Raw genomic sequence first — 143055 nt, forward strand, 5'->3', positions numbered from 1 at the left:
GTCTTCAAAAACCAATTTCCAAAAGTTCTCCAATTAACCTTACCATTTCCAAACCATCAACATGTTTTGACAACTTCTTCAGAAATGTGTATATATGGATATACAAGTACATCAATAGATACATGTTTTTATATACTATATATATAGCAGAACATACCGTCTGAGTTGTGCCATTAGAGTACAGATCTTTGAAGGAGGTGAAGTTCGGAAATAGAATTCCCTGTGAGTGGTCCTTCTCTTGAGCTACTTCTCTGTGAATGGAAAGATTGGTCATTGGAGAAGACAAGGCAGAGACATGATGGCAATGATTGATTTCGAGAGAATTAATGAAGCAGAAAATGAGAAAGAGAAAGAAAATGGGATCAGCACAGGTGCAACCCATCATGGTCAAGCTAGATATGGTTATGGCTAGGGGGGTGTTTGATCGATGTGTTATTATATGAGAGAAACTTATTCACAGCGGAAGTTATTCAAGGCTCCGCGCAATCTCAGCCATCCGTTTCGGCAATCAATAATTTTTTTTTATCAGTAAAGAAAATTTTATTAATTAATGAACCTAAGTTACAAAGAGGAAACGGGGAAAGAATGACATGGAGTTAAACTCTTCGAGCGAATAGCTTTTTTAAAATTTGGACCGTCCAAAATAATTTTGGACGCGCGTGAATAAGCGTCGTACAGTGTATTCACGGCTCCGTCATAAAAAAGTTTTTCTCGTTATATATTCTCTTTTTTATTTGGAGAAAAATAGAGTAAGATTGTTGAAGATGTAGTTGTAGAGTTCTATTGTATATATAACTGAGACAAACCCCCTTTGTGCCAAGCCAATTTGGCAGATCAAATCTCTTTATCCATTTTATAGATAGGTTCGATCAGTTAGAAGAACTAACGAAAAAATATAACAACAATGTATATCGATTATATGAGGCAAATGCACGGCTAAGTAATTACATGCGCTTATATTTTTATAAATGCATCTAACTGTGAATTCACGCTATCGACTAAACAGTTTTTTTTCGGTATTTAGTCAAAAAATACTCACTGTTCGACACAACTCATTTTCCTTAACTACATTGTAGTGGCTTCGGTTAAGGGGTTCGGTTATCTTACCGAGCCATGGTGAACCGAGGTCCCACAAGTGCACTAGCCCATGACTTGGCGAAGGCTTGGGAAGGGTCTGGTACTTTACTCGGTTAAACGGTTAGGATGGAGATCTCGATAGAGGCTTCGGCGAGTTCTGGGAACAGGGAGCATACTCAGTCCAGAGCTCCCAAAGCCACCTGAAGGAAAGCACTTACGCCAGGAGGGACCCATTAGATTGTGCAGCAAGCGTAATCATTGGGGATCTAATCTGGTCATGTGCTCCGTAACCACCTTATCCCTTACGTCGTATATGACGTTTTCTGAGGGGGTTATCCGAGCGTCCCCTCCACACGCTAGCTTAGAGGTCAAGTAAACCAAGGTCTATATTAATACAAAGGGATACTAACCTAGAGAAGTATGTCATTCTACCTTAACCTTAGACCTAAACATTTTTCCCTACATCTAACTTGATCATCGAAGGTTCACTGGGCAATCATTGCCCTAGTGACTTGTTGCAGGTCCAGCGGAAGAAGCACGAAGCTGCAGAGGAAGGATCCTAACCCGAACCACGGTCAAGGTCCCGTCAAATCAAACCCCTACATACATAAATTAAATGGTATTCTTTTTTAGTGGAAACAAGGGGTAATTTTTGCACAAGTCTGAAAATAAAACATATAGTGTGAAAAATAAACTCACCCTAAAATCGTGCATGCATATTTGGATAATCTAATTTGAATTTGGATTTTATGATGATATAGATAGAAGGATTAGTATGAACTCACCCTAAAATCATGCATGCATATTTGGATAATCTAATTTGAATTTGGATTTTGTGCTGATATAGATAGAAGTATAGTAGTATGAACTCACCCTAAAATCGTGCATGCATATTTGGATAATATGATTTGAATTTGGATTTTTTTTTAAATGGATTTGAATTCGGATTTTATGTTGATATAGATAGGTCATTTTTTAGAAGCCTTTTTTTAATGAAATTTTATGCGAAATAGGAATTGGTTATGTAAAATAATACAAAATTGTATCGGAAAATGATAATGCCAACACTATTTTTTGTTTATGCCAAAAACGAAAATAGACAATAAAAATAGGATGGAAGGAGTAGTACATTAAGGCCTTGTGACCTGTACATTACCCATGGTACAAGATTTTTATGCACTATTATTTTGGCACAAACAAAAAGAATTTTGAGATTAGAAACGGCAAATGATATTTTTCTGCAAAATAAGTTTTAATTACCTTTTTTTCACGTAATGGGTGACAAAGTCATTGATGCATTTATTTAATGCTCCCTCCGTCCCTAATTAACTGTCCACGTTACTATTCCGGACATTTTAAAAAATCATTTATATCTTCCAAATTATAATATTTTTTATATGCAATAATCAATATGGATCTTATTTGATAGATCTCAATTGATTCTATTAGACAAAATTTTGAAAATTATGAAAAATAGTATAAATTAAAAGATATAACTCATTTAGAAAAATTTGGAAAAAGTAAAAGTGGACAGTTAATTAGGGACGGAGGGAGTATATCACATCTAGCTCACCACTTCCCGATTGAACCAAACATGGGATTGGCCTCCAAATGGGATATTCCGGAATTAATCCCGTGTGAATCAAACATGAACTTGTGTAGGTGTAGGAAAATAATTAGTACCAGGACAAAGAGTCCAGAGACAACCAATCTCAAGACTCTTAATTTCATTTAATCTGCGAATCAAACGAGGCCTTCTAGTGCATATCCCTTTTTATTTGCTTTTGAAAAGTTCCATTATCAGGTACCATTTTAGATTTCAAAACTACTGTTAATTACCACATCCGCAATCTTAGATTTATTGAGGTCTACCACGAACAAAAAATTGGAAGTTGGATTTAAATTAAATGAATGACTTGAACAAGTTCAACTTATTCAACTACCTACCTCGTCTAGAAAAAATAATCAAAAATACTTATGAATTTTCTTCTCCCTTTTGCTACATATATAATTTGTTTTTAACTATATCTACAGATTACTAGGTATAATAAGCACAAACTTAAATAAATAAATAAAAATAAACACTTACTAATATCTAAAGATTCCATTAAATGTCCAACAAAATCATGCATAATTTCTTTTGATTTAAAAAGCAAATCTAATTCAGAAAGTATAGAACGTTTGGGCATGCAGAACGAAAAAAACACCCGGCGCACAAAACTCGTGCTTACGACCGGATCTTGAAAAGGTAATAGGCAACCTCCTTTCTATGTTCTAGTGAGAGGGATTGATTTCCAAGACTCAAACCCGTATTACAGTATCGAATTTGAGCAAACAAAACTTGCGACTCCAGGTCAAGAATGATAAGTTGCATTTAACTTCCCGACAACAAAACATGAAGCAAGAGTATAAAAAAAAAATGGCAGACTACCACGGATCCACCTCAAAGGGCTACGCATGGCTTCCGGAGGCACCCTAAGATGTTCATCAAGATGGTTCAATGTTCATCGAGATGGTTCAGCTTTGGCAAAGCGGGGCAAATGGAGATGACCATCAGGTGGAAATCCAAAGGGGTCATCCTAAGTATGATGGTATGAATCCATTCGTTGTTATCCTTCAAATACAGTATATAGTCTTGTACTTTGCATGGGCAAATTATTAGCCAATTAAACAGAGTAATTCAATAAACAAATCAATGATTCCAAATTGAACCTCCTCCTATGCAAAAACATGACATCCGCACTGGAAAGCTCTTGACTTCTGCGTAACCATGGAAATGCTAGTCCTGCCTAATCTGCATTAACAAAAAAAAGTTACCGAGGCAGTGAGGCATTGAGAAAGACCACCAGGTCCCTGAAAATCATACTCCAACGGTGGACAAGATAAGATATTCGAAGGTGAAAGAGACATATGAACTTACATTGTCATTCTCATAAAGAGCAAAAAGAGAAAAAAGGCAGGGTTTAGATAGAAAACTTCACCAAAAACAGTTCCTTCAATTTACCATGAAATAGAATGAGAGTTGAGGATCAAATGCCAAAACACAATTGAATTCCTATGCAATTTAGGCTCTCAGGAAAGCACAAACCTGTGGTTTTTATCCATTGAGAACGCCTAGCTTTTCTAATGCTGCTTTGATGTTGCTGCTGGTGCATCCTTCGGACTTGACAAGATTGGGGCTGTCAAATGGCACAACATGCTCGAGAGGATAGTTTCTGTTTGTATGTAGTTTACTTGCACCACTGCAAACCCCCTTCACTATCACAGTTTTGTGGACTCCACCTATCAATTCTTCATAGTCTGTGTCCCCAGATTCTCCTACAAAGACCACTAATCTTGACAAATCTACACCCCATCGAACATACAGGTACCTGGAAGAAACCTATGGTTATTTGAAGGAAGATATACTCCATACATGAATCATCATTAAAAGGAAAAAAGGGGATGTCAAACTCCGTATTAACTTCAAGGGAGAAGTGTTTAAAAATAAGAGTTAATTAGAAGCATAGGAATGCAAAACTATAATTAGCTGAGTGCACAAAATCCCTACAAAATTTTCAGTGATTTTACTTCTACTGTGGTTTCAAATTTTGAACTCTAGTTGCACTAAATGAGCACAAGTCAGGTCCGAATCCACTCCAAGTGGACCTTAAACAAGCTTATTCATTATTCTCGGTACAAATAAAGCAAATAAATGAGACCTGTCAGCATTTAACTGCTAAGTTCTGTCATAATCAAATGCAAGATTGAGGTTTCCAAAAGAAAACCAAATGAAAGAAGATTTAGGAGAATAGGTATGCAAAATCATACCCATCTCTAAAGCAGAGCACACCAATTACATTTGGTTTTTAGACTACAGAAAACCAAAATGAAAGAAGATTTAGGAGAATAGGTATGCAAAATCATACCCATCTCTAAAGCAGAGCACACCAATTACATTTGGTATTTAGACTACTTCAGTGAAGATTTACTTCAGTTGCAGTACTAGATTTTAATGTCTAATTGTATTGTTTTGAAACAACACATAGTTGCAGTAGATCAGCAAAACTCGGGTCTGAGTGTACTAGATATAACTTTAAACTGGCTAATGCATAAGAGCCATCACCGGTAAAGCATACAAATGGGACATCTCCTGCAGGCTACTAGCAAGATCCCTCACGGTCAATGCAAAAACCAACTGTAAAAACCTCAACATATTCTTTTGTAGCTCAAGTCGTTAATCACTTCACTCATCAAAAAACTTAACTAACACATGTTTCAGTAAAGGATTCATGCGCTACCATTAAGCATTTTCAAGGTAACCTTTTCCTTCAATATAGCCAAATGCAAACATGGCTTAAAAAACTTTAAACCGAGAAACGCGACTTCAAAAACTTCAAATGACCTAGCAACTGGGGCATGATATATCAACAAAATCAATTAAGACAAAACAAAACACCATCGATTACCACTGAATTTGGCTTGACCTCACCCATGATGATGGGTTCCAGCTCCAAATAAATTATGTGATTATGTCAAATGCTGAGAACATGAAAATGCGTAAAAAAAATAAATTCCCCAGTGTGTTTGACAAGTGACAACTTAAAGTTCAATTAAGTCTCTCCACTAAAACTTATTTGTGGTCAGGGTTATACCTAAGCACATCATCATCCTTGGTTATGCCATCAATATACCATCAAGACATGAATAGATATAATAGTGGGTCCTATATATTGTATATCTCAACTTCAATTAAAAGTTGATTTCTTTATAGGTATGACTATGTATGCCAATGCCTCTGTTCTTCCTCCCTCCCCCCTCGCCCCTTCTATCCATTTCACTGAGAGCAAGGGGGGATAGTTCATTGTATTCGCTCAGTTTACCTGAAGTTCTGAATTTTACCCTTACATCAATGTTGCCATGGTTAAAAAGACAGACCAAATAGGAAAAAAATAGAGCAAAAAACTACAAAATACCTGAGGGCTTGAGCTCGCGAAGCCAGCACGGGGATCACGTTTATCTTTGTACCATTCTGACAATAAATGGCATGGCATCGCAGACCCTGAATTCGCAACAGTTTCCGAAGTTCCTTAGCAGGGGGAACCTACAAAAACATAGTAACTATTAAAGTAATAAAAGAGCACTGCAGCCAATAAACCGAACTGTCAAATTGGGAGGAGCAGAGTACCCCTCTCAAACAGATGTAGAGAGAATTTCCATACCATTTCTGGATTTGCCAATTTGAATGCACAGCAATGTGTAGCCGATCCAGATTCAGCTTCAACAATTTGCTCTCCATTTGCTCCTTTTTTCTCATTGATATTAGCAGCCCAGCGAACCAATGTTTTCCGCAAACCTTCTCCACCCCAACGATAACCAATATGCGAATGATAGTCAAAGTCCGGTATGACAGGAAGCCCTGAAGGCCCACCTTCAGAGTTTGAGGAGGGATAATAGAGTTCACTACCACTGTTGCATATAAAAGCATCAAAGTCCATAGGACTAAGGCCTCCTGACTCCAAAAGAGAGATTATTTCAGATATGCTTGAGGCTGTGGACAATATGAAGCCTATGGAACCAGCATTATAGTATGCTGCAGCCTCAACAATGACTTTTATGGCATCAAGAAAATCAGAATTCATCTCAAAATCCAGGGAAATAACAAAGATGAACTTCCTCCTCCTTAATGTTAGAGATTTGCTCATGTTAGAGTCTGCTTTCTCTATGGAACTAGCCCTTTCTGGGTTTTTTTCCGCATCCTTCGATAGTTCCAAAACTGCATTCACTAGTCTGCTATTTCCATCAGTAGCGTTCTCTTCAGAGCCTAAAGCATTATCAAATGTGCCACTTCCTTCAATTTTTTCTCCATCCAATGAAAGCTTCAAATTTAGAGATAGATCCTTAATATCCCTCAAGGAATCGCCTGGTGAATCCGATTCTGACGTCTCAAATCCATCATCACTTTTCTGCCACTGTGGCTTCCTTGGTTTACAGCTGGTGATTCGAGATAAGTATGTCTTACAATGCTCTGGCCATGAGAAAAGGTGAATATTGTTCAATCCATTCTGTCTACACCTCGCCCAAAGTTGCTTATTTGAAACAAGCTTCAGAAGAGCATCAGCAATTGACTGCTGATCATGCGGGTCAACTAGCAGACCATTATCAAGGACCTGAAATAAGCTAATGTTCAGTATTTTGGAAAATAGAATGGCAGTTCCTCTTGCTACAACTCCAATGTGCAAATCAGAAATTTTATTTAAGCAATAAGAAGGTTACAAAGAATACACCTTATTAATATCAACGGGACCTCCATTTTTTGTGGCAACAATAGGCAAACCATGAGCTGCTGCCTGTTCAGCGAAAGAGCTGACCTTGGATTAGCAAGTGAGTGAAAATAGGAATCACAAAAAGATGCACAAACAGTAAATGAGGGAGTACCTCAATAAGAGTGAGCCCAAACGGCTCAATGAAAGCTGGATTGATGAAAACGCCCTACAAAAGAAGTTGGTTTGAAATGAGGGTTACACCAAGAAAGATAATAGAGGGATACGACCACAATTTTATCTTAAAGTTTTGTTGTTAGGTATAGGAAAAGTGTATAGGGTATTAATTAACCCTAACACACAATCTTTATTTATATGAAATGATAACTCCTTACAAGGCTTAGCTAACCAAAGTGGGACAATGACTTAGACAAACAATATTCTAACACTCCCCCTCAAGCTGGGGAGTAGATATCAAAAAGTCCCAGCTTGCTACATAACAACTCTAACCGTGGTTTGAACAGTGACTTAGCAAACATGTAAGCCAACTGAACACTGGTGGATACAAAGGGAGTAGCTATCACACCACTAGTTAACTTTTCCCGCACAAGATGACAATCCACTTAATATGTTTAGTTCTTTCATGAAAGACTGGATTGGATGCAATGTGAATTGCCGCTTGATTATCACAATATAGATTCATAGGAAGTTTCACCCCATATCCAATTGCCTCAAAGAACGAGCACACCCATACAATCTCACATGTTGGGTGGGCTATTGCTCGATACTCTGCTTATGCGCTTGACCACGCAGCCTCTGTCTGCTTCTTACTCTTCCAATTGACAAGATTTCCACCCAAAAAGACACAATACCCTGCAGTAGATCTCCTGTTGGATGGTCCTCCTACCCAATCAGAAATCGATAAACGCCTCAATACGCAAGTATCCATTAGCTTGGTAGAAGAAACCAAGTCCTGGATGGGCCTTAAGATACTTCACAATTCTAACAACAGTCTCCCAATGTGGAAGGCAAGGAGCAGACATAAACTAGATCACAATACTAACGGCAAACGAGATGTTTAGGCGTGTAACAGTAAGATAATTTAGCTTACCAACCAAGCGGCGATACTGCTCCGGTTTTGAAAATAACTCCCCCTGATCAATACAGAGTTTGACGTTGGGATCCATAGGGGTCTCAATAGGCTTAGTCCCCAACAAACCCGTTTCCTCCAGAATATCCAACACATATTTTTGCTAAGATAAACTAATACCATCTTTAGATCGCGCCACCTCAACACCCAATAAGTATCGCAATTTTTCTAAGTCTTTGATATGAAACTCACACTGTAAGAAACCTTTCAGCTCATCAGTGTCTTTCTGATCATCACCAGTAATGATAATATCATCCACATAGACGATCAATAATACCTTGCAGCAATAGGTTGTGGGGAGAGAAAAGATAGAATGATCGCATTGACATTGATGCATCCCAAATCGCAAAACAGCATCACTAAACTTGTCAAAACAGGCTCTAGGAGACTGCTTAAGGCCATACAATGCTTTGCGAAGACGACACACTACTTAGGCTCCCCCTGAGTAACAAACTCTAGTGGTTGCTCCATATAAACTTCCTCCTGAAGTTCCCCGTGAAGAAAAGTTTTTTAACATCTAACTAAAACAAAGGCCAACCAAGATCGGTGGCAAGAGAGATAAGAAGTCGAACAAAGCCAAGTTTGGCAATCGGAGAAAAGGTCCCCCATAATCAACATCATATGTTTAAGTATAACCTTTAGCAATGAGACAGGCTTTGTAGCACTCAACAGAACCATTAGGATGGTACTTGACTGTGAACACTCAGCGACACCCCACAGTGGTCTTTCCAGGTGGAAGAGGTACCAACTCCCAAGTGCCATTATGATGAAGGACTGACATTTTATCCCCCATCGCTATCTGCCACTTAGAAATAGACAAGCCTTCCTGAACAGTGTTAGGAACAAATACAGATGAGAAACAAAAGCGGCAAATGCACGAAGAGATGGAGATAAGTGAGCATAAGAGACATATCGATCAATGGGATGAAAAGTACAAGTACGAGTACCTTTGCGAACTGCAATGGGAAGAGAATCTGGAAGACGACAGGATCTCTTGACGGAGTGGAAGATGTGGCAGAAGGCTGAGGGGAGTCGGGCAGACCTTTAGGCTGACGAGCATATACCTGCAACAATGGCGGAATCGCCCTGAGTATGTAGTGAGACGGGTCTGCCGAAGAAGAGACCAGGAAAAAGGCAATGACTCATTGAAGGTTACATCAACACACACAAATTAACGATGAAGAGAATGAGAGTAACACTTATACCCCTTCTGAGTGCGAGAATACCCAAGAAACACACATTTGACAGAGCGAGGATCTAGTTTATCACGGCTTGGATCCAGAGTGTGAACATAACATGTGCACCCAAACACGCTGGGGCTTTGGGGGTAGAGGATGTAGTGGACAATCAAGGAACAAAACAATGTGTGGAATCTAACCCCCTAAGACTGTAGACGACATATGATTAATAAGATATGCTAAAGTAAGAACAACATCAGAATGAACTAAATGAAAAGGTCTGACCACCTGACTCTTTATCCTATGGGGAAAGGAAACACGATGGTGTTTACTAAACTAACCACCCGACTCTCTATCCTATGGGGAAAGGAAACACGATGGTGTTTACTAAACTCACTAACTTCACATGGTATAAGACATTGACATGACCACAAGATGGGACCATCCGCTTGAGATTCTGAAGATACGAATGCCCAAGACGACAATGATGTTGATATGGTGAAATAGAAGACTAAAGTGCAACTGAAGAAGATAGCTCGCCAGCACTAAAATAATAGACCACCATGTTTAGCACCCCCACCAATCTTCTTCCCCGTCGTGAGATCTTGAAAAACACAAGAGCTAAGAAAGAATGTTACAGAACAATTTAAGGATTTGGTAAGTTTACTGACAGAGGGAAGACTGTATGGAAAACGAGGAACATATGAAGCAAAATCTAACAAAAGTGATGAACTGAAAGTAATAGAACCCAAACTAGCAACATCAACAGTAGAACCATCAGCTAATGTGACACGAGGAGATTTTCAAGAAAACGAGAATTAGATAAGATGGTGGAACTACCAGTCATATGATCAGAAGCCCCAAAATCAATAACCCAAGGAGTATTGGAAGCAAGACCAGCAAAAGACCAGCCTTTCTAAGCGAACGTAGCAATGGAGGAAGATGGCGTAGAAGTAAGGTGATGGTACTCATCCTCTGGAATAGTAACAACACGAGGAGTGGAGCTAGGGCCCTCTCAAGAAAGTTTCATCATCCTCAAAGATAGCAGCCTTATACACAGATGGACGGCCATGTAGAACCCAACAATAGTCAACAGTGTGATTAGTCCCATGGTATTGAGTACAATACCAAGACACCCGACCTCATCCACGACCACCAAATGGTTGCCCACAGCCTCCGCAGCCAAAATTACGCCCAAAACCACGGCCGCTGCGGCCAAAGTCACGGCCACCTCCCCCTGACTCCTGCCCACCATGAGAATAGTGACCACCAAAAGCAGATGTGGCCAAAGCAAAACGATCAGGAGGCAGTGGAGGAGCTGAAGTAGGACTAGTATCAGATATAGAAGACTGACGAAGACGACTAAACACTTCACACATATGAGGTAACTCCCACCCCCAGCAGTTGACAACAAATAGGATCGAAAGACTTAGGCAATCCATATAGAACCGAGTCACATCCAAGTTATTATGATGCATAACTTGAATATCGGTAGAAAGAGGCTAACAGATGTTAAGCTCCTCACAAACACCACTGAACTTTGCATAATATTCTTCCAAAGTAGAATCACCAAGCTCAAGAGAGAAATATGTTTGATATAGATCAAAAGTCTGACTAAGATTATTAACCCCGGAATATAACACCTTCGCCCGTTGCCAAACCTGTTTAGCAATACCGCAAAAAACAAAAGTGCCAGCAATCGTAGGCTCCATACTATTCCACAAACGAAGGAGGATTTGTGCATCCTCAACCACCTAATTCACATGAGTCGACTCAGTTTGCTTAGGAGGATCATCTGCAATATAAGTATACTGTTTGGAGCCCATAAAATATGTTTCAACCGACTTAGCCCAAGTAACATAATTCTAGTCATTTAAGCGAACAGCAGTGATCAACATCATTTCAAGAGACCAATTCGGAGAACAACTAGCAACAACATAATTAGAACTAGATGCAGAGGTGGACCCCATCACACAATATCTCAACCACCAACAATGAGCGACCAATCAACAATCCTTTAAAGAAACCAAAAGAAACAACCGAACAAACCAAAGAGTAATCAACCTGTCACTGCACAAATCACCCAAAAACAACAATACGAAAAGAGAACCACAAAGTGGCGTATCATCAACCAAAGCAACATCCAACGACAACAACGGAACAAGTCAATAGAAGCATACCAGAACCGAGTGAATTGAAGTATATAAAGGGGCTTAGGGGCGTCAATGAGCTTTCATCCAGGGCATTAGTGATAAATTATGCATCATAAATTATGCCTCAAAGTAACTGGTTATAGCTATAAACGATCAATATAATTGAAGAAGGCCGTCGGTAGCCTAGAACAAAGGGCACCGGACCAGACTGAAATAGAGGTCACCAGAGACATATGCAGGGATTTGCGAGTGTGGAGCACTGATTTCGAGGACTGGGTAAAGAGGTTCAAGGGTTTCGAGCACTGGATGATGGGTTTTTAGCACTGGGTAATGAGTCTCGAGAGGTTTTGACGTGGAAACTAGGGTTTTTGAAGGCAATGAAGGTGCGGTATAGAATTTTGAGCATAGAGGGGTGTGTGAGCGTGGACGAAGTCTGGGTTAGGGTTTTTGGGGGGTGCACAAGGGCAGTTACCCTACGAATCCGGCTGTCGTTCGCCCTCCAAGGACCTTCTCTTGCTTTTCATTAGTTAGCACAAGTGGTGGAAGGGGATCGTCGAGACCGCCACCTGGGCTAAGAAATGAAAAGCAAGAGAAAGTCCTTGAAGGGCGAACGGCAGCCGAATTTGGAGGGTGACTGCTGGTTGGAAGGGGACTACCGATACCGCCGCCTGGAAGGGGATTATTGGCTGGAGAGAGATCTGTAGGGGGACGAGGACGAAGATATTGGTAATGAGCATCCCTTCTAAATGCAACACTCAATAACGCAAATGACATCGCGAACAACGAAACTATCCAAAACTCGTTTCCATGGTTTTTGATGAGCACGACGTTGAAAATGGCAATCAAAATCTGAGCTATCATCATTAGAGCAAGGCTCACTATCATGCCAGGCATACCATACAAGGCGCAAAAGCATACAACGCAAATGAGGAGGCTTGTCGAGCAAATGACCAAATAAATCCCGCCTACAAATATACCATGTACTGTGAGAGAGAATAGCGCGGTTAGTACCTCCAGTCTCAAACCATGTTCGTCATGGACCCCCACAACGAAATCGTGAATTCGATAATCGATATCCAAGCCCAAATTCAAGAAAAGACCCACCAAATAGAAGAAAATCAAGACAGGGACGTACACAACAATACCATAGCACTTTAATTGTTTCCAAACATGGCTCCACCCAGTGGTGGTGGGGGCGGGGGAGGCGGTCCCCCTGCGGCCGGCAGTCACCCTCTAAATTGGAGGAGAAGGGCAGGTAGAGGGAGGGAGAGGAGAATGATGGCAAGAGCTGCAAGGCAATTTTATTAATTATATCTTCAACATGTCTCCTCTCCCTCACTCCACCTGTCCTTCTCCTCCAATTTGAAGGGTGACTGTCTGCTGCAGAGGGACCGCTTCCCCCGCCCCCCACCACCACTGGGTGGAGTCATGTTTGGAAACAATTAAAGTGCTATGGTATTGTTGTGTATGTCCCGGTACAGCGACAGCGGTCGAATTCATGATTTCGTTGTGGGGGTCCCCGGCGAACATGGTCTGAGGCTGGAGATACTAACCGCGCTATTCGCTCTCGCGGTACATGAAATATCTGTAGGCGGGATTTATTTAGTCATTTGCTCAACAAGCCTCTTCATCTGCGTCGTATGCTTTTGCGCAGTATGCCGAGAATGACAGTGGGCCTTGCTCTAACAATGATAACTCATACTTTGATGGCCATTTCCAACATCGTGCTCATCATAAACCATGGAAACGAGTTTTGGATAGTTCCGTTGTTCACGATGTCGTATGCGTTATTGATTGTTGCGTTTGGAAGGGATGCCCAGTACCAGTATCTTCAACCTCGTCCACTTGCAAATCTCACTCCAGCCGGCGTTCCCCCTCCAGCTGACGGTCCCCCTACAGCCGGCAGTCACCCTCTGAATCCGGCCGGCAGTCACCCTCTGAATCCGGCCGTTGTTCGCTCTCTAAGGACCTTTTTTTCCTTTTCATTTCTTAGCCCAAACGGCAGTCTTAGTGGTCCACCTGAAGCCGGCAATCACCCTCCAAATCAGAGAAGAAGGACAGGTGGAAAGAGGCAAAGGAGAGTGATGGCGAGAGCTGCAAGGAAATTTTTCTTGCACTCCTTTATGTCTTTTTCACAATCATTTTCCTCGCCGTTGCAGCAAAAGTTACCCACTTATTTCCAGAACAACCAGATGTCGCTAGCACCTCCTTCTTCCCCACCACAACAAACATCACGATCACCACTACAGACATTACGACCACTGCCACGATCAACACCACAACCACAAAGCATCCAACTCAAAACCGATTAGCAATGAGTGAAGAGGCCGCCCAGGCTCATATACTAGTTTTGGATGAGATAATTAACCGAGATGGGACAATTTCCAACACTCCCCCTCACATGCGACCCCCGACTCATACGGGGAGAGATCAACAAAGGATCCCGAACACATGGATCACAACGAAACAAAGTGCAACTATGGCACAAACAAAGGGGAAAGACCTCCGAAAACCTAGCTCTGATACCATGTTGTTAGGTATAGGAAAAGTGTATAGGGTATTAATTAACCCTAACACACAATCTTTTTTATATTAAATGATAACTCCGTACAAGGCTTAGCTAACCAATGTGGGACAATGACTAAGACTAACAATATTCTAACATGTTTAGGGAAAAATAAGAAGAAGAAACACATGATCCGGCATTACAACCACTCCTTTCCCCCAACCATATGCCTTTAATATGCTAGCAAATTGGAATACCCACATAATTAGAGCTACAAAATAAGGGCAGTGTCAAGAAGGCTTGACCTTGAGCCTCTTTAGTTGGGGAATCGGCCTAAGCCCTTGCGGTGTCTCCAAGGGAGAACAAATCATTAAAAACTTACTGCACAAGAATGGATAATAAAGGCAAATAGCATGGGCAGATTCTCTTTAGAAAGGGTAAAAAGATTCAGCAACCCACAAAATATGCAGGTGAATGCAAACTAAAGCATGATAAACAAAATACCTACCAAGCCACCCCTCCCTGCAGAGATCAAGATTCGATTATGATAACTAAAACAATTCTGAGTGTAGCCAACCACCCTGTTCTCTGACCTATAAATGAGCAGAGTGTGAACATAAACTAGACTTTGACTTGGTTTGATATTACACCTTAAGATAAGCACAGCAACATTGAGGATGAGCTCCAAGATGTGTTGAACTTCATTGCAGTCTCAACACAACCAGTATTTACCGAAGTTACCTTACAGCCCAACATAAGCTATATTGCCCATTTTTCATTCCAAAACACATTCAAAACCATGCATGGGACAACATTATACCCTAATCATTCAGAGTAGGTTTGGAAGTGGTCAACAAATTATAGAATTCTATGGCACTTGGAACAGGGGAAAGATAAGGAAAATGCATTGACAAAATACCTGAAACTGATCTACTTAACCATGCTTCATAATTTGCTACATGGTAATGGAACAGGAAGTTCGTCTCATACTTCAATTCGACGACATATTCAATGACATATTTGCAACACATACCTTTGTCTTTGCTGCAAGACGATAAATGTCAGCAACTTCATGCTGCTTGTGGTGTTTAGGATACGCCACTTGACCATACAGATCATATTTGTCGATCAGTTTCAGTATCGAAAGAAGAACTGATGCATTTGTGCTAGACATTTCATCAATAGCATCTCGGTTTCCCATTATTAATGTCTGCAAAGACAGATGCAGAGATATAGTATCAGGGTTGAATCAACGGTACCTGCTTGACCAAGCCTTTTCAACTGCTCAAAACAAACATTTAGATGTATTCTCAAATGCAAATAAAAGCTTGACGTACAAGGTTAGCAAGTTCCCTCAATGGCTTGCACTCTCCAAAAGCTTTGACTAAAGTTGTGACGTTCTTTTTAGGGTCTGGCCTGGCAAGTGCAAGTATCATAGGCTTGCGAGGATTGCTAAAAAAACGCATTATCTGCAAAATAGAAAATTACCAGGTCAAAAATGAAAACGAAACCATACGTAGACTAAACAGAATGATCATTTGCTGATTCTTCAGCAGACAATAAGTTGGACAATCAAGTCCACTACGTAAGTGGTTTCTTTTAATACACTAACATATTTAGGAAATAAAGAACAGCCAAAACCTCAGACCAAACAGGTGGATCTGGACTTGCAGGATTATCCTCATCTCCTTCTATTTCCCGTTCCATATCAGCATCATGAGGAACAATGTGATGGAATTCCATTCCAGGAGGAATCACCTAACACCATGATGTCAATACTGAATACATGTACGGAAGCATTAAATAGTGAAGCAACAATAATCAAATAAAGCCCGATTTAGCACTAAGAAGAGCCCCATTAAATACAAAGGGAATTCAATCTTGGTACTTACAACCATGCGTGGCATAAACCTTCCATAACAGCTAACATTGCGTTTGATTCTTGCTCTTAGTTTGCGCTCTAGTACAGGATCAAACCCATCATACAGCCGCCATTGCTCTTCTATTTCCTGTCTAGTGCTAGTAATAACAACGTCGGAAGCATCAAGAGATAGCTCCTCAGCTTCTATACGCCGCATTATTCTGTACGTAGCATTTACTTCTTCCCTTGATTGCCTCCCTTGTTTCAAAAGTTGTTCAAGCTTGTCTCGTCCAAGTGAGTGGCCAGTTAAAAGCATAGGGACATTTAGGGCTCCAGAAAGAAGAGCGGCAGAGTCACCTGCATCAGCGTAATGCCCATGGATGGCAACAGGCCAGACTGGTTCTCCACCACCGATTTGCTCACCAAGAACTTTAGACATCTGGATAATGTGACCAAGTGCACCATCCACAAATTCAGGGATGTGAGGCCATAGGAGCTCTTTGGAAATATATTTATCTTTTGGGCCAAATGGGATACGAACGATATAAGCACCACCACTTTCCCCGGTCGTTTGGATATCATTTTCGGGTTTCAGCGGACTTAACATTTCTGTTGGTTCACCGTAACTCCAATCGACATCTGGTGTGGCTACCTGCCTCGTCAACAAATCAACCCTATAAACTCCAGGCATTGCGCCCAAGGCCCTGGCAAGTTCTACGACATACTTAACCTGAGAATCAAATAGGAGAGCTCAAGAACTTTCCTTGAGAAGCAATTTATAGATCTTTGTGTAGGTGTGAGATAAGGGTTAAGCTCCCCTCCAACCCGGCATCCACCAAACATCCACTTCTTTGGCCCCATTCTGTGCCAACAACGATGATCCGAATTGTCCATCACATAGGAACCTCTGACAAAAACATCTATTCCAAAAATCATCTTGATAGGAAATCGATAGCCCCATGAACAATTGGTATTTTGTTCTACAAGACTGACTACTATATGAAATTAAGCCGAAGCCGTCTATTTGAATGACTTGTTCATATGCCCATCATAATCCGATGGGGCAGATTTTTCACATAGATGTTCTTTTCCGTGAGGCCTATGGGATGAACAGGTTTAGGATCTTCGTTGTGGGACCAGAGCTGGACTAAAGACACGGAGGTTTGTGGGGTATGGTGGATAAAGGTATGAAGGGGAGCTTAAACAGTCAGGTAAATTACAAGACAGAAGCCACGTCAACAACAATTTAACAAAAGACGCTACCTGACCACCTGTATCAGAATCCCGACCAAGCTCCATATTTTCACCACGTATCAAGCCATGGAGGCTGCAGGAAGACGTGAAGTTAAATAAAGTGAAAGAAAAACCATTTGAACATCCAAGATATACTAAGTTAAATACTAACAAAACATAAAGTAAAAATAGTCCCTCTAAAACACAGAATATTTTGTAGTAAGCATCCTCAATAATCCTAATCGTAAGTACCATTTTAAGAGAAATTTTAGTGGAAAAAAAAAAGTCCTTGCCTTATTAACACAATGTAAAGTTTCTTTTCCTTTTGTTGATTAGCCCAGTTCTCCATCGCATCAACAGAATGTATCCTGTGCATTCTGCCTCTAGGGGTACCACCATGAGTTGGGATGTCACTAACAAGGTCTCCTTTCTCCCCTTCTGATAAGTCTTCAGACATATCAGCAGTTGCCTCTCTACGACCTCTTTCACGTTCAACTCGCCATTTGGCTGTACACTGAGCTTCCTCGCCTTCAAGCTATAACAGCAAGGCAAGTTGACTAAATAAGAAGGTAATGAGATGATAAAATAACACATTAAGACTATGGTCATGAGAACAAAGAAGGAACAATATATGTTACTATGGAGAGAAAAGAATGGGAAAAGGAAAACACAAACTTACAAAATTAATATTCTAACTCAGCTTCATAGTATTTGAAACATCAATCTTTTCAATTAAGAATATTATTGCTTGAATCAGCTAAAAGTTACAACACAGCTGCCTCATAAGAACTGCAAATGAACTTTTTAACAAATCCAAAGGATGAATTATGCTAATTCTATATAATCAAACGAGAAAGGATATGAATTTTACAATCAAATTCACATAATTCCAATAAATGAACCACTTCCCCACAATTAGAATTCTATTGCATCTTTTCAGCCAACCACACAATTATATATTAGAAGCCATATTGTCCACAAAATTCTTGAAAAATATCAAAGCAAGTTTACTAAGATTTTGAAAAGGATAGAAATGGAAGGTCAGAGTTGCAATGACATGAATATTGAATCCTAAAAGATATTCCATGAGAAGATATTGTACAAGATCTGGACTGCAATACAAGTTCCTAGGTTACAAAGAATCATAATTGATTCAGAGAAATCGTACTTAGAAGCAGAAGCAGCCAAAGGCCAAGCAAGTCCATCGATAGCTCGTCTTCGACAGCCAGTTTTGCCAGAAAGTCTATCCATGTAAGCTTACCACTTGCACACTACTTTCTTATGATTTTTTAAGATTTGAAGACAATTAAGAAGGTCTAGTCTTTTCCAGTAATCTTGTAACTGACATATCATTGTGTCCTGCAATAATTCTCTCCCTTTTAGCAACTAAAAACGAATTGCCTTGCTACACAGTTGTAGCTTATGCAACATAACTACTGAAGGACTTCAAAGACATTCATTCGTTAAATGAATATTGTGCGAGTATACATATGTTTGGGTGCAAACAGCGCCAATTTATTTATTGACAAAATAGTCCATGAGATAAGATCAGCTTCCTGACAAATGAACAACCACAGTGTGCAGAGTATACTTGAATTATACAACTGTAACAATATTAAACGAAATTTGCAATGCGTTTGCCACATTTCATTCGCTCTTTTTTTGAAAAATAAAGACTATCACTGGATAGTCAGCATCACCAGCACCACAAAATCATTTCCAGATTTTTGCAAGATTAGAGTTAACAAATGGAACAATCTGAGAATATTATGAAGTCCAATGCCTAGACAACATATCTCCCTACAAGAAAACAGAAGTTCAAGACCTCCACGCTTAGTGAAAAGACAACTCTATAAAATATAGCTGTAGTACCTCAGAAGCTAGTCAAACAAGCTACATGACTTCCTACAAACTCCGGCCTTTTGGCAAAAATCAACATGGAGACTTCAGAAAAGAGTGCAGTGACAATGAGTAGCTTGTGAGGTGCTACAACTCAATCCCTCATCGCCTGCATAATCAAAACGATATGGTATTCAACTAAAAGCCACCAGCTCAAAGTCAATGCCCACTCAAAGCGGATGAATTGTCCTTGGGACCGCGTGGCGTTGCCTATAGCCTAGGGATTTATGCCTATGTGGCAAGTACGCTTCAATTTATGATGGGCTATTACTGGGCATCAGTGCCAAACTATGCCACAAGGGGTGTGGGTCCCACATGGGACAAGCTTGCATCGGCCTCACGGGAACAAGATAGAGGTGCTTGTTTTGCTTGAACAGGTCCCACACGGCAATATCTGGTTCTTAAGAGGGGTGGGTCGTAAAACCCCAAGTTGGGCAATATATAGATATATAACCACCAGAAAGTCCGGCAATCTAGTAACTCTAATTGGAGGCTTTTTGCAATAATCACAATCCTAGAGAGTTCACAAAAGAGTGACTTGTTTCGTCTTTTCTGGGTTATATTATAAGTCGAAGTCAAGATATTAGATGGATCCTACAGTCCTCTTAGGATCTCTAGATGATATTTAGTTGGTTAGTGAGAATCCCCGAATTGACCAAAGAGATTACCTACTAGTGGTAGACCGGGTTGTGACCAGTCGTAGGTTCGAATCCTACGTGGTAAATCACCTTATCCTACACCGAGTGAAGTGAGCAGATTGGTTGAGGTACAAAATGTCAATCCCCCATCACCTGGTTAACTAAAGAGATAAATAGGCAAGTAATAACTTCGATATTATCGTATGTTTGGTATTATACCGGCTCAAAGCATATGCCCAATCAAAGAGGTAAGTCATCCTAGGGACGTACGCATGCATGGCATTGCCTATGTGGTGTAGGGATTTATCCCCATGTGGTGTTGCCAGCAGCACAGTGCAGCGCGTACTCTACAACTTGGGATGGGGTGTTACAGATGCAATCCATCAAGTATTTTCTATCACTACCAACCAAATAGGCTGATCAACCAGCCACACTCACTTCCCATTTTTATGTCTCCAATGTAAAATTGAGCAAACAAATAAATCAAATTTACATATCACAAACACACAACTACTTTCACAATTAATGCAAAAGCTATGAAGCACAAACACTCCTAACTGCTTGTTGTATCCCTATCCAACTGTCCGGGAACACGCGGGGCGGTGTGTCCAATAAATTTATTAATATTTGTCTCAACTTGGACATGAATGGAAACATGACAAAGATCAATGATAGTGTTGAAAGCTTATTTTAGGGATATGATATTCCGAAAATATGAGGTAAAAAGTATGAGTTAATGAATTTTGATCTTTTTACTTGTTCATTTAAATTGTAAGGATACTACTAGTTTTGATTATTTTCTGGATAAAATGTTCATATGATTAATATCTATCTTAATATGAATAGATATTTTTTGTCATTTCCCCCTCTATGTTTGTGTCCCCTGTTATTTAGAATTATATTTTCCTGTGTCCGTATCCGCTTGTGCACTTCTTAGAATGCACATATATACAATGTTTCAGAACAAAACCTGCTTCTTCTTGCGAGCCAAATTCCAAATCCTCCAACACATGTTCTCCAACCTAGTGTTCCTCTCCTGCGAATCCCGAATAGCCGAAGCCTGCAAGTATTTAAAACCAAACATAAATTAGAATTGCATGAAAATGTTCCCATAAATCAACCACTAAAATTGCTTCATTTGGAAGATTGATTACTAAAAAAATGCAAACAACTATAAAAACAAAAACAAACAACACTTGATACCTAACATGTAATTTCCAGAAGATAAACAACTACAATAATTTAATTACGTATCACTCCTCCTAACTCCTGCATCGACTGAGACATGTCCAAACTACCTTAATCTATTCTCTCATCTTATCTTCTATAGGTGCTACCCTACCACAGGTATTCCGTTCCAACTCCATCTTGCAAATCTTATCACACATTCATCTCAACATTCTCGTTCTAGCTACACTTATCCTACTTGTGTATTGTTTCTTATTGGCTTGTTCTTATAGCAGTACGGTAGAATTTTCATTCAACTTTGTGGGTATCCTGCGGTCACACAACACTTCCGAACACTCCCCAAGCACTCCACCACTTGACCCATCTAAAATGTTCATATAGATCAAGCACAAAAATTGATTCAATTGGAAGATCACTCAAAAATCAAAACAATCACACACACAAAAATCCGGAGGTGTCAAACGGGCCGGGCTGGCACTGGCACGGTTTTAGACAGGTCGGGCAGGGATTTAGACCGGCCGAGCACGGCACGGCACAACACGGTTCTAGAAGAGCACGAAAGGACACCGGCAACGGGCATGGCACAACAAATACTAAGCTGTCAGTCGTTACACGGATTTTTTTTTCCGACAAAACTCGGTTGGAGATGGGCCGGCTCGGGCACGGCACAGCACGATTGAGTAAACGGCCCGGTATGAAGCGCGGTTGGCATGAAGCTAAATGGAAACCTCTAAAAAAAACACTTGATACGTACATGCGTAATTTTCTATAATGTAATAAATTTAATTATGGAGAGGGTGGTGCATACTTGAACCCAGGAGCGATGGAGATCGGTCTCGTCGAAGCCGGTGATGACCTCCTCGACGAAGTAACGAGTGGGACTGAAACGGCCTCGCTCTCTCAACAACAAGGAGGATTTGGGATCGTCGAGGGGCGGTCCCACGTCCAGGATCGCTTCTAGGTAACTGTTTATCCAGTCGTTTCCCGCCATTGCTCCGATTCTTCAAGAAGGTTTGATTTTGTTTTCTTCGGTTCAGAAATTGAGATTTGATGGAGGATCAGAGGAGAGAACGAAGCAGTACTAGTGATATAAACTCCTATATCATCATAAACAGAAGATTATGTCATATCATATGTGTTTATATATATATATATATAGAGAGAGAGAGAGAGAGAGAGAGAGAGAGAGAGAGAGATCAAACGTTGATCATGTAGGGATGGAGAGACGGACAGGGATCAAATGTTGATCACAGGAGTAATTATTCAATGGTCGGGAGCACTGTTGTTACATGGTGCGTTGAACGACGCTAAAATCACAAATTTATGTATGTATGAATATACATTTAATTGTGAATCTAACAATAATATATATATGGTTGTGGAATAATTCGGAATACTACATGGCAGAGTTACGTTGCGGCCGGCTGCCTGGGCTTCCCGAGCCTACGACTTTTAAAATTTTTATGTTTTATACTTCATATATTTTTAATTTTTAATATAATTGATAATTATTCATCTATAATTACTTATAATTTTAATAACTTTGGTTTTATTTGATAAAAAATTAATTATTTTATATTTTCAATTTGTTGTTATAAATAAGCACGTGACTGTTGAAGTAGTTTAAACAAAAAACAAAATGTTTGGTATACTTTAACTTCATTAAGGTAGAATCATTTCAATGTACAAATGTAATGTATTACTAGAAAGCATAAACTTTATGATATAACGTTCCGATTAAAAAATACATGTCTATTAAGCTAGCCGCATTCGCGTCAAAATTCTGGCTCCGCCACTGTTTCAGTATTGTCCTTTTGATTTAATTGTTTTCCTTTTCTTTGCATTTGGCAAAAGGTTCTAGTTTTGAAAGATGTTATCATGATATAATTTTTAGTTTTTAGTCATAGAATCAAGAGATTTCTTGATTGTCTCCATTGATATTGTTAGTGAGCATATTAATAACATCTAATTAAGATTCAGTTAAGTACCTTGACAGTCGAACGGTAATTGACAGCATACCAATAAAAGTAATATCAATTTTATTCTAGGAACTACTAATTAATATACATTTGTTTTTCTTTCGTCTCATGTGATATTTAAATTGTGAAAAATACATTTATTTCTTAAATAATGCAGTCATTACTATTAATTACAAGTGCTAACTTAATTTTCCAAAAAAAAATACCTTTTTAAATTTATAGATAATACTTTAACGCCGAAAATGAAAGGACAGAAGAGGAATTGCATATGGTTTAGCTCATTGACTTTTCTTAAATAATAATTGCACTACAACATTCTTTCTATTCAAGGTTTTAGTTTGGATGTTAAAAAAATTGAAAACATGCTACACCTCTAAAGTAATCAAAATCTTGAATTTTCTAGAAAATGAAGATAGGGAAAAAATGATATTCCAAGACTCAAAGCCACCTCACCACATGTAGTCTTGTCCTTGATGAACAGCTGTAACATGGATTGCATTTTTATAAATTCCCAAATTAAACTAATTAAAAGTCAATTAATTGACACTTTGAAAACCACCATTGGGCATTTGCCACATCCAATCAACTACAGTATGAAAATGATTGGGACACAACTGTCAGCCGGACACAGGTTGAGACATGTTTCAGTGCGTGGTGTTAAAGTGCGCGTAAGCTAACTCGAACACTCTATGGAGCAATTTTGTTCACCCTCACCTTAAATGGGGATATTTTTACCCTCGCTTTATGACATACGTTGCGGGTTTTGGTTCAATAATCAAACCCGATACTTATGAATTGATTTGTTTGGAGACCACGCAAAAAATCCACTCAATCGAGTATTAATCAAGTCCTGAAACTAATTCATGGGTTTAGAACTTGATAGAGCAAAATTAAAATCTTCAAATTAAGTACTTCTCAATATTCGATTGAAACGGTTTTGATTATCGACTCGAAAGTTGCAATGTATCTCACCGAACATGAATAAAGTTACCCTCATCCAACGATGATGAACAAAATTATTCTCGAACGCCCTAGGTTATAGAAAGAGAATTATTTTCAAATTCCTTTTTTTCACTAGCACTCATTTTTTTGTCTTTATTTATTTTTGTTGAAATTAGTAAAACGGCCTTACCTTTTGAATCATTTTTCTATAGCAATTTTAATATTTTCAATTGAATCTATCTATCTATCTATACTATATACTAAGCAAATTTAGTTTCCAAAAATAAAATCAAGTTATCTCCTTAATTCTCTATCTTATGTAGTATCATTTTCTTAATAAATTCATTTTTTCTGCACTTTTCAAAATACCACAAGTTAGAGAAAAAAAAGTTTTCAAACTTTCTTCCACGCTCAAACATTTCTTCATTAAAATTTATACATTCAATATTGAATTATAAATAATGAGGGATAAATAATATAACAAAAATAATTGTCTACTTGCACCTGTGCATAGCACAGATAGCACGCTTGTAAAGACTAAAAAGAAAGTGTTAATGAACAAAAAAGAAAGAGTCACGTCAGGTACACGTGGACAAGGTGACCGGTATTACCGTTTTTGGCTTCCCAAAACTTCGTTTACATCACCCCCCCCCCCCCCCCCCACCCCCCCCCCCCCCCCCCCCCCCCCCTCCCCACCCCCCCACCCAATGTACCAAAAAAATAAAAAAAATATCACAAGGACCCTACAAAGAATCAGATGCCATTTTTGAAAAGTGAAGTTTTGGCATCACCAACTCCAAGCCTTCTTCTGTTCTTGAATATTCAAAAATTGTGGCCCCACTTCTTTATCATTCTTTTTGCATCCATGAACCTTTTTTTCCCTTAAATGGGCAAAAAGAAAAGTTTTGCTATGGGTACAATACTTTTGTGTACAACACTTGTACACCATTTTGGACTTGTTTGATAATTTAAATTCAGAAATTAAAACTGAATCAATTAAGTAATAAGTGATTCAGTAGATTTGATAACGACATTATACATTGTTTAACAAATTAAGTGCTACTTAAAATATAGGCTAAAAAGTAAAAAAAATTAAGTAACTTTAAGCTACTTAATTTTGACTGAATTCTTGTCTACTTGCATTTAATCACCATACCACCACTACAACAACTCCCACCACTACCACCACTCCACCACCACGTCGCCACCACCACCACCACTTTGCCACCACCACCGCCACCCCACCACCACTCCTCTACCACCACCACCACCACTCCCCTATCACTCCACCACCATTACCACATTGCCACCACCATTATCACACCGTCGCCGCCGCCACCACCACAATGCCACCATTGCACAACTATCATTCCACCGACATCACTCACTGTCACCATTACACCATCACTCCCCCGCCACCACCACCATTACACCACCACCACCATCACTCACTGCCACCGTTACATCACCATCACTCCAACACCACCATTACACCACTATCGCCAGCACTTTAACACCACCGCCGCCGCCACTCCATCAACACCAACACACCACCACCACAATTACCATTCTACCATTATTATAAGTACATTGTGACCATTAGTAAATTAAGAGAGAATCGGAACTAAAATTAATTTATCATTTTTTTAATTCAGTACTTAATAATTAATATATTTACTAAACAGCTTTTCAGCTTAAAAAATTCAGCATTCAGTACTTAATTTTTCAGCATTTAGTTTCAGTTTTCAATTTTATCAAATAGGCCCTTTGTGTGGAAACATTTTAAGGTCCTACACAAATGATCTGAGCAATTCAATTTGTTCAGAATTTTGTTTGAAGGGTCCTTGTAAAAAAATTAGTTTAGCCAGATATTTGTAAGTATTTGATCCATACGTTCTCTTTTTTGTCTCTAATCGGACGAACAAAAAAAATAACGTATTGATTAAGCACTTACCGATATCTAGTTGAACTGATTATTTAAAAGACCCTTAGAATAATATTCTAAACAAATTGAAAGAGTCAAAATATTTGTGCAGGATCTCAAAATAAGTCCTGCACAAGGTGTTGTACAAGTGTTGTACCCATAGCAATTTTGCAAAAAGATAGTCCATGTAACGCCCCATTTTCGGACACGTTAATTAAATCATTTCTAATTGATTTAATAATTCATAAAACTGATTTAAGAAATAAAATTTTATTAAACAGAGTTTAGCAGCGAAAATCTTAAATACTTAATTCAAAACAACTTAACTGTCTTACAACCCAATGAAATAAAAACAGAGTTTGACAAATGTGATAACACTTTTGGAAATTCAAATAACAATACTTTAAATTAACAGAGCTTCTAAGGGTAGGGTATCCATGGCTCGACAAACTCCCCTTCCTCAGCTGGGAGGTCCTCACCCTGATACTGATCATCTTGAAGATGATTATGCTCTTCAGTCTCTTGATTACCTGGCATAAAACGCCAGCCCAACGGCACCGTAATGAGTTTTGAAACTCAGTAGATAGTCCCAACCCTACTAACCCCTTATTCTACAGTTAGCAGTTCGACGATATAAAAAAAATTGACAACACACAGAAGGTACAGAATAATAGCACATCATCCTTTTTCTTTACTATCCATCAACTTACATGATATCTAAGGATTCTCTCCACGAGATCCTTTTCCTCCCACATCCACTAACTACAACCGTCTCATGGGTCCACCCTTCCTCTTGCTTATCCTGTACCAGGATCCTAGGTGAGTTCACCTAAATTATATATCTAGCATGTTCTCACTTAAGACCATAACAGGAGGATCGAGTCATCCCATGACGCATCGTACATTAGGGTCGGACATCCCTACCACTAACTATAACCGTCTCATGGGACCTATTCCCTCTTGACCAAAAGAAGCGAATTTTCCCATGACGCATTATACATTAGCGTCACAACATCTCTCAACATTGGGCCCCATTGGTTACCCATTTCACACAGGGCCCCATTGGTTACCCTTGCCATAGCCATGGCTCCAATCAGAATTCACAATCTCGCACCTCAATACTTTATCAATTACCATTTTCCCATTACTTAATATCACCTACGTGAATCACTACTCGTAACCACCTAGTGAACCTAAATCCGACTAGCAAGCATAACATGGTAATTCCAATAACAACTCAATTAATAACATTGTACATTTCAGTGTGAACACAGGCAAAACAATTTATAAGTGCGAATAATTAAACACGTAAAAGTTCGGATTGGCCGATGACTTTTGAATCATTTAAATTTTATTGAACAAAAATGTTACTCTTATTAACTCTGAGGATCTCCGTTTGTAATCCTTAGCATTTTTTTTTTAACTCTGAGGATCTCCGTTTGTAATCCTAATGTTACTGTACACATAATATAATAACCTTTAATATAATAATAACCTTCAGTAGGCATATTGATAGCAACTACCAATCTATACATTTTTTTCTCCGTCCATTAAGCTTATCAGTGATGAACTAAAATAGTTTTCTTAATCTTTGACTCTTAGTTACTCAATTAATAAAAAAAAAAAAGTTGAACTTCTTATGTTATAGAAATTATAGTTTCCAATAAATGCCGAGCTTAGTCTTAATCCTTGATGTAGATTAATTACTAATTTACTAGGAAACACATAATATCACATGATCATTTTCCACAGTAATAGTAATTTCTAGTAACTTGTTCCATAAGCCAGTGGTAAATTTTATAAGATGGAAAAAAATCAGTTAATCCATTAATAACAAATTCTAGGGCCGAAATATAAAGAATCATAAGACTAAGGGTTAAAGTGTTATAACCATATCAAGACTTAAGAATCAACCCGTGCATGTACAGTAGCCTTTCGGTTCTTTTTGCAAAACAGAGCATATGAATGCTTCCAAAATTCTGATGCGTGGCTACTATTTCCCCAATCATAACTTGTTAAAATCCACATAAACGGAACAAATATACTTAGGAGGAAGTAGAGGAGCGATTATTCTACCTCGAATCCGGCCGAAAAAGCGATTAATGGGTTCGGTCGATTTTTAGCGATTTGAGAAGATGACGGAATCGAAGGACTTCGGGGCTGCCTCGGAATGAAAGGAAGGTAGGCTGTGGATGCTTGGTGATGTAATGGTTGATTGGAAACTTGAATTTGATGTGTGGAGTAGTGTTATGTAGAAACCCGTTTTTCTCTCTCTCTCCTAAAGCTCCATGGATGAGAACTCAATTTCTCTCTCTTTCTCTCTTTTTCTTTCTCTGGACTAAGTAGCAAAATGGAAAGGACTAATTGTGGACTGATTTTTAGAGGCTAGAGTGTATATAGGGTGAATGTGTGGGGAGGTGGGTGGTGGACGTGGATTAGGATGTAAAGGGGAAGTGGGAGGTTACAAAATTTGCAAAGGAAGTGAGGAATGAATCCTGATTTTCAGCAAGAATGGAAGAGTGGGTGGTTGAGTATAGAAGGGAATTAGAAGGTTTAATTGGACAGAATTTAATTAGGATTTAGTTAGAAAAGATAAAGACAATTATGAATGTATGTATAGTAAAGTGTATATTATTCCGTATTAACATAATCATATTTTAACTAATTAATTTAATTAATCATTGAATTTGAATTTAACATTTCAAATTTTTTTTTTTTATAAACTACTTATTTATTTATTTAAATTAGGATTGTTACAACTTATCCCCCTTAACGAAAATTTCGTCCTCGAAATTAAAGTATACCTTCCGATGAAAACAGATGCGGGTAGTTGGTGCGCATAGTATCGGCTCGTTCCCAAGTTGACTCTTCTATACCCTGATGTCGCCATAAAATCCTGACAAGTTTGATCGTCTTACCACGGATATTCTTTTCACTATAATCTTGGATCTCGACTGGTTGTTCATCAAAAGTCGTGTCTTCGTTAATTGTGATCTCCTCCCAGTTGAGTATGTGGGAGGGGTGTGACATGTATTTGCGAAGCATAGACACATGAAAAACGTTATGAACTCTGTCAATCTGTGGTGGCAGGGCTAGGCGGTAGGCGACTTCTCCAATCTTCTCCAAAATCTCAAATGGTCCGATGTACCGGGGTGATAGTTTCCCCTTCTTTCCAAATCGGATAACTCCTCGTCGTGGCTTGATTTTAACAAATACATGCTCTCCAGCTTGGAAGGACAATGGTCTGGTCCTCTTGTCGGCGTAGCTTTTCTGTCGGCTCTGAGCGGTCAAAAGTCGTTGGCGGATGATTTTGACTTTTTCTGTTGTCTCCCTAACAAGTTCTGGTCCCAAAAGGCTTGACTCTCCTAGCTCGGTCCAACAGATAGGCGATCGGCATGGTCGTCCATATAGGGCTTCGTACGGAGCCATCTCGATACTGGCTTGATAACTATTGTTGTAAGCGAATTCGACCAACGACAAGTGACGTTCCCAATTTCCACCTAAATCTAAGGTACAGGCACGGAGCATATCCTCTAGGGTCTGAATCGTCCTTTCGGTTTGTCCGTCCGTTTGTGGGTGAAAGGCTGTACTCAAACGAAGGTCTGTTCCCAATGCTTTCTGCAGACTCTGCCAGAATTTTGACGTGAAACGCGGGTCGCGGTCGGATACAATTGATACTGGTACCCCATGCAGTCGTACAATCTCCTGAATGTAGAGTCTGCTGAACGATTCCATGGTATCTGTCATGCGTACAGGGAGGAAGTGCGCTGATTTGGTCAATCGGTCAACAATTACCCAGACGGCAGTGTTGGATTTAGGTGATCGAGGTAATCCTGTGACGAAGTCCATAGTGATGTGCTCCCACTTCCAATCAGGTATAGGTAAGGGTTGAAGTGTTCCTCCAGGTTTCTGGTGTTCGGCTTTAACTTGCTGACAAGTGAGACACGTGGATACATAAGCTGCTACATCCTTCTTGATTCCGCTCCACCAATATTGACGACGGAGATCTTGGTACATCTTCGTACTTCCTGGATGTACGGCGAAATTGGAATGGTGAAACTCCTTCAGTACTGCTTCTCGAAGTGTACCAATGTCAGGTACAAAAATTCGTTCCTGAAAATGGAGACTCTTGTCGGAGTGAATTGCCCATCCGGCTGATGCGTTTCCAGTTGAGAGTTGGTATCTGATGAAATCACACTCTTGGTCAAAGGTTTGGGCCAACAAAATTTCTCGATGTAAAGCGGGTGTGGCAAACAAAGCAAAAAGGCAGGCTCCTTCTGCTCTTACGGTTGGTTGAAGTCTGAACTCATTAATGGCTTCCATCATTTTCCATTCTCTGATGGCCATACTTGCCACATGTCCTCGAGTTTTGCGACTGAGAGCGTCAGCAACTACATTGGCCTTCCCAGGGTGATAAGACAACGTGAAACTGTAGTCCTCCATGTATTCCATCCACCTCCTTTGCCTCATATTCAGCTCCTTCTGAGTGAATAGATACTTCAAACTTTTGTGATCAGTGAACACTTCGAACTGTTCTCCGTACAGATAGTAACGCCAGGACTTAAGGGCAAATACTACTGCTGCCAATTCCAAATCGTGAGTCGGATAATTCTTCTCATGCGGCCTTAGTTGTCGGGATCCATAAGCGATGACCTTTCCATTTTGCATGAGCACAGCTCCCAATCCATCTTTGGATGCGTCACAGTACACTGCATATCCCACATTCCGCTCGGGAATGATTAATATGGGGGCGCTGGTTAATCTCTTCTTGAGCTCTTGGAACGATTTCTCACATGCTTCATTCCATTCAAACTTGACCCCTTTCTGGGTCAGTCGCGTCATTGGTTTCCCCAAAATTGAGAAATCTTGAATGAACCTTCTATAGTAGCCAGCTAATCCTAAGAAACTCCTAATCTCAAACACTGTTGATGGCCGTTTCCAGTCCATGACAGCTTCTACTTTGCTGTTATCCACAGAGATTCCTTTCTCTGACACCACGTGTCCTAGGAATTTGACTTCTGTCATCCAAAATTCGCATTTGCTAGCCTTTGCGTATAATTGATTATCCCGAAGTACTTGCAGTACGATTCTCAAATGCTCCTCGTGTTCCTTCTCAGTTGGCGAGTACACCAAAATATCGTCAATGAACACTACCACAAATTTGTCCAAGTATGGCGTGAAAATTTTGTTCATCAGACACATGAAAACGGCAGGAGCGTTGGTTAGCCCAAATGGCATCACCACAAATTCATAGTGGCCATAACGGGTTCGAAAAGCCGTCTTGGGTATGTCACTGTCTCTAACTCGCAGCTGATGGTATCCAGACCGTAGATCGATCTTTGAAAAGCAAGTTGATCCTCTCAGTTGATCAAACAAGTCATCGATTCTAGGTAAAGGATAACGATTCTTGATTGTGACTCTATTGAGTTGGCGATAGTCGATGCAGAGTCTGAGTGTTCCTTCTTTCTTTTTGACAAATAAAGCAGGGGCTCCCCATGGTGATGTACTGGGTCGGATAAAACCTTTGTCCATTAATTCTTGTAGCTGAGTCTTCAACTCTCGTAGTTCCGCTGGTGCCATCCTATATGGTGCCATGGATATTGGTGCCGTACCTGGTTGCAACTCGATTGTGAAATCCAAGTCTCGATGTGGCGGTAGTCCAGGTAATTCCTCGGGAAACACGTCCTCGTACTCACACACAATGTGAGGGAGACCAAGTTCCATACGATTTGTCTCCTCGAGCTTGAGGCTTGCTAGCCAGCCAGAAAGCTTATCATGCCACCTCGATCGGTGCGTGGTTATAGCAGAGGGGTCTTGTTTATCCCCCTTAAATTTGAAACACGTACCGTCTGGTGAACACGCTGTCACCATTTTTCGATGGCAATCTATGACAGCGCAATGCGCGGATAACCAATCCATTCCAAGTATGACATCAAAGTCTGTCATGTCGATTACTCGTAGGTCAACAGTTAATCTCAAGGTAGATACTTCTAATTCGCACCCCTTACAAATTAACCCCACAGAAATTTTACCACCTAATGGTGAGGTCACATGCATCGTCGTCCCTAGAGGTTCTGTTTCTAGTCCAAGAGTAGAGACACATGGAGCAGATATGAAAGAGTGCGAAGCTCCTGAATCGAATAATGCTTGAATACAAGTGCTATATAGTATAAGAGTACCTTGAATCACCGACGGGTTATACTCCTCCTCAGTATCTTGCTCAGTGCCTTGTAGAGCAAAGACTCTGCCTCCTGTTGGCTTGTTCTGTCCGCCTGCATTGTTCTGAAAAGGACGAGATTGTTGCTGATTCCATCCGATCTTCTGTTGGTTCGGATTAACCGGATTCTGGTTCCCAAACCCTGACGGCCGAGCCTGAAATTGCTGCTGTCCCCCTTGCCCAAAATTCCCAGATCCAACAAGTTTTGGGCAGTTGTTCCTGAAATGGCCTTCTTGGTTGCAGTTGAAACACCTGCGATTATAAGATGCCTGAGGTAAATTTTGGTTTTGATTTGGATTAGCGTTGGAGTTCTTCCAGGTTTGAGGGATTTGCTGTAGAGGGCGAGGGTTGTTCTGGTAATAAGGTGTTTGAGCAACAACAGTCTTGTTGTGGTTTGTTCGGATTGGTCCTCCAACTGATGGACCATTCTTCTTTTGCGCCTCCCATGTTGACTTTGAATCAGATTTCTCACGTTCCATCATAAGTGCACATCTCACCACCTGTGCATAGGTGGGGTACTCATGAGAAACCACACTAGTACGAATAGAGTGGGACAGACCCCATTCGAACTTCCTTGCCTTTGCATCATCGGTGGGTACTATGGTAGTAGCATGACGTGCGAGTTCTTCAAAACGGGCAGCATACTGGGTTACTGTCAGAGTACGCTGCTTCAAGTCCATAAATTCCTGGGCCATGGCTTGCTTCACAGGTGCTGGGAAGTATTTTTCGAGAAAAAGGTTTTCAAGCATCCGCCAGGTCATAGTTGTCACATTATGAGTGGTCTTAATCAAATCCCACCAATGATCTGCTTCCCCTTGCATCTGAAATGTTGCTAAGGCAATGCGATCACCCGCATTCGTCACATTAAGTACTTCCAGGTACTTGGAGATTTGTTTGATCCATGCTTCTGCAGCACTAGGGTTTGTTTCCCCATAAAAGATCGGAGGGCGACGTTTGCAGAATGCATCCAAAAGTTGATCTCTACTCCTGATTAGAGGTCCACGTTGTTGTTGTTGTGGCTGTTGAGAGTTAGCAGCAGCAGCAGCAACAAATGCTTGCATCAGTTGAATTAAGTCTGGCTGTCCTCCTTGCCCATTTGGTTGTGGTCCGCCATTTTGTCCATCGTTTGTGTGGGACCCGTGTCGTGTTTCCACCATCTATATATAAATATATATATGAATTTTTTTTTTTTAAGGGGGTTTTCTGTTTTCATACTTAGTGAGCATTATAAAGCGACAAATGTAATAACATCAATGTGACAAAAGTCAAATTTTTTTTTTATTACTGGAATAAAGTACATGAGTCCTACTACCAGCTAGAAATAAATAAATAAATAAATAAAAACTTAGAACATGATGAAAAGGAAACAATACTACTGTCTAGAAAGAACAATAAACAAATAAAGAAAGTCAGACTACTATGTCACCCTACTCAATAGTTCAAGACTACATTCTCCTTACCAATCCTCAAAACTACCCTAATTTCTCCTCATCTAGTCGTCGAAAAAATTCGAATAGTGCCTTCTCATCATACTCTCAGGCTCCAAAGTTTGCTCGGTAACACCGTAGCACTCCCAAGTCACAGTCCACTGCGGGTCGTTTTGATGTTCATTGGGACCAACTACATTTTGCATGTGGATTGGTGTTTCGACGTATTCTCGGTGATCATTATAATCCACCCCTGCAGGTACGATGCGACTGTCATCTCTCGGGCGACGATTGGTAATAAGTGTGTATAGGAAGTACTCCGAGTAATGCTCCGCAAATCTCGGTGGTACTGCTACTCGATAGTAATCCTGTTGGCGAGGAGACAAGACTCGTACTGGTCCTAAGTAAAATGGTTGTGCCTTGCGTTTCCAGGGACAAGGGTACAGCGGAGCTAATTCCACAAACACATAAGTGTTAGTGGCAAAAACTGAGGGCTCAAGATTATCAACTTCACTCTCCAGATCTTCCTCCTCTGGGGCTGGTGGTGGTGGTGGCGGTATCGGTACTATTGGCTCCGGGTGCATTAGCCTCCATTGTAGTTCATCTTCCCAATTGACTGGTGCATCGATTGGGACCAACCAACTGTCATCGTCCTCCTCATTGGGGGACAACCAACCCTCATTGTCCTCTCCCTCTTCCATGTCCTCGTCAACCTCATCTTCCTCAGCAGAGCTAATCTGGTTCTGATCTTCCTCTAGGAATGGTGGTTCCTCAGGGTCTTCTTCTTCTTCACTAACATATTCTGGGGGTGTCCTTTGAATTTCATGGCTAACAGGGGTCGGGGCGGCAGTGCCTTGAAAATGGGCATTGTTAGGATTGGTGTAATATGAATAGTAAGGATCATCTTCCATACGAAATCCTGGTATTGACCTCAAGACCCTCAGAATCTCTCTCTCATTAGCGGCTACCCTTTGCGGACCCCAATCCTGTGAATGATGTACCCTCCTTCGGCAAAACAAATTAGCTGTACACCATTGGTACTGAGCATAAAGGAGAGGGAAATCTGTTGGAACATACGGATCCTCGAATGAAAAGTCAGGCCCTATGCGTCCTAGAAGGTCTCGCAGCCTCGTCCACTCATCAGCTAGTTGTGCACAGTATACTGGGTCCATCTACAAAAAAAAAAAAAAATAGCTATAATTAGATTTAGGGTTAAGTAGCGCATTTTACAAATTAAAAAAAAAAAAATTTTAACACTTCAAGTTATTCTCTTAGTGTGACGTTCTATCCAATCTACCCAAGGTCGGAGGGTTTGAACCTGGCTCTGATACCAAATTGTAACGCCCCATTTTCGGACACGTTAATTAAATCATTTCTAATTGATTTAATAATTCATAAAACTGATTTAAGAAATAAAATTTTATTAAACAGAGTTTAGCAGCGAAAATCTTAAATACTTAATTCAAAACAACTTAACTGTCTTACAACCCAATGAAATAAAAACAGAGTTTGACAAATGTGATAACACTTTTGAAAATTCAAATAACAATACTTTAAATTAACAGAGCTTCTAAGGGTAGGGTATCCATGGCTCGACAAACTCCCCTTCCTCAGCTGGGAGGTCCTCACCCTGATACTGATCATCTTGAAGATGATTCTGCTCTTCAGTCTCTTGATTACCTGGCATAAAACGCCAGCCCAACGGCACCGTAATGAGTTTTGAAACTCAGTAGATAGTCCCAACCCTACTAACCCCTTATTCTACAGTTAGCAGTTCGACGAAATAAAAAAAATTGACAACACACAGAAGGTACAGAATAATAGCACATCATCCTTTTTCTTTACTATCCATCAACTTACATGATATCTAAGGATTCTCTCCACGAGATCCTTTTCCTCCCACATCCACTAACTACAACCGTCTCATGGGTCCACCCTTCCTCTTGCTTATCCTGTACCAGGATCCTAGGTGAGTTCACCTAAATTATATATCTAGCATGTTCTCACTTAAGACCATAACAGGAGGATCGAGTCATCCCATGACGCATCGTACATTAGGGTCGGACATCCCTACCACCAACTATAACCGTCTCATGGGACCTATTCCCTCTTGACCAAAAGAAGCGAATTTTCCCATGACGCATTATACATTAGCGTCACAACATCTCTCAACATTGGGCCCCATTGGTTACCCATTTCACACAGGGCCCCATTGGTTACCCTTGCCATAGCCATGGCTCCAATCAGAATTCACAATCTCGCACCTCAATACTTTATCAATTACCATTTTCCCATTACTTAATATCACCTACGTGAATCACTACTCGTAACCACCTAGTGAACCTAAATCCGACTAGCAAGCATAACATGGTAATTCCAATAACAACTCAATTAATAACATTGTACATTTCAGTGTGAACACAGGCAAAACAATTTATAAGTGCGAATAATTAAACACGTAAAAGTTCGGATTGGTCGATGACTTTTGAATCATTTAAATTTTATTGAACAAAAATGTTACTCTTATTAACTCTGAGGATCTCCGTTTGTAATCCTTAGCATTTTTTTTTTAACTCTGAGGATCTCCGTTTGTAATCCTAATGTTACTGTACACATAATATAATAACCTTTAATATAATAATAACCTTCAGTAGGCATATTGATAGCAACTACCAATCTATACATTTTTTTCTCCGTCCATTAAGCTTATCAGTGATGAACTAAAATAGTTTTCTTAATCTTTGACTATTTGTTACTCAATTAATAAAAAAAAAAAAGTTGAACTTCTTATGTTATAGAAATTATAGTTTCCAATAAATGCCGAGCTTAGTCTTAATCCTTGATGTAGATTAATTACTAATTTACTAGGAAACACATAATATCACATGATCATTTTCCACAGTAATAGTAATTTCTAGTAACTTGTTCCATAAGCCAGTGGTAAATTTTATAAGATGGAAAAAAATCAGTTAATCCATTAATAACAAATTCTAGGGCCGAAATATAAAGAATCATAAGACTAAGGGTTAAAGTGTTATAACCATATCAAGACTTAAGAATCAACCCGTGCATGTACAGTAGCCTTTCGGTTCTTTTTGCAAAACAGAGCATATGAATGCTTCCAAAATTCTGATGCGTGGCTACTATTTCCCCAATCATAACTTGTTAAAATCCACATAAACGGAACAAATATACTTAGGAGGAAGTAGAGGAGTGATTATTCTACCTCGAATCCGGCCGAAAAAGCGATTAATGGGTTCGGTCGATTTTTAGCGATTTGAGAAGATGACGGAATCGAAGGACTTCGGGGCTGCCTCGGAATGAAAGGAAGGTAGGCTGTGGATGCTTGGTGATGTAATGGTTGATTGGAAACTTGAATTTGATGTGTGGAGTAGTGTTATGTAGAAACTCGTTTTTCTCTCTCTCTCCTAAAGCTCCATGGATGAGAACTCAATTTCTCTCTCTTTCTCTCTTTTTCTTTCTCTGGACTAAGTAGCAAAATGGAAAGGACTAATTGTGGACTGATTTTTAGAGGCTAGAGTGTATATAGGGTGAATGTGTGGGGAGGTGGGTGGTGGACGTGGATTAGGATGTAAAGGGGAAGTGGGAGGTTACAAAATTTGCAAAGGAAGTGAGGAATGAATCCTGATTTTCAGCAAGAATGGAAGAGTGGGTGGTTGAGTATAGAAGGGAATTAGAAGGTTTAATTGGACAGAATTTAATTAGGATTTAGTTAGAAAAGATAAAGACAATTATGAATGTATGTATAGTAAAGTGTATATTATTCCGTATTAACATAATCATATTTTAACTAATTAATTTAATTAATCATTGAATTTGAATTTAACATTTCAAATTTTTTTTTTTATAAACTACTTATTTATTTATTTAAATTAGGATTGTTACAGTCCATCTATTTTTTTCGAGCAAACTAGATCATCCCGTTAATATTACCAAACCTAGCCGAAACATACACAGTACAAGAAGGGGACACTACCGGTCCCAAAATAAATAAATAAACTAACAAAATTAAAAGAAAATACAACAGAAAACAAAAAAGGAAAAAGCTGCATGGAACCACGACGCCGGAGCCGGACCGATCGAACACACTCGTGAAGAGGGGTTGGAGAGCCTGAAGTTGAGAGGCCAGGTATGAACACGAAACAAACCCTCCTGGATGACCCGCCGCACCAAATCGAAACTCGTTCCGCCATAGACTGGTGGCAGAAGCCGCTACAAACGTCATCTTCGTCGTCGGTATACTGATTCCAAGAAAAGCCAGATCTAGAACACTAAATCTAACTCCTAAGTCCAAAAATGATGGGAAGAGTGGAAGATCTCATCTTCCAAGAAGGGAGCCTCAACCACCTCACAACTATAGCGGAAGAGGAGGAGAGACAAGAGAGAGACCCAGAGAAGAGAGATCAAAGGAGAGGGGGACTGAAAGCCCATCTATTTCAGCATTCTAAAATGGGCTTTCTTTTTTCCTTAAAGGGCCCATTTAAATTAATCATGAAGTAATTCAACATTCTAATATGAAATAAACATTCTAGAATTTTTTTTCCCTTGATCAGTTCATTCAGTTTTTACATGGACGATCTATTTGTATGGTTCCGATAAAATGAACGAATTGAATTAACAAAATGAAACCTGTTGTAGAAAAGTAGTAGTAGTAATAATAACCACTTGATTTTCTTTTTTAATCTCCAAGAATTAGTTCGGTTGGTTAGTGGTTTTCTTTACACAAATGTGATCAGGGTTTGAAAAAAAAATTGTGAATTCTCTAGTCTTTAGAGCATCCACAGTGGAATAACCAAAAGTGGATAATCAAAAGTTGCTACATCATCATTTTGATTATCCATTTAAGGGGTTGCTAAGGTTAGTAATGTAGAGATCTACAATGGTAATAAAAATTGAATAATCAAAATTTGCCACATCATCTTTTCAACTTATAAAAATCTAGAAATTATGACATAGAAAATATTTTTTTTTAAATAGTTTTCAAACTAATAAAAAAAACAGATTATTAGAAAAAGAGAAAATAGATTTTTTGAAAACTGTGATTTAAAAAAAAACAGTTTTCGGGAAAAAGTTGTAAAAAATCAGTTTTTGAATAAAAACTGTTTTGAAATAAACAGTTTTAATAAAAAAAACTGTTTTTTGCAAAAATAAAAATAAAAACTGTTTTTATAAGTTTTTTTCTTAGAAACATCTTGAAATTGGAAGAGATAATGTTTTTGTGTAATGATGGTGTACTTGATTGAAGAAATATAGGGACAACTAAATTTGATTATTAACAAAAAGTTGTTAGTTTTAATTATCCAATAATCAAAATTTGATGAGTTGCTAAGAGATTGTTAAATTTAATTATTCTAATGTGAGCTCTTTTTTGATTTTGATTATACCCATGTGGATGCTCTTAGCCGCCGGCCAGGACACTCTGACTGTTTTAAAAAAAAAAGTATAGTAGTAATCATGTGAGAATAAATTCTTCTAGGATAAAAATCAAGTGGAAAAGAATAATGAAAGCTCCAGAATGGAAAAGAAAGAAAAAGAGAATCAAAAAAAGGAAAAGAAAAGAACAGATTACTTTCTTCTAGGATCAACCTCCTCTACAAAAAAACAGCTGAGAAAACAATCATTAAACTTATCAACAACTTCCCACCATAACTTCCCAATCAAAATTCTGTTTTCCCAATCCTCTCTCTCTCTCTCTCTCTCTCTCTCTCTCGTCTGTTTGACAGAATGCCTAATCCAAGAACCTCCGTTCAATGCCGCTGCGGATGATTATCCAAGAAGCTGGCATTAAATTTCTGGGTTTTTTGTATAACCAATTGGTCGGATCCACGTTTTATTGGAGTACCGAATATGTCTTTCTACATTGGGTTTTTCTTCGGTTTTGCTCTGGGCATCGCATTGATAGTTGGCTTCGCTCGTTACGAGAACATCCGATCCAGGCGTCGCTCTGATTTGGTATCTTTTTCATCTCTCTTGATTCCCATTTAGCCATAGTGTATAACAGTATATGCACCGTTAATATATACATACGGGACGCCCGGGCACATGCTATGCATGCACAAATCGTGTTATGCAAAAGATGGAAAGTTGAAAATCCACAATGAAATATGGGATGTGAAAGTAGAAAAGAAGGGAGAAGGAAATTTTGGGGTGCAATTTTGTTGTCATCGTTATTGGCAGTTTCTTTAGGTAGTTAAAAATGGTTGTTTGAGTTATAAATATCGATACAGAATCCTTGGCACAGGAAAATGGCATAATGAGATTTCTTTAGCCGACCAAATTGATTAGGAAACACAACTTAATTTGGTTTGTATACGCATGCACTGTCAGGGACGGAGTTAAGACTTTTTGGATTGGTAGATGGAATTTGGGCTAGTGAGCCATGTTTTGGAGGCCGGCTTGGCTACTTTGTGCATGTTGTGTTACCCGACACATGTCACGGGCCAAAGACTAGGCACGCTTCTAAATGAATGACATGTAAAGGGACAGGGCTGGGCACCCTAGCTAAGTGAATGACACGTAACAGGCTAGGCAGGCGGGGCATTGCACACCTTGGCTCGAAGTGGCCTTGCCCAATGACATGTAAAGGGACATTGAAATTGCCTTGCCTTTCCTGTTGGCAGGCACTGTTAGTCAGTGGCATTGTATGTGCTTGAGTTCATAGTATGCACTTGGTTTTTATTGCAGGCCTAATAGTTGGAGGATAATTTTTTTAAAAACTAGTGGCATAAATAAGAGAATTTTCTTTTTTCAAATCCTATGAGTGCGACCACCACCACTTGCCTCCATCCTTGTTTACACACATACACATGCATATGCTCAGACATGTATATGTTAAGTCGATTGCATCTATTTTGTTCATGTCACTTTGTGCTGATTGAATCGGATTTGCAATTATTTTGATTTATTTTCATATTGTGTAGGCAACAACTATTGCGGCTTTTGCGCGTATGACAGTTCATGATTCAAGAAAGATTCTCCCAGCTGAGTTCTACCCTTCTTGGGTTGTATTTTCACAGCGACAGAAGGTGAGATAAATAGAATTCGTGGACTTCCATGGTACAATCATGGAGATGTATCTGAATGTTTCCTTATACATCAGAGTATAATTGGTGCTCATTGCATGTCAGTATTTCATGTGTAGCTCTAATGCTTCTATTGACCATTTGCAGTTAACTTGGCTTAATGTTCAACTTGAAAAGATATGGCCATACGTCAATGAGGTAATTTTTCATTTTAATACCAACTCTAATGCTTTGTTTGAATCTCAGATGTGGGGACAGGAAAGAAAAGAAAAGGGAAATTGGAAAAGAAAATGAAGTGATAACTGCTAAAATTCTTTTCCTTTGTGTTTTTTGGTATAAGAAAATAGATGTTCGTCAAAAAAAAAAACTTCACTTCTTCTTCTTCTTTTTTTTCTAATTTCGAACAGAGACTGATATGCGTAAGTAGTTTCATTTCCTTCCCCCTGACACATCCAAAATCCAAACATCGTGGAATGGTTTTTATTTTCTGGATTCAAAATGGTGAAGGGAAAGCATTTTCATTTATTTTTGATTTTTTGGTTACTTCGATTTGCATTTTCTGACACATGGTGGTGTAGGCAGCATCAGAGCTAATACGAAGTTCTGTTGAGCCAATTCTGGAGCAATATAGACCGATTGTCTTATCATCTCTCAAGTTTTCAAAGTTGACTCTTGGCACTGTGGCTCCACAGTTTACAGGTTCATTCCATTCCATTTTGAGTTGTGTGTTACGTAAATCCAAATTGTCTAACATTTATTAACATTCTAAAGATGGTTGATTCTTGTGTGATGAGCATGAGAAGCTGTGAAAACATGATAGTGATACTGTGAAAGCTTTAGCTAGAGAACGATTCCCCACACTACTTGTTCGAGTTTTTGATGAGAATATAGTCTTAAATCCACATTGGCATAATTGTTTTATCACCTTATCTAAACTTCTGCTGAATAAAGTTTGCTCATGTGAACCATTCTGTTTTCAGGTTCAGCGACAGTTTAATGTAATTCGCCATACTTAAGTTTGAGGTTAACTTGAAACAATGCATCAGATGTAAAAGGAAAGTTCAGCTAATTCGATTACACTTTTTTTGTCCTAATTTTTCGTTGATTTTGAAGAATTCGGCTGTGCATATCCTCCAGAATACTACCAGAACAGCAGACATTGAGCAACATCATTTTCTCCTGCTGCACTGAAATTCATTTCGACCGAGAATAATATGCCATCGCAAATAGAACACTTCCATAGAATCAAGATGTTGGTTAATGCCACCTTGTAGTGCATTCTCTAATGTTTGGGTCCTTTCCACAGCTTGGATTGGTTGCTCATTCTTGTGTTTTGAGTTTATTATTCACTTCATTTTTGTGGAATTTGTTGTGGCTAGAGGTACTTCCATTGGACGTATTCTTTTGCTAGTGCACTTTTAATAGGTAGACAAAATCAGGTTCAAGAATAAACAACCAAATTGGAGTTACTATTTTAGATTTCTTTGAACAAATATTTGAAGAGAGTATACTGATCTTTTCCAGTTAGTACACTGATAGGAATTGTTGATGTTTTTAGGGGTTTCTATAATCGAAGGTGACGCCAAGGGAATCACAATGGAGTTAGAGATGCAATGGGATGGGAACCCCAATATCGAACTTGACGTTAAAACCAAAGTTGGTGTTGGATTACCGATACAGGTGCTCTTTCACTTATTTCTAGTCTCAATAGTAATCTTGGTTTTGCCTATTTTAAACTATTATGGAGCTAGTCAAACTTCTAATTAGTTTCATAGTTTGCTACTTTGCTCTTACACTTTTCTTATCTGCTCTATTTTATTAACAGTGAATAGTTTGTATATAGGAAAAGAAAAACCAGATAGAAGTACATAACAAAGGAAATCAGTTCATGGACATTTACGTAGGTGGCAGATAAAATCAGATATAACTTTGTGACCAATACATAACACTTTCAGTTGTATCTCTCTAGTTCAACAGTGAATGTATCATTAAAACTTGATTATATGGTATGTATACATATGTCCATTGTCACAATTTTCTCCTGCAAAAATTTAGCAGTGGGAAGACAGTCTTGGATAAGTTGGTATTGGGCTTATGTCTTAACTGTTTTCATCGCGGCACCAGTTTCTTTTTAAGTAGATCTACTTGTTCTTCAGGAACTGGTACTTTTTAACTTTGACACAACAGCTTTGTTACGGATTATTTGAAGTTTTATATTTCGGGTTTGAGAGTCTTTTTGATTCCAAAGTCCACCATCTCCTACGATCCAATGCCTATTTTGCTAGGCTTTACGCTCAAGGGAGTCATATGTGTTTCCCTTGCATGTGTATAGCAACTATGGTCACTGGGAGATTTCTATGACTTGCTACAACTAGAAATACTTTGTTTCTATGTCTTTGTTTGCCAAGTAGTCATCCATTTGAGGATAAATAGTCGGCATGTTTTTCTTTTTCTTGCTCTGAAGGCTTTATAGCCGGCTGAGAAATCTGTATCTCTTCAAATAAAGTATGTTGAACCAAGGTATTTTTATGATAGAAATGTGTTGAGACTTTGCTTATATGTTTTCATCTAGGTCAAAAATATTGGTTTCACCGGGGTTTTCAGATTAATCTTCAGACCTTTGGTTGATGAGTTTCCTTGCTTTGGGGCTGTTTGTTATTCTTTAAGAGAAAAGGTGAGCAATTTTCATCTTCCTCCTCCCATTTTTGATTAATCTATTTTCCCTAGGGTAAAACATCCAGATTTTTTGCATACTTTCAAATATCTATCAGATCATCATAAACAGAGTTACAGATATGTGTCTGAAAGTATCATGCTCTTATTTTTTGTTCTAGAAAAACTTGGACTTTAAGCTCAAATTTGTTGGCGGCGAATTATCAGCAATTCCAGGAATCTCTGATGCCATCGAGGTTTGAGACACTTTGTCATTTTGTAGTGATTCTGCTTGGGCTAGCTAATGTTTCTTGAACAATCGAGTTAAAAACAATATATCTAAATTCAGACTATGTATGTGATCCAAAGAAGCCACAACGGTAAAAATGTGCGAAACCTGATGCCATCGCAAAACCAAATTTTGAGTCGAGAGATGAAGTTAGTGTATTTGTAAAAACACCAGTGCATATATGGTGCACAAATCAATCAACCATATGTCTTCAGGTTTGCTAGTAGAGGTAGGAAATGTATTACTAAATGAAAAGCTTTATTTTGATTGGCTACAAAATGCAATATTATGCTAGCTTCGTTTATCTTCTAATCCTATATCTGTTGCCAGTTACGTTTAATCCATTCAGTTTATGCTATGGATAATATAACAGATAGATGAATCTTTGTTTTCCTTTCTGTAGGAAACGATAAGAGATGCTATTGAAGATTCTATTACATGGCCCGTTAGACAAATTATAACCATTTTACCAGGAGATTACAGGTAAGCTACTTTTGCCAAGATCCAATTTTGCATGATTAAATGGCCTGCTTTTCATCCTCTCCATTTGGCCCCAATATTTATGATATAGAGTCTTCTTATAGACTTGGCTTGTACTTGACATTGTTACGCATGGGAGCAATCTTAATTTTTACTAGGGAAAGGAATTTAGAAAGAATAGAAACAGTTCCATCCGATTTATAAACAGGCATTACATAGTTAAACAACAAAGTATTCTCTAAAAGGAAAAGAAAAGAAAAGAAAAATTAATCTACCATAAAAGATTAAGCATTGAGGATACCTGTTTCTTTCGAAAACCAGAATTAGTCGGTTAAATCATCATTTCAACGACATTGGTTGCTTATAAAGTTGGATTAAAGTACTTTCCGGGGAATTGATCACTCTAAGGGGCTTACGTACCGATGAAACCTGGCATAGAAGCACATCATAAAACATGTGCGATACTTGAGAAATTGTTTTGGTACATCTCCTTAAGAGTTGCTGACAAGAAAGTGCATTGAAGAATAACTGTAAATTGGTTGGTTACAACTGAAATTACAACTAATAATAGGATTTCTGGTTTATTATATCCATTTCTCTCTAATGCCATGAGCGGAAAAATGTTTTACTTGTACTACTAACCGCTTTACACTATCAACTTAAAGTAGAAAGGACAACATAGCATTTCTGTATATTGTTCACTGACTTGAAATTCGCCAAACACCACTTAAGGGCGAAGCTTATTTGGTTTCACATGCTCAATGTGTAGTGGGCCAAACTACACGTCTCCGACAATTCATGTGCTTCAAGCCACCCATGGGACCACAGGATGCTTAGCCGCGGTGTGGTTAGGATGCGACAGGCCGAGCAATGAGAAATGCACCCCCTAGTTCCTACCCATTGCGAAATCACAGTGGATTGCCTGTCTACGAAGGTCAGCTACAACCAAGCCTGAGTTAGGTGGCACTTGTCGTCTCACATCGCGTGAAGCACGCAACGCTCGGCTTAGGCTAAGCCGCTCAGCTTAGCCATCCCCTGTAGGACAACCTTCCTGTCAACAGTTTTCTGCCATACCACAGGTGACGTGTGTGGCGTCACTCGAGGCAGTTACATTGCAGATAATAATGAGGGCATATGGGGTGCCAGCTCATTCACAAAATAGTTATCAAACCCTATCCCTAACATTATGGTGATGTCAGCCGACGCGTGCGAGGCACGAGCTCATACTTGGAGGGCAAGCAATGGAATCTCTATAAATACGGAGTGATGGCAACCCTAAGAGGGACATTCTCACTCACACTCAAAACCCTAGTGCTTTGCCTTTCCTCTGCACTTACTTACTCTCTCGCCGGAGGGCCTTGCTGTAGCTCCTCCGGTTAGGTCTTTTAGCCATATGTTACCTGTGCAGGCTAGGCTAGGGTAAAGAGCTAGGATCCCACCTCACGAGACAGATCCACCAAAGTGGAACCTCACTCCGTGATCAGCAACCCCAAAATTGGTGAACCGGACATGAACACTCTCCGATTTACGGTGGCTTTAGATCACCTTCACCTTACTCCCCTTCATCAAACTAGCATTTAACCTTACAAACTGGGCAAAAATGGGCGGAGAACTCATCGACGGAACCATTTCTGGCTCAAAGAACCCTATCACTCCGCCACAACCACAACTGCCACTGTTGGGCCACATCTCCATCTCAATCCCACCAAGCTTCAACTTATCGCCGGCGGAGGACGACGCGGCGGCTTACATACCTCAGTGATTAAACATCTCCCGGTGCACACCCAGTAGATTCCCGAAATGGAATTTGTTTTCGCACTTGGGGTAATCACAGAGGTAAGGATCCTGATGGTGAACTGCATTGTTGTGCAAAGCCATTCCTTCTTTGGTGAAGCCTTGGAGCACGGGAAGCAGTAACGATCATAAACAATTCGTTGTTGGCGCTTCAGAGACCTACGTTTCGCCATTGTTAGATAGAGAGAATGCGCGGGAGTGGGGGAGGAAGGGAGGAAGGCACTGGCAGCGATTTTAATGGGCATCTCGTGCAAAAGATGACATCACGTGCAGGATATGCCTCAGCCCACATGGGCAAAACTCAAGCGAGGTATAACCGTGCCAGCGCAAAGGAGCCGAGCTGAAATTACAAATACGGGCAACCAGTCAAGCAAGGGCAAAATCCAATCGAGGGTTAAAATTTGAAAAATCAAATAGACCAAAATAAAGATTAGAAAAACAAAAAAATTTAAAGCCACTAACAAATAACCAAAAATTCTACAGTAACCAGTAATGTTGGATTAACCAAAACATTAATACACGTGACGAGAGCAATGTTGTTATGTGATGTGCACTACTTTGCGACGTAGGAGCCGGAAAGTTTCTCGGCCATCTCGTTACATGTATTAATGTTTTGGTTAATCTAACATTATCAGTTACTATAGAATTTTTGGTTACTTATTAGTGGCTTTCAATTTTTTTGTTTTTCTAATCTTTATTTTGGTCTGTCCAATTTTTCCAATTTTAACCCTCGATTGGATTTGCTCTTGCTTTGATTGGTTGCCCCTATTGGTAATTTCAGCTCATCTCCTCTGCATTAGCACGGTTAGAGCTCGCAAGAGTTTTGAGGTAATCTTTTGCACCTAATGTCATCTTTTGCTCTCTCTCCCTCAATATGGCAAAACATAGGTCTCTAAAGTGCCAACAACGAATTGTTTACGATCGTTTCTACTTCCCGTGCTCTAAGGGGTTCACCAAAGAAGGAATGGCTCTGCACAACAATGCCGTTCACCATCAGGGATCCATACCTTTGTGATTTCCCCAAGTGCGAAAACAAATTCCATTTTGGGAATCTACTGGGTGTGCACAGGGAGATGCTTAATCAGCTGCCGTGTCGTCTTCCGCTAGCGAGCCGGAGCTTGGTGGGAATTTGATGGAGATGTGGCCCAAAGGTGGCAGTTGTGGTTGAGGCGGAGCGATAGGGTTCTTTGATCCAGAAATGGTTCCGTCAACGAGTTCTTTACCCATTTCTGCCGAGTTTGCGAGGTTAAATGCTAGTTTAATAAAGAGGAGTAAGCCGAAGGTGATCTAAAGGCACCGCAAATTGGAGAGTGTTCATGTTGGGTTCACCAATAGTGGGGTTTCTGATCACGGAGTGAGGTTCCTCTTTGGTCGTGAGTTGGGATCCTAGCTTTTTACCCTAGCCTGCACAAGTAACACACAGTTAAAAGACCTAACCGGAGGAGCTCCGGCAAGGCCCTTTGGTGAGAGTAAGTAAGTGCAAAGGAAAGGCAAAACACTAGGATTTTTAAGTGTGAGTGAGAATGTACCTCTTAGGGTTGCCATCATTGGGTATTTATAGAGATCTCATTGCTTGCCCTCCAAGTACGAGCTCGTGCCTCGCACACGTCAGCTAACGTCACCATAACGTCAGGGATAGGGTTTGATAACCGTTTTGTGAATGAGTTGACACCCCATGTGCCCTCATCATTATCTACAACGTAACCGCTTTGAGTGACGTCACACAAAGTCACCTGTGGTATGGTAGAAAAACTGCTGATTGGAAGGCCGTCTTGCAGGGGACAGCTAAGCTGAATGGCTAGGCCTAAGCCAAGCGTTGTGTGCTTCACACGATGTGAGACGACAAGTGCGATCTAACCCAGGCTCGGTCGTGGCCGACCTTTGTAGATGGGCAATCCTCTATGATTTCGCAATGGGTAGGAACTAGGAGGTGCATTTCTTATTGCTTGGCCGGTCGCATCCTAACTACTCCATGGCCGAGCATCCCGTGGTCCCACGGGTGGCTTGAAGCACATGAAAATGGTCCGAGACATGTAGTTCGGCCCACTACAAAATGTATGAGAACATTTTCATTGTTCTTGTTCTCATACTTCACTAACAATTTCCATTTTTATTATATGCTCAATGTATGAGAACAAGCTCATTCTTTTGAGTGTGCAAGTGTGTTAAAAAATTCCCTCATTCATCATTTTGTTATGCTTTAGTGATCTAGAGTTGAAGCCAGTCGGAACATTAGATGTCAAACTCATACAAGCCAAGGGGTTAACAAATAAAGACATTGTCGGGAAATCAGATCCTTACGCAGTTCTATTCATACGCCCACTTCGTGACAGAATGAAAAACAGCAAAACAATTGTAAGACAACTGTTTTATTTGTCTATCATTCACTTAGTGTTATTTATATTTCTTCCTGAGTTTTAATATTACTCTGCACTCCTATAGAACAACCAACTGAATCCAATCTGGAATGAGCACTTTGAGTTCATCGTTGAGGATGCATCCACGCAATACTTGACAGTCAGAGTTTTTGATGATGAAGGGGTTCAAGCTTCTGAATTCATCGGTGTTGGTCAAGTGGCGTTGAAGGATCTTGAGCCCGGTAAGGTAAAAGACGTGTGGTTGAAACTGGTCAAGGATTTGGTGATTCAGAGGGATAAAAAAGATAGGGGTCAGGTGAGCTTGCTAAATTTCTTCATAATACTATGTTTTTACGAGATTGTAGTATCTTGTAATCTTACGCAGTTTTTACTGCGGATGCATAAGTAAAACTATCACCGAATTATTCATACAAATAAGCCCAGAATCGAATACTTTGGGGACCATCCGTACAAATAAGCCCTTTAGTTCCTCTTCAACAAATCTTTTCTTTTTCCACAGGGGTCCAAATGTTTTGTTATGGGATTGTGGATAACTACAGCGCAGTTTCTTTTGGTCAATTACTCTGAAAATTATATTAACCATCTCTCTTTTTGTAGGTGCATTTGGAGCTTTTATATTGTCCTTTTGGTACAGAGAGTGGGTTTATGAATCCCTATGACCCCAACTTCCGGTTGACTTTACTAGAGAAGGCCCTTCAAACTGGAATTGATGGGACTGAAGCTGCTGATATTTCAAAATCCGGAGGTCCAAAGAAAAAGGATGTGATTGTTAGAGGAGTTCTTTCTGTAACAGTAATAGCCGCGGAAAACTTGCCAGCTGTAGATATAATGGGAAAATCAGATCCCTTTGTCGTAGTCATAATGAAGAAATCCGATCAGAAAAACAAGACCCGGGTACGATTTCCATTATCATGTTGCTGATTGCACACCATTTGTTGTTTTGAAGAATAAGTATTCGTTGGAGAAATGCTCCAGGAAAGCCACTTTGTTAAGCATCTCATTCTGCTCTTTACTTTTCAATGTTTTCGCCTTTTCGGTTGTGTGCTGCATACGTTGTTGGGGGTATCTTCAGCTAAAACAATCATTTCAAAGTTCCAAGTCCCCTTCATTCTGAAAAAACAAAGAGAAAAAGGCTACCTCCCTAATTTGAAGGTTTTATTACACCATTTAACAACTGTTGACGCATATTCTTGTCTAATGGAAGTCATGAAACCTGTTATTTCCTCAGGTTGTGAATAATACCTTGAATCCGGTTTGGAACCAAACATTTGACTTTGTCGTCGAGGACGGCTTACATGAATTGCTGATTTTGGAAGTCTGGGATCATGACACTTTTGGGAAGGTAACTAACTATCCATTGATAAGTCCCTTTAATCTGTTAGTATTTTCTTCCTTCTATGGTTGAAAGCTGGTTTTATAGGAATTGATTGATTACTTAGGATAAGATTGCTATTTTCTGTTTCATATTCTGTTTTCAATTTTCAAAGACAACGATGAGTTCTAAAACACAAATCTTTTTCATGTCTTTTTCATTTTCGCGTAAAACAACAGTTTTGGACATCCTTCTGATATTTTCTGAGAAGTGGGTTGGTTTCAGAAAATGTTCTTCTAGCATATTTGACAATGTGCAGCACAGCACAAGATAGCTCAATGCCTCTTGTACTGTTTGGTGATACTAAGAAGTACACATGGGGAACCCCAAGCGGTTTGGTTGAGTGGGCACGAGAAAGCAGTACGTGCTTGTCCTCTATGAGGTCACATGTTTGAATCTCACGGATGCCAAACATTTCAAACCCTGGGGTCACTGGAGGGTTTGCTCGGTCACTAATTTCAGGGCTCCAGAATTAGTCGAGGTGTGCACTAGTTGGCTTGGACATCCGGTTATAAAAAAAGAAAGAAAGTACATGTCGGAACATTTTATTTGTATTGTTCTGTTTTATGCTGCATAGCTACCTTTTAAAATTTGAATGGCCCCAATAATTTTACATGCTAAATCCACTTTGAAACATACATAAACTAATTCCCCGGAACATAATTTTTCTGCTAATTTTTTATTAAAAAAGACGGTTATTTATTATTTGTTTTTGAACTACACTAACTTGAACTAACTTTGTTCAGGACAAAATGGGAAGATGCATCATGACACTCACTAGGGTTATATTAGAAGGGGAATTCACGGATACTTTTACCATAGATGGGGCTAAATCAGGAAAGCTACATTTGAATCTCAAGTGGAACCCACGGCCAATCTTTCGGGACGAATTACAACGGTCATGACTGGATTTTTTCCATGAATCGCGCTCATATTGGCCTATTATTAGCGAGAATTGTTTTGAGATTTACTTTTTATTCTTCAAGCTGATATGTAAACAAAGAAGCGCGTGTTGTTGTAGATATACTATGAAATTAAAAAACATAAGAAGAAAGAAATACCTATATTACAAAGGAGAACGGTTTTACGAAATGCCTCTCTCCCAACTGTCCTACATTGGAAGGCTGTGATTTGACCGTGGTTGAATCTTTCATTTGATCTTAGGGTCCAGATTCTGCCTGAGAGCATCGGTCTTTCTACATTTTTGGCTAAAAAGTTTGTTAATGTATGCATTAGGGTAAAGTTTGTTAACTTTATTCTTTGTATGAGAATGCTCAAGGGGTAATTTAGTCCATTTTGAAAAGTGAAGAAAGCATTCATGGTTTTTTTTCCTTGACTTGTTTATTATAGCAGAGGAATGCAGCTATTTTCATTTTGCTTTGGCTTTTGACCTGTTACTTTTTTTATTTTTTATTTTTTTGGTACTTCGGAATATTTTTGACCTGTTACTTATGAATGCTTATGAAATGCAGAACTTCATGAAAACCAATAAAGTTAGTGATGGATTATTGAAAATTGATAGGTTAAAATACATTTTTCTTGGGTTTATTTGAGGTGTGAATTTTAATGATATTTGTGTCGTATCTTGATGCTGATACTTTTCAAAATTTCCCGAGCCCTAGGTGGGATTACCATTGGGTGGCATGCCGGTGATGACGATGATCATAAAAGTATGGTTTTCTAAAAGCTAGATACTCTGTTTATATGAGAACAAAATGATAAGAATAATATATAAAAAAAACTTCTACTTTATTATATTTCAACAGTCTGGCTAATTAATGGCTACCTAACTAAGTTCCTAATACCTAAAACAGTTCACCTTTCGGGAACTTATATGTAATGCAATTCTATAACTAAAAACAACTTTACAAGCATTATTCTTCCTTTTATGTATTAACTTGGTATTTACAAAAACGTCATCCGAAAAGTACAAATAATCTCAGCCGTAGGATTTTTGGATCTTCACTTTAAAATTCAATCTCCGACGTCAAAACTGGCAAGGAGTACAGCTGTGAGAGAGACATTTTGCAAAACCGCTCGCCGTTGAGATATAGATTGGCATAATTGTATCGTATCTCTATCTATATCTCACACTGATATCCATCCTTCGAGAATTTAGGCGAATAATTTTTAGGTCATGTATAATTGGAGGTTGTTCAAAGTTGAAAGTCAAATAAGTTGTCGCAAGTTGAAGCTTCTTTTTTGTGTTGTTAAAATAAACCATTTAATTTTCAAATCTTCTCTTTCATGTTGTTAAATAAAATAATCCATTTAATTATCAAATCGACGTAAACCCTGTTTGTTGGAGTATAAGTTAAAAAATTAATTAATGATAGATTATTTGGTAAGAACTTGACATTAGTCATAAACATATTTGGTGCAACTTTTTATAACCTCGAATAGAAAGTTTGAACTATTTAGTTAAATAAGTTGTAGAATAATTTATTATCGAATGAATGATTAGATTGTCTTTATTGATTCTATATATACAAGTACTCGTGTGTATTTTTTTGAGTGATTTTTCAGTGTCGAGCGGGTATACCCTACGTGGTATCTGTTCGGCGCATTCGAGCCATTCGATATACTTTTGAACGGCTTGAATTAAAACTCTCTCTCTCCTCTCATCCCAACACTTTCTCTCTCATTTTTTTCTCTCCAAATTTAAGTCGTTCAAACATGTAATGGATGGCTCGGATGCACAAGTCGTTCAAACATGTAATGGATGGCTCGGATGCACCAACGGACACCACGTGGTACCCGCTCGGTACTGAAACACGAGTAAAAGCCACAAATTAGAGGCTTAAAATAATCTCACTTTCTGAGTCAGATAAGTTGAAAAGGCTAAATTAGTAATCATCTACAAGAGCTAGCAAATACTCTTTTAGATTTTTTAAAGCAAATAAAGTAAGTCAGTCAATATTATAATAAGAGCCTGCTTGGATGGAGCCAAAAGGGGTGGGGAAAAATAAGAAGGGGCATATGGGAGGGCCCCATCCCTTTTTCCCCGTTTGGTATCCAAATTAATTCCCTAATAATTTTTTATCCGCTCCACGTTTTCCCCTCTTCTCCGGTTTATCCAGTATTATATTTGGGCTCCTTCTGGGTCCCTAAAAATAATCAGGCTGTGGAGGGTGTTTTGTGGACAAAAATACCCCACGTTATCCCCTTTCTCCATTTACCATTCACCCAACTTTTACTCTCCATTCTACCCAAAATCATACTTTCCATTCAAACATATCCTAAGATTCTTTATTTGAAGTATTTAATTTTTTAATTATATTTTTTAATATATAGACGGCGTAAAGAGGTTGAAAAATAAGTGTTCCAAATTTCAATCTGTTTAAACCGGTGCGAAGATCTTAGTTTTCTGATCATTTTATCCTAAATGGTCATTATTAAATTTTGACTCTAGGTCTCTCGTTGATTAACCCTAAGAAAGTTGGAGAATCAAATATCTCTTAGGGTTAATCAACGAGAGCCCTAGATTCAAAATTTAACTATGACCACTTAGGATAAAATGATCAGAAAACTAAGATCTTCGCACCGGTTCAAACAGATTGAAATTTAGAGCACTTAATTTTTCAATCTTTTTAAACAGTTTATATAGTAAAAAATATGGTTAAAAAATTAAGTATTCCAAATTTCAATCCGTTTGAACCGGTGGAAAGATTTTAGTTTTCTAATCATTTTATTCTAAACGGTCATAATTAAATTTTGACTCTATAACTCTTATTGATTAGCCCTAAGAGATATTTGATTCTATGACTTTCTTAGGGTTAATCAACGAGAGCCTTAAAGTCAAAATTTAATTGTGATCATTTAGGATAAAATGATCAGAAAACTAAAATCTTTCCACCGGTTCAAACGGATTGAAATTTGGAACACTTAATTTTTTTTTAAAAACCAAATTTTATAAAACAATGTTTAATAATAATATGAAATTCGTTAATTTGTTAGTAGAAATAAATATTACAACTTAAATTGTGAAAGAATAATTAAATTTGCAATTATATATAAAACGTAATACATAATTAATTTAGGGACTGCACAAAGGCAAAAGTGTCATTTGACAGCTTAATTCCTCTTCTCTAGTACCTCATCCAAACAACCTACTATTTAATCTCCCTCCATAAACGTCACATCAATGTGGGTCATCCCTTATAAATTAATACCTCCTACTATCTTATCTCCCTTATTAACTAATACCTCCAATTTTTTTTCCGCATCCAAACGGGCCCTATAAGCGTTAACAAACGGGGTCTATTTTTTTGCCCTTTCCTCCTGTCTATTCCTGTGCTCGGTAGCTAGGCTTCAAATTCAAGATGTTTAAAGTAGGGAAAGGAAATAGGGAAAGGAACACGAAATAAAAAAAAAGAGAAACTTATTTACGGAGAAAACTTGTTTATGGAAAACACGCAATTTCATCCGTTCGTTTCGACAATCAACAATTGAGAGGTGTTTTTACTGTGACCGGTAATAAATCTCTCTTATTGTTAATAATTTATCACTTTATTTTTAATCTACATTGTTCCGAACACTTTTGAACAGTCAAGATTGGTTTCCGTAAATAAAATATTTTCCCATAAAAAAATATATAGAAGAAGGATACACTCACAGGATGCCAAACATATTGGTTTCGTCAACGAAATGGAGAAGAGAAGAAAATGAGTAGGTCGTCTCGTCTTCTTAGGAACAGACGTGATTACTTTTTTTACTTTTTATTTATTTATTTTGTGCAAGAGTAACAAAGATGTGATTCTAGTTTAGGGTGCATAAAATACTGGCATCTATTTGATGTAGGGCGGATTCAGACTATCCATCTCGATAATTAATGATTGCGATTTGCTAAAGCACTCTTATCGTTTAAAGTTAACTCTTATCGGTAAGAGTTAACAAACATATTGGAATTATTGATTTCACTAAAATTTGTATTTGTCCCAAGGCATTTCCACTAAACAATAAGTTGTGGATCACAATTTTTTTAATTTTGTCCTTATTCAAATTTTTTAAATATATCAGAGTTGTTCTGTGGGTTATCTGCTGGATGTTAGGCCATCCACAGTGGTATAACCAAAAGACAATTGTTGTTAAAGTTAACAATATTTGTGCAAAAAATGGCTCACAATGGTATAATCAAACTTAGCAACATTTTTAGAAATAATCAAATTTTGAGCTTTGGATAACCAAAACTAGCAACTTTTTTCAATAATCAAAATTTGTGAACCCCACACTACATAAGTTAACTAGTTCCAAAATTTATATACACGCGTATTTCAACTACTATTTTATTTTTCTCTTCTTCACTTGCTTTATATCTTCTTCATTTCAACCACAAACTGTTTCTCTTTCTTTTCCTCCAAAAGTGAAGCTCATATTTCTCGATCATCTATAATTTAACTCATCGTTGCTGGATTAAGGTATTTTACTCTTCTTTTACGTTTCTGTTTTAGGCTGCATTCTTATGAATTTAACCTAAACTTAACTTAAATCTGAAAATTATTTTTATTTGAATTTTTTCGCATTTTTTAGTTTTGCGCCAAACTTTTATAGGTTATTAATTCGTCTCAACGAGAGGAATCGGGAAAAGTGTTTTTTTTTTTTTTTACTTTTGCCCAAGTATTTTAATAAATAATCACTTTTTAGCAAAAAAAATTGATTTTTTCGACTAAAAAGTGGTTATTCATTTTTTTGTTCCTCCCCCTATGGTTGAGTAAACAAAGAACCTTGCAAAAAAAAAAAAAAAAGAGGAAGAACCTTGCATGTTTTTTCAAATTTAAGAACACATCTGATTTTTTGAGTGGTGGACTTGTGATATAGGCTATAGGAATAGGAAGAAAAAAAAATCGGTGTTGTTTTGATAGTTAACACTAGAAAGAACACTATATATTCGATATATTTTTGCCAAAAAAAAAAACGTAATGGAGGGAAGTGAATGGCGGGAAACAAAAGGGGAGAGAGAGATTGTGTGAAATTGTAGTGGACCCCTTATTTTGGTTATGGACTAGAAGTGACCATTGTGAACCTCAACATTGTTAAGCTTAACAATCTCTTAAGTGAATAATCAAAAGCTGATGTGTCAACTTTTGGTTATCCATTTTTGATTATACCATTGTGGATGGCCTTAGACAGCTTTCCTCCAAAACTTATTGTTTCCCACATTTCTGCTGGGTAGGCGTGAGCGAAAAATCAAATAGCGTGTGCATGAGCGCTGGCATACCAGGACTTGTCGACGTTCAACGTATGAAAGACGAGGGCACCTCGATCTGACTTCATATGTGATACGATTGCGTGTGACCCAAAAGGTGAGGCCACAAAGAGGTTCGTAGTTTGCCAATTGCCACAATGATAGTGGACTTAGAATTTTCCAAACGTGTGAGAAAAAATAGAGAACATGAACGAAAAATAAGAACTTTATTATATCAGAATAATAAGTTGACAGGTACAACGAAAGGATAAAAAATCCAATTTACTTGATGAAGTAAAATGATTGAGACAATTGGAAAAGTAAAGATAAAACAAACTTTAGTGAAAGTTTGAGTGATTGGATAAGCGCTGAGCTTGATTGATATATGAACTCCAAATAATCCATTGGAACTCCTATTTATAGCCTTATAGGGCCAAGGTAGTTTTCCACGGCTCTTAAGCAGTGAACGGGCTTGCTCTTCTTGTTGCCATCTGTCCCATTAAAATCTCTCTAAAAGCAGGCCCTTCTGTATCAATAGTAGATCATGGGTGGCAGTTGAATTGGAAACCCACCGAACGTGGGGTATATCTATGCTTGCCATTTTCTTTTAAATTGAAAATAACTACCCATGCATCCATAGTTGTCTCCACTTTTGGAGAGATATGGCCAACTGTTTGGTATTTCCACATGTATGTTTCCGAACAAATCACCATGAAGGAAAATTTACCGGTGCATCTCGCTCCACTTGAATTTTTTTTAATCGGATCTCACTCCAAATCACAAAATTAATGTGGTCCATTAATTTTTAACTCGAGAAACTCATAAATATCGGCCCAATTTAATTAACAATTAATTAAATGGCCCTTCAGCTCTAGTCTAAGGTTTAGTGTCAAAAACGGGTGTGAACAATGCCCTCAGGCCTTGATTCTTTACTTTTAGGATCAAGACGTGTAGAAAAAAAAAATATTTTTGGCATCCAAACAAGCATCGAATCTTGTTTAGCATATCTTCTCTTGTTTGCCTTGCCTATAGATTTAGTAGGCATTAGACATTTTTTAGGTGTTCTTCAAGCCTTTGACAAAATTTTTTGAATTCAGACATTGGAAGGAGTCTACCTACTCTCATTTTGTTGGATAGGTGTTTCAAAGGCCTCTCTTAGAGATAAAGGCCACAATCTGCATCCTCTAAGGCTTTTTAGAGTGATTGGATGATACTCATGCCTATCTCAAAGCTGAATCTCAATGTTGTTGCCTTTTATCAGGCCTATTTTACACCACTAAAGGCCTGTGTTTAGGGCTAACCGTAGAAAAATGATTGAACCATGAAAAGGCCTGGCAAGGACTGAATCTCATATTGGAAGAACTGAACCTCCGCTTTGAGTGCTCATAATAGTGATTCAGTCATACGGGAAAGGCCTGAACTCTTGCATAGATTGCTCGTAGTATTGGCTTAGGCGTAGATGAAGAGCTCTAAAGGCCTTTGAACCTATAGCAAAAGCTTGTGTACACCAATAGAGTTCTGTGTCCAAGCTTGGTTGTAAAGAAACCATAGAACCTTGAAAAGGCCTAGGAAGGACTGAAAATAAATTTGAAGGTCTAAACCTCTCCTTTGAACTTTCACGCACGCTTAATGAAATAAAAAGGCCTCTACCTCTTCGGAAAAGGCCTTGTAAAACTCTGATAAGGCCTACTCAAGGACTGATAGATCATGGCCGAACATTTTAGAGGTGCTTGTTCGGCCTATGAAGGACTTTTCTTTGTTCTTAGCCCTTCTTGACACCACTTTGGCATTTTTGTGTAAGCAAAGTGAATAACACTCGCTTTTGGCGTGCCCCACAAATCCAACGCGGGCGCAATTCTACACATTTAAGGCCTAAAATTGGCCTACGCTTATAATGCCTTTTGGCAGTTTGGGCAATGCCAAAAAGACCTTCATGTACTGGGGGAGGAGGGGGATCTCCGATTACAAATGAATCATAATCAAGCCCTGGAGTGTCGTCGCTTTCCTCTTCTTCATTCAATTCGTCCTGTTCTGGAATGGGTGCAACATGCAATTTAGCCCTGCCTATTGGGCTGATGGCAGGTCTGGATCGTTCTTGATTTTTATCTGTTATCTACTCACTGCTCATGACTGAATCTGGATGTGGTAACTCTTCAGACACTTGAGAAAGCTTCTGAGAGGAAAGAATGAGTTTATCTTGCCTCATAATAGGACTTTCTATTTTCTGGCTTATCTCAGGTCTGAGATATTGCTCCCTTTGCGTTGAAACAGATCTATCTTTTCGCTCCTCCAGGCATGGGAAATAGCTTACCATCCAAAAGTTTTTGGAATACTCCTAAATGTTGGTTGTTGCGCTCAGACCTGAGACTGTTGCCCCTATCATTTTGATGTTTATCATCCAGACCTTGGCATCGTTCGGGAATCCTCAGAGGACTAAGCTGAGAACTTTACCCCCCGAGTTCAAGTCCTTGGCCTCCTTGGCCCCCGAGTGTAGGGTTTTTGGAAGCTAAGGGTTGATAGAAGCTTGGAGGTTTGATGTGCTTGCTAGAAACTTGTTTAGACACATTTAGGCCTAAAGTTGAGCCTAAACTGCCAAACTGTGACAACAGTGGTGGAGTAGGAGTTGACTTCATGTATTCAATGGTGTTTTTGGAGTTGATTACCCATTCTTCAATCTTACGCAAAGATGCATGCAAGGGATCTATGAAGTCCTGTGAGAGTTCTTTGTTGAATGCAACGGTACAGGACCTTAGTGCTCATATTTTCTTCAACTTGTCCCCCAAAGGTCTAAGTAGGAAGATCACCATGTCCACTATTTTGGAATTCATGCTGTTCGGGCAGGTTTGAATACATGATACGTGAATAGCCATGTGACTTGGCACTAAAGAGACGGTTTACCTCATAACATAATTGACGATCCTCATCTTCAAGTCTTCGAATTGCATCATTGTAGTAGTTTTTTTGCGTTGATATACCCATCCTCCATATGGTTTAGTCGGAGCCTTTCTATGTCGAGACGGTAGATTTTATCTTCAAGCTCGTTGACTTTATCATCGCGCCAACGAATTTCTTCATTCAGACGCCGAATTTCAACATCCAATTCAACGTATTGAATTGTCATGCGAATGAATCGGCGTGATACCCCTTGAAATGATTGGGGTCCCACCGGGCTCACTAAAATATGTTTTCCATTTTTCCGCTGGGTAGGCGTGAATAGAAAATCAAATGGCGTGTGCGGTATGAGCGCAGACGTGCTAGGACTTGTCGACGTCCAACGTTTGAAAGGTGAGGGCACATCGATCTGACTTCATATGTGATGCGATTGCGTATGACTCAAAAGGTGATGCCATAAAGAGGTTCGTGGTTTTCCACAACGATAGTAGACTTAGAATAGAGAAAAAATAGAGAACATGAATGAAAAGTAAGAACTTTATTATATCAGAATAATAAAGTTGACGAGTACAACGAAAAGATAAAAAAATCCAATTTACTTGATGAAGTAAAAGAATTGTGACAACTGAAAAAGTAAAGATAAAACAAATTTTGAATGATTAGATAATAAAGTTGACGGGTACAACGAAAAGATAAAAAAATCCAATTTACTTGATGAAGTAAAAGAATTGAGACAACTGAAAAAGTAAAGATAAAACAAACTTTGAATGATTAGATAAGCGTTGGGCTTGATTGGTATGTGAATCCCAAATAATCCATTGGAACTTCTATTTATAGGCCCAAGGTGGTTTTCCACGGCTCTTAAAGCAGTGGACGGGCTTGCTCTTCTTGTTGCCATCTGTCCCATAAATCTCCCTAAAAGCAGGCCCTTCCCTATCAATGCAAGATGATGGGCAGCAGTTGAATTGGAAACCGACTGAACGTGGGGTATTATATCCATGCTTGCCATTTTCTTTTAAATTGAAAATAAACTACCCATGTATCCATCCATAGTTGTCTCCACTTTTGGAGAGATATGGCCAACTGTTTGGTATTTCCACGTGTATATCTCCGAACAAATCACCATGAAGGAAAATTATCCGGTGCATCTCGCTCCACTTGAAGTTTGTTTAATCGGACCATGCTCTAAATCACAAAATTAATGTGGTCCATTCATTTTTTGGAAAATGACGGCCTAGGACGTGTTTGGATAATTAATATCCGTCAAAGACATTTTCAACATTAACAAATGTTCTTAGCTTGTCTTTGGCGGGTATTGATTATCTAAACACGTCGTTGGCCGTCATTTTCCCTTCATTTTTAGCCCGTGAAACTCATAAATATCGGTCCAATTTAATTAACAATTAATTAAATGGTCTTCCAATGCTAGTCCAAGATTTGGTGACGAAAACGGATGTAAACACTTATGCAGCAAATGTGGCCGGTGGTTGTGGAGGCCCCGGATGGAGGTCGAATAATTTCTGTCTTCCATTTGAAAACAGATGAAGATCTTGCTTTGCTAATGCAGTTTCTTAGGGCGATTCGGGTGTTTTGATTAATTACTGAATTCTATCTGATTTGGCCTAATAAGACGAATGGTTTTTTTTTTTTTGTCATTATTTAAATTTTTTTACGCATTTGTTAGATTTTTTTTTTAGATTAATCGATTTTTTTTTATTATGAATTATTGCTTCGCCACAACAACGGGAACCTAAAAAAAATAAAGAATTACAATCGAAACCCAAATTTTTTAATAAAGAAAAAAATAAGCCAATTTTCGTCTTTATTAAAAAAAATGAATTTTGATCGTAATTTTTTATTTTTTTGAATCTTCTTGTCATGACGAAACAATAATCTACAAAAAATCGACGAAAAATTGACAAATCTGAAAAAATTTGAATATAGACAAAAAAAACAAGCCATTTGGCTTATTAGGCCAAACTAGGCAAAGTATTTTTTTTTTGCCATATGTTAATCTTAATCTACAAATCCTATGGAACTTGTGCATGAGAGTATGTAAGAAAGGCCAATTGCACTCCATTCCACTTGCAAAATAGACAGAGTCTAGAGAGAGTTTTTGTACTCCTATCTTGTTTGTGATTGTTCTTATTGCACGTCCATTATAATTTCATACGCTTCCTAATATCTCCTATCCTTATTTACTTATAGACCCACAATATACGCATATAATACAATAATGCCCGTTTTCTCAACCTATCCCATGGGCTTTCCAAATCCCTTCTCTAAATAAAGTCCTTGGGGAGTGGATGTTAGTACAATATAACTTATGAGAAAAACTTTTAAACGGGGCTCCCGTAAATCAAGTTTACGGAGGCTAATCTCGGTCATCAAATGTATTTTGCACGATCCAGATTAAAGATAAACTATTAACGGTAAGAAATATTTATTACTGGTAATAATTTAAAAATTTATCTCAACTGTTGATTACTGAAACGGACGGGTGAGATTACGCGGAGCCGTGAATAAGTTTCTCTCATAACCTATATGTCTATTTTAACTACTCTATAAAAAGTTCAGGAACATAAATGTAGAACACAATTCCGAACACAAATACATCTTGGACCAATCGATGTGTGCAAGCTCATATGCATTCAACGGCTAGGGATACAGTTGGGGGGCGGAACTGTATTTTACAATCATGTTCGTAGCATTGCCCTCCAACTAATTACAGTTAGCAATTTTTAAGGAATGTGGTCTCTGTCCAAGTTAATCAAGTCATTAGCACGTACTAAGCATTTGGCAATAATGCTACTTATACAATAATCCAAACACAACAACTAACACAACCACTCATATATATGTGGGATTCATACATAGTAGTATGCGTGGAGCTCACATGTATGTGAGAGGTTGTGTTTGGATTGTTGTGTGAGTATCATTTTTGAGCATTTGGTTTGGTGAAATGATAGTTACATAACTATCGGCCACAACTCTGACCACAACCATCTATGCGGCACTGCATGGTTGGTAATGGGAGAACAATCACTTTAAAACTACTTTGCAAATTAAAAGTGCTACATTCAACAATTCAAACACAACACCAAACATAACTTCTCACATACACGTGGGGTCCAGCATTTTTGTTTGCAAATATCAATCCTATAATGCCACGTAAGCAGTTGTGGTCGGGTTGTGACTGGTAGATGTGTCCTTAACATTGTTGATTTGAGAATACTATTTAAATGGAACAAACGGACATTCTCTTGGAATTGACTTCCTCTGGTATAAAATTTGTGGACGATTGTGAATTCTTTGAAAGTACTATTTTAACCAATAAACAAAGATATGGTTGGCGTGTTGTCCATTAGTATTAAGGGGTATTTCCGGCAGTGAAAATTTTATAGATTTTTATTTGTGGTTGAGAAGTTATTAGGTGTTTTCGGTAGTGAATAAATTGTTAAAAAATATCAAGTTTTTTTCAATAGTGAATAAGTTATTGATGGTTTGTGAGTAGAGTTACGGTAATAAAAACAGTATTCGTTGATAACTTTTTTGATAGTGGAAACGAGATGATAAACTGATGAATTTTTTTTATTAGTGAAAATGAGATGGTAAAATGCATTAAATTTTTAATGTTTTTTATTTGTAAAAATGGGGCCTAAATGTGTCCTTTATTAGGGTAGCCTTTCTTCTTTTTAATTTGGTATAAGTTAGGCAAACAATTACTGGGCCTTTTGGTTTAGCTAGTCACTTTTTAGAGCTCGTCTAGGATATTGGCGTACTTTTCCCTCAAACGAGGATTAAAAAAGGATTATCAAGTGGAAAGATCTTAATTCTTTTTTTTAAATAGGATCTTGATTTCGCCTTTTTGCCTCTCATTTTAACAACAGTTGTTTCATGTTTGTGCTACAGCTGTCTCAGGAAATGTGGATAAGGGACACAGAAAATAAAATAAATCCAAAATTTGAAAACAAATTTTACCCTTATATATACACTTTCATATATTTCTCTAACTTTTAAACCTTAATCACGTTCTAATAAATCCGGATAAAAAATTTCAGATGTAATTTGTTATTACTCTCTCCGTTCCAAAAAAATTGTCCAGTCTACAAAATGAGAATTTAAAAAAATACATTGTTAAAAAAAAATCAACTTTCTTGGATATATTGATATATCCTTGTTGATATTTAGTAACTAGCTATAAAAAAAAATGTAATTTCTTTCGACGATGATGCATTATTTTTACGTTTTCGGACCAAAGAATCTTTTTCTGTGACGGATGAATTTTTTTTGTTTTTGTTTTTGTCAAACGGAAATTTAGACGGATGGATTTATTTCATCCAAATGGCAGAATGCCAGATTTTAGAGTGCATTATCGTCTTACTCCTCGTTCCAGAACCATAAATAAATACTTATTTTTTAAGAAGGCAATTTTAAACTCAAAAATAATATGTTTACATAAATAATTTTTCTACAAATATGGATCTTATTTGATAGATCTCATCAAGATCTTTTATACGGTGCAAAAAAAGTAAAAAAATTATTTTTCATTTATATTATTTTTAAATTTGAAAATATAAAATAAGCTGTTTTTTTTCAAGAACGTTTCTGGAACGGGCTTAATTCTACCAACCAAACGCTCCATATGTTGTTTCTGTATTGAAAAAGGAAAGGGAAAGGGAAAGTGAAAGACAATGGCAAGAATACGAGTGACATTCAAGGAATGATAGCATGCGAGAGAGAGAGAGAGAGAGAGAGAGAGAGAGAGAATGAATAAAATAAATTTGCCTTTCATTCCTCATGTATTCTCCAATCTTTTTGGCTTCCCTTTACATCCCCTCTCATAAGTCAAAAGCAGAGACAAGCTTCATATCAAAGACACCTTCTTGGCTCAATGGATCTGACCCTCTGAGGGAAACCCAATTAGATCTTTGTTGATTTTTGTGTACATTTTGCAAATTTGGTTCTTGGGTGTTTATTGGATTTGTGGGTACTTGTTGGATTTGTGATGGGGTGGAGATACAAGGCGGGTTTGTTCCTAATTGCTGCTGTTGTTATCATCTGGGTATCCTCTGCAGAAGTCACCCAGGTATCCTTTCTCTCTCTTATTCATCTTTCTTGTCTAGGGTTTTAATTTGTTGTTATGGACATCAAAATATACCAATGGCAACTTTATCCGTATAATATGTATGTTTTATACAAAGCCCATTTACCCATATTTATATGCTGAAGGTTGTATATGTGCATGGATTGGTAATCTATGTTTTTGGGGGATTTGGGTACTTGTTCTTGGTCAATGGTCAGTGGTATTTCATGCTACAGATAGTTTGGTTTCGTCAAGATTTGGGTGGTCTTCCGTGGAATGCATTCCTGTCGAAAAGGCCAGGTGGTCGATTTATGACCTAATTGACTCGCATCGATATATTGAAAGCCTGAAGTGGATAATCAAAAGTAAAGGATTAAAAAAATCACAATTGTTAGAATGTTTTTAAGTACCTAAACTTCATGTGTGATCCCTCAATCCCCCTTTGACAGCTGATAACCGAAGGAATTGACGACGAGATAAATAGAATGAAAACTTTGATATTTTCCAATGCCAGGTCTCTAGGAAATGTTAACAAAAAGAAGAAGGAATCAATGTTACATGTGCTGCAATGCAAATACTTTACCGTCATGGAGTTTTGTTGGCAACCAAATAGAGGATAGCATGGTCAATGGTAAACTTAGTGGTTTTGCTATGAAATTTTTTTCATGGAGCTACCTTGTACGCAGTCAGTTACATTCTTGAGGAGGCTGATGTATGTGTTGATGTTATTGAAGTGAATTGTTGAAGATCTATTTGCATTGCCAAGTTCCTTTGTGCCGTGTTCAGCAACCATAACTTATAATAGAGCAACCAGAACCTAAGTAGTCTAAGTTGCTGAGAAAAAGTTGGATTATGCGACTGTTTGGTGACTCCTTTGAGTGGTGTTTTCTAGAATTTAAGGATTTTAAATCTGAGCATCTTGCTTTTTCTCAAACTTCAAGTGCATTTTGCACTTTTCTTTTGGTATTCTCTAATCAGGGAAGTTGAATTTAAAGGTTCTGCATTGTCTCTTGACTGAGAGAGGGATAGATAAATCTACTTCCATGCATGACATATAGCCCGTAAATCAATCTGTTGAATTGCATCTGACACTGGAGAAGACTTGGGCGTCCATTTTTTTGGACATTCTCTGCATTAACAATTGAGCGTTGCAGACTTGTTGACCGCTGCATACAAAATGATGGTTCTCTTTGCCAGAATGCAAATTTTCGAGTGCTTTACCTATTTACTTCTTGTCTTCTGCTTTGTGATTGTTTGCATGCTCTGTGTTCATAACAACAGCAGTCTTCATAACACACTCTCTTCAAGAATTGTTTCCTGACTTGTTTTTGAGAAGTAGCAATGAGAGCTTCGAATGCCCTAGGCTTGCGTTTTGAAAATGCAGTTCTTAAATTTACTTTTCCTGATTGGCCTGTTCTCTTTGTGTAAGGATTCAAGAACTCATATGTGCTAAGCCTTGTTCTTTTGGTGTCATTACTTGACTGCAGAATATGCCTGATAATTTATTGTGTTTAGGTACTTTGGTTATCTATGATTAAATATTTTGTTCTCATAGTTAATTTGGCACATGTGTAACATTTATTGCTATTACCTAAAGGATATACTATACCACTGGTATTCATCAGCCAGATAGTAACTTGTATATCTTTTTGACAGGGTATTTTTACGGATTATAAGCAGCCGTTTGCGGTTACCTATCTTGGAGCTTCTTTAATGGTAGTCTACCTCCCAATAGCATTCATTAAGGACTGTATATGTACTATGATAAGAAAACGCTCGTGTAAAAATGGTAGAAGTGCAGCAATTAGCAGTGGGTCCCCTGCTGGAGTAAGCTCCCCTTTAAAGCTCATTGGGGTGCATAAAATCTTTGAACTGGAACTTGAAGGCCCTTTGAATAGAAAAGACAGTGAAGTGGACCTTTCTTCCCAGGAAGAGGGAATGCCATTAGTTACTAAACACAGTGATGATGCAGACATGTTAAAGCCACATAAAGAGCTTACAAACAGGGAGGTTGCTGCTTATGGATTTTACATTGCCCCTATCTGGTTTATTACAGAGGTAAGCAACTCCTGTGTGTGGTTTCTCCGACATATCTTTTCCATTTGAGGTTGTTTTCGAGTTTCTGACTTGGTCTTGTACATTGAACTGCTCCATATAATACTTACCAATAAACTGCTCATTATTTCATGAGGTTCTAGTTTGTGTTAAACAGGTAATAAAAGCAACGATTCTTTCTCTAAATTTTCTTTCCTCCTTATAGAAATTTTTTATGAATATTTAATAACATTCTTTCAGAACATGTTACTAATACTAATCTTCTCATATGCACGGACATAACATCTGTATCCTTGATAATGTAGTTTTTCCGATGTTACTGATACTAATCTTCTGGTACACGCGGACCTAAAATCCGAATTCTTTGCATATTCCTCTAAACTCTTTAGTATGCCTCTCCTGAAATTAAGGAGAGTTTTCCAAACATAGTTTGTGTCCTTCAAATTTAGGTTGTATAGTTCAATATGTCTCTACATGTAAAATAAAGTGTAAATTTACATGCATGACATGTTGGGGAAATTCAGTGTGTTTCATCTATCTGGATCTAGATGACAATGTATCATGTACACTTAGGCTGTCTAGAAACAACTCAGAGTTGATGCCATATGGTTGAGGTGCTTAGAAGTTTTTTAGCTGGACACCTTATTTCATGCACTTACTGTTAGTTAAATTGCATATCTACCAGCATGGCGCATCGTAAATGTAAAATTCTTCCTTATCTGCCAACATATCTGTGGCATTTTGATGGTTCATTCTTTGCGTGCATTCTTATGGCTTTATCCTTTCTTTGCAGTATTTCTCAAATGCTGCACTTGCACGTACAAGTGTTGCAAGTACAACAGTATTATCCTCAACTTCAGGACTATTTACTCTTTTTATTGGTGCATTTCTTGGCCAAGATTCCCTGAACATGACAAAGGTGGTTGCTGTATTTGTCAGTATGGCTGGTGTTGCAATGACAACTCTAGGGAAAACTTGGGCCGCAGATGATTCTCAATTGGATACTTCTGGGTAAGTTCTTGAACTATGTGTTTATTTTCTCGTAGGCTTTGTTTGTTTATGTGGTGTTGTTGGAGTCCAAAAAGCATCAGTCTGCAGTTATCCAAGTTGTTAGATGTGGCTTGATTTGAATTACAGTTGAAACTTTTTGTTTCTTTTAAAGGAATGGAAAACGGTCTCTCGTTGGAGATCTTTTCGGCCTTCTCTCAGCTATGTCGTACGGGCTATTTACTGGTCAGGCATCATTTTATTTATTGAATAGTGAAGTGTAGTCAATATTATTGTGTTTGTATTTATATGGTGTGTAATGCTGCAGTTCTACTTAAAAAGTTTTCTGGTGAGGAAGGAGAAAGGGTTGATGTGCAAAAGTTGTTTGGATATATTGGATTGTTTACACTTGTAGCACTATGGTGGCTTGGTAAGAATCTTTATCATTCTTGCTTAGTTTATGCTTATTTTTTATGCGTGGTAGATAATGAAATCTTTTGTAGAATCATTGAAACAATATTCCACTGACCCCTTCTATTCAAACATGTTTGGCACCATACCACCAAGGTGGTAGCCTAGATGGCTAAGGTGTGAGGGTGAAAGTCCCCCCCTCCCACACAGTTGCAGGTTCGAATCCTGCTTGCGGGTAGTAGTCCTGTGAACCAGATGCTGTGTGGAGGTCCCTTGGTCTGCTCTAGCACTTTGGTGGGGTTGTAGTGATGGGCTTTCCTTCCCATGCAGTAGTTATGGCTCAAACCGGACATTCCATAGCGGATGGGACCTCTATGGTGACACTCCAGGGGGTTGCTATGCTGGTTGCCCCTTCCCATCCTTTCATCAGCAAAAAAAAAGTGTTTGGCAACACAGAGACAACAGTGTCATTGTTGAATATTCGATTTACAAGGACTTTTGTAACAGTTATGGTATTTGAATGAACTTCATTATACTTCCTGTTTTGAAAAAGAATGAAGTAATCATGTTAATCCTTTGATTGATCAGTTTTTGTGAGTTAATTCAACCAAATTGAACTAATGAAGGGTAGTGATCTTCACATTCCCTTTTTTTGATCGTGCACCCCCTTTTTTGTCATTTAGTGGAACTTTTATGTTTAATTTTTTCACTAAAAGACAAGAAGTGGAGTGCATTTATCAAAAAAGGGAGTGTGAAAATCATTTCCCTTGGACTAATTGTAAAGTGATCTGCTTCCATAGAATTGTAATGAAATTGGTTCTGAAAGCAAATGACAGGAACATGTAGAGCTAAATCCGAAGCAGTGACATCAATGCAGGTCACTGAATGCTATGCCAATCTGAACCTGTTGAATGCTATTCCAATCTAAACCTGTTGAATGCTTGCCTTTAAACTGGAATGATGCGATTTGGAAGCACGCTAACTTTCCAAAGTAAAATCTCGATGGAAGAACTTTAGGGAGGGGGAGTTTGTTGTGTTCCAAAGTCTTATATACGCTGTAGTGACTACTTTTTTGAAGAGCATGTTTTTAACAGTAGAAGTATTATCTCATTATATTATATGGAGTCATTGACTGTTACTCTTGTAATTTTCCACTCAGTATGGCCATTAACAGCCTTGGGAATTGAACCGAAGTTCACCTTGCCGCATTCCGCCAAATTGGATGAAGTTGTTATTGCCAATGGATTTGTCGGGAGTGTTCTTTCTGACTACTTTTGGTATGTAAAGGCTGCTATTTCCGTCAAACTTCCATTAATTTGAATTTTCTCTCTTTAAAACTACTTTTTTCCTTCTTTCTCATAGGGCATTGTGTGTGGTTTGGACAACTCCATTGGTGGCCACTTTGGGGATGTCTCTCACCATCCCACTTGCTATGGTAGCCGACATGGTGATTCATGGCCGTCATTATTCAGCCATCTATATTCTTGGTTCAGTTCAGGTAACAAGATTTTCTGGAAATGCAGCAACTTCTAAGCTGTGAGAAAATTTTAGAAAAAAAAATTCATAAAGTTAAAATACCTGGGTTAGACGATATTAAAGTATAACCATGTGGTCATCCTAATTTTAATGTTCTTGTTGGTAAAATGCAGCAGTTTTGTATTAACTTGGATCACTCTTTATTTTTCTTTTTCCTTTTGTTCGTGAAAGAAAAGTACTGATATAGTGAGGGTACATATTTGGAAATGGAATGGCAGGATATGGGGTTATGTAAACATTTTGTTTGCCTGCTAAAATACAGTTACTCGTTGTTTCTTATCCAACATAATGAGCTCGTATACCCCTTGAATGGGTGACATTCCATTCGCATTGGATTTTTTTATCGTATCATTTAATTATTTTGGCTTATGTAAACATTTTGTGCACGTGCTATCTGACATAATGAGCTCTAATACCCATGGAATAGGTGACATTCGATTTGCTTTGTTTTTTATTTCATCTTTTTGTATTTCTCAGAGTGATTTTGTTTTGTTTGTACTAGAAAGTGTAGTGATGTTGATGCCGTGAACTTGACAGCTTGAGTTTTGGTTTTTGCGCAGATCTATTTTCAGTTTCGGCTCTCTCTGTCTAACATTTTCCTTTGGTCGGTTTGCAGGTATTTGCAGGATTTGTAATAGCTAACCTTTCCAATGGGTTCTCCAAAAACTTGGGATTTTAGCATTTCATGAAATCCTTCTTATTTACTTTGTCCACCATAATTTTTGTTGTGTTTCATACTCAGCCGTGTTGATTGAAGCCCATATGCTAGTATATAGTCAATAATGTATAGGCCTAGGGAGTTGTTCTGGGCATCTGCAACTATAGAGAAGATGAAGAATGTCTGTTGTTGAGAAAAGAGGTTCTGAGTGAGGCCTTCTCTTCATGGTTTGACTGCTATGCCTGATACGTAACATATGGATTTTGTTTTAAGTTCTTTCTCTGGTGCTGCTGCTTGTTGTATTGCTGTTCCATGGACTCTAAGAAGGTGAATTACATTGATTTTTTGTACAAATCTTCGTAACGGGTTGCTACCCGCCATTTTGTTTTCAAAGTTTGAGGACATCGTACGGCGACTGTTTGTTTATTTTGTTTTCAATCGACTCTACTTGTTCCGAGTAATGTTTCTTCGGATCATTTTAGTAATGAATCTGTTTCCTCTTTTTCCGAACCCCCCCCCCCCGGTTGGGTGTCATTTTTTGGGTATAAACAGAAGCTTTGCGATGATTATTCAGTCTCACTCTTTTTTATTTTAGTTTTTTGTTACAAAATTTTAAATGTTAATAACTTTTTTTTCACTTATTTATTTTTAATAAATTTTATATTTTTGAAATTTACTCAACGAAATCTATCTAACGAGCCTAATATTGATGGTGAAATAATATAAAACGGAAAACTAAATTTTTGTGGTAGTTTAAACTGTTTAAAGATATTGAAAAATTAAGTGTTTCAAATTTCAATCTGTTTGAACCGGTGGAAAGATTTTAGTTTTCTTATCATTTTATCCTAAATGGTCATACTTAAATTTTGACTCTAGATCTCTTGTTGATTAACCTTAAGAAAGTCATAGAATTAAAGATCTCTTAGGGTTAATCAACGAAAGCACTAGAGCTAAAATTTAACTATGACCATTTAGGATGAAATGATCAAAAAAATAAAATCTTTCCACCGGTTCAAAAGGATTGAAATTTGGAACGCGTAATTTTTTAACCATATTATGTCTTTGTTTTAAATTTTTTGGGTCCAATATATTATCTTTTTATTTTTATTTTTTTCTTTTATTTTTTTAAAATTTTTAAATTTGAGTTTTTAAGTAAATTATGTATGTTGAATTCATTTAAATTTACTTTATATTTCTCTGAATAATTAATAATGCAAACTAAAATCAAACTTCATTTAATTATAATTGAGTATATAAAATCAATACATGAACATAAATAAATACACAAATTTAGTCAATATTTTTCGCCAAATTGTGGTCGTCGTTTCGGCGGATCTATCTGCATTACTTCGTACCACAATTGGAGGCGTGCTTCATAAGGATGAGCCCATCCGCGTGCTTCATCTGATGCATTTGGCCTCCATCATATGATGATGAGTGGTACAGGGTAACGAGGGTGTAGGAAAACTTGCACGAAGTGATTGCCATGAACATGACCAATAGCTATATGTTTGGGCGCTGCGAATGGAACTGGATGGGAGCTCAACGGCAAGTGAGTGAGATAACTCAAAGCAATCAAAACGAATGTATGCAGTACAACGTTGTATGTTGATATGATAACAAGTCCCGATGGTATAGAATCCATCCAATGATCCTCTGGTGCCGATGGCTAGAAGCAACGAAGTCTTTGTAGCACCCAGTATACATAATTACGTTATGGATAAAGCTAATCGTACAGAACCCAATTTTGTTCAATCTCTTGCAAGTTTGAACTAATAGTCATAATTAAATTTTTTTGAACCAACAGGCAACTTTGAATCAATGCTTAATTTTTTTAACTTTTTAGACAATTTATATATTTCAAAATATAGTTAAAAAATTAAGTATTCCAAATTTTAATCCGTTTCAACCGGTGGAAAGATTTTATTCTTTTGATCATTTTATCCTACATGATCATAATTAAATTTTGACTCTACAACTCTCGTTGAATAGCCCTAAAAAAGTTCTAGAATCAAATATCTCTTAGGGTTAATCGACGAGAGCCATAGAGTTAAAATTTAATTATGACTATTTAGAATAAAATGATCGAAAAACTAAAATCTTTCCACCGGTTCAAATGGATTGAAATTTGGAACACTTAATTTTTTTAACCTTTTTAGACCGTTTATATATTTAAAATTATAGTTAAAAAATTAAGTGTTCCAAATTTTAATCCGTTTGAACCGGTGAAAAGATTTTAGTTTTCTGATCATTTTATCCTAAATGATCATAATTAAATTTTGACTTTAAGGCTCTCGTTGATAAGTTCTAAGAGATATTTGATTCTACAAGTTCAAAAATTCATTATGATCATTGAAGATAAAATGATAAAAAAAACAAGATCTTTCCACCGTTTCAACTGGATTGAAAATCGAAACACTAAAATAATTTTAAATAAAGAAAAAAGAAAAAAGATACAGAGTACATATAAACATTAGTACAGAGTATTAATTAAATAAAGAAAAAATAAACAAAAAATAGGTTCCGATATTTTTTGTGCCCAAGCGGCGTATATTTCGTAATAGAAGTGGACCCATGTGGGGTCAGACACGGGGGTGCGATTAGTAATATATACTTTGTGTCTCCATGCTTCAATTTTGGGTAAATTTCACTGACCTCCCCTGAGGTTTCTGAAATAGCACTGCCCTCCCTTTCTTTTACTGACATTGTCATGATTCCCCCCTCCAACACCCAGACATCAGAAATTTGACGGAAATAGCTTAGGAATGGTGATGTCATGGCTGTCTTCCTTAGAAAATGCCAATACTACCCTCTACCTTATATGGTCTACTACAACTCTTAGTTTTATATTATTTGTTAAATCTGTGAAAATATACTTCGTTGTTTTTTTCCACATCAACTCACATCGTTATTTTTTACCAATATCAATTACACAAGTAATCCATATGTCAATTTTTATTTTAAAAGATGCATTGGCAATACATAGTATATATAGAGAATCCACTCAAATTAACTATGGTTCATCAATAATCCAGTTAAAGACATAATTGCTTGTTAAATACATCACTTGAATCATACTTTATTAAATTCACCTTGCAAGATACTTTCTAAGAAAAATGGTCGTTCAAGTGGAAAACTGAACCAAATTCTTAGCTATAATGGTTGTTTCCAATTTCTTTTCTATTGAGATTTAATGTACCCTCAATTTGGAATGCCTATTTTTACCTCTCTCTTTTTCGAGCAAAAGATCATCCCAGTTATATTAATATGGAAATAAAGTACGACGAAAATAACAAATAAAGAACAGAAAAGCCACATGAAATGAGCGCCGAGCCGGAAATAATTTTTTCTCATTTTAAGTGCATTTGTTTGATGTGTTCCTATACCACAACATATGAGAGCATTTCCTACATCTACACTAAACAGTCATTCTTGCAAATGGTTTAATTAAAAAACTTAATTACTTTTTTGGCCTTCTTTATTTTTATAACACACGATGTATATGTAAAATTAGTTCAAAGTTGATCAATTGTGTTGACGAGAGAAATTGAAAAGGTGTAACAACATTGATCAAGGTTGAAAAACGTACACTAATTAAAGACTAAAAAAGTTTGAAAAAGACAAAAATAATCTTTTAGTGTCTTTAGTGTCGTCTTATATAAACTTCTTTTTAACTTTCATCTATATTTTTATACTTTTTTGATTTCCCTCGTTGAGACGATAGATGTGAAGTAAAATTATCAAAAAAGATAACTAAAAGTTAAATAGACTAACTGCTACCAAAAAATAATTTAGTCCAAAGGCCCTCTGATTATAATAATTAAGTACCTCTATAGCTTGAGTTTGAAAAATAAATTACTTTAATAGTTTTACTCTTAGTCTTGCTCTCCATAAACAAAAATTTATTTGAAAAAAATAGGGAGGTAGAGAATGAGTGCAAAAAGGAGGCAGTACACATTAAACAAGGGCAATTTTGTCATCCTATTGTGTATTTAACACCGTTTGCAAGCAATTTAACAGAAGGGGGACTTGTGACAATGTCAGTAAAAGTAAGAGAGGGCACTGTTATTTCAGAAACCTCAGGGGAGGTATGTGTCTATGTCAGAAACCTCAGGGAGGTCAGTGAAATTTACCCTTCAATTTTTTGTTACGAAATTGTGTCCATACCTGTATTAACCACAAATACTTTCACAAACACATTCATATTCGCAAAGAGGTCTTTATATATTACAGTTGTAAAGATGTCGATTCGACCATTCATTTCGACACAAAACTACTTGGATTAGATCTGAACGCATACAAATGACATACAAATTTAAATCATTTATTGCTCGATAAAGCTCTAAATCGTCAATTGCCGAAATGAGTGACCGATACCGTAAATGTTTAGTGTGCGTAGAGTGTTTGCGTTAATGTTTGTGGTTATAGATTTACCCTATGTAACCGGAAAATCGTACCTGGGTTCAGTTCCACGGCAGTTTTGTATTCGGTCTGTTCTCATCACCATCTCTCTCTCTCTCTGAGTTTCCAATGGCAATGAAAAATAGATCCCAACCGATCTTTCTCAATCTCTCTCTACTTGTCTTCTGTTTTTCTCTCCTCTCTCCGGCCCTCGCGATCGCTCCCGGGTACACACCTATTCCTCTCTTGTTCTTCTTACTCCCACTTCTAACCCTAATTCTCTCTCTCTCTCTCTCTCTCTCTCTCTCTCTCTCTTATTTGATTCCAATTTGGCAGGACTGATGATGGTTACACTATAAATGGGCGAGTGAAGATTCCAAGTATGCTTCCCTTCGTTTTCTGTTATCCATTAATGTTTTCGTTTATTTTCGCTCGAGTGAGATTTGAGATTCGTTTGCGAAGTTGATTGGTTATCGAGTTAGTGTATGCTACGTTTGAGGTAGGGTAAAATGAGCCGAGCCGAGCTTTATGGTGTTCGAGCTCGTTTACCAAATGAGCCCGAAACTCGAGCTCGAGCCCATAACGAGCGAAACTGGCTATTTTACTTAACGAGCCTGTTTAAACGAGCCGAGCATAAAATAATGAGCCGAGCTTTTGAGTGTTGAGCTTGGCTCGTTTAGTCAATGAGCCTAAAACTCGAGGTTGAGCTTGGCTCGATTACTAAAGGGCAACTCGGTTCATTTGCAGCCCTAGTTTGAGGCACTCCAATCGTTTTGGTTTTATGCCGTGTTATTTATCAAACTAGTTGCAACTGTTCATGAAGCTTTAACCTAGGGTGTTTTGCAATTGTATATGGTTTGTCAAAGCACAATATGAAGCATGTGATTTGACCTTAGGGGGCTGTGCGGTTACCCGGATTCAAGAAATTTGCGGGGATCACATTTCCGGCATTTGATTGCAACAGTTTGCAACAATTAGGGTTCAATAACATACCTAGCGGACAACTAATCGAGCAAAACACGAACTATATACCTGGGGATATGTGGTGTTACCATAGTAGTATATCCCTCACTATTAGTCCGACTAAGCGAGCATGGCCTAGAGACATACAGTTGTATTAGGATAAATCACTTTATTCTTCTTTTGAAGTTGAATGCTGGACAATGGAGGTGAGTGTGTACAACTTGTCTTATGTCCTGCTCCCACTTTAGGCTTTAACAGCTGTGGATTGTGATGTAGATGTTGAGTTAGAATCTTGGGGAGTGAGGTGAATGGTTACGAACACTGCTTTCTTGGGTGTTTGGTGTTCATGTTACTTGTATTCTGTTTCCATCAAAAAATGGACCCAACTAGTGTTTTCAGTAACACCATTGATCTGATCGAATATCATTCGTTTTTTTTGTTCGGCGGAAGTCAAGCGTTATTAGTTTTAGTTAGTGAGGTTGGAACCCATGTCAAATGCATGGGAGTACATGGTCCCTACCACTTGCATATCAACCTTGTTATGATTTGTGCGGGTCTGCTAGAGTTCTTTCAAATAGGAAGAACGACCAAGTCAAGGAAGAAATGCAAGTTCGTTATCACTGCATGAAAATGTGATATTAGATAAGAAAGGGAGAAGGGACGAAAAGATTTCAGATGGATATAGATATTATGCCGTAAGGACGTTAAAACAAGAGGCAGAACAAGAGGCCTAACACGATCCACATCTTTTGTCGATGTAGAGGATGAGTTTACACTATTGCCTCTTCAAAAGAAGCACAAGCACTTCTACAACAGTGTCTTGTCACGTCAGATGTTGACACCGTTGGACACCACTCATTGTATGCTTCTCAATACCTTCCGGTTACAGGTGCAAACATATTTAACCATGAGTTAAAAACTTAAAATCTTTTGGACTCGGGAAAATCACCGGATAAGTTAAAATCATGGGAAAATCAATAAATTCGTACCTGTTCTCCGCCTTTGAGGCTTAGCATACGCTGCATATGTACTACTTAACGTTTTGTTATCATGTTTGAATTGGTTACACATTTGCATGACACATAACAATGGCCTATTCTCTCACACGACATACAATAAATTCCTAAAACTATTCGTTTTGTCTCCCTCATCTGTCGGGATTTTTGTACTTCATTTTTTGCAAATTTTCATGTCCGAGTGTCTGTGTCGTGCTAGTGTCCGTGCTTCTTAGAGCACTTATATCCTTACATTTTTTTATTAAGAAAAACTCCAGTTGAATGTTTTGGAAAATAATAGAATCTGGTAAGCGTAGGGATAATAGTTGAGCAACTAGTAAACAAATGTAGAAGGGGAGGAAAAACAGTTAGTGATGTTGTCTACCGTGTACTAGAATATGCTACATCACCGTATGTCAGTTATATGGCAAGAGGTCTCACTAGCTGCAACAGTTAAAAAATATGGGCAAAACACAGCAAAGAGGGCCCGCCTAGGATATCCTGCCATCTCTTAACCAATTTTCTTTTCTCCGTATCTCACTGCAAATCTCTGCACTTCCCGTGCAGTATTTGGCTGTATCGATGGTCTGTTGTATCAACAGGCTATAGAGTTTGCTCCACCTGCAAATCTATGGGCAGATTTTGTTGTTTTATGTCTGGTTTTTTTTTTTTTAATCTCAGGTTTCCTTTTTCTGAATACGTGGTCCAAATGAGATGGGTCATATCCTTCTAGCAACTGCTACTTATGGCAATAGACAATAAGACAAGGTGTAAATATAATACAAACTGTAAACCTCAAAACATATTGGCGTTGCGGCTATATTACAATATCATTAACAGAGCAACAGGTCCTGTTTCAGATTTCAAAGTCACATTACTCCCTGCCACATCACTGAGTACTTAAAGTTGTAAGACTTATTAGATTGGATAGCTCTTTCTTTAGACAATATTGTCCTTTCTTGCCATGTGGAAATGCATAAAATCGTTTGGTAACCAAGATAGAGCCTTTAGAGGCTTTTCTAAATATTATCTCTGTTGGAGTTTGTCCCACATCGGTTAATTATCCCCTCCAAAACTGTTATATGAGCGTAGATAGTCTCTCCACTCATTGCCAATCGGTTTTGAGTTGGATGTTTTAACATGGTTTTAGAGATGGTGTCAGAGATAGGGTTTCGGAGAATTTGTTTCTCCCTTGTTTGTGCCAAAAGTGTACCGTCGTTTGTTGTGATCCTTGTGTTTTGGATCATTTGTTTACCTCTCCACGTGTGAGTCAGGGATCCCACGTGTGGGGTAGTTTTGGAGTTTGTCTCACATCGGTTAATTATCTCCTCCAAAACTAGTATACGAGCCTAGGCAGCCTCTCCACTCATTGCCAATTGGTTTTGAGTTGGATGCTTTAACAATCTCCAACTAGTGTGGCATTCGATTCCTTCAACGTCAATTCTTCGAAGTTCAATGTATGTTATCAGGATCAATCATTTTGAAATACAAATTGTCAGTTTGTAGTAATGGTAGGTGTATAAGTAAGCAAAGATTCTGCGGTTTCAAGAGGGAAAGTATGGAGGTTATTTTATTATTTTTAGGAAGACCAGCAGCAGGTAGTTTTTTCTTGGTAGAGTAGATAGAGGGTGGAGAATATCACTGGCAAGGCATCCTCTGTGAAACCTAAGATTTAGGATTTTGGCTAACTCACTTGGAGCTTAAATGTTTTCCTAGATTGTCCGCTTGGGAGACAGATCAATTAGCTACTTAGGGCAGCACCTCTATAACTTGGGAGAGTTAATTTTCACTTTTTGGTTTGCTGATGTTATCGGTAATCATTTTACAGTACAACATAATGAGTTTACATGAAATAAAAAATTTGCTCTCTCGGATTCGAATATGCCTTTCTCATGCTATTTCATTTTTCTTCTCCTGATGATTAATCATTTTGTTTGGTAGGTCTTGGTGCAAAAGGATTACTCCTTCCAGGAAAACTGTCAAATGTTAAGGTCATCCTTAATGGCGGCCAGAGGGTCACATTCCTCAAGCCTGATGGATATTTTTCATTGTATCCTATGAGCTTCATTCCATGCATAGATATCTGGTCCATTCTATTTTTTTGGACATATCTGCTTACATGCTATGACTCTGCCATCTTCGTTCTTTCTGTGTCAGGAATTTGTTATGAAGTTTTTTTTTTTGTCATTCGTTAAACATGATCGACTCTATCCTAGGGGACTTGAGGAGGGGGATGAGTGCTTACGAGAAACGAACCCTGCCCACATGCATGGGTTATGAAGTTCAATGGCTTCATTTGTGCTTCTTTTGTCAGTTGTATTGAGGTTGTTTTGGACAGTTTCAGGTTTGGACTTTCAAGTTTGTTCTTATCCGATAGGAAGCAGTCAGGAACCATGTTGCTGAGACTAAAGAAGTCGGATCACTTAATTGTGAACATGATCAATAAGTGGGAGTCTAAGTTATTAGGGGAATGATCTTTCAACTAAAACATAGGTACAAAAAAAGAAAAAAGGAAAGGAATTTTTCAAATAACTGGTATTGTGCATTATAAATGAAAATATAAAGACAGGCCTAGTACATTTGGTACACAATCCTAGGTAAACATGAGTTTGCATACGCATGAATATCATACTTGGAGATTTTAATTTCGTTAGTGAATATGTTAAATGCTCTAAGAAAGATCTCACATAGTGAAAAACGAATTGAAGATAACACAAAAATGAACTTATATTTTAGGGAATTGATTTCTACACTCCCTTTTTTATATCCACACTCCCTTTTTTGTCTTTTAGCAAAAAAAATACACACTTTCAACACTAAAATCCAAAAAAGGGAGTGTGGTTATTAAAAAAGGGAGTGTAGAAATCAATACCCATATTTTATGGCCCAATGACTTACAATTATCATAACGAAAAGGGAAAAAAGAGCTTTTGTTGTTCGAAAAGGAAAGGAAAGATATTGTATTATTGTGCAATAGAAGATGCACCACATAAACGGCTCACCCCAACGTTGTTAATAAAATGTGGGCTTGAGGCATGCTCAACTATTTTGAAACATCTAAGATTCTCCAGTCTTAAAACAAAAAAAGTTAAATAAAATTGAAGCAAGGTGTTGTGAGGCAAAATTTTATAAGATTTTGACATCAACTCTGTTAGAAGGTACCCGTTGGAGCATTTCACGCAAAATTGCCCTCAACAGTCACTGGAATTATGTAAGATTCTGTTTCGAAGTCTGCATAAAATCACAATCTCAGTTGATTGATTCGTGTTATTGAGTTGTGATCTTTATTTCTCATTATGATTGTCCAACATCACTGAGGAATTCTTGGCTCACCTGTCTATTGATGAGTCATTTATACACTTGGAAGTCGTAGGAATGAGATGGATAATGAAAGGATGTTGTACATGATAGAGACCTTGTGATGCATAGGTCTTAAATGGATATGGATATAACTCTCCTCAACTTTTGGAGGTTGGAGAAATGTTTCAATGTCTACATCAGCTGAGGGAAAACTCACTTATGATGGATTATGGATATGAAAAAGTTTGTGCAAGTATTTAGGATGCTAAAGCAAACAAAAATTATCTAAGAGTTCCAAGTAGCTATAGAGGCACGATATGGAAGCTGCAGTTATCGACGGCGATGATCTGTAGTAGTCTATTGTCTTTAGTGTTCCAAAATCTTATTTAAACTAGGAATTCTTAGAAATTTAAAAGCTGCATTGGTGGTTTCCCATATTTAGGGGAGGTTCTAGAAAATGGGCCTGGATTTGATGAATCATGATGATGATGCTCTTTCATGTTGCTGGTAAAAATTTCTTGTCCTGGATCTATTTGGGAATTTAAGCTTTGGTCTTGGTGTGAAATCAAATAAGTAAAAGATTCATGGCATAATATTGAGAATCTTATAATGGCTGGATGAAATTGATCATGTATTTGATGCGCCATTTTGGACTTGGGAGCTTGTCTCAGAAGGTGCGCTAGCTGAATGTGGTACATGGTATTGATGCAACTGTTTATTTTTTTAAACCTGATCCATATTGTGTTGCTTTTTTGTTAGATTAAAGAAAAAGTCAAACCAATTAATCTATGAAACCTGCATATTTGTGCGAGAAAATCAATTGAGATATTATGACTTCTATAGTTCTACACCACTTATTGTTCTATATCACTTATTGTTCATATACGATGTTACTAAATCATATGTTAGGCTCAAGTATTGCTCCTTAACCTTTATGCTCAAAGCCATAATGTCCCAGCGGGTACACATCTTATCGAAGTGACTGCAATTGGTTATTTCTTTTCTCCAGTGAGTTTTCTGCTATTTGTGTGCTGTTATTTTTTTGGTTGCTGGATTATTATTTGCTAGATAGAGCAGAATGGAAAATTGATTCATGTAGCCACTAGCAGCTCCAATTGGTTGGAACGCTAGGCTTAGTCTTGTTGGTTTAGAACTTTGAGTTTGCTATATTTCATATAGTTCTGTTCTTTCTTTCTGTCCTTATCCAGGTTCGTGTTGATGTCAGTGCCAGAAACCCTGGCAAGGTTCAGGCAGCACTCACAGAGAACAGGAGGGGTCTGACTGAGTTGGTTTTGGAGCCTTTGAGAGAGGAACAATATTATGAGGTAGACCCTGAGTTTGTGAGCCACATTTGTCTTTTGCAGCTGCTGTTGTCTTAGGATTTGGAAAGATTGGTTATGTAACTTCTGTGCCTTGTCTTCTTTTGTTTCAGATAAGGGAACCTTTCAACATAATGTCCCTTGCGAAGAGCCCAATGGGTTTGATGGTGGGATTCATGGTGATTGTGATGTTCATAATGCCCAAACTTGTAGAAAATATGGGTATGTACTCTACGCGTAGTTTTGTGCTACTTATGTTTCAAGCATGCCTTTGCTGTAAATGGGGGAGTCCCCATTTTTTACCTGCATAAATCCCAGCTCATCCATAACTCAGTAACTAGTTGACCATAGCAAAATAGCATTGATAGGTATTTACAGTTCTACCCTTTTCTGTTTATTTGAGTATTGTGCTAGCTGCCTTTGAAAACCCTGATTCCTTTCATACTTTATTTGTGGTTGCATCTTTCTCTTGTAATGCTAATACTAGTTTTATTTCTGTGGATTCAGATCCTGAAGAGATGAGGCGAGCGCAGGAAGAGATGAGGAACCAAGGAGTTCCATCTATTGCAAACTTGTTGCCTGGAGCTTCGAGGGGCTAAGAGAGAGACCAGTGCCTCCAGGACTGAAAGATTTGCGACAGAAATCTGGTTGAAGGGTGGTGTACTGGCTCAGCAGAAGGGCTGATGGTCAAATTTCTTACTGAAGCAGTGTATCCTTGTAGGAAACAACGTTTGGTTTATCACAGGGACTACAACTGATTCTGAGGGATAAACCAGTGTATCATCGATATGTTTTCTTTTATGCGCAAGACCAGTTTTCTTACTTGATGTTTAATATAAATTATTGATTCGGCTGTTCTGTTATCCAGTACTTGTGTTTAGTTGGAAATGAAAGATAATGTCTTTTTTGGTAGAGTTTCAGTTTTCTGGTTTTTCCACTTCAGACACCGTATGGTTGTGTTAGATTGTGTACAGAATTTGAAGACGGGATGAGATATGATTCATGCATTGATACTTACACAATGAACAACTCGAAATACTAAAATAGCGGTCATGTTTCTTCGGAAACATAACGTACCATTGTGGTACTCCCGTCCGTCATGGCGAACAAATGTACTTTTGTAGTTTTAATTGAGTAGAAATTTGATGGCTGAAGATGAAAATATGCTCTCTTTTTTGGCAGTGCAGTCTGCATCATCTGTTGGAACATATAGGGATATGTCTCATGCTATTATCCAATCCATTTAAAACTAGGATCCAGTTTTTGGTTGTATTTTATTTTTTGTATTGCTGAGTACATACGGCCAATGTAGTATTTTGGATTGCTGTGCACATTTGGTCCATATAAGTGGTTTTTGTTATAAAAAAAAATAAGACAAATATAAGTGAAACCTGCATAAAAGTAAAAAATATTAAACACAGAATACGTATATGAAATAGTTCCTCAAGAACTATAGATCAATCTTCTAGACTTATCGCTTTTCTGTCTATTTCTTTTCTTTTATTTTACTTTGCTCTGAAAGTGTACGAACTCTACAGTTTTGGTTCACCATTTACAAGCAAAACAATACGAAAAGCAATAACTAGAATCAGTGTTCCAACCATAATCAACAGTGTATGACTTTTTAATATTTTTGCATTTTCTTTTTTTAACTCCTACCTTCCTGCTTTGTTGTCTTTAATCACATGACACAATATTTGGAATAGTATAAAGGAAACGAATAGGGAATTCTACTTACACATACAAAGTGACACAAATTCGGACACAGATGTATTCGAAATCGTCCGATATGTTGACCCTTTCGATGCATGTGGTTCCACACGATGAACGAAGACCTACACAAATCAAATAGTTTCGAATACATATGTATTCGGATATGTTCATAGCATTGTTGTAAAAAGAAAAAGAAATACTCCCTCCATTCCAAAATTATGTGCAAATTTTGAATAAAGGAATGAAATACATCCGTTCATAAGTATTCAAATTTTGTTGAATCAAATTAAAGATCTCAACAAATTACTTAAAATGACACGAATAATTTTAAAAAGTAAAAAACTATGCGCAAAACTAAGGCATAGTTTGGCGAAAATAAGCCACTTGGGCTTATTTTATTGTCTTTAATAAAAAAACCTTCGCATTTGTTATTTTTGCATCAAATTCTTGTGGATTAGTGCTTTATCTCGACGCAAGGAATCGGTAAATAACAAATTATAATTATGAACTCAAAGTTTTTTAAATAAAGACAAAAACAAACCAAAATTATAAAAGACAAAAATTAGCCAAAAGTTTTGGCTTTTTTTTTTGGGTGCTGCTAAATACAACTGCGAATTTACTACATGTAGCCAATTCATAAAAGGGAATCAACTGCGAATTTACTACATGTAGCCAATTCATAAATTCGCAGTTGTATGTAGCCGGACCCTTTTTTTTTCCCTTTATTTAAAAAACTTTGAGTTATCTTTTAGTATCAGGAAAAAAACTCAATGGGTTCGGATTATAATTTTTTTTTTCTTTACTCAGAGAATATATGTCAAATGGCTTATTTTTATCCAAACTAGGCCTAATTTATTTTTGGTTTGAGTTAAATCAACTCGCCGGGGCTCCGACCGACGGGACGGACCCGGGGACCCTGCCGAGCGGCACCCCTGCCGAGCGGGTGCCGAGCGGCCAATCCGGCCGTTCATCTCGGAATCAACGGCCCGAATCGCCCGAATCGAAACATCTTTTTCCTTTTCTTTTTCTTTTTTTTTAAATCCGTTCGGTACCTTTACATCCGGGCCATCCAAAACACTTTTGGACGGCCGAGATGCGCTCGGCACCGCTGCCAAGCACCTCTGCTTGGCAGCATCTCCCAATCCCCGACGGGACTCCAGCAGGACCTCCCCTTCGTTTCTCTTTCCTCTAGGTCGCAAAGTTCTTACTTCTCGTTTCGGATAACACAAAACCATCTGAGAGAGAGAGAGAGAGAGAGAAGAGAAGAGACGACTCCTCAAATGATTATTACACTCTTCAAGTGCAGCTACAAACCCTTCCTCCCACTCCGGAAAACCTCTCTACTCTCCCCCTCCCAATGGCCAATTCCTCTCCACCGCCACAAAATCTCCACTGCCACCACCCAGTACGCCGCCAACGGACCTAGGGTTCGTTTTCGCAGTTTCGGTTCAACCGGGCAATCTCAGCCGTCGATCAACGACAAAAGCAGCAAGACCGCCGACGGCGGCGAAGGAGAGAGTAATAAAAATAATAGTAATAGTAATATTAACAAATCTAGTTCGTCAGAGCTGTGGCTGTACAACACCATGAGCAAACAAAAGGAGTTTTTCAGGCCAAAAGTGGCCGGTAAGGTTGGGATGTACGTGTGCGGTGTCACCGCGTACGATCTCAGCCACATTGGCCACGCTCGTGTATACGTCTGCTTCGACGTCCTCTACAGGTCCCCTCTCCCTCCCCAACTCTCTAAATATCGGTAAATATACAAATGTGTATGCAAAAACATAAATAATTTTTTTTTTTTTTTGGATACAAAGCTCTATATAGAATGATTTGTTTTTATTTTTTATTTTATCATGATTGAAAATGAATTGTGCTGAATTTATTTTGTTTTGTTGAGTTATATTATCTACATACCATAAATTTAAGTAAAGTTTTTTATTTTATATTTTATTTTGACTACTCATGAACAATTCAGTTGCGACAATATAAAAAAGTACTGGAGTATGAAAGAAAAATCAAATTAGTAAGACAATTCAAAATTTTAATGCATTTTTCTAGTCCAGGGGGGTTCACTTAAACCCCTCAACACCATGCGGAGCCACCGCTGTGTGTATATATACTCGAGGCCAGGCACAGGTGGTGTGTGTGCAAATCGTATTACAGAGAAGGGGAAAAAATATAAGTCTTTACTTTTTGAACGGGGAAAGTCACTGTTGTTAGGGTATTTCCAATGACATAACCAAAATTGGATAATCAAAACTTGCCACCTCATCTTTTGGTTATCCATTTAAAGGTTTGCTAAGATTAACAACGTGAAGCCCCGAAATGCTTATTTTTAACCCATAATAAAAAAATCATTTTTAGTAGAGAGATAGTTAGAGTTGAGAATAAATATAAATTGGGTGGGTTCACTGGTAGTGATGGGATGAGAGAAAGGAAAGAGAGAGAGTGTGTGTGTGGCGTGGTCCCCATTAAATTTGATCATCTAAAGAGAATAGACTGCTAGTTTTAATTATCCAAATGCCCAAATTTGATTATTGGTTAAGGGGCACCTTTGTGAGCCATATTTTGGTCCAACATTGCGAACTTTTGAAATCTTTTAGTTTTGGTTATGCCATTGTAGACACTCTTAGAATATTTAGATTAGATTAGCACCTTGGGAGTGGAGTTGAACTTCTGACCTCATTTTTTCTAGCATTTAACTGCACCTTGATGCCGATGGGCCAAAGGCATGTTGAATTGAGATTAATCTTTGATTGAGATGGAACCACAAAAATTGGGTTGTGAGGTCAATACTATAAAAATAATTGGTCTTCTTGTCTGTGCTGATAAAGAAAAACAAGACCATTTTAGCAATAGAAAAATGTCTCCACTCACTCTTAGGGCATTGGTTAATTACAAAAAGTAATTCGTTGTCCGTAAAAATGCAAAGAAGTTTTTGAAAATTTATTCATCTCTGCTAAATATGTATGTAAATTTTAACCCTGGCTATTGGGTTGGGTGAATAGGTTTGATACTGACTGGGGAGTGGTTAGCAAAGTTGTAGTGTTAATAGGACACAAATCTTTAACTTTAATGTGATTGTTTCTTGTGTGAGGCAATTTCATCATAGTTGGGGGGTTAAATATACGAAATCTTCGAAATGAAGTAAATATTTGAACTGATTAATGGATAAAAAAGCAAGTCAGTGGGTCAAGTGACCCACTTGGCTTATTTTCCATCCGCCCTTGAGAATTTGTGTGTATATAGATCTTGGTATTTTGATGCATAAGTATTTTGAATGTTGGGTATCTAGTAAAAGTTTTTGCTTTGCAGTTTTTCTTATTCGGTCTGGCAGATTTAAGTGAACTGAGATACTCTTGTTCGACTGGTGCTCTTAAAACTTAGTTGGAGATTGGTTTGTGTTACAAATAAGTTGGACTTGCATATATTTCAGGAAAATTTTAAATCTAAGTTTGATCAACTTTAACTCAATACTTGGCTCGAAATGTTTTCATGTAAACGGTTTAGGAAACCCAACCTACTCGGCTCGATTAAAGCTTGTTAGAGATTGACTATGAGTTTCAACAAATTTTTTTAAAACAAGCTTGAATAACGCAATGCTTGGTTTAACTTGGTTCATTTACAGCCTCAGCTCAGTGCATTAGTCTGTAACCTTTATTTTAGTTGTAAGTTTTTTTCTCATCTTGCTATTTGGTTGTCAAGATAACTCAATGAATGAGGAGAAGTTTTCCTATTTGAAAATAGGCAAGTTACCAAAAGTGTCGTTTTTTTATGGCTGTAGAAGAAACTTCACTTCTACTGCTATTTTATGTGCAAAAATAAATTTGATATGTTCTCAAAAGGACTGTTTTCTTTTGTTGTTCCTTTATGCTTTGACTTTCCCTCATTTCTTTTTCTGCAAAAACTGAGCTTTTTTCTCCCTTCTGAATGTATTTCTTTGCTTATGTTTGCATTTTTTCATTCTGTTAATATATGCTTCGGTGCTAATTTGAATTTGTTGGTGGATTTTGGTTGATTAGGCAGATACCTTAGGCATTTGGGATATGAAGTCAACTATATACGCAATTTCACCGATGTTGATGACAAGGTAAGTCCTTGAAGGCTGACTGATGTGTTCAATAAAATCCTCTTGGCCTGTGCTCTAGATACTAAATGATGATAAAATGTGTACATTCATAGATATCACAATGGTGGCTTTCTTGTCAACATGGTAGTTAAGAACTAATTCTATGAAATTCTAAAAGTGTTGTGGACATACTTCTGTTTAGCTTCTGTTGTCTCCTTGAAGTCTGAGTGTTATCGGAGGCAATTAATTGCATTGTGGACTTATCATCAGGCATTTCTTTGAGGTATATTCTGCTGGTGCTACCCCTGGAGGGTGAGGTGCAGGGTCAGAGTGCCACGTGGAAGTAATAGTACCTGTACTTGATATAATGAGGACTAGGAAGCTTTGAAGAGAAAATAAATACAATACTCCGACTTCGAAAGTAGCATGAACGTTGAGATTTATTAAGTCATTCACATGAAAAAGGAAAAGTAATACTCCCTCCTTCCCACTTTGTTCCGCCTGTTTCCTTTTTGGAACAACTCAAAAAATTGTCTATATCTCACAATCTATAATATTTTTTATGATTTCGAAAACTTTGTTTAATAAAATAAATTGAGATCTATCAAACAAGATCCATATTGAATATATAAAATATTATAGATTGTGAGATATAGACAATTTTTTAAGACGTCCAAAAAAGGAAACAGGCGGAACAAAGTGGGACGGAGGGAGTAAAATTTTGAAGAGGAAATCAATATTGCAATGTATCAATTACATATGATTAAGATCAATATGGATTTTTGGTTTGTGTCTATACATCTTTCAGGTGTATGCCAGTGTGTTTTTGGTGTGTTCAGGATGGTCCAGAATGTGATTCTATGGAAACATTTGAATTTTGCGTAATTCCACAAATGTTTAGCTTCGGTCTTGTATGAAAGCCTTTCCACCTTTACTATGGAACAAACGGATGTTTGGTTCCTTGGCTATTTCTTTCTTGAAGCTCTTTAATACAAGTGGAAGTTGGTTCATTTGTATTTCTGCTACATTACCCAGCTTTTCTCATTGCACATTTTACCCAGTGCGACCTTGCCGTACACTATATGCATCTTAACCTTATCCTGATCACATTATCCTGATTGCGATGTTATGACTTTGTTGCTATGAAAAATTAATTTGCTCATTTGGTTTGTTGCTATTAAGCTCGAAGTACTGAATGCCAGGCATCAACTGCTTGTTACATATGTACAGGATAGCTGAGTCTACAATTTTCAAATTCTGTAGATAATTGCCAGAGCAAGAGAACTGGGTGAGGATCCCATTAGTTTGAGCAGACGTTATTGTGAAGAATTTCGTCAGGATATGGTGTATCTTAACTGCTTGTCTCCTTCTGTGGAGCCTCGTGTCTCAGATCACATGCCCCAAATCATTGACATGATTAAGCAGGTATTCTATCTACAAATGGTTTCGATGTCTTTGTTCCTTGAGATTTGAGACTTGGCTTTCTTGGAAAAAGCTTTGGGTACTGTGGCTTTGTTGCTGTCGCCTGGGGTTGGGGGCCAATGGGGTTAACCCACGTTTGAGTTTTGCCTAGGAAAATTAGAACAAGAAGGATATAAGGTTTCTTGTTTGATAGTTGTATACGCCTCTCTTACACTTTTCAGCTTGATTACTCTCGTAGTGTTATAGAATTACCTCAGGTCCTCAACTATGTAGTTTTTGTTTCAATTATTATGGACTCAATTCTTCTAGAAAGTTTTTCCATTGGAAGCGTCTCCCTGAAATAAGGCAGGCTTATTTATGAAGCATTAGTATAATGTGACTAATTTGGTTTATGACTAATCTGGTACTTCTATTTAATTTTAAATCCTTAGTTCGTATTATGACTTACTGTTCCTTTTGTGACAGATTCTTGATAATGGCTGTGCCTACAACATTGATGGGGATGTTTACTTCTCTGTAGACAAGTTTTCCGATTATGGACAGCTATCTGGGCGAAAATTAGAAGATAATCGGGCGGGTGAAAGGGTTGCTGTCGACTCTAGGAAGAAAAATCCTGCTGATTTTGCTTTGTGGAAAGTAAGAGTACATAAATCTTTATGCGCATCCACAGATTTTATAAGTTCTGCAACATCAAATCAACCAAAGTTGCTTAAATTGACTGCTTATGTCTATTGACCTTATTTTAGTTGTTTATAATCTTATTATCGTAAATAATGTCAGTTTCCAACATTTACTACTGGTTGTGTATGGCTTTCTTATGCTTCCTCAGTCCCACAATTTTAGTGCCCTTTGGGAGTTCCAACTTTTAAACATGCATTTAATGTAGTCCCATTGAAAATGTATTGATTTCCACCATTGCAGCTTTATCCCTGTTTGTAAGGGGTTGTTTTGAAACCTAAAAAGCGCCATGCTTTGACTTTCCAAAATAGGCATGTCCTTTGGGGCATCCTAAATTGGAGACATGGACAGGAAAAATGGGACTGAGGGAGCATCTTATAAGCTTCGTGAATTTTGGTTTCATTAGAGCTGGTAGTTAAAAGTTGGAAGTCATCATGACCGTTCAGAATTGCTAAAGCCGCATTTATTGCCTGGGCTGACCAAATCTTTTTGGATTTAAAACCTAAGATGAAGACTATCCACTCATGACGATCGTCTTGCAATTCAGAACCTTTATCTATGTTTATGTTAGTATTGAGACTGTCATCTTATCTACTTTTTATTTGCTTTTAGGACTTGACAGTAGCTGGCTGATTTTAGCATCTTTAGCTTGGGTTGGAGCATGCGTCCATGCGTTCGGTCATCTTACTGGGTCACTATTTGCGGTTTTGTTAGGTTGATAATTCTCCTGGTGGCCAGGAATTGAAGAAACTTGGTCCCATTTGGAAGAGTCGTTTGCCCTGTTCTGTTGTGATTTCTGTCTTGATACATGTTAGTAACTTGGGGGACTGCTTAGACAAACAAAACACATCAAAAATCTGAAGAATATGTCTTAGAAGCCAATGAATAAAGTACAAGCAAGAAGGATTTGTCCTATTAACTTATCTTGAGCAGGCCTTTTTGGTAGTAAACGGTCGACTTTTGCTACCGTATGAACTTTAGTAACCTATCCTTGATTTAGTACTTTTTATTGGTAAGCTGCAATGGAACTCATCTTTGTTCCTAGTTCCGCTGTGGTTCAAAATCCAGGTAGTTGAGCTATTACTGAAAAGTGCACTTTGATTACACAGCTGGTTTTTAAATTAGTTTTTGCCTTTTTAGGGATTCTGTTATAGTACTATTTGTACATGTTTTTATAAAGTAGTTTTTTCCATTTTAGGGATTCTATTATATTACTCTTTGTACCTGTTTTTATTTCCAAATTTTCTGGTGTGGATGTTGAATTGTTGATATGAGCAACTGCATCAAGTCGTTAACGAGATACAGTATAAAAGTTTAACCTGTTTCCAACTGATTCAGTTTCCATGGCCCTAGTGGTTAAGGTTGTTTGTTTCCATTTCAGTCTGCAAAAGAAGGGGAGCCCTTTTGGGAGAGTCCGTGGGGTCCTGGAAGACCTGGTTGGCATATAGAGTGCAGTGCTATGAGTGCTGCTTATTTAGGATACTTTTTCGACATACATGGTGGAGGGATGGATCTTATCTTCCCCCACCATGAAAATGAAATTGCTCAGAGTTGTGCCGCATGTAAGAAGAGTAATGTAAGCTACTGGATGCACAATGGATTTGTAACCATTGACTCAGAGAAAATGTCCAAGTCACTGGGGAACTTCTTCACAATCCGGCAGGTAAAGTGATTTTGTACTTGTTACGTTTCAAAATATCCCTTGTTTTCCTCCTTTTCTAAGACTTATAATGTCAGAAAATGTCCAAGTCACTAGGTAACTTCTTCACAATCCGGCAGGTAAAGTGATTTTGCACTTGTTACGTTTCAAAATATCTCTTGTTTTCCTCCTTTTCTAAGACTTATAATGTCAGAAACCTTAGTAAACAGGCTTCCAGTTTTTATGTTGTTTCAGTTTTTTTGTCAATTCTGTTAAGTTACCAATTGTCACAAAAGCCTAAGCTGTTAGGAAATGGGCTGAACAATGTATATCAAGCTATCTATAACCCTCCCTCACATGCAACCTGTCTTGCACTTGGAGATGTAAATATCCACACACGAAGGTCAAGGAGAGAAAAATAATGCAAGCGGGGAATCAGTGCATATAGAGAGGCTTGAACCCAAGACCTCTCCCAATGTGAGCTCTGATGTCATTACTAATTCTCCATAAGCTTAAGCTGTTAGAAAATGGGCCCAAAAATGTATATCTAGCTATCTAAACAGATTCTTGTAGCTCTAACTTTTGTTTTCTGATAAGTAATAAAATATTATTGAAAAAGCATCGATAGTGTTCCTTGTTCTTTTTCTGGTCTTGCAGGTTATAGACTTGTATCATCCCCTTGCATTGAGACTTTTCTTGATTGGGACGCACTATCGATCACCAATCAACTACTCTGATGTACTGCTTGAGAATGCTTCTGACCGTGTTTTTTACATCTATCAGGTACGAGAATGCTAAGCCTTCAGTTTGCAAATAAGGGCTACTCTCTCTCGCCCTCTCTTAAACACACACACGCACACATATATACACACGTATGTTTATGTGCATGTATATAGCTCTGTCTCTATTTATGCACTTTTGCTGTGTGCATACGTTGATGTTAGCCTTGGTTTTCCAAGGGAACCACTTGGACATTGTCTACATGTCAGTTTGATCTTGCTTTCGATCACATTTTGTTAATCCTTGTGTCTCAACCTTCTTTTGGGACTACCTACTTGGCAGCCGCGTCTACTCTGTTTTGTTATACGCCTAGAAGTATTGTACCATGTTATTTCAAAAATGCCCATTGAAAATATTTTTGACAAACTTTTATGAGAAGTCTAGAACCCTTCTCTTTCAATTTCAATTTGTTTTTGTCATTGTGACGAACAAAATTGAGGTATGTTGCTTTAGAATTCCATGTATTTGACTGCGTTCAGAATTTACTTGTAGTGTAGATACTCATTGGAGACGCATTTTCTATTATTTTGTGATTTATTAGGTTCATTTGGTTGCAGACATTGCATGATTGTGAAGAAGTTTTGAGCCACCATAATGAGGAGGATCGAAAGGACTCAATTCCACCCGCTGTCTTTAGTTGCATCAGTAAATTTAATGAAGAAGTTCTACTGTCGATGTTGGACGATCTTCACACTCCTGTTTCTGTATCTGCTCTCTCTGAACCTTTGAAAACCATCAATGATTTGCTAAATACTCGCCAGGTATTGATCCTCGATGATAGAATTATAGGACTTTTTACAGATATGAAAATGGATTCATGTTAGACTGTTTCATCGTACTGATTATTGGCGCATAATTTGCCGAAAATCACAAAAGTTTCAAGGATGGGCATCTTCATCCATGCCTTTAGTGTGACAGGCAGTTGGGGCCTACATTTTTGGTCACTGGTTGAGGCCTACATTGCTGCTTGGTTTGGGTTGGTTGTTTGGAGCTTAAGTTTTTAGCCAAATTAATATGGATCTAGTGCATCAAGGAGATGGTAAATCAGGCAAGAATCACAAACCAATGAGTACAGCACTCCTGACAACTGAGTTGGCTCACAATCAGCGCAAGGATTTCAGTTTGGACCTACTTAAGCTGTTCTCGTGGTTATTGCTGCTTTACTTTAGCATTGATTTTAGCAATTGTTTATATCAATTTGTGGAAATTAAGTTCACTTATTTTCTTCACCTAGACCCTCCTCTGCTGTGTTCCCTTGACCTCTGGCTCATTGCTGGTTCAAGGAACCTCCATTATAACCTTCTTAATATTTTTGGCTGAATGCTCCATGCAGGGGAAGAAGCAAGAATTGCGTATAGAATCACTTGCAGCTTTGGAGAAGGCAATTAAGAATGTTCTCTCCATTTTAGGCCTTATGCCAACGAGTTACTCGGAGGTAGTCAAAATTTTCATTGGCTTAGTAATTCTCTCTCTTGCAATATGACGACCTCTTTTTTATTTTCAACGGCAACATGATAAACTCTTTAGTTACCATAATACAGGAGTGACCAAATTGTGCAAGTTCTTTTTTTGTTTTTTTGTTCAACTGGAATAATTTGATTCAACTTGTTCATGGACGCCATGGATTCTGTTTTCTTGCAAGGAAAACGCTATTCAGTGTACCAAGTAATACATCCTTATTGCTATATGGCTAGTCATCCCCTATGTTACATGGATCCTCAATTTTGGGCCACGTACCCGTGTGGACACGACACAACACGGGTGTGGGCGTGGGATACCGTGTCGGATACTCCTCTGGAAATCAGATACTTCTGATAGCGGATTGAAGAAGAAAAAGAGGAATTGGGCCACATTTAGGAGATAAATTAGACTTAAATGTATCCATCTATTATTAATTTGGGCTATATATTGGAATTGGACCACATTTAGGAGATAAATTACACTTAAATTAGTATTGTATAACGGAAATGATATTTTTATGAACTAATTTTACAAATATTTATATAAATAATCTAAAAATTTCTATATATATATATATATATGGATATTCAGCGGATCCCCGCACCTGTATCCAAATTCGGGTACATATCCCTGAATCCTCTATTTTCAACTTTTGAGTGTCCGACCCTTAGATATGTACCCGCACCCGATTCGTGTACCCGTGTCCAGGTAACATGGGTCATCCCATTTTCGCTCACATCCAATTCTTGTGTACTGCAGGTATTGCAGCAGCTGATGGAAAAGGCATTGAAGCGTGCAAAGCTGACCGAAGATCAAGTACTGCAGAAGATTGAAGAAAGGACGAGTGCACGAATGAGCAAAGAGTATGAGAAGTCGGATTCAATTAGGAAAGAGTTGGCTGCTGTGGGTATTGCTCTCATGGATAGTCCTGACGGAACAAGTTGGAGACCAGCTGTTCCGCTTTCCATGCAAGAGCAGCAGATTTCTGCAGCTTGAGTGGCTTCTCGGGGTGTCATTGTTGGAAACCCACCGTCATGTTGCATTCAGCGATTTGTGGTGTTTATGAGGGAAAGGAAAATGTCAAATGGAACATGAGTGAATGAGATGGAGAGAAACTGAATTATTTCTTTTGGTTTCATATTATTTTCTTTTCCCTTCATAAATCGCTCACAAATCGCTGAGCCAGATTCCAGCTTAGGATTCTGATTATTTCCTCTCGCAGGTTTTGAAATTTTCATTTTTCGGCTAAAAGCTCTGACCATTATTTACAGGTTGTTCAGTTGATTAAACGTAAAAGTACAAATGGGAAGAAAATTAACTGACCCCGGGGGCCTGCTGTGTAAATCAATATTCTTTTTTCATTTCAGCCGTTTCAGTTGCTACTGAATTTTGGTCAGCTTACCTTCTTCAATATAGGCCATGAGTTTTTTTATTTTTATTTTTAATCTCACTTTTTTTTCTCGGAGAAAGTTGGTAATATTAGTTGTAATTAGTGAGGTTTGAACCCCAATCAAATGCATGGAGTACATGGTGCCTGCCATTGAACTATAACTCCACTTGCGTCATTTTCCCTTTTCATTAAGGATAATAAGTCTACCGTGCACATTGGCGTGCTTCTTGTGGTGAATGTTACGTAGTGTTGTGGTTTCGTGATAAAGTGGGGTATCATGAGAGAAGTCTTAGTTATGAGGGTTTCTAGTTATGTTAATGACTTATGACCATCGTGGTATTGTGCTTTGAGACTTATGAGGTTTTGTGGAATCTCTTTTAGGCTCTTTTGTGCTGCTATTCCAAATTCGTCCGGTGATAGATACTATAAACGACTGATGTATAGTTTTCACCTTTTTAGGGGAGTATTATGTATAGCCTTCCGATGTTTACATTTCTCAATAAGCGCTTCATTTTAGCGCATAATCTGAATCAGGAATAGGAAACCGGATTTACAATTGTTGTATATGAGCAGGCCTTGCTGCCTACTTACAAGCAGGAACCCGAATACTGGGAAAGTGAACAAACACTATAGAGTAAGGACCAACAGTTACAGGTTGTGAAGGGTCCACCCTCACGGGTAGCAAGGGAGGAATTCCTCCAGAGGAATCCACGGTTAGTGGTTTCCCATTTAGAAGCACTGTTTGGCTCTGGAAATCTCCGTTTGCGGCTGTTAAATGGTATTCTTCTCTTGTTATGACACCAGACTTTGCAGACAGGGGCGCTGAGTTCCGATTAAGGGGTTGTGTCACTATCACATTTGAAATGGAAACCTCAACTTGTGCTGTGTTGTTTCCATCTAGGTTTATCAAGAGCAATGTGATTCCTTTCTGTTACAGGCAAACCCAATATTCAGTCTAGGCCAATACTCCACATGTATAGCGCTGGATATACACAATTTGGTCGAAAATTGAGGTGTTGGTTACTTACAGATTTTTGGGCACAGTGAGTGTAAGCGCGGACTTTATTTGTCCCGTTGAAGGTAGTTGCCAGGACTTTTCTTCCCATGAGCCGGTGAAAAAGAAGAGCACTGCACATTATATTCATCAAGAACAACAAAAATGTCAAGTTGGTGTTAATTCCTACTCTGTTATGTGACAGTAAAAGTCGATGCAGTTCAATCACCAACGTTTGCCAATTTGCCGAACGTGAATCCAAAACTAGGGAAATGTATCGGTATGCAAAGCAGTATGTACATATTGCTTAGCTTGTGGTTTGATGTAGAGAAAAGTAATAAGGAACTTTGACTGGAACACCAATGTTGTGTTTGGATATTCGTTTTGTGGATGACTTTATAGAGGAAAAAGAAAAAGTCGGTAAATGTATTTTATGTAACATGTGTATATCTCGCTCCTCTCGCAGTGCATCCCCAGTAAAGTGGCCTCTACTGTGTTGCGAGAGGAAGGGGACATATACCAGTTACATGACGTACCCCATGTAGTTAATGTTGTGGGAATTAAGAATGAAACCTGTAGTAATCGGGATTCGGAACAAAGGTAGTAGTGTTGAGTAGGCCATAGTTTCCACCAATGAGCGATTGTCTACAGTATGTTTTCGTATCGAAAGAGGCTGCCATTCCAAGCTGATCCAAGTACCTGTTTGGTTGAACACAAAGTTCATTATATTTTAGAAACATATCCCAAAACAAAATAAAGAGTCAAAAGAAGAAAAATGATGGTGAAAAAAGGTTGGAATCTAACTTACCAAAAGCTGAAAACAAATGTATTAGTGACATGATTATGGCCACTGTTATAAGCTCCACCGGCTTCACCAACCCATGCCACTGTTGAAGTTCCAGAGTTCTTTAGAATGGTTTGAAGGCTGCTGAAGGTCTGGGATTCACCACCAAGATAGTTTGGATCAAGGATCTTGTCAACCAAGTGATCGTCGACGCCTATATGAGCAAGGCAGATGTTTGGTAAGGTAGTCAGCTTTCCGTTTATAAAATCAGGAAACAAGTTTTTGTTTCAGGCTTGGTGCACTATAGCTTTTGAAGAAATTGTTTCTAAAAACAAGCGAGAGGGTCGGCCAAAAGGTTTGTGATGTCGATAGCTAGACAAACGAACTCTGATACGAGCTCTTGATGGTTATTCCTCTGACTATAAACCAAAGCTACATTATGAAGTATTGTACTACTTATTATGCCATGTGAAGAGTACTGTATCCTTCAAGAGTAGTCGAGTATGTTCACCTACCCTGTCAAATACAGATACGCTTACATGAGATCAGGTCAGTAGGAGAGTGTTGTTTTGCTCATGGTGCAGGGTGCTGGTTGGAGGGGAGTCGCCAGAGGGGTGGATGGAGGTGGGGAGAGTCAAAGGATGTGGTGGCTGGGGGAGTTGCCTGAGGCGGCGGTGTAAATGGATGCGAGGGGTTGCCGAAGGTGGTAAACTGAAAACACGAATCATCATAGAGGGAAGTTGTCAAACATGTTTTACAAAACGAAAACATTTGTCAAGGATGCTTTCAGTTTTAGTTTCCAGATTCCTAGAACAGTACAAAAAGCGGAGACAAAACGTTACAGATTACCAACCAGGCAACCAACACCTACTTAATGTTCTTTGGCTTCTCAATGTTTTTGTATCCGAACCACCAACAACAAAATCGAAAAGCAAAAAAAAAAAAAAAAAACGAAACCAGCTCAAACAAGAAGATGCTGCAGAATAGACATGAGGTACACAAGGTGACTCACATAGAGGGGAAATTTGAAAGGAAAATGCTTTATACACAGATGTCCAGACGTAGATGTGTCCAGAGCTGTTCGACTGTGAAACCCATGTGCATCGGATAGTTCTGGACACATCTATGTCCGAACTTCTGTATCCTCAATGTGAAATATGCTGCAATGAGAAAATGCTGTCAGGGTTGTTAAATGTACCTGCACCCAGGTTGTAAATGTGGTGAGTGACCACTTGGAGAGAGTTTTGTGATTTTTGAATGTATTCTGGGAACCAAGTTGCATCGAAGAAGCCTCCCGGCCCGAGGACGATAGGCGTCAGCGTAAATCCTCTGTAGTGTTTCTGCACCAAGTTTTGGAGAGAGATCGTGTCGGCCGCGTATTGGTCCGCGGCAACGCTTGCTACGATTCCACTCCCACTTAACTCATTTCCTGGTGAAAATGAAAACAACGGTTACTCACCGGGGCTAATCTTTTCATTGAGTCGGATACCGAGTTACAATAGATATGCAAATAGGTTTGTATTTAGAATGGACATGAATGGAGTTATAAAAGTAGAGAAAATGAAAGGTCGTGGTTTCTCACCAAATCTCAAGAAACAAAAACGGCCAACGTGGTTTCTCACCAAATCTCGAGAAACAAAAATGGCCAAATGATTCATCTTGTTTCTGTATTTTTCCTCCCTCCTCACTATTTCTCATCTCTTTCAAATTCTAATGTTTTAGATAAAACTCCTCCTCATGTGTTCTGTTTCTATCCACTTTCCTTTATTGGATCTACATACTTTTTCGTCCCCCTAATTTTAGTCAATCGCAAACAGTCATGCCATTTTCGGAAAAAAAATAAAATAACACACTCCCGTGCATAAATTATCAAAAAATTTCCATACCGATTTAAAAGATTGAAAACATATAAACAATATGCATATATGAAAGCGCTTTATTTTTTGATCCGACATTTGTGTAGGAATTCATAATATTTCCATACCCATTTTGGGCTAAAATTACGGCACGGTGGGGCAACTCCTTAGGGTCAATGAGCTAGTGAATTGTGTAAAATGAGAGCTCTTACCAAATTCCCAGCCATCGATGGTGTAACCCTTGTTGATAGTATACTTGATAAGAGATTCGGCATTGGCAGAATTCCAGGCTCCTGTAGCTGTACCATCTGAACCTACTGTTCTTCCAGTCAATGCATTCAGTCCAAATATAATTCTTGCCCTGCATTTGTATAAAAAGAGCCAAGTAGCAAGGTTTTGTAAGGGAATATATACAAGGGTTACATAATATGGCATGGGGTTGAGGGAGTGGATGGTCCTGTCTGGGTCGTTTCCGGGCCCTCCCATGTTATCTTGGTATTTGCGTTCTTTTTAACTTACAAGTCTGAAACTTATTTTGATATTTTTTATTTTTTGTATAGCTTTTCGTTATAATTTTTGAGATTGATTGTTCGTCTATCAGGAAATTATAAAAATGTGGACCGATGTTGAAAGAATTTAAATAAGACGTACGGCACTTTAAACAAATAAAACAGTTGTTTGATATTTTTTTCGTCTTTAGTGAACTTTTTTTTTTTTGCTTTCGGTCATAATTTTATACTTTTTAGACTCCTCTCGTCGAGATGGATGATTAATCCAAAAAATATTAGGCGAATCTAATTAAAATTCAAAAAAGACGAACAAAACACACATAATGAAGAAGAAAATTAAGTTAAAAAGAATGCACCCTAGTCTTGCTTGTTTGGGAACTGAATAGAAAAAGATTATGGTGTTTCTGTTCTCTTCGTTTTTGTTTGCAGTCTTCATTTTTCTCCCTCACATTTTCAGAAACAAATATAAAAAGTTAAAAAAACATTGAGGAGTCTTGGTTCTCATATCATTCATATCAATCGGGGGATGGTGCTGCACACTAGTGTGCACAGCACTGTTCTGTCAGATCTTATCTCGGCAATGAACGGCTCTCGATCGTTAGTTGTCGAGATGAGATCCGAGCCGTCAGATGCACGATCGGACAGCTCGAAGGTGATTATTCACTTTTGCTTAAATATAGTTCTCAAAATCCAAAAACATCGCATCAAAGCTTCTTGAAAACCAAAGCGTTTTGGATTCAAATCTTTTTCTTTTCAAAAAAAATTCCGCCTAAATTTCCTATCTCTTACATGAAATGAAAACAGAAAGCATAAAGCGAAAACGAAACGATACCAGATATCTTACCCGGCCTCTTTGAAGAAAACGTTTAGCGCATCCCATCGAGCCATGGGTAAGCAACCTTGAGTGAAGCCAAACGGGTCCGCACTATTTTGAACAAATCCGGTACATGGTGTTTGGTCACCCACAGTTTGGTATCGGACATTATCTTGCAATGTTCCACCAATTCTAATTTTCAGGGGAGAAAATGCTGCAAATCCAAACCAAAACTGTAAATTAGACTTTTCGGCACCGATTTAAGAGCGAATGTATCTACGAAATCACAAACAATATTTACAGAAGTTTTTCGTACCTTTGATTGCGTTCAACAGGACTATATCTGTAAGATCCTACGAAAAGCCAAACGTACAAATTGTTTAGTACTAACTTCTTTTCAGTACCAAAGTACTCAACGGAAAAACGAATAATGCGATGACCATTTTAAGCGATGAGAGTCGACTAGTTTTTATTATCGATATTGACAACGAGGTTTTCTGGGACACGTAGACCCCGTTATGATTACAATTATCGACGATGAAGTTTTCTGAAACATATATACCCGGTTACGCGTACATACAATCAAATCATCTCAAAAAGGGGAATAATCTTTTTTCACCATGAAGCACGTGCCATGACAGTTGTTTCTTTTACTTGTTCCTCAACTTGACATTGATAATCACAATAGGAAAAAAGATTTTTACAAGTTGACATTGATATAATCACAAACAGAAAAATAAAAAAAATTCAAGATTCACCCCAGAAAAATGGTCTCCTGTTAGCCTCCCTTGCACTAAAAAACAAGCCAACTCTGAAAAAAAGGGAAAAGGTACTGGAATCTCCTTGGAATGTGCATAGCAACTCTTTAAAAATACAGCCTACTTGATACTTAAAAAATAAATTGTTGTATCTTTTTAACTAACAATTCTTTGCTCAGTCTCCAAGATGGTGCTAGTAAATAAATCTGGGAAGTTGAAAACTATAGTTATAGAGTATTTTTTAAGCTTAACAACAGTGTTTAAAAGCCAAAAAAAGAAGAAGTTATTACACCGGTTCGGTGTCAGTTTAGCACAATCTCGAATCAAGACTACTAGATTAAATTCATATCATTTTCTAATGCAATCAAATGACATGGATGATGAGCCGAGTTTGCAGTATTCGGCTCGTTTGCAGTATGGGCTACACAATTATGACAGTATTTAGCTCGTTTGCAGCCTTATGCATTAGTATCACTTTGCAGGGAGTATGGGCAGACTGAAGGGGGGTGCTGGGAGAGGCAGGGCAGGGCTCCTCCACAATTCTAAATATTCTCATTAACCTGTACTAGTTTTTCAAAATAATTTACAAAAATGCTATAAGATTGGCCCACCCCTGCTTTTCACAGTCAGAAGAAACTAGAACGGCTCTGCTCTGCTCTCTCAAGTATATTGTTGGCCAAAAAATCATGAAATTGAAACAGATCGAAAACACAAGGATTTTATATATGATGAAATTATCTCTTCTATTGATTGAAAAAAAGAGAAAGAATTAAACTATCAACTGGATTGAATAAATTAAGTTCTTTTGAATTTCCTCATTCCTCTGTTTTAAATTTCCCCTAGTTTTGGAAATTAGAAAAACAATGAAGGCAAAATACTACTAACTCAAAAGTTGATGATCTCCTCATTTTCCTTTCTTTGTGTTTCCAAAAGTCTAATTTCAGATATCAAATGATTTTGCAAAAGCCCAGAAGACAGACCTCAATAACTTAGAATGCCAAATTAAAATTTTCCAAAATCCCCAAGCAGAAATACTAATAAGGTCTTCAGAACTAAATACTCGCTCCCTCCCAAACTATTTGTCATTCTATAAAAATCGTGTCGGTTTTTCGAATAACAAAATAAATCACTTTATTACATAACTTTTAAAATTTTCTAAAAAAATTTAAAGAAACTAATCGAGATCTTTAAAACGAGGAGAAAAAAAACTAAAGTTTATGCCTAGAAGCTCATTTTTTTGGCATGACAAACAAAGGGTCTGAGAAAGCTCACTCAACTAAAGAGAAAATAGCCAAATAATTAGAGAAAAATAAAGAATGGGCTTGAGGCTCGCTTAGGTGTATGTTTGTTTTCAGGTCGGGTTGCTTTTGGATTTTTGGTGGTCGGTTGGAGTCTTACTTTTTTGCCGTCTTTTTCGGTGGTCTTGGATGGCTTACAACGGTGTGCCTTGTTCTATTTAATCTTTGTAATCGTTTATAAAAATTAAAGCAAAGAAATAGAAAGTTAAAACTAACCAAATTGAGAAGGGAAGCAGTGCTCCAGCTACAAGTCCCATAGTCACATTTCTGTGGGGGCCACCAATCCAGAGTAGCACAGATGAAATCAACATCTGTCGTCCCAACTGATATTGTCCCACTGATGTAGGCAGTGCCTTGAACAACTGCAGGGGCTCCTGTGTTGCTCTGTGAAGCCACGAATTTTGAGCCAGAAATGGCCAGATAATACAGCCATAGAAACAGCCCAAGGTGGTTGGGAGGAGAACCCATTTCGCAAATCTGTGGTTTTTGGTGGATTCGGTGTCTGTTGATGAAGCTATGTGTATCACGCAAAATATGCCTACTCTATGGAAATGGGTAAATGAGTAGTTTATATTGTGGGTTTCTCATTGGTGGATGGAACATGGAGGGAACTGATCTCCAATGAGAGAGAGAGAGAGGGAGTTGGAACATGGAGGGAACTGATCTTGAGAGAGAGAGAGAGAGAGAGGTAGTCTTCAACTGAGGATGAGTTTTATATGTGCTGGTAGCTGGTCGGTCCAAGAAGAGAACCATGTATTGAAAGGGTACATCGAGGTGACCAAATTCTAGATAAAAAGAAAACTTGAATGGCCGGCCCATACACTTCCCTCCCTCCCTGATCTACTACTGAGTAAACATTTAAAATAGTGCATGTTGCATACTTGCATGTGGACAAATCCTGGTACTTTTCTTCCTTTTTCTTGGGCCATGAATATAAAATTAAATTGCACCACTTGGTTCTGATAACTCAAATACTTAATTAACAAGGATTATCCAAATATATAATGAAAAATACATTACTGCTGAGGAAGGAAGTGTGGGAGAGGCCTGGGAGTGGTTGCGGCTTTGGAACTTAAAAAATGGAAAGGTGAAACTACTCGGATAACCATGCCAAGTACTATCTCAGAGCTTTCCTATAAGAAGATATATAAGGAAGAATTAATGAACTTAATTATTACTTAGGTTTTGACTTGGTTAATTTAAAAAAAGAGAGTCATTTTGATCTCGATCATGTGGGTGCTCCCCGTGTGGTACTCTAAATCCCTCCACTGCTACATGCCTCTATATTGAACTCGGGGACCAAGTGCCTAAGTTGTACATGAATGTGTGGTTGGGACACCAAACTGAATGGTTATTGTTGTCTCTGAAAAAGGCAACGCTATGTTATTGCTCAAAATGATCGGTCGTTTTGAACAAAATCAACGTAATATTACTGGCCATAAGTCTCTAATGGAAATGGCACTTATGAATTGTGCTCATCAAAGAAAATTAAACATGTTGTTTAGTAATCTTGCTACCAAATTAACTGCAAAAATGTATTCAAATCCTTCCAAATCTAGAAACTATATGGTCTCATCCAAAAAATTGGTTAAATTCCACAAGCCAGAAAGTAAAATAATTTTTAAAGTTGCATGGTCCACGGTAGTAATAAAAAGTGTACATTAATTAGTTAGTGGAGACTTATGAGGTTAATTAATTTAATAGTCCTATAAAAACCCTCAAAATTTCAGCACTTTATTGGGCAAGCCTTCCCCAGTCCATTATTTATTGAACGAAACTATCAGAAATTGGTATGAGTGTACCTAAAGGTTTGACCAACCTTGTGTAACCCCAGAGGAGAAATACATTCATTAGGACAAAAGTGCAGCCCCAGATTGACCTTACAAGAGATCTCCTTATGTCTCAGCAGCATTCCCAGAAAATTTTGATCTGCCCTTTGGAAAAAAGGGAACCAACAACATATTCTGCCAAACTTGTGATTGGGACCTGAAAAATAAGAATGTGCTTTTAATTGGAGCATCTTTGGTCTTGCTCTAGACCAATTACAAAGTGCCACGTCAGCTTATGAATGGTGATACTGCGGTGGGAACAAGATTCACTGATGATTCGATCTCCACCCACCAAGAATCCGATATCAGAGATGAACGACTTTTCTTATATATGAAATGATCTGCCGTCGAGTAGACAACCTTCAAGAATAAATACACCAAGCTTCTTGACTCTTGAGCTCCTGTTCCACTCTGTTACAAGTTCTGTCAAAGGGAGTCTCCTCAACAAAAAAGAAAAAAAAGATATAAAAAAATAAATCGCAAACGGAGCTCGAGCAGATTTTTTTGCTATCATGTTATTTAGCTCTGCTTGAATTCTACTCGATAAGCTCATACCGTAGAAGAAAAATGAAAAATTAATTGAGCTCAGTACATCGTAAACTCAACTGAATCTTGCTTGAAATTGACTTGACTAACAAATAGTATTGAATAAAGTTTCAAAGTTCTCTCCCTCGATGTACCTATTATCGAATTTTTCTAATAATATTTTTGCCGTTCCAAAAAAAAAAAAGTTTCAAAGTTCTCTTTTGAACCCAAGTTGAACTATTGACAACCGAACTCGTCTCAACTTGTTTAAAATCTTTTCAGGGGGAGTTTATCTTAACATAGTGTGATTGCAGTGAATCCCATTCCCATATATAGTTGCTATGTCATTTGATAAATTCTGGGGATTAACTACACACAGTACCCTGTAAAAAACCTACCTCAGAGTATTCAAAAGTACTTGAGAATGTAATCATAGGAAAGAGGACCATTGACCTTTGCCAACTCTTTGAAAGTGATTTTAGAGATTAGGTTTGGTTGGTTTTTGTTTTTTGTCCTAGGAAGATATCATTAATTATGCATGTAATTAAATTAACCAGCTATCTAATGATCTGCATTAGCTATATATGACTCACTAAACATTCATTTTTAAGTTTCTTGGAGTTCTATTTCTCCTAATAATAAGATTAGTCAAGATTATTGACAATGACGTACAACCCCGGGAGTTAAAAGGCTTGTCACTTGAGAGTTCGCTTCTTTTTAGGTCGTAGGTTCGAAATCTCTTAGGTATTACTCTCTCCATCCCAATTTAATTGTCCTTAATTCTATTCTAACCGGGTAAAAATTAGTTATATCTTTAAATCGGTAATGAATTTTATAATATTTTATGTGATTTGAAAAACATTATACGTATTATAGAACTAATCGAGATCTATCAAACAAAATCCATATTGAATATAAAATTCATTACCGATTTAAAGATATAACAACTAATTTTTTTATCCGGTTATAATAGAATTAAGGACAATTAAATTGGAACGGAGGGAGTATTAATTTTTATGAGATTAGTTTATACGGGACTTTTCCCTTGCTAGTGAGATTGGTCTTTTTAAAAAATATAATATTAGAGATGCACGTAAGTTGGTTGAGATACCTCGAGTTAAAAAAGAAGAAGAAAGATCATTCACTCTGATTCTTTGTGATCAATATTTCTATCTCCCAATGATCACATGGCTAGCTAAAACATTCAAGGCATCCAATGGGAAGTCAGATTTGGGTATGACAAATAACTAACCTTTGGATTGAAAATTCAATTATTATATGCACAGTGGTTTCTTTGATTCCCATATCTCTCTCCCCCAGCTAAATCATATAATTGGATCATGTTGTGGTTAGCTAGCTAGCTTCCCTTCAAGATGACAAAAGCCAATGTCACCATTACACATTATATATGGTCAACCTTTTGTGCATATGGGAACATTTTGGAAAATGGTTCAGTAGCCCAACCCAACTAATAAAATCCAAACAGGTTGGTAGTGGCAGGTTTGAGGTGTGGACCGTGTGCTCAAGGCCGTTCAGGACATTTTTGGTGCCAAAGCGTAAAAATATCATTTAAATATCACTCTTCTTTTTAACGACAAAATTAATAATTACGCTAGCATAATAGATCTTTTTTTGGGAGCTCACGGCACAAGTCTTTCTCACCAGCTCACGGCACAATTCTTTCTCCCCAGCCCCGCTAGGAACGAGCCTGGGTGTGGTGGAAGTGAGGAGGTAGTTTGGTAGCTTCTGTTTATTTAGGGCGTATTCTCGTAAATTTTTCTGTCTAAAATTTTTTGCTGTATTTTTTATTTTTTGTAACTTTTTGTTGAGTTTTTCATCATAACTTTTGGAATTAATGTGGATCGATGTTGAAAAAAGTTCATATAAGACGACATTTTAGACAAAAAAAAAAAAAAAACAGAACTATTTGGTATGTTTTTCGTCTTTAGTGAACTTTTTTTGTTTTTGCTTTTGGTCATAATTTTTTACTTGTTAAACTCATCTCGTTGAGATGAATAATTAACCCAAAAAATATGACGCAAATCTACCAAAAATTCAGAAATAATGAACAAAACACCCAAAAACGAAAAAAAAGAAGACATTAACAAGAATGGAGTCTTATTTCTCATGCGCAGGCATGTCAATATATATATACTCCCTCCATCCCAAATTGTTTATCTGGTCCTTAAAACGATAACTTAAAAATAATGCAATTTTTTAAAGGAAAAATTCAAACTTTTTTTACAAATTAAAAGAACTCATTGATATCTATTAAGTTGTTAAAAAACTTTTGAATTTTTCTTGTAAAAATTATATTATTTTTAAGATTCTGTTTTGTGGACAGAACAAATATGTTGGAACGGAGGGGGTATCTTTCTGGATTCTCTTGTTGCGACAGATCAAGGAGGCCTCTTGAAAGGTCCACCTTGGGTTCTTTTTGGGGGCATAGTAAAATTTCTTTTTCCCCTTTAAATACCAGGGGGTGGTCAATCAAGCCTTTACTTATTTTCTATTTTATGCTTTTCTGTTGATTAGGTTGTACTAATTAAATACAGAATTCAGAGTTTAACTACTAGCACAGTTGCACCCGGGTTGGTGCTGTATAGTGAGGTCGTGCTGCGCAATTCTGAGTCGTCGGATCGTACGTGTATTCGACGGCTCGGATTTCATCTCAGCAACCAACGATCGAGAGTCATTCATTGTCGAGATGAGATCCGAGCCGTTAATGCACGATCCGACGGCTTAGAGGTGTGCAGCACAGTGCTGCGCACATCACTGCACAACACTATCCCCTAATTAGTCTCACCCTGGCCTGCATATGTTTACAATTTATATATGGCAAGTGGGAAATTGAACACATTCACTCTGTGTGTGTGTGTGGGAATGATGCCCCGTGCACGCCCTTAATGGATGGAACCTAAACTGGACAGGACTTGAGTCCTTGGAAGCTTGGGGGCTCAATCTTGGTAACCCATATTTTGTGGAGGAGCAAGAAATCGTGGAATGTGGATTTACAGCACAAACCAGCAAATTAAAAATGTAGGTTAACAAATTAATTAATAATAATATCTAATTATGTACTTGTGATCTGATCTTAGCAATAATCTCAATGATGAGACAACAACTAGTTTTGCAATAACTAGAAAGGAAAAAATAGTCACTAAACTACCATGCCAAATTCTTCCTTTCTTCATCATCTATTTTATTAGCATGGTAATCTGACTGACTCACTCAGGGGATAGAGATGACAGAAACTTTTCCACGAGAGGTGAGGCCAGTCAAGACCTAGCTCTGATATCATGTTAGATTTCTTAAAGGGTTCCAACCTAAAACTAATTGGCAATAGGTGGAGTAGCCTCTAGAATTTATTAACCAAGCTTGAGTGGCTTAGATGAGCGATGTGGGACAAGTCTAACACTCCCTCTCAAGCCCGGATGCATGTGGAGGTGACATATATATATATATATATATATATATATATATATATATATATATATATATACATATACAGTCATTTTCAAATAAGGTGGTCCTTATTTTAGTTAAAATAAGGACCTCTCCATTTCTCCCATTTTTCGTTTGAATTTTGATGATCCAAGCCGTTCAATGTGTTCAAAACGTGATTTTAAGGGTATCCGTGAGGAATCGGCAAAAAAAAAGACCGGGAAGGTCTTCATCCGAGCAGTTTTAATTTGAACCGTTTGATAAAAAATAAACAAAAACAGCTCGGATGAAGCCCTTCCCGATCTTTTTTTTTGCTGATTTCTCGCGTCTACCCTTAAAATCACGCTCTGAACACATTGAGCGGCTCGAATCATCGAAATTCGATCGGGAAAGGGAGGTCCTTATTTTATTAAGTTAAGGTGGTCCTTAGGAGAAGGAGACTCTATATATATATATATATATATATATATATATATGCGGAGTGTGTATAGTTATATAACCAGTATAGAACTAACAATATTTATAAGATACTATCTAGGCTCAAATTTGTTTTTTTTTTTTTGTTGCTCGGCGAAAGTTAATAATGTTTGTTGTAGTTAGTGTGATTTGAACACAATCAAATGCACGTCGGTACTACCGAGCCCCACTTGCCCTGTTTAGGCTTAGGTTTTTTTTTTTTTTTTTTTAATTATAAAAAAAAAAAAAAAACAGGATTTAGGCTTAGTTGATGACAAGAGTTTTTCGAAAGAATGCAAATGTGATGTCTTAACGTTATGATTCCTACGTTTAGCAATCTGATCATTAATGACCTTCTTGCAAATCCTGGCACAATCTGTAAAAATTAACGATGACTCTAACAAATTTTTTATAATACCTGAGGGTGTCCCAGCTGGCTTTGCGAACTTTGAATAGTCTTTGGGGACCTGATTCTATCATCTACTAGAGGGGACTCTGATGAAAGCCAGGGGCAAAGCCCCATATGGACTAGCCAGAATAAGTCGATAGCATCTAAGAGGTTTTGAACCTAAGACCTTAAGAGAGAACAAATTCATAAGTTCCAAATCTTAACCACCAGGCTAAGCCCTTGGGGTTCTGACTCTAATAAATTTCTAAGCCCTTGGGGTTCTGCCTCTAATAAATTTCTAATGAAGGTTTCCAGGCTAATTAAAGATTATTGAATCAATTCAAACTAATGAAATTGCCAAATGTGAAAAATTACTAAATATTTGATTCTTATAAGTAATCAAAGCTTTAAACATCCAATAAGATATATTTAACTTATTCGACTAGAGAAGTCTTGATCTAGTAATATTTCTATCTTATTTGTTGTAATCAGGTTAATTAGTGATTTTATCACTCTCTTCTCTTGCAAATGCACCACTCCAAAACTTTGTTTAGTATGCATTGGGAATTATGTTACGCGTAATTCTAGACACAAAATATTTAACAAATTTTGGAGCGCATTAAAATAAGTAGAGTATGAAAATCAGTACCCTAGTCATAGTAGCGTACTAGCGTGATCGTCTCGTTTCATTAATTGGTGGATAACATGGTGACTGCTGTTGTAGTAGGTGCATTGTTTTTTAATATTCCTGTGGAAAATGCCTTTTAGACTTGCTTTTAGGGTTCAATGACTATTGAGTTTAATAATGTTCTCATGATGGTCGTACATAATATCCTATATACTTATTAAAAAAATCTGCAGTTAGAATTCTACATCTCAAACTATGAAATTAAGTCCAGAAGCTAACTATGACCTAATTAATATATTGTATTGAAACATCAAACCCAAACTTCATGCATGTTTTGGAGGTGAGTTAGTTGAGGGGACAAACAACCCAGGGAGGTTTGTACCTGTATTTGAGTCCACCAAGACAGGTGCTATCTTTGTACCTAGGAGAATGCTTTTGGACGCGTGAATATGTCCGAAGTCGTTTGATGTGTATGAATCTCACGTGTATTGAAAAGAACCGGGCCATGTATATCGGATGGTTTCGAACATATCTATGTCCATATCTGTATCTAGACATCTGGGTCTGTGGTATTGCTCTTGCTGCTAAGCCGTTTTTATCCAAATTTGTGCTAGCTTTTACACACTCAAGTTCTCTACAATCTTAAGCAGGGCAAAGACAGGATATCAGAGGGAATTGGGGTCGAAAATTTAGGGGACTAGAGAAATTTCACATTTCATTGGGGTCAAAATCGTAAAAAGTAGTTTACAAGAAATTACTCAAGCAAAATTGAAAAATGAGTAGGATCAGTTGACTCCACCCTTCATTATCTTTGGATCAGAGAGAAAAAGTATGAACCATGAAAATCAACTCAAACTTTACCTATCAGACCAAAAGATATAAATATGAGTACAAACGAGTGGCAGACACATGATTTTGTATCTAGCGGGGTCCCAACTACACTTATTTCTACGACGTTAACTTAAAGGTATACATTGGTACTTGTTAGGTCCGAGGAAGAGACGAGATTGCTTCATTTACGTACATAGCTGCCATTTGATTTTATACACGTGGCAAAAAAATTATTGACAACTTGATATTTTTAGGAAAAAAAATTCGTCCAATGGATTTGTAGGGGCCAATGTCATATTATACATTTAAATTAACCTGAAAAACTAATATAATATGTCAAAATATTTGAAGTTGTGCAGGATTCGACTCCTTGACACCATCTTACAACTGTATATATCTGGAGATAGATCTAGATGAAGGGGATCTAGAGATGGGGGAATGGGGAAGGGTGGATATAAAGAAAGCTCATTTGTGGTTTTAGTGTTATGTGGGTCAATTAACTTCCATTTCAATGCAAAAGAAAAAAGTCTAAAAGTGAAATTAATGATTCGTGGGGGGCTCATGCTGTGTTTTTTCCAAGTGTGGTGCCACAGAGTAAAAGGTTTTGAAAGACCCTTAGTCTTTGCAAATGTAATGTTCTGGAGAGAATATCTTAATCACAGTTTCACACAATTTCGGTTGTCCATTTCAGCAATCAATGGTGGAGATATGCTTTTCAATTTTAACCGCCAACATTTAATTTTGTTTGGTCAAAATTTGTTTTTCAATCTAGACCGTCCAAAACACTTTTGGACGCGCTTGATTGAGCTTTATTAGCTTTATTCACGGATTGCTCCGTAAAGAAGTTTGTTCTGATTCTGTATTTCATTTCTGCTTTTATTTACTTTCAAACTAACCAATGAAAAGTTTGAACACTCCCAATCAATTTCACTTCATTTTATTCGAAAGGGTTAAAAAGAACACAACTACTGAATCTTAGAGGATCATAGACTCCGTGATGCAGAGTGGGTTGCGTCCACGTTTTTGATCGTTTGGACTGTTTGCAGCCCAAAAGGCATGAGTATAAAAAAGAAGTTGGGCTAGAAAAGAGTGTAGGCCCATGGATTACTGTGGTAAATGGGTCAACCTGGACTTTGATGTTAAAACGCCGAAGAAAAGGCCCCAAAGGTTGCTAGGATTGTGAATCTCACATGGTCAGCCCATAAAGCCAGATAGACAATCAAACCCGTTCATTTTATTGTTCTTGACACGAACATTTATCATGCAAAAAATCAAGTTGATCGAACATTGGTAGCAATATTGTAATTTTACTTGAGATAAAATTATTGTAAAAATTCTTCTTATTATTCAATTGAGAAATGGGAAGATGGAATTGAGTACCTACACATATCGGCTGAAGCTGATTTTTCATTGAGCCATTCGATTTTTTTTTTAACAATTATTGAATGGCTCGAATCATTCGTGTGGGGCCCGTAGTGGGTCCTGCGTGGCTGTCCGTTCCAGGTCGAAACCCCACCCATCGGTGGCCTTAGGATTTTCGAAGATTTATACGTGTCTTTACCCTACACTTTCTTTTACTATCAGTACATCTAGGACGTTGGCTATGATTAGGGCTGATAAATGAGCCAAACACTTAGATTGTCGGAGCTAACTTAACGAATTTTTAAAAATATATTTGAGTTTGGCTTGTTCATTGGATGAACCGATCGCAAGAGTTTGATAAGTCGAACAAGTCTAGCAATAGTACGTTCGAACTCGGTTCAAAAACTTAACTGAGATATCCAAGCTCAATTCTGTTTAGGGCAAACGTCTCTTAAACCCCCCTCTGGTTTGGCCTTGGTGCAGATACATTCCCTCACATTCAATTCCTTTGTACTTTGTAAAAAATTGCATTTTCATCCAATTCCGTCCAAGTTAATGACGTGTACCTCACGGACCTCTTGTGAGAGTAGGAATGGCTACTACAATTATTCTAGGGCAAAAAAACTACCTTCGAGCTTCCTTTCTTTAGAACTTTTATCTAGTACATTTCAATACCTATGGGTTCAAGTTTTTTTCACTTCGCATAGAATATGTGAAATATATGATGAGTTGAATCTGGAAGACACGAAAATAATGGTTTGGTGTTTTTTTTTTTTTCCGAGAAAGAGCAAGAAATTCATTAGATTAGATAACAAGATAAAAGCAAACAGAAATAGACAAGTCAACACTAGCTCTATCCAAAAGTTGTTATCCTCCTGTAAAATGAATACTTGATGAATGAATACCGGGTGAAGAATAAAAGAGACCTCCTAACCATGCGGTGGGCATAATCAATATCATCGCGCTGAACTTTCGAGATTTTTCAAAAATAGCTTGGAGTCTCCTCCCCTTGAGGTTGCGCAACAAAAAAATGTCGGAATACTGGCACAATGAAAGGCTAGACAATGAGTTATGTGCAGGTGTAGTACTTGTATAACTTTTCTCACCAGCTTTTGTGATTTGAAAACTCACTATATCAATTCAGCCTTGAAAAGCTCGAGATCGACTTGCACATTGCATGAATTTTTTTTTTTTTGGTCTACACACATTGCACGAGTTAACCCCAAGTTATTACAACCACGAAAGTTCAATAGTGAGTTGAGTTTGAACATTTGAAAACTCACTAGATCAATTCAGCATTGAAAAACTCGAGATTGATTTGCACATTGCACGAGGTTTTTTTTTTTTTTTTGGGTCTATGCACATTGCACTAGTTAACCCCAAATTATTACAACCACAAAAGTTCAATTGTGAGTTGAGTTTGAACAGTTAATTTCCAAAAAAGTTCAAGCTCGAGCCGAGCCTGGACAATGTAAGAAGAGTTCGAGCCAAGCTTGATCAATACTGCGTTGGGCTGCTTAGGTGCCCCCACAACCAAATATCTGGTCAGTGAAGTATTACCACAGAGAGTAACCCAATCCAAATAATCCAATCCATACATATCTCCATTCCTCCCCTCCTATGTCGTCCTCTGCTCTACCTCTGCCACTCTCATCCTCCTCCTCCTCCATAACCCACACTACTAGTAATCACAGCCACCACCATGGTTACTCATCCTCCTCCTCATCAAACCTCTCATTTCAAAGACAAACCCAAACACCACATACCAAACAATTATCCTCACACAAACCGTATTCTTCCCCATCCGACCCACCAACCCACCAACCCAGAAAAACCATCCGGTACCGTCTCAGCCAGCTCTGCCACCAGGGCCAACCCCACCTCGCCCGCCAACTGTTCGACGCAATTCCCCAACCGAAAACCGTGCTCTGGAACACAATCATCATTGGGTTTATTTGCAATGGCATGCCAGATGAAGCCCTGAGGTTCTACTCCCGAATGGTGTCAACTCCAAGTAATGCCTTTTGTGATTTCTACACTTACTCTGCAGTCCTCAAGGCTTGTGCTGATGCTCGGCAACTTAGCATTGGTAAAGCTGTTCACTGCCATGTTTTGCGTTCTCGTTTAGAGAGCCGTAGTAGGATTGTATATAATTCTCTGTTGAACATGTACTGTACTTGTTTGAGCTCAGCCAATGACGAAAAGGGTTATGTTGATGATTTGGTGTGTCGAGTGTTTGGTTCTATGCGTAGACGAGATGTGATTGCTTGGAATACTATGATTTCTTGGTACGTAAAAACAGAGAGATTTGAAGAGGCATTTAGGAATTTTTGGATGATGATGAAAATTGGAATAAAAGTGACTGTTGTGAGTTTTGTCAATGTTTTTCCGGCCGTTTCGAGGATGGGGAGCGTTAGGAGAGCAGATTTGCTCTACGGTTTCCTTCTTAAATTGGGAAGCAAGTATGCTAATGATCCGTTTGCGTTGAGTTCGGTAATTTTCATGTATGCTGACCTTGGTTGCCTTGATCTTGCTAGGAATGTTTTTGACCAGAGTTTGGAGAGAAATACAGAGGTTTGGAACACCATGATTGGTGGATATGTTCAGAAAAATAATCCAGTTGAAGCAATTAATCTTTTCCTTAAAGCTTTGGCGTCAGAACAAACTATTCTTGATGAAGTTACTTTTCTCTCAGCATTAACTGCAGCTTCACAGTTGCAGCGGTTGGACTTTGCTCAACAGCTTCATGCATATTTAATGAAGAATTCAGCGGTATCACATATCATGATACTGAACGCATTGATTGCCTTGTATTCAAGGTGCAATTTGGTTGATATATCCTTTCAAATTTTCAGTAGAATGTGCAAAAGAGATGCTGTTTCTTGGAATACCATGGTTTCTGCTTTTGTGCAGAATGGGTTGGACGATGAGGGGTTGATGCTTGTGCACGAGATGCAACAGCAAGGGTTCACGATTGATTCTGTAGCTGTAACTGCTCAACTTTCAGCAGCATCAAATCTCAGGAACCTGGAAATTGGGAAGCAAACCCATGCTTATATTCTCAGGCATGCCATTGAATTTGAAGGAATGGAAAGTTATTTGATAGATATGTATGCTAAATCAGGTCTGATTAAATCTGCACAAGGATTGTTTGAAATGTGCTCCACATATGGTAAAGATCAAGCTACATGGAATGCTATGATTGCTGGGAATACCCAGAATGGACAAATTGAGCAGGCTTTCACCACCTTTAGGCAGATGTTCGAGCAAAATATAGTACCTAATGCAGTAACCATAGCATCGATTCTTCCTGCCTGCCAGTCAGTGGGAATTGTGTCTCTAGGCAAGCAACTCCATGGCTTTGCCATTCGCAACTGTTTGGACCATAATGTCTTTGTGGGCTCTGCTCTCATAGACATGTACTCAAAATCAGGTGCAATCATTTATGCTGAAAATGTGTTTTTCATATCCCCTGAAAAGAATTCTGTTACATACACCAGCATGATATTGGGGTACGGTCAACATGGTTTTGGCGAGAAAGCTCTTTCACTATTCTACTCTATGAAGGAATCTGATGTTAGACCTGATGGTGTTACCTTAGTAGCTATCTTGTCAGCTTGCAGTTATTCTGGGTGTGTTGATGAAGGCCTTCAAATATTTGAGTCAATGGAGAGAGAATATGGAATTCGACCTTCATGTGAGCACCATTGTTGCATCACAGACATGTTAGGGAGAGTTGGGAGGGTGGTGGAAGCTTATGAGTTTGTCAAAGAATTGGGTGAAGAAGGTAATAACTTCAGAATTTTAGGATCCCTTCTCGCGGCTTGCAGAAATCATGGAGAGTTTGAATTAGGAAAAAATGTTGCAAATAAGTTGCTTCAAATGGAGAGGGGAAAGGGCTTGTCAGGTTATCATGTTTTGCTGTCAAATATATATGCCGAGGAAGGGAACTGGGAGTACGTCAACAGAATCAGAAAAGGCATGCGGGAAAAGGGTTTGACAAAGGATGTTGGCTGCAGTTGGGTTGATGTGGCTGGTCGTGTTAACTCTTTTGTGTCTAGAGATCAAAAGCACCCTCGGTGTGATGAAATATATGAAACATTAGAACAATTAGCCTTAAAGATGAAAGACGCGGGTTATAGGCCTGGCCTTGGTTCAGAAATAGGCACGATACCTGAGTTTGTGGAATGAATAACCTTACACTCTAGATTGAAGGCATGTACTTTGTAGTAATCCAATCCACAAGCCGTGGAATAGAGCCTTTGCTGAGTAAGTAGTGGCAGATTTCATGTGAGGTCTTTTAGGGGACTCCGTTAGGAAGTAGGGAGAATGGCTTCCCATGGGAAGGTATCTGGAAGGTGGGGTCCCGTCACATGCTGCATTCTATTTTTGGACTTCTTATGGAAGACGATCTGATTACAAGAAGGAGGGTTGTCAACTGGTGTTGCATGTGTCAGGGAGGGAGGGAGGGGCGGGAGGAGATCAGTCTTGCACTCTGTCGTGCATTGTGAGTTGTCAAGGGATCTTTGTTCTGATTCTTGCTTGTTTTGGGGTGAGTTCGGTGTTACAGGAGAATATGGGCAGGTGTTTTATTTGGAAGAGTAGATTAGGCTAGAAGAAAGGCTTGGCTCCTCTCACCTCCTCAGTGGAAAGTAACGCGACAGAGGGACTTTTGCAGGGATAGAATTGTCGGTGCGCAGATTGAGAAGTTATTTTTTTGGTAATGCTGTATAGTCTGGCTTCTGTAGAGTATCCTCGTCCTTCTATTTTATTGTTTGTGTAGAGGGCAAGAGGGTAATTCCTGTTAACCCTCTCAACTAAGCAATTGTTGATTAGTGCGAGGCAAGTGAACCCTTTTAACACTCATTTGTCCGTAAAGTATCCTCGTCCTTTGGCTTTACCGATTTTTTTGCTCTGTTGTACTTTTTTGGGATGTTATTAGGGTTTATTGTCCTTTCTCTTGTATTGTCTATTGGTCTTCAGATATCTTCCGAAGTACTAGTAGTAACATGAAAAAGGGCTTGGTTGAGTGGTGCTCGCGCGATTTTAACTTTGAAGTTTAAAAAAACTTGGTTGCTTGGATCGTGTGACTAGAATTCCAACATGATGCTTATAATTGCTTCTCTCTGGTGTCTTTCCCATGGCAATTGGCTAAAGCATTTCAAGCGGAAAAAATAATGTCGATCACAGAGCAATGGAAACCTTCAAAAAACTTCTAAAATTGCACATAATCAGCAACTCCATGTTTCATTGGAGAATTAAAACTCTTACAGGCAACATTAATTGAAAATTTTGATTACAGTAGGTTCCATGCTTACTGAACTTTCTTTTCCCCGTAACAAGTTTCCGTACGGAATATCCAGAAATATCAAGCCATTCATCATACTGCCACTGTAACGACCCGGATTTTTGACCCAATTTTTTTTAATACAAATTTATATTGTTAAATTTCTAATTCAATAATTAATTAGATTGAATAATTAAAATATATTATTTTGTGTATAATTGATATTATTTGCACTATTGAATAAGATATGTATTTAAACTTTAGATATACGAATCAGTGATTCATATTCATCTCTTATCTTTCCTATCTAAACCCTAAGTAGAACTCTATTCAAACTAACTCTCCACTTCTCTATCTCTCATCCTATACATAAAAGCGTCCAGATACATTCTCACCATGTACATACATGCGTCCACATACATTAGAATTGAAAACTCCCCCCAAATGTGGCACTTGTCTCCTATCCTTTTATCATTATCAGTATTCCTCTCCTTCTTCATTCCACCACTTCTACACTTATCCTCTCACCTTCTTACTATCTTATTCTCTCTCAGTATACATACCCACATAAATTCGAATATTGAACGCCAGTATATTATTTCACTCCCAATTCTATTGTTGAGTCTAGAGAGAGAGAGAGAGAGAGAGAGAGAGTTGTGGCCATAGGTGTGTGCATACCGTGAGTTTCGTTGGCACACCGTTGCTGCGGGCCCTGTTGGAGTGCCGCCGGACGCTGCCTCGAGATTTCAAAACCACCATGGTGATCTACGGACACCGTACAACACTTATCCGAACTTAGAATCGCGTTTGAGGTAGATTTCCGGAAACCCGAAACCTTTATCTGCATTTTAATGGAGTTACTTAGATTTAAAGTTTATTGAAGATGATGATCTGCTGTTAAATTGTTAATTTATTTTTAGTCTTGTTTATATTAAAATTTAGTCTGGTTGTGCTAGAATGATTAGTGTTATACCCTGTGAAAATTTATGATCGTTTAACAAATGTTTGATTGTGAAATTATTACTGATGTTGCATTGTTAATTTGTATTTGAGTGGACGTTTACGTGTTTAATAAATTATTGCAGTAGATAAATATTTATGAAATATTAACAAGAATATTTTATTAGTAAAAATTTATTTAGATTGTAAACAAGAAATATTTTAGATTATATATTAGTTAATCTTTAACTCTAATAAATATTGACTAGAATAGCCTCGCATAATTTTGTTGTTATAAAAATCTCATATTAAAATTTAATATAGTTAATAAATACTAAATTTTGCAATAAGTATTTTTTTCAATAAAAAAAATTAGTTTGTAAAATCTATAAATAGTATGAGAGTTAAAGAAAATGTTTAAATAGTAGAAATGTTTTATAAAATTTCTAAATGAGAGAAATAGACTTAATTTTAAGTGTAGTACTTAATTGTTTGACTGAATATTATTTTGTTACTCGCATGATAAATTCTATGACATGATTAATTTTATCGCATGGTTATGTGTTGTTAGTACTTTTAGTTGAAATGTTGAACTGTGTGATATTTTGTTGTGGCTGTAGATTGGACAAATAGGTTCCCTGGGTGGTTACGAGTAGTGACTCATGTAGACGATGTTAAGTAAATGAAAATTGATAAAGTGTTGAAAGTGTGAGTACTGTGTGGATTGTGAATTGAGCCATGGCGATGGCAAGGGTAACCTATGGGGCCCTATGTTGAAATGGGTTACCTGAGGGGCCCGGTGTTGTGACGCTAACGTATGATACGTCATGGGAAGTTTCTCTTCGAGGAAGAGAATGGGTCCCATGAGACGGTTATAGTTAGTGAGACTCTAATGTATGATACGTCATGGGAAGTTTCTCTTCGAGAAAGAGAATGGGTCCCATGAGACGGTTATAGTTAGTGAGACGTTAATGTATGATACGTCATGGGAAGTTTCTCTTGGAGAAAGAGAATGGGTCCCATGAGACGGTTATAGTTAGCGTGGGGTAGTGGATGTCCGATCCTAATGTACGATACGCCATGGGATGACTCGATCCTCCTGTTATGGTCTTAAGTGAGAACATACTCGGTACATAACTTAGATGCGCTCACCTAGGACCCTGGTGCAGGATAAGCAAGTGAAAGGGTGGACCCATGAGACGATTGTAGTTAGTGGATATGGGAGGAAAGGATCTCGCGGAGAGAATCCTTAGATTACATGTAAGATGATGGATAGTAAAGAAAAAGACGATGTGTTATTATTTTGTACCTTCGGTGTATTATGAATTATTATATTGTTGATTTGCATATTGTGGTATTGGGTTTTAGGATTTCTACTTAGTGAATTATCACTCAGGATACGTTTGTATCCTGGCAAATCGTTTGCTTCGGCGTTCAATTTGCCAGAGTGTGCAGGATTCCACAGTGGAGCAGTTGATACAGGTGGGACCCTTGAAACGGAGTCTGGGCCAACATTGCTTGGAATTTCGTGTCAAAACTAGAGTCGCTCTGGAGTTGCTTTTGTTAAACAAATGTACATAGATTTTTGTATTATTTTGAAATTGTAATTTTTGTATAAGGATATAAATAGGGGCCTAATAGTTTGTAAAATTCAGTGTATTTTAGGGTTAATGCTTCCGAAATCCCTTGAGAAATCGGGGCGTTACAGCCACTGCACAAAAATTTAGTTCCAATTTGTGATGTTTGAGTTTGATATATTGCTACATATCTGATCAATCCTTCACTTTTGTCTGTATCCCATAAGGAACAATCCAATTGGAAAAGGTGTAAGAGACTCTACATCAACATGTGCTTATAGGATTTCAATCTGGATTCGAGATTTTCTAGATTCTAAAGATTGAAGTTGTTAGGGGCTTTCTCCTTCTTGAGTTCACGTATTAAAAGTTCACAATAAGTGGGAAAAAAAAGAAGAAATCAAGTCAAGCAAAATTGATTAGCAGTAATAATTGTTAATGCAGAAAAAAAAAGAAGGAATTCACATTGCAGCTCCGCGTTTCAAATACTAATTCTCCTGATGAGCAGCTTTCCACCAAAGCAACAAACCTGGTAAGAAAAATTGCAGCCCGTATGTATCAGTTAAATTTTTTGCTTCTAATTGAAACCTTTCTTTCAGTTAATATAGAACCAGCATTTGTGCAAACATTGTTTTCGGCCACTCAACGGCCTTATTCCATTCATCACATTACCACCAGAATCATTTTATTTTTTTTACGGGCATATAACAAAGACATGTTTTCATAATCTACCAAGAGAGAAATAAATAAAAGAGTGACTGCTTCCTATCCCTTTGATAAGTAGCAAATTTTGGGCTGCGTATCGTACAAAAGAAGCAAACCAATAGGCAAATAGGAGAAGCAAACCATTAGGCAAATAGAATAATATCCATATTACACAGTCGAATAATCGTAAAACTGATAAAAACATACTGAATTTAAACAATAATATCTACAGCTTGTTGGAATTTTGATTACTTAGAAGTGACCCCTCGGACGAACACACAACAAACATACCACAATGTGCACTCTCTTGGTCTTGATGTTGCTAGCTCTATTCCTCGTTCTTCAGGAATGATCAATCTCACCACCATATTGAGGGAAGATGTTCTGACATGTTATTTTTCTGCTGATCCAAAAACAAATCATTGGAAAAAGAGAATATCGGTGATGGTTCTGCTATGGCATGAAACATGGAGTTTGGAAACAAGAACCCTTCACTCTCTTGATCGCTTGGAAGAAGCTCCGCACTCAACCAGGTTTCTGTATTTGACAAATTTTGCGCCCCTATGTGAGAGGGGTTCGAATACTGTACCCAATCATTTTTGGGAGTCGAAGAGATATTTCCAAATGCATTACAATCAAGCCCGAAACCTCGTTGCTGCTCCACTACCGGAACTGAATTGTCAAGATATGCTGCAGGCATGTGAAAGTTTGTATTTGACGTTACAGTATTGCTATCCAATGGAACAAGTGCAGAATTATCACAATGCCAAGGTGAATAACTTCCTTGCTCCTCCTGTTCCCAAATAGCTTCAAGTTCTTCAACGGTTAACTCATTCGCATCGTCACTCATTAGAAAACTCTGATCTTGCACAAATTGTTGATCTTTTGAGAAGGGAACTACTTCTGTATCCGGTGCCGCAGTAATATCACACTCCATCTTCTTTTCTTGCATAACCTCAGTTCTAACACGCTTTGCGGGTTTTCGAAACTACAAGGTCATTATCAGTAGTGGCAGCCTCAACATTCTTTCTTTTTTCTCGGAGATACCTTGGTGTACTTTGAGTCGAATCTTTTTATCCTGCAAAGAACATATTTGCCTGTACTTTTATCAGTATTGCCATCGCGGAGAGAGTACTCTTGCATGATCCAGTGGCCTTTTTCCACAGGCCCTTCCATTGCAATAGGTTCGTCGGCGGCAATCTCAAAGTACAACGTTGTCTTGTACCCTATTGCACATTTACCGTTCTTAACTTCTTCACGAGCGGTCTCTCCGTGCCAAGAGCCACAACCAGCTTTTCTTGCAATCCTGTTTTGGCTGGCCTTGATCAAGGTTGTGAAAACGTAGATTGTACCTTCTATCTTCCATAAATCTGTCTTCATGTCTTTGGTTTTGGATATCTCCCAGGGATCTTCGTCGGTGAAATTCTGCCATGAGGCTTTGTCGCCATAAATCTCGCGATCGATAACGACGTCACAAGGCAGGGCTTCGTTCGAACACTTCTTCTCGAGATATTTTAGAAGGAGTTCTTGATCTGTAGGCCTAAAGCGATAGCCTTTTGGTACAGTCATGTTGCTGTTCCTATCTCTCTTTCTCTCTCTCTCTCTCTCTCTCTCTCTCTCTCACTCTCTCAACTCTCTGAACTGCTATTCTCTCTCTCTGTGACTGTGTGATACTACGTTCGAAAATTGACAAAGGTGATAGGGATATATATACGCAACAGAAGCTAGGTCGGCGGGACTTAATAGAGTGGGAAAATCATTGAGTGCACCAAACCTGTGCACCAAGTTTACACCCGTGGGACGCGCATCGAGGTTCTACACAATTGATCAAAGCAATTCAATTTGTCCAAAATATTATTTTAAGGGTCCTAAGTCGATTTTTGGTTTCTGAATTTACAGGAACCAAAAGTTAAAATGAATTGATAAGATCTTACCAGTACTCAATTGGAACTAAATTTTTTTACAGCAACATCCTAAAAGCTAGCCTGAGGTGTGGCACACTGATGTGCCTCTACCATTTCTGTTTAATAAAATTTAAGGGCTCAAATCATTTGTATGAAAGCCCAAGGTGGATCCCACTCAACTCAATGTACTTTTGATCCCACACAATCCGTTTTGGACCTATCCCGAGTCTTAAAAAAATGATCAGGGCCGCTCATTTTGTTTAAAATATTTTGACAAGCTTCATATAAAAGATTAGCTTAGTTGGATATCAGTAAGACTGTTTACAATACATCCAACTTTGCAAGTCCAAACCTGAATTTTGAGAAAAAGTTGGATGATACGTAAACGTCCTTCTTGATATTTGAAAAAGTTGGAATTCACCCTAACTTTGGCTCTTTTTAGTGTTTTCAACAATGTAGAATGATTCACATATATTCTAATAAGCACTGAATTAAATTGGTGACGAAAATCCGGTGTTGTAAAGCTTTTCAAATTTTGATGAGGCTATTTGAAGAAGAGGTGGTTATATAGGAGTGCTGGTAATCGCTTCTCGAGCTCTATCTCTTTTTCCTCTGGCTCGACCTTTACGTGTTCCATGCGACTCTGGGGAGGATGGAGAATCAGAGGTGTCCATGTGAACACCCGGATCGTCGAATGAGTAACTACCACCAAGCATATTGAGTTGTTGAGGCTTGGAAATAACTATGCATGTAAATACCAAAACCTTCCTCCCCATGATCATTGTGGCCGAACGGTTTGCCATGACCATGACCGTGAGTGCTGGAATACTTCTGACTCACCCTGACCGTGAGTACCTCATCGCTCATATGGGTTGGAGGTGGCTTGAACCAACTGCGCGCTGCTAGCTTGTTGTTTGTGAGAATGGTTCTGAACATCTTTTGAGTTGAGTAACTGATCAATAAGTGTGAGATCATCTCTGTGATCTCGTGGTTGAGCTGGCCTTGCATCTGATCTCCTTTGGTGGTTGATATGGGATTGATTGATTCCAGAAGACTCTGTAGGCTTCACAAGCAACCTGGGTAAAGCATCACAATTATCTATGGCCAGAAGAGCTACTATGGTCCTATCTATACAAGTAACTATATAGAAGCCTATGTATGCAGACCAGAGCAAATTCCGCAGGCTTCAGTAGTCTCTTTTCTTTTCTTTTTTTGGGAGGTGAAAACATATGCAGAAAGTCCACCACACAGCTCGAGATAAAATTTGAGAAGCTAAGAAGCATGGGGGGTTAGACATTAGACATGGATAGCTTGAATACAGGCTATGGAGTCCTCTAAAAAAAAACTTGGCGACTTGATTCTGTTCTTGTAAATACCCTTTGGATGCCAACGTTACCTGCCTCATGTAAATACCCTTAACTCCTGGGGAGTGGCTAGGGGCCTTGTGATAGGATCCTTTTGTTTCGGTAATGTTTATCATTATATTGGCCAAGTGGAAGTGTTTTGGATATTATGAACTCCATAAATCAAGGTCCTTGACTTGATTCTGTTCTTGTTTGATGGTTAATTTTGTGTGAAAATACAAGTACGGTACAGACTGCATAATTTATCTAATTAGTGAATTATCATTGATCCAAAAGGTTTGTCTTATTTTGTTGCAGCTATGGTATCTGTTTTGTGTTCCGATCTTAAATTCATGACACGGGTTCGGTAAAAAGCGAAAATAATTCGCTCCTTGGTCACCGCATGGCTGCGTTGCAGCTTTGGTGCTTTAGCAAAGACTCATTCTACTATTGGAGCATTCCATGTTCAGTAACTAATTCCCTGTTATGTTGGGCTGACATTTCAGTAAGGTTTCCTTCTTTTAGTCCCTCGGCATGCAGTTAGTTTCGTATCCCTGAACTTGTCAAAAGTTTGTTCCTTAAACTTCCTTGAACGGTATCCATTGGCTAAAAAACGTACGCTTGGCTATAAAACTGATTTCGGGAAAGAAAGAGGATAGCGTTGTATGTGCACGACGCATGTTTTTGAACTTCTCATTGTATCGGCAATGATGGTACTAAGCGGTATGAAAATGTATTTCCTTTGCACGCGATGCTTCTTGTCAGGTTTTCAACTCTTCTGGATTCGAAATCTCCTGCATGATAATACGATGTGTGATCGAGAGTGGTAGCAGTTGTTGGGTCACCGTTACGACTTACACTCCATTCTGATTCACAGTCGATCTTCCTCCGTTCTCACCTGGTCGATCTCCAAATTGTCCTCAGTAGCACATCCTTGACTTAAAACCTGCAAATTCAATTTGCCCCAAGTATGAAGCATCCCCACTAAAATTAAGAACAAATTGTTCTTCTCCAAACTAAGGAGGGCAAACAAAGAAAAATCCCCAAACTTTACGCACGCATACACCGATTGTTCTCCTCCCTCTGCACGAAGATGGAATCGCCATCGATTGTTCTTCTCTCTCTCTGCACAAACGGATCCAGAGGCCGTACGTCCAGACTTTTCTTTCTTTATTTTGGGCTTCAAATACTCTTTTAGCTAGGGACTTTTGTAAATCTGAAATGGAGATTTCTCAGTTATGAGATTTCGTAATTATCATTCTTCTGTTCTTCGTTGTAATGATTTGCTCTTGTGAGTGTAGGTTTCCTCCTGTGTGTGAATACGCGTGGGTGAGTGGAGTCAAGGGCAGACCTACACTTCAAGTCACCTCCACATTTACCTGTTGATTTGGCAAAAGAATTTGACTCCACAATTCTAATAAAATTGCCCCAAGTATGAAGCATCTAGGCGTTGGATCACCTCCTAGCGCCTAGGCGGCCGACTTTTAGAATTCTAGCCTTTGTATATAAGTAAATGATAATGTAGTAGGTTGTGCATTCACAAAAAAAATTATTTAAAAAAAAAAAAAGAACTGTTCGAGTCTGAAAACAGCCTCTCTGCTTGCAGAGGCAAGACTGCCTACATAACCCTTCCCTAACTCCGCATTGATGGTGGGAGTCTCGTGCACTGGATTTGCCCTTTATTGTTCATCTGAAATAATTTCTATTTGACCCCCAAAAAAAAACTAAGCACTGAAATAAATTGGTGACGAAAATCCGGTGTTGTAAAGCTTTTCAATTTTTGTTTGGCAATAGGTTTGATTTTGACTTTATTATTGTTGATGGATTTTTAACAGAATAAAACATTTTCTCCCAACATTAATTTCTAGTCACGCAACACTTGTGATTTGAGCTTTAATTAATTTAAGGACCATAAATCAAATAATGGTCTTTTGAAAAAGGAAGAGAAAAAGGGAACGAAAGGAAAATCTATCATTCCTCCTTCCACGATATCGCAAGAAGTGAAAATCAAGATTTTGCACACACAAAAAGAGGAAAAAACTTGTTCAAGCCCCGTCATGCATGCCCAAGGTGATTGTACTAGGTGAGCAATCAACCTTGTGCTATGTCACATGGACTCGGGTAGAAATGCTAAAATATCAAAAATTTCCTAAGCTATTAGATTTATTCTCTCGATCGATTAGCTAGTGTTGCCTTGGGGTATTTCATGCATAATATATAAGTTCCACACATATTTCATTCTAAATTTAAATGATCAACAAATTAATGAATCAAAGTGAAATTACTATGCATAACACGAGGTCCTGTTTTACTACATGGTTCGAACAATTTTCTAAGTTTTCGATTTCATTGCATGGGCTTGATTAAAGCCACACTAAATACTCATAATATACTTAGAATTAAGGGGTAATGGAAAATCTACTGCAATCAATAAAGTTGATGATCTAGCCAAGAAAAGGAGTAGCCAAAAATGGCTAAACATTTGTGATGGGGAGTTGATGGAAAGAGGACTCGGGGGAGGTGCTGCCCCAAGCGCGGTGTCTTCTGTGTTGTGCCCCAAAACAATGTCGTTTTGGGGTTGGGGAGGATACAAGCTGCATGTTAGTCCATGACGGCCCTGTTTTGTGCTTCCCCTTTATTCCCGTTTCAGATTTTTGGGACAATAAACCCTTCATCAACTCCTGTTTCTCCCACCAAAATCGTTCCTCCTCCTCCCATTGGACTCCGGTTGCTTCTCCATCTTCAAATCCTTCTACCTTTGATCAATCCTCTATAGCCAAAGGTCTCCTAAACCGTTCCTCCTTCTCCCTCATGGACTCCTATTGTTGCTTCTCCACCTAAATCTCCTTCTCCCACATTCAAAAGGTTTGCCAAAACAACACCATCGATTGATAATAGTTTTATTTTTTCCTTTTTGTTTTGGTTTTTAATTAATTTGGGTTAATTTATGTAAAAATCATGTTGTTCATGATCGATCGATTACTTCTTGGCCTTGAAATATGAGAATTGAAAAAATGGGTGAATTGGTAAATGGGTAGGAAAACAACCAGCTCACCTAGAACAGGTTCATAAAACACAAAACCTTCTCTCTCTTCTATTTTCAACATGTTTCTAAGAAAAATACTTTTAAAAACTTTTTTTTTATTTTCTTGCAAAAACTTGTTTTTTTCAAAACTATTTTTTTTTGAAACCTTTTTTTTTTTTATTAAAACTGTTTTTCCCAAAAACTTTATTTTTTATTTTTTGCAAAAACAGTTTATTTCAAAATAAAATTTTAATTAAAACATTTTCTTTCATAAACGGTTTTTTTTTTTCAAAATCTTTTTCCCGAAAACTTTTTTTAAAAATGAAAGTATTCAAAAAACTATTTTCTCTTTTTCTAATAACCTGTTTTTATTAGTTTGAAAACTATTTTAAAAAGTTTGTTTTCTATGTCATAATTTTTAGATTTTTATAAGTTGATAACGTGTTATGACAATTTTTGGTTATTCAATTTTAATTGTACTATTGTAGACCTCTACATTGCTAACATTAGCAACCCCTTAAATGAATAACCAAAAGATGATGTGATAACTTTTAGTTATTGACTTTTGGTTATTCCACTATAGATGCTCTCACCCATTTCATTTTGATTATTTCAATACGGATGCTCTAATAGATTTTGTTTCATAATGAAGTTGAATGTACTTTTCTCCTCTTAAGGAATTGCCTTATATATAGAAACTGATTTTCATAATCAAAAAATCTTATTTGCAGATCATTCCGTAAATAATGCTTTATATAGTCAATCGCACACTACCAAAGTATTTTTGACGGTTCGGATTGAAATTCAATTGTGACCGATTAAAATTGAAAACGAATCTCAGCTATTGATAGCGCGAATGAATGCCTGAGATTGCGCCAGTTTGTGAATAAGATTCTCTCTTTCAATAAAGCAGTATTTGGAAAAATTGTAAGGCAAAACAGTAAAATCACAATAACAACTGCCACACCCAAAAAATTAGTTAGAGCCAAGAAATGAATCTTGTATTTCTCTCTCTCTCTCTCTGTCTTCAAAACTTTACATAGTGAAGGTCCAAAGGGATTATCACAAGAATCAAGAACCCTAAAAACAGAAAAGTTCTGATCAGAAAATATTCTGAAATTCCAAAGGTGTAGTTGTAAAGATCATGATGAAGAAGAAGAAGAAGACCAATGGCGATGTTATCATCTCCGATGACAGTGGGGCCATGGATTCCTCCCTCTGGGGTTGACTTCCACCGGAAATGGTGGACTACGTACTCTCTCTCCTGCCGATAAAGTCTCTCTGCCGATTCAAGGCTGTATCCCCCTCTTGGAATTCCCGAATCTCTTCCGCGCAATTCGCCCAAACCCACCTTCACTTAACCAACATTAATACCACCACCAAACCCCAAAAAACCATTCTCGCTTCCTCCTCCTCTCGTGCTCTCTACTCCGTCGATCTCGCCGCCGTGTTTTCCTTCCGCCGAGTCGCCCGAGGTTTTGGGATTTTGCCATGGCTTGGTTCTGGTTTCCGGCCGAGGTAACGATTCCAACTTCTTGTGGAATCCCTTCACTAGAGAATGTAAGAAACTGCCCAAATACCCAATCTCTTGGAATCCGTTTACTAGACATCAAGCACCTCCGTGGTGGGATTCGTGGCGGCGAGATCGACGGAGTAGAGAGCGCCAGAGTAGGAGGAAGCGAGAATGGTTTCTTGGGGTTTGTCGGTGGTATTAATGTTGGTTAAGTGAAGGTGGGTTTGAGCGAATTGCGCGGAAGAGATTCTGGAATTCCAAGAGGGGGATACTGCCTTGAATCGACAGAGAGACTTTACCGGCAGGAGAGAAAGTACGTGGTCCACCATGTCCGGTGGAAGTCGACTCCAGAGGGAGGAATCCATGGCCCCACTGTCATTGGAGATAATAACATTGCCATTGGTCTTCTTCTTCTTCTTCATCATCATCTTAGGGTTCTTGATCAGATGCTTTCCTTTTCTGTTTCAGGGTTCTTGATTCTTGTTATAATCCCTTCAGGCCTTTACTATGTAGAGTTTTGAGAGAGAGAGAGAGAGATGAGACGGAGAGGAATATGTTATTGTGGCAGTTATCATTTCATTCCTTGGCTAACTAATTTCTTGGGTGTGGCAGTTATTATTGTGATTTTACTGTTTCGCCCCTACAATTTTTACGTACGGTAGTTGAATATGTTACGAAAATCAGTTTCTATCAAGGTTGTTAATACTATTTTACCAATACCGGTGGTTAAACGTACCGTTAATCACATACACATAGGTATATACATCGCGTACATATGCGTTTTTAACCCATTTTGAGTCCCAAAAAATTGATCTGAGCCGTTCATTTTGTTCAAAATGGTTGTTTAGGGCACCTACCAAGGAAAAAACTCTATCCAAAATCGGTAAACACATATATGAAACATCCAACTTTTTCTTCATATAAACTAGGTCTGGATTATGAAGTAGAGTTAGATATTTTGTATACATTTTTACTAATATTGGATTGAGTTTATTTTTTAGGAACCTTAAGCAAACCATTTTGAATAAAATGAGCGGCTCGAATTATTTTTTGAAGACCCGATATGGGTCCAAAACGCATATGTACCTATGTATATGTACCATAGACTTTTCGTAAGATGGGTAAGGATATTTGGAGATGCTCCTAGTTCTTCCAAACTAGAAGCACATCGCGAGCCACATGTTTACCTCATGAAATATGTAATCACTGACAATGATAAGAATTAGGAGTATTAGTCAAAGAATTGACGGGGTTTGCGATTGAGATATTAATTATAACAATTGCATTCAGAAAGCACATACTACTTTTTAGTATCACTTAAGAATTGTGATGACCCTAATTTTTTTAAATAAAATTTAGTATTCTTACTCCTTAATTATTAATTGATCAGAATAGTTTAATTAGTTAGGGGTAAAAGTCCTTGTAACTAGAAACCCTAACCAACTACCTAATTAATATATTGTATTGAAACATCAAACCCAACTTCATGCATGTTTTGGAGGTGAGTTAGTTGAGGGGACAAACAACCCAGGGAGGTTTGTACTTGTATTTGAGTCCACCAAGACAGGTGCTATCTTTGTACCAAGGAAAATGCATGCTTTGGACGTGCGAAAATGTCCGAAGCTGTTTGATGTGTATGAATCTCACGTGTATTGAATAGAACCCGGCCATGTATATCGGATGGTTTCGAACATATCTATGTCCAGATCTGTATCTAGACATCTGCGTCTGTGGTATTGCTCTTGCTGCTAAGCCATTTTTATCCAAATTTGTGCTAGCTTTTACACACTCAAGTTCTCTACAATCTTAAGCAGGACAGAGAGAAGATATCAAGGGGAGTTGGGGTCGAAAATTTAGGGGGCTGGAGAAATTTCACATTTTAATGGGGTCAAAATCGTAAAAAGTAGTGTACAAGAAATTACTCAATCAAAATTGGAAAATGAGTAGGGTCAGTTAACTCCACCCTTCATTATCTTTCGATCACAGAGAAAAAGTATGAACCATGAACATCAACTCAAACTTTACCTATCAGACCAAAAGATATAAATATGAGTACAAACGAGTGGCAGACACATGATTTTGTATCTTACGGGGTCCCAACTACACTTATTTCTATGACGTTAACATAAAGGTATACATTCCATTAGTATACATTGGTACTTGTTAGGTCCGAGGAAGAGACGAGATTGTGTCATTTATGTACATGGCTGCCATTTGATTTTATACACGGGGCAAAAAAATTATTAACTTGAAATTTTTAGGGGAAAAAATGCGTCCAATGGATTTGCAGGGGCCTATGCCATATTATACATTTAAATTAACCTGAAAAATTAATATAATATGTCAAAATGTTTGGAGTTGTGCAAGATCTAGCTGACTCCTTGACACCCTCTTATAACTGTATATATCTGGAGATAGATCTAGATGTAGGGGATCTAGAGATGGGGGAATGGGGAAGGGTGGATATAAAGAAGAGAAAGCTCATTTGTGGTTTTAGTGTTATGTGGGTCAATTAACTTCCATTTCAATGCAAAAGAAAAAAGTCTAAAAGTGAAATTAATGATTCGTGCGGGGGTCATGCTGTGTTTTTCCAAGTGTGGAGCCACATAGTAAAAGGTTTTGAAAGACCCTTGTTTTGCAAATCAAGACGGGGTAATGTTATGGAGAGAATAACTTATTAAGGGTTCTGCACAATTTCAATTTTAGTAATCAATGGTTGAGATATGTTTTTCAATTTTGACCGGAAACAATTAATTTTCAGCGGTCAAAATTGATTTTTCAATCCGGACTGTCCAAAAACACTTTTGAATGCGCGCAATTGAGCGCCGTAAACTTTATTTACTGGTTGCTCCATAAAGAAATTTTTTCTCAATGTTCTGATTTTGTTTTTCATCTCTGCTTTTACGTACTTTCATTCTAACCAATGAAAAGTTTGAACACTCCCGTCAATTTCACTTCATTTTATTCGAAAGCATTAAAAGTTTTTGAAAAAAACCCACAACTATTGAATCTTAGAGGATCATAGACCTTGTGATGCAGAGTGGGTTGCGTCCAAGTTTTTTGATCGTTAGGACTGTTTGCAGCCCAAAAGGCACGAGTATAAAAAAAGAAGTTGGGCTAGAAAAGAGTGTAGGCCCATGGATTACTGTGGTAAATGGGTCAACCTGGACTTTAATGTTAAAACGCCGAAGAAAAGGCCCGAAAGGTTACTAGGATTGTGAATCTCACATGGTCAGCCCATAAACGGCCCATAAAGCCAGATAGAGACAATCAAACCCGTTCATTTTATTGTTCTTGACACGAACATTTACCATGAAAAAAATCAAGTTGATCGAACATTGGTAGCAATATCGTAATTTTACATTTTACTTGAGATAAAACGATTGTAAAATTTTTTCTTATTATTCAATTGAGAAATGGGAAGATTGAATCAAGTATCTACACATATCGGATGAAGCTGATTTTTCATGGAGCTATTCGAATTTCTTTTTTAAATTACTGAACGGCTCGAATCATTCGTGTGGGGCCCGTAGTGGGTCGCGCGTGGCGGTCTGTTCCCGGTCGGTACCCCATCTGTCGATGGCCTTAGGATTTTCGAAGATTTATATGTGTCTTTACCCTACACTTTCTTTTACTATCAATACATGGACGTTAGCTATGATTAGGGCTAATAAACGAGCCAAACACTTAGATTGTTGGAGTTAACTTAACGAATTTTAAAAATGCATTTGAGCTTGGCTTGTTCATTGGATGAACCGATCGCAAGAGTTTGATAAGTCGAACATGTCTAGCAATACTAGGTTCGAGTTTGGTTCAAAAACTTAACTGAGCTTTCTTTTCCAAGCTTAATTTCGTTTAGGGCAAACGTCTCTTACACCCCCCTCTGGTTTGGCCTTGGTGCAGATACATCCCCTCACATTCACTTTGTTGTAAGTGCACCCTTTGTACTTTGTAAAAAGTTGCATTTTCACCAAATTCCGTCCAAGTTAATGAGGTGTGTATCTTACGGACCTCTTGTGAGAGTCGGAATGGTTACGACAATTGTTCTAGGGCAAAAACACTACCTTCGAGCTTCCTTTCTTTAGAACTTTTATCTAGTACATTTCAATACCTATGGGTTCAAGTTCTTTTCACTTCTCATAGAATATGTGAAATATATGACGAGTTGAATTTGGAAGACACAAAAATTATGGTTTGGTGTTTTTATTTTCGAGAAAGAGCAAGAAATTCATTAGATTAGATAACTGGATAAAAGCAAATACAAAACAAGAGCTCTATAGAAATAGACAAATCAACACTAGCTCTATTCAAAAGTGGTTATCCTCCTGTAAATGAATACTGGATGAATGAATATTGGATGAAGAATGAAAGAGACCTCCTAACCAGGCAGTGGGCATAATCAATATCATCGCGCTGAACTTTCGAGATTTTACAAAAAGACAGCTTGGAGTCCCCTCCCCTCAAGGTTGCGCAACAAAAAAATGTCGGAATACTGACACAATGAAAGGCTGGACAATGAGTTATGTGCAGGTGTAGTACTTGTATAACTTTTCTCATCAGCTTTTGTCATTTGAAAACTCACTAGGTCAATTCAGCTTTGAAAAGCTCGAGATCGACTTGCATATTGTATGAGTTAACCCCAAGTTATTACAACCACAAAAATTCAAATGTAAATATGTAAGTTGAGTCTGGACAGTTAGTTTTCAAAAAAAAATTCAAGCTCGAGCCTAGCCTGGACAGTGTAAAAAGAGTTCGAGCCAAGCTTGATCAATACTGCGTTCGGCTGCTTAGGTACCCGTACAACCAAATATCTGGTCAGTGAAGTATTACCACAAAGAGTAACCCAATCCGTACATATCTCCATTCCTCCCCTCCTATGTCGTCCTCTGCTCTACCTCTACCACTCTCATCAGCATCCTCCTCCTCCATGACCCACACTACTAGTAATCACAGCCACCACCATGGTTACTCATCCTCCTCCTCATGAAACCTCTCATTTCAAAGAAAAACCCAAACACCACATACCAAACAATTATCCTCACACAAACCGTATTCTTCCCCATCCGACCCACCAACCCAGAAAAACCATCCGGTACCGTCTCAGTCAGCTCTGCCACCAGGGCCAACCCCACCTCGCCCGCCAACTGTTCGACGCAATTCCCCAACCGAAAACCGTGGTCTGGAACACAATCATCATTGGGTTTATCTGCAATGGCATGCCAGATGAAGCCCTGAGGTTCTACTCCAGAATGGTGTCAACTCCAAGTAATGCCTCTTGTGATTTCTACACTTACTCTGCAGTCCTCAAGGCTTGCGCTGATGCTCGGCAGCTTAGCATTGGTAAAGCTGTTCACTGCCATGTTTTGTGTTCTCGTTTAGAGAGCCGTAGTAGGATTGTATGTAATTCTCTGTTGAACATGTACTGTACTTGTTTGAGCTCAGCCAATGATAAAAAGGGTTATGTTGATGATTTGGTGTGTCGAGTGTTTGGTTCTATTCGTAGACGAGATGTGATTGCTTGGAATACTATGATTTCTTGGTACGTAAAAAGAGAGATTTGAAGAGGCATTTATGAGTTTTTGGATGATGATGAAAATTGGAATAAAAGTGACTGTTGTGAGTTTTGTCAATGTTTTTCCGGCCGTTTCGAGGATGGGGAGCGTTAGGAGAGCAAATTTGCTCTACGGTTTCCTTCTTAAATTGGGAAGCAAGTATGCTAATGATCCGTTTGGGTTGAGTTCGGCAATTTTCATGTATGCTGAGCTTGGTTGCCTTGATCTTGCTAGGAATGTTTTTGACCAGAGCCCACAAAGACATTATGGTCCAAACAGTTGCGAATGGCAAAGCCATGGAGTTGCTTGCCTAGAGACACTATTCCCACTGACTGGCAGGCAGGAAGAATCGATGCTATGGTTGCTGCATTAGGTACTATATTTTGCTCGAACATCTGCCTAAAGGTGGTGAAAGCTTGCTCAATTTGTCCATTCTGGGTATTCCCAGCAATCATAGCATTCCATGTAGCTAGATCTTTACCATATGTGGAGCACATTTCAAACAATCCTTGTGCAGATTTAATCAGACCTGATTTAGCATACATATCTATCAAATAACTTTCCATTCCTTCAAATTCAATGCCATACCTGAGAATATAAGCATGGGTTTGCTTCCCAATTTCCAGGTTCCTGAGATTTGATGCTGCTGAAAGTAGAGCAGTTACAGCTACAGAATCAATCGTGAACCCTTGCTGTTGCATCTTGTGCACAAGCATCAACCCCTCATCGTCCAACCCATTCTGCACAAAAGCAGAAACCATGGTATTCCAAGAAACAGCATCTCTTTCGCACATTCTACTGAAAATTTGAAAGGATATATCAACCAAATTGCACCTCGAATACAAGGCAATCAATGCGTTCAGTATCATGATATGTGATACCGCTGAATTCTTCATTAAATATGCATGAAGCTGTTGAGCAAAGTCCAACCGCTGCAACTGTGAAGCTGCGGTTAATGCTGAGAGAAAAGTAACTTCATCGAGAATAGTTTGTTCTGACGCCAAAGCTTTAAGGAAAAGATTAATTGCTTCAACTGGACTATTTTATCCTAAATACTGAAGTTGTTAGGGACTCTTTCAGTAGTGAGTGAATCCTGTTGGTAGCTAATCCCTTGTTTCTGTTGCTTTGGGATTCATGGGTGGTTCTGTTTTTTGGTTTTTCTCGTAACGATAATAACTTCCCTACAGAAAGAAAAAAACTACGAAATCAAATCAGGCAAAATTGATCAGCAGCAATAATTGTTAATGCAGAAAAAAGAATTCGCATTGCGGCTCCGTGTTTCAAGTACTAATTCTCATGATGAGCAGCATATGGTAAGAAAATTGCAGCCCGTATCAGTTAAATTTTTTGCTTGAAACTAAAACCTTTCATTCAGTTAAGATAGAACCAGCATCTATGCAAACATTTTCATCCACTCAACAGCCTTATTCCATTCATCACATTGCCACCGGATCGAATCAAATTATTATTATTTTTTTACGGGCATATAACAAAAAACCCGTTGGCATAAACTACAAAGAGAGAAATACATAAAAGAGTGACTATTTCCTATCCCTTTGGAATGTAGCGATTTTGGGCTATGTATCGTACAAAAAAAGCAAACCAATAGGCAAATAGGCGAAGCAAACCATTAGGCAAATAGAATAAGATCTACATTCCACAGTCTAGAATAATCGTAAAACTGATAATAAATAATATCTGCAGCTTGTTGAAATTTAGATTGCTTACAACTGAATAATTAATGGTTTCAATGAACAACTAATAAAGTAGTAACATTAACGGATCCAATTTCTTTTGTTTGTCATCCCCTTGGACGACACACACAACATACATACCACAATGTGCAATCTCTTGCTCTTGATGTTGCTAGCTCCATTCCTCGTTCTCCAGGAAAGATCTATCTCACCACCATATTGAGGAAAGATGTTCTGACATGTTATTTTTCTGCTGATCCAAAAACAAATCATTGGAAAAGAGAATACCGGTGATCGTTGTGCTGTGGCTTGAAACCTTGAGTTTGGAGATTTCTTGCACAAGTAGTTCTTTGGAGAAAGGAACGACTTCTGTTTCTGGTGCCGCAACAATATGGCAATCCAACTCTGTTCTCACAGATTTTGGAACTTCATCTAAGCGGTCAAGTTTAACTCATTCAATTTGTCACTGATCATTAGAAAACTCTGTTCTTGCATAAATAGTTTTTTAGAGAAGGGAACAACTTCTGTTTCTGGTGCCGCATCACATTCCATCTTCTGCTCTTGCACGAACTCTGTTCTAACACGCTTGGGTTTCGGAACTATAAGGTCATCAACTGGTGTGGCAGCCTCTACATTCTTTCCTCTCCTTGGAGATATCTTGGTGTTCTTTGAGTCGTCTCTTTTTATCCTACAAAGAACATATTCGCCTTTCCCAGCAGTCATAGTATTACCATCACGTAGAGAGTACTCATGCATGATCCAGTGGCCTTTTTCCACACTCCCGTCGATTGCACCCGATTCGTTCGTAATCTCAAAGCGCAACATCCTCTTGTACCCTATCACACTGATATCATCCTGGTCCGTGTCCACCACTTGTTCAAGAGCGGTCCCTCCGTTCCATGAGCCACAACCGGCTGTTCTAACTATCTCTTTTTCGCTGGCCTTGATCAAGCTCGTCAAAACGTAGATTGTACCTTCTTTTTTCCATTTATTTCGCTTCCTGTCCTTGGTTCTGCATATCTGCCACGGATCTTCGTCGGTAAAAATCTGCCACAGGCTTTGTCGCCAACCCCATAAATCTCACGCTCGATAACCACTTCACAAGGCAGGGCTTCGTCCTTAGACATCTTTTTAAGATAGTTTAAAAGTTCTTTATCTGTAGGCCTAAAGCGAAAGTCTGATGGTACATTCATGTTGCTTCTCTCTCTCTCTCTCTCTCTCTCTCTCTCTCTCTCTCTCTCTCTCTCTCTCTCTCTCTCTCTCTCTCTCTCTCTCTCTCTCTCTATAATCCTACGATTTTTTTTTTCTTCTCTCTCTCAACTCTCTGCTCTCTGAACTGCTATTCTCTCTGTGTATGGGGATATATATACACATAGAAGGGCGGCAAGACTTAATATAGTGGGAAAACCGTGGACTCTTTAACTCACTCGGAGTTTGTTGAGAAATAATCGGACTAAAGGATTTATATAATAAGATGATAAGAAATTAAAATTGAAAAAAAAATTATATAACATTTGTTTCCTCCTACTCCATCAAATTGCGCCACGTCGTCACAACAGTGGTTCCAATTAATAGAACATAACGACTTGGCGTAATGTAATTGATTTGGAAGAAATAAATGTTTATATAATTTAATCTCATAAAAATTTACTGGTATCTTTTTTTTACCTATACAAAACTATGGGTACACCAAAATGTTTACTCCTGGTTGTGTGGGATGTGCATCGAGATCCCACACAATTGATTTCGAGCAATTCAATTTGTCCCAAATATTATTTTAAGGGTCCTAATTCGATATTTGATTTCTGAATTCACAAGAACCAAAAGTTAAATGAATTGATAAGATTAATAAAGCTATCATCTCTCTCTCTCTCTTCAAGACCCCTCTTTTCATGTTGTAATTGGTTTATCACATGATTTGTTAATGTTTTGAATTCCATATGCTCTGTTTTCATCTGTTCTTGAAGACCCCTCTCAACATTTAAATCGTTTCCAGAATTTCCACTAAACGTGTGTAGAATTAGCTATATATTTATTTGTCACACACCAACTTTTAATCATGTGTTCTGACTTCTGAGTTTTCCACACATAATCCGTCAATTTCGATACATTCTGAAGAATCTTTAACAAGGGAAAAAGGTGTTTTTGACTTCAAATGTTTAAGGGAAGCATTTTTCTGTGGAAACAACCATGTCTACGATGAGGCGATTCAACAAGAAACGAGGAGATGACGACAATGTTCACGTATTTTTCTGTGGAAGGGAGATATGTGGGATAATAGCGGAATATGAACCCGAAAATCCTGCAGAGTGCTCCCTGTAGTGCACCATGTCTATGACGAGGCGATTCAACAAGAAACGAGGAGATCACGATGTCGTTCATCCTCCTGGTGATGCAATTTCTCCACGAGCACAAGTACGATGACATTTCGCCACCAGTTAGTATCTCCAACCATTTCTCTCTTTCGAATTTACTCTCTCTTGTTTAAGGCTGTGTTTGGGTTGAGTAATTTATGGAGGGAACCGAAAGAACGCAAAAGAGGAAACGACTCATTTGTTAGCGGTCAAAAATTTTGGAGGGGATATTTGCGATGAAGTAAGGCTGAGAGATTATTGTAGAGATACGCAATTAGTAATACATGGTGTATTTGGGCTGTTCTAGGAAGGGAGATATGTGGGATAATAGCGGGATATGAACCCGAAAATCCTGCAAGGCGCTCCCTGTAGTGCACCCTATAGGTCAAATCCGGACCGTCCATCTTAGCAATGTTCACGTATGTTTATTAACTTTGACTGGTAAGAGTTAACTTTGACCGGGTAGGGAGTCGTAGAATGAGGTGCGAGTTGAACAATATTCAAGTCTAAAGGAGTTTGACAACCCCTTGACCGATTTTTTTGCTCTGTTGTGCTTTTTGGGATGTTATTAGGGTTTATTGTCATTTCTCTTGTATTGTCTATTGGTCTTCAGATATCTTCTGAAGGACTAGTAGTAACACGAAAAAGGGCTTGGCTGAGTGGTGCAGGGTTTTTTAAGTGGGGTGTCAAATGAGTGAGTTTAGGCCAAAATGGGCAAGTTATAAGTGGGTTGGATTTTTAATGAATCATTGACCCATTAATTATGAGTTCAATTATCAAAACCCAACTCGACTTATTTATTTAAAATCAAACATGACCCGCCCATTAACCCAATTACATACTATATACTAAAATTTTAAAATGATAAAATACCCATATACACTGAAATGACCATATTACCCTTAGACATTTAAATGACTAAAATACCTATGTAGAAAAAAATTACTCCCTCTGTCCTAATTTAATTATCTTTTTTGGGTTTTCGTGCCACTTTTTAATTGATCATATCTTGTAATTTATAATGTTTTAGGTGATTTCGAAAACATTGTATTATAGAACAAATTGAGATCTATTAAACAAAATCCACATTAGATATAAAATTTATTACCAATTTAAAGATATAACTAGTTTTTTTATCCAGTTAGAATAGAACTGAGACAATTAAATTAGGACGGCGGGAGTACCATATTATCCATGTATATTAGAATGACCAAATTAGACAAAAAGTCTACCGCCGCTCTGTTTCACCGCTCTCTCCATTGCTTTCAATCTCTGGATTTTAAATAACTATTCTCTCAAAAAAGTGGTCACAGTGGTATAACCAAATTTAACAATCTCTTAGCAACTCATAAAATTTTGGCCTTTGGATAATCAAAACTAGCTTCTTTTTGCCAATAACCAAAACCCTCTCTCTCTCTCTCTCTCTCTCTCTCTCTCTCTCTCTCTCTCTCTCTCTCTCTCAACAATGTTTCTTAGAAAAATATTTTTCAAAGAAGTTTATTTTTTTACAAAAATTGTTAAACTGTTTTTTTTCTTTTCCAAAACCTGTTATTTAAAAAAAAAACTGTCTTTTTTTCAAAAAAAAAAATTTAAATTTTTTTTGGAAAAGTGTTTTTCAAAATAAAAGTTTTCAAAAAATTATTTTCTATTTCTAATAACATGTTTTTATTAGTTTGAAAAATATTTTTAAAAAAATATTTTATATGGTGACAATTTTTAGATTTTACAGGTTGAAAAAGTGATATTACAAGTTTTGATTATTCAATGTTCGATTATGCCACTGTGGACATCTACATTGATAACCTTAGCAACCCCTTAAACGGATAATTAAAAGGTGATGTGACAATTTTTGATTATCCAATTTTGATTAGTCTACTGTGGATGCTCTTAGGCTAGAAGAGATTTTTAAAAATTTGTACCACTGATTGACGAGACGGACGAGAAATTGAGTGCTGCAGTGGGAGAGCGACACTGCTGAAAGGGGAAAAAAAGTCGACTTTTGTTTTACTTAAAAGTTGTTATTTCCCAAAATATTTGGATAAAAGTTAAAAAAAAAATTACTTTTCAAATAGTCAAAAAAAAAAAATTACCACAAAATGAACAATCACGAAAAAAGTTGAATAAAGACAAAAAGTACTAAAAGAGAGTTGTTAGCGGAACGGGATCTAATGACTTTTGACTTGTCAGGAAAATGCATTTTGAGAACTTCGGTCAATTAGTTAATTAGTAGGCTGTGATTCTATTTTAATTATTTGCATTTCTATTTCCATTATTGAGATGAGGGAGAGAGAAGAACTCATGACCCAAATATTTGTAGTTTGGATAAGGATTTGAAGAACCTTTTTTTAGTATTGGACAACGAATTATAAATGATTTAGCAACTATTAACTTTGAAATTTAAATCCTTTGAAATCACGGCTATTTTTCAAGGGATTTCACTCCTTTTGAAATGGGTTTGTTTTATGGAGAGAGAGAGAGAGAGAGAGAGAGAGAGAGAGAGAGAGAGAGAGCAACTCAGAAGAGACAGAGAGAGAATCGGGAAAATTTTTTTATGCGAGAGAGGTACAAAGTCGTTCCACAATTTTTTGTTAGTGGGTTATATGCATGCCTTGTTGGGTCATTTAAGTTGACCCAATTGATGCCGAATTGAGACCCATTAATAGATGAGTTAAATGAGTTGAGACACATTCTAACCCAACTTATAAATGGGTTAGGTTGGGTCTATTTTTAGGTTGATGGGTTTGGGTTTGTTAATGGGCTTAGCTTCAATTTGCCACCCCTAGTTTTTAAGTTAGCAAAATCTTGGTTGCTTGGATCGCGTGACTAGAATTCCAACATGATGCTTATAATTGCTTCTCTCTGGTGTCTTTCCCATGGCAATTGGCTAAAGCATTTCAAGCGGAAAAAATCATGTCAATCACAGAGCAATGGAAACGCGCAAAAAAACTTCTAAAACTGCACATAATCAACAGCTCCATCTTTCATTGGAGAATTAAAACTCTTATAGGCAGCATTAATTGAAAATTTCATTGACAGTAGGTTCCATGCTTACTGAACTTTCTTTTCCCCATAACAAGTTTCCGTACGGAATATCCAGAAATATCATGCCATTCATCATATTGCCACTGCACAAAAATTTAGTTCCTATTTGTGATGTTTGAGTTTGATATATTGCTACATTTCTGATCAATCCTTCGCTTTTGTCTGTGTCCCGTAAGGAACAATCCATTTGGAAAAGGTGTAAGAGACTCTACATCAACATGTGCATGCTTATGGGATTTCAATCTGGATTCGAGATTTTTTGGATTCTAAAGACTGAAGTTGTTAGGGGCTTTCTCCTTCTTGAGTTCACGTATTAAAAGTTCACAATAAGTGGGAAAAAAAAACTATGAAATCAAGTTAGGCAAAATTGATCAGCATTAATAATTGTTAATGCAGAAAAAGAAAAAAAAAAGAAAGAAATCACTTTGGAGCTCCGCGTTTCAAGTACTAATTCCCTTGATGAGCAGCTTTCCACCAAACCAAACAAAGCGACAAACCTGGTAAGAAAAATTGCAGCCCGTACGTATCAGTTAAATTTTTTGCTTCAAACTGAAACCTTTCTTTCAGTTAATATAGAACCAGTATCTGTGCAAACATTGTTTTCGGCCACTCAACAGCCTTATTCCATTCATCACATTACCACCAGAATCATAATTTTTTTTTTACGGGCAAATAACAGTAACATGTTTTCATAATCTACCAAGAGAGAAATAAATAAAAGAGTGACTGCTTCCTATCCCTTTGATATGGAGCAAATTTTGGGCTGCGTATTGTACAAAAGAAGCAAACCAATAGGCAAATAGGAGAAGCAAACCATTAGGCAAATAGGTTAAGATCCATATTTCACAGTCGAATAATCGTAAAACTAATAAAAACATACTGAATTTAAACAACAATAATATCTGCAGCTTCTTGTGATTTCGTAATTATCATTCTCCTGTTCTTCGTTGTATTGATTTGCTCTTGTGAGTGTAGGTTTCCTCCTGTGTGTGAATACCCGTGGGTGAGTGGAGTCAAGGGCGGACCTACACTTGAAGTAACCTCCACATTTACCTGTTAATTTGGCAAAAGAATTTGACTCCATAATTCTAATAAAATTGCCCCAAGTATGAAGCATCTAGGTGTTGGATCACCTCCTAGCGCCTAGGCGGCCAACTTTTAGAATTCTAGCCTTCGTATATAAGTAAATGATAAATGATAATTTAGTAGGTCGTGCATTCACAAAGTTTTTTTTTTTATAAAAAAAAAGGAACTGTTTGAGTCCGAAAACAGCCTCTCTGCTTGCAGAGGCAAGGCTACCTACATCAATCCTTCCCCAACTCCGCAATGGCGGGAGTCTCGTGCACTGAGTTTGCCCTTTATTGTTCATCACAAGGTGTTGCAGAGCCATGTAAGTTGTTGAAACAAGTCATGAAAATAACCACTTTTTTACCGACGTCCATAACAGTTTTGCGCTAGTTCTAACTAACTAGGAATAGTTTTTTTTTCCAGCTAAAAATTGATAAAGCTATCATCTCTCTCTCTCTCTCTCTCTCTCTCTCTCTCTCTCTCTCTCTCTCTCTCTCTCTCTCTCTCTCTCTCTCTTCAAGACTCCTCTTTTCATGTTCTAATTGGTTTATCACATGATTTGTTAATATTTTGAATTCCATATGCTCTATTTTCATCTGTTCTTGAAGACCCCTCTCAACATTTAAATCGTTTCCAGAATTTCCTCTAAACGGGTGTAGAATTAGCTATATATATTTGTCGCACCGTAACTTTTAATCATGTGTTCTGACTTCTGAGTTTTCCACACATAATCCGTCAATTTCGATACATTCCGAAGAATCTTGAACAAGGGAAAAAGGTGTTTTTGACTTCTAATGTTTAAGGGAAGCATTTTTCTGTGGAAACAATTACCAGGTCTACGATGAGGCGATTCAACAAGAAACGAGGAGATTTCGCCAACAGTTTGTATCTCCAACCATTTCTCTCTTTCGAATTTACTATCTTTCTTGTTTAAGGCTGTGTTTGGGTCGAGTAATTTATGTAGGGAAGCGAAAGAACTCAAAAGAGGAAACGACTCATTTGCAAGCGGTCAAAATTTTTGGAGGGGATATTTGTGATGAAGTAAGGCGAGAGATTATTGTAGAGATACGCAATTAGTTAAACATGGTGTGTTTGGGTTGTTCTAGGAAGGGAGATATGTGGGATAATAGCGGGATATGAACCCGAAAATCCTGCAGGGCGCTCCCTATAGTGCACTCTGTGGGTCAAATTCGGATTGTCCATCTTGGCAATGTTCACGTATGTTTGTTAACTTTGACTGGTAATAGTTAACTTTCACCGGGTAAGGAGTCGGAGAAAGCGGTGCAAGTTGAACAATATTCAGGTCTAAAGGAGTTTAACAACCCCTTGACCGATTTTTTTGCTCTATTGTGCTTTTTTGGGATGTTATTAGGGTTTATTGTCCTTTCTCTTGTATTGTCTATTGGTTTTCAGATATCTTCCGAAGGACTAGTAGTAACATGAAAAAGGACTAGTTGTATTGTCTTGTACTATCTATTGGCTGAGTGGTGCTGGGTTTTAAGGGTGTCAAATGAGTGGGTTTGAGCCAAAATGGGCAATTTGTAGGTTGGTTGGATCTTTAATGGATCATTGACCCATTTAGATCTATTAATTATGAGTTCAATTACCCATACCCAACCCGACTTATTTATTTAAAATCAAATCCGACCCGCCTATTAACCCAATTACATACTACGGAGTATATACTAAAATTTTAAAATGATAAAATACCCATATACACTAAAATGACCATATTACCCCTAGACATTTAAATGACTAAAATACCCATGTACAGAAAAATTACTCCCTGCGTCCTAATTTAATTATTTTTTTGAAAGTTCGTGCCACTTTTCAGTTGATTATATCTTGTAATTTATAATGTTTTAGGTGATTTCAAAAACATTGTATTATAGAACAAATCAAGATCTATCAAACAAGATCCATACTGGATATAAAATTCATTACCAATTTAAAGATATAACTAATTTTTTATCCAGTTAGAATAGAACTGAGACAAGTAAATTAGGACGGAGGGAGTACCATATTATCCCTGCATACTAGAATGACCAAATTAAACAAAAAGTCTACTGCCACTCTGTTTCACCGCTCTTTCTATTGTTTTTAATCTCTAGATTTTAAAAGACTCTTCACATTGGAGCTCCGTGTTTCAAGACTAATTCCCCTGATGAGCAGCTTTTCACCAAACCAAACAAACAAAGCAACAAACCTGATAAGAAAAATTGCAGTCTGTAGTATCAGTTAAATGTTTTGCTTCAAACTAAACCTTTCTTTCAATTAATATAGAACCAACATCTGTGTAAACATTGTTTTCGCCCACACAACAGGCTTATTCCATTCATCACATTACCACCAGAATCTTCTTCTTTTTTACAGGCATATAACAAAAACATGTTTTCATAATCTACCAAGTGAGCAATAAATAAAAGAGTGACTGCTTCCTATCCCATTGATATGCATCAAATTTTGGGCTGCGTATCGTACAAAAGAAGCAAACCAATAGGCAAATAGAAGAAGCAAACCATTAGGCAAATAGAATAAGATCCATATTCCACAGTCGAATAATCGTAAAACTAATAAAAACATACTGAATTTAAACAACAATAATATCTGCAGCTTGTTGGAATTTTGATTACTTAGAAGCGACCCCTCGGACGGACAAACAACAAACATACCACAATGTGCACTCTCTTGCTCTTGATGTTGCTAGCTCCATTCCTCGTTGTTTAGTAATGATCAATCTCACCACCATATTGAGGGAAGATGTTCTGACATGTTATTTTTCTGCTGATCCAAAAACAAATCATTGGAAAAAGAGAATATCGGTGATGGTTCTATTGTGGCATGAAACGTAGAGTTTGGAAACAAGAACCCTTCACTCTCTTGATCGCTTGGAAGAAGCTCCGCACTCAACCAGGCTTCTGTATTTGACAGATTTTGAGCCCCTATGTGAGAGGGGTTCGAATACTGTACCCAATCATGTTTGGGAGTCGAAGAGATATTTCCAAATGCATTACAATC

The 143055-nt window shown here is 37.9% G+C and overlaps 11 protein-coding genes across 17 annotated transcripts in view; 5 read left to right on the plus strand and 6 right to left on the minus strand.

The window, feature by feature from the left end:
• Positions 1-3224: 3224 nt before the first annotated feature.
• LOC131317735 (probable sucrose-phosphate synthase 1) lies at positions 3225-22317 on the minus strand. Its single transcript, XM_058347315.1, has 14 exons — positions 21934-22317; positions 20908-20997; positions 17694-17935; positions 17431-17494; positions 16199-16897; positions 15948-16064; positions 15644-15775; positions 15340-15516; positions 7495-7548; positions 7344-7406; positions 6279-7226; positions 6033-6160; positions 4166-4448; positions 3225-3871 (listed from the first exon to the last, which is right to left on the minus strand). The coding sequence occupies exons 1-13, from the start codon at positions 22114-22116 to the stop codon at positions 4175-4177; spliced, it is 3171 nt and encodes a 1056-aa protein (XP_058203298.1). The 5' UTR covers positions 22117-22317; the 3' UTR covers positions 3225-3871; positions 4166-4174.
• Positions 22318-28558: 6241 nt separating this feature from the next.
• On the minus strand, positions 28559-33248 carry LOC131317531 (uncharacterized). The gene is made up of 3 exons (XM_058347078.1): positions 30693-33248; positions 30320-30371; positions 28559-29503 (listed from the first exon to the last, which is right to left on the minus strand). Exons 1-3 carry the CDS (start codon positions 33246-33248, stop codon positions 28764-28766), a joined length of 3348 nt encoding a protein of 1115 aa, XP_058203061.1. The 3' UTR covers positions 28559-28763.
• A 5888-nt stretch (positions 33249-39136) lies between these two features.
• Positions 39137-50934, plus strand: LOC131317736 (synaptotagmin-4-like). Of its 4 annotated transcripts, XM_058347316.1 has the most exons (13): positions 39138-39587; positions 40556-40660; positions 40805-40855; positions 41236-41356; positions 42216-42337; positions 43230-43331; positions 43492-43566; positions 44002-44081; positions 48077-48227; positions 48315-48545; positions 48848-49144; positions 49479-49592; positions 50369-50934. In XM_058347316.1, the coding sequence occupies exons 1-13, from the start codon at positions 39483-39485 to the stop codon at positions 50525-50527; spliced, it is 1713 nt and encodes a 570-aa protein (XP_058203299.1). In that variant the 5' UTR covers positions 39138-39482; the 3' UTR covers positions 50528-50934. The 4 variants fall into 4 exon arrangements, with proteins under 4 accessions (XP_058203300.1, XP_058203301.1, XP_058203299.1 ...); XM_058347317.1 differs by lacking the exon at positions 43492-43566 and having other exon boundaries at positions 39137-39587; XM_058347319.1 differs by lacking the exon at positions 39138-39587 and having other exon boundaries at positions 40604-40660; positions 41240-41356.
• A 12419-nt stretch (positions 50935-63353) lies between these two features.
• LOC131317738 (uncharacterized vacuolar membrane protein YML018C) lies at positions 63354-69892 on the plus strand. The gene is made up of 8 exons (XM_058347321.1): positions 63354-63787; positions 65441-65842; positions 66633-66850; positions 67002-67072; positions 67155-67256; positions 68397-68514; positions 68600-68735; positions 69390-69892. Exons 1-8 carry the CDS (start codon positions 63707-63709, stop codon positions 69450-69452), a joined length of 1191 nt encoding a protein of 396 aa, XP_058203304.1. The 5' UTR covers positions 63354-63706; the 3' UTR covers positions 69453-69892.
• A 3955-nt stretch (positions 69893-73847) lies between these two features.
• Positions 73848-81321, plus strand: LOC131317739 (ER membrane protein complex subunit 7 homolog). Its single transcript, XM_058347322.1, has 7 exons — positions 73848-74059; positions 74169-74212; positions 77732-77840; positions 80035-80098; positions 80299-80415; positions 80523-80631; positions 80917-81321. The coding sequence occupies exons 1-7, from the start codon at positions 73962-73964 to the stop codon at positions 81006-81008; spliced, it is 633 nt and encodes a 210-aa protein (XP_058203305.1). The 5' UTR covers positions 73848-73961; the 3' UTR covers positions 81009-81321.
• A 1968-nt stretch (positions 81322-83289) lies between these two features.
• LOC131317741 (cysteine--tRNA ligase, chloroplastic/mitochondrial) lies at positions 83290-93607 on the plus strand. 4 transcript variants are annotated; one of them, XM_058347323.1, is made up of 9 exons: positions 83290-83842; positions 86149-86212; positions 87455-87616; positions 88079-88249; positions 89673-89954; positions 90588-90713; positions 91268-91471; positions 92044-92145; positions 92931-93607. In XM_058347323.1, the coding sequence occupies exons 1-9, from the start codon at positions 83403-83405 to the stop codon at positions 93165-93167; spliced, it is 1788 nt and encodes a 595-aa protein (XP_058203306.1). In that variant the 5' UTR covers positions 83290-83402; the 3' UTR covers positions 93168-93607. The 4 variants fall into 4 exon arrangements, with proteins under 4 accessions (XP_058203306.1, XP_058203307.1, XP_058203309.1 ...); XM_058347324.1 differs by having other exon boundaries at positions 83701-83842; positions 86145-86212; positions 87422-87616; XM_058347326.1 differs by having other exon boundaries at positions 83701-83842; positions 86145-86212.
• A 358-nt stretch (positions 93608-93965) lies between these two features.
• LOC131317742 (heparanase-like protein 3) lies at positions 93966-101346 on the minus strand. The gene is made up of 9 exons (XM_058347328.1): positions 100791-101346; positions 98835-98871; positions 98549-98732; positions 97408-97556; positions 96538-96768; positions 95364-95553; positions 95129-95254; positions 94590-94689; positions 93966-94489 (listed from the first exon to the last, which is right to left on the minus strand). The coding sequence occupies exons 1-9, from the start codon at positions 101040-101042 to the stop codon at positions 94145-94147; spliced, it is 1614 nt and encodes a 537-aa protein (XP_058203311.1). The 5' UTR covers positions 101043-101346; the 3' UTR covers positions 93966-94144.
• A 10127-nt stretch (positions 101347-111473) lies between these two features.
• LOC131317743 (pentatricopeptide repeat-containing protein At3g22150, chloroplastic) lies at positions 111474-115061 on the plus strand. Its single transcript, XM_058347329.1, has one exon. The coding sequence runs from the start codon at positions 111658-111660 to the stop codon at positions 114226-114228; it is 2571 nt and encodes an 856-aa protein (XP_058203312.1). The 5' UTR covers positions 111474-111657; the 3' UTR covers positions 114229-115061.
• A 3839-nt stretch (positions 115062-118900) lies between these two features.
• LOC131317532 (NAC transcription factor 29-like) lies at positions 118901-120111 on the minus strand. Its single transcript, XM_058347079.1, has 2 exons — positions 119590-120111; positions 118901-119530 (listed from the first exon to the last, which is right to left on the minus strand). Exons 1-2 carry the CDS (start codon positions 120109-120111, stop codon positions 118901-118903), a joined length of 1152 nt encoding a protein of 383 aa, XP_058203062.1.
• An 11773-nt stretch (positions 120112-131884) lies between these two features.
• On the minus strand, positions 131885-134700 carry LOC131317533 (pentatricopeptide repeat-containing protein At5g16860-like). Its single transcript, XM_058347080.1, has 6 exons — positions 134644-134700; positions 134096-134593; positions 133862-133978; positions 133715-133776; positions 133534-133609; positions 131885-132919 (listed from the first exon to the last, which is right to left on the minus strand). Exons 1-6 carry the CDS (start codon positions 134698-134700, stop codon positions 132110-132112), a joined length of 1620 nt encoding a protein of 539 aa, XP_058203063.1. The 3' UTR covers positions 131885-132109.
• An 8076-nt stretch (positions 134701-142776) lies between these two features.
• Positions 142777-143055, minus strand: part of LOC131317534 (NAC domain-containing protein 1-like) — a 1209-nt gene continuing 930 nt past the window's right edge. Inside the window, exon 1 of the mRNA XM_058347081.1 lies at positions 142777-143055. This exon is cut by the window's right edge and continues 930 nt beyond it. Coding sequence (XP_058203064.1) covers positions 142777-143055 — 279 coding nt within the window.

The sequence above is a fragment of the Rhododendron vialii genome, chromosome 2a (assembly GCF_030253575.1).
Source record: "Rhododendron vialii isolate Sample 1 chromosome 2a, ASM3025357v1".
NCBI classification, from domain to species: domain Eukaryota; kingdom Viridiplantae; phylum Streptophyta; class Magnoliopsida; order Ericales; family Ericaceae; genus Rhododendron; species Rhododendron vialii.

Bases quoted from the DNA above. Each gene is read 5' to 3' on its own strand.
- LOC131317735 (XM_058347315.1), bottom strand. From the start codon at position 22,116: ATGGCGGGAAACGACTGGATAAACAGTTACCTAGAAGCGATCCTGGAC. The intron at 16,898-17,430 runs GTAGCGTCTTTT...TTTGATTCTCAG, and splicing joins ATTCTGATACAGGTGGTCAG to GTTAAGTATGTCGTAGAACT. The intron at 16,065-16,198 runs GTAAGTACCAAG...TCATGGTGTTAG, and splicing joins GGTTTATGCCACGCATGGTT to GTGATTCCTCCTGGAATGGA.
- LOC131317531 (XM_058347078.1), bottom strand. From the start codon at position 33,248: ATGCAAGCATTTGTTGCTGCTGCTGCTGCTAACTCTCAACAGCCACAA. The intron at 30,372-30,692 runs GTGGGATATGCA...CACCCTGGGAAG, and splicing joins TAATCATTCCCGAGCGGAAT to GCCAATGTAGTTGCTGACGC. The intron at 29,504-30,319 runs GTATGGCCATCA...TTCAGACCCTAG, and splicing joins AACTCGAGGACATGTGGCAA to AGGATATGCTCCGTGCCTGT.
- LOC131317736 (XM_058347316.1), top strand. From the start codon at position 39,483: ATGTCTTTCTACATTGGGTTTTTCTTCGGTTTTGCTCTGGGCATCGCA. The intron at 39,588-40,555 runs GTATCTTTTTCA...CATATTGTGTAG, and splicing joins CCAGGCGTCGCTCTGATTTG to GCAACAACTATTGCGGCTTT. The intron at 44,082-48,076 runs GTAAGCTACTTT...GTTATGCTTTAG, and splicing joins ATTTTACCAGGAGATTACAG to TGATCTAGAGTTGAAGCCAG.
- LOC131317738 (XM_058347321.1), top strand. From the start codon at position 63,707: ATGGGGTGGAGATACAAGGCGGGTTTGTTCCTAATTGCTGCTGTTGTT. The intron at 66,851-67,001 runs GTAAGTTCTTGA...TTTCTTTTAAAG, and splicing joins TCTCAATTGGATACTTCTGG to GAATGGAAAACGGTCTCTCG. The intron at 68,736-69,389 runs GTAACAAGATTT...GTCGGTTTGCAG, and splicing joins ATATTCTTGGTTCAGTTCAG to GTATTTGCAGGATTTGTAAT.
- LOC131317739 (XM_058347322.1), top strand. From the start codon at position 73,962: ATGGCAATGAAAAATAGATCCCAACCGATCTTTCTCAATCTCTCTCTA. The intron at 77,841-80,034 runs GTATCCTATGAG...TTATGCTCAAAG, and splicing joins CCTGATGGATATTTTTCATT to CCATAATGTCCCAGCGGGTA. The intron at 80,099-80,298 runs GTGAGTTTTCTG...GTCCTTATCCAG, and splicing joins TTGGTTATTTCTTTTCTCCA to GTTCGTGTTGATGTCAGTGC.
- LOC131317741 (XM_058347323.1), top strand. From the start codon at position 83,403: ATGATTATTACACTCTTCAAGTGCAGCTACAAACCCTTCCTCCCACTC. The intron at 83,843-86,148 runs GTCCCCTCTCCC...TTGATTAGGCAG, and splicing joins TGCTTCGACGTCCTCTACAG to ATACCTTAGGCATTTGGGAT. The intron at 92,146-92,930 runs GTAGTCAAAATT...TGTGTACTGCAG, and splicing joins TGCCAACGAGTTACTCGGAG to GTATTGCAGCAGCTGATGGA.
- LOC131317742 (XM_058347328.1), bottom strand. From the start codon at position 101,042: ATGGGTTCTCCTCCCAACCACCTTGGGCTGTTTCTATGGCTGTATTAT. The intron at 98,733-98,834 runs GTACGAAAAACT...TTGGATTTGCAG, and splicing joins CCTGTTGAACGCAATCAAAG to CATTTTCTCCCCTGAAAATT. The intron at 95,255-95,363 runs GTAAGTTAGATT...TCAACCAAACAG, and splicing joins ACATTTGTTTTCAGCTTTTG to GTACTTGGATCAGCTTGGAA.
- LOC131317743 (XM_058347329.1), top strand. From the start codon at position 111,658: ATGTCGTCCTCTGCTCTACCTCTGCCACTCTCATCCTCCTCCTCCTCC.
- LOC131317532 (XM_058347079.1), bottom strand. From the start codon at position 120,111: ATGACTGTACCAAAAGGCTATCGCTTTAGGCCTACAGATCAAGAACTC. The intron at 119,531-119,589 runs GTATCTCCGAGA...ATGACCTTGTAG, and splicing joins TCGACTCAAAGTACACCAAG to TTTCGAAAACCCGCAAAGCG.
- LOC131317533 (XM_058347080.1), bottom strand. From the start codon at position 134,700: ATGTCTAAGGACGAAGCCCTGCCTTGTGAAGTGGTTATCGAGCGTGAG. The intron at 134,594-134,643 runs GTTGGCGACAAA...GATCCGTGGCAG, and splicing joins TCGAGCGTGAGATTTATGGG to ATATGCAGAACCAAGGACAG. The intron at 133,777-133,861 runs GTATTCTCTTTT...GTGGTGAGATAG, and splicing joins CCACAGCACAACGATCACCG to ATCTTTCCTGGAGAACGAGG.